This window comes from Medicago sativa, chromosome 7 (assembly GCF_051527215.1).
Source record: "Medicago sativa cultivar Bolivia chromosome 7, Bolivia_mono, whole genome shotgun sequence".
Classification (NCBI taxonomy): Eukaryota; Viridiplantae; Streptophyta; class Magnoliopsida; order Fabales; family Fabaceae; genus Medicago; species Medicago sativa.
Window position 1 is genome coordinate 48,166,152 of NC_140755.1, and position 105,670 is coordinate 48,271,821.

At 35.7% G+C, this 105,670-nt stretch overlaps 7 protein-coding genes and 3 long non-coding RNA genes across 14 annotated transcripts; 4 read left to right on the forward strand and 6 right to left on the reverse strand.

Annotated features, from left to right (window-relative positions):
* Positions 1 to 314: 314 nt before the first annotated feature.
* Positions 315 to 1,305, reverse strand: LOC146906338 (albumin-1-like). The gene is made up of 2 exons (XM_085723029.1): positions 1,197 to 1,305; positions 315 to 942 (listed from the first exon to the last, which is right to left on the reverse strand). The coding sequence occupies exons 1-2, from the start codon at positions 1,243 to 1,245 to the stop codon at positions 506 to 508; spliced, it is 486 nt and encodes a 161-aa protein (XP_085579155.1). The 5' UTR covers positions 1,246 to 1,305; the 3' UTR covers positions 315 to 505.
* A 10,430-nt stretch (positions 1,306 to 11,735) lies between these two features.
* LOC146906339 (uncharacterized) lies at positions 11,736 to 14,191 on the forward strand. Of its 3 annotated transcripts, none has more exons than XR_015018132.1 (5): positions 11,736 to 11,956; positions 12,307 to 12,400; positions 12,436 to 13,003; positions 13,516 to 13,624; positions 13,747 to 14,191. It is a non-coding gene; the product is annotated as an uncharacterized LOC146906339 (long non-coding RNA). The 3 variants fall into 3 exon arrangements; XR_015018133.1 differs by lacking the exon at positions 11,736 to 11,956 and having other exon boundaries at positions 11,995 to 12,400; positions 12,436 to 12,536; positions 12,901 to 13,003; XR_015018131.1 differs by lacking the exon at positions 11,736 to 11,956 and having other exon boundaries at positions 11,995 to 12,400.
* Positions 14,192 to 21,204: 7,013 nt separating this feature from the next.
* On the forward strand, positions 21,205 to 68,544 carry LOC146906340 (uncharacterized). Of its 3 annotated transcripts, none has more exons than XR_015017651.1 (3): positions 21,205 to 21,574; positions 22,797 to 23,047; positions 67,972 to 68,544. It is a non-coding gene; the product is annotated as an uncharacterized LOC146906340 (long non-coding RNA). The 3 variants fall into 3 exon arrangements; XR_015017649.1 differs by lacking the exon at positions 67,972 to 68,544 and adding an exon at positions 34,188 to 34,867; XR_015017650.1 differs by lacking the exon at positions 67,972 to 68,544 and adding an exon at positions 34,665 to 34,867.
* On the forward strand, positions 27,803 to 30,011 carry LOC146906341 (uncharacterized). Its single transcript, XM_085723032.1, has 2 exons — positions 27,803 to 28,878; positions 29,003 to 30,011. The coding sequence occupies exons 1-2, from the start codon at positions 28,086 to 28,088 to the stop codon at positions 29,833 to 29,835; spliced, it is 1,626 nt and encodes a 541-aa protein (XP_085579158.1). The 5' UTR covers positions 27,803 to 28,085; the 3' UTR covers positions 29,836 to 30,011.
* LOC146906342 (albumin-1-like) lies at positions 48,575 to 49,620 on the reverse strand. Its single transcript, XM_085723030.1, has 2 exons — positions 49,463 to 49,620; positions 48,575 to 49,221 (listed from the first exon to the last, which is right to left on the reverse strand). The coding sequence occupies exons 1-2, from the start codon at positions 49,509 to 49,511 to the stop codon at positions 48,809 to 48,811; spliced, it is 462 nt and encodes a 153-aa protein (XP_085579156.1). The 5' UTR covers positions 49,512 to 49,620; the 3' UTR covers positions 48,575 to 48,808.
* A 2,797-nt stretch (positions 68,545 to 71,341) lies between the features above and the next one.
* LOC146906343 (albumin-1-like) lies at positions 71,342 to 72,808 on the reverse strand. Its single transcript, XM_085723033.1, has 2 exons — positions 72,673 to 72,808; positions 71,342 to 71,987 (listed from the first exon to the last, which is right to left on the reverse strand). Exons 1-2 carry the CDS (start codon positions 72,719 to 72,721, stop codon positions 71,599 to 71,601), a joined length of 438 nt encoding a protein of 145 aa, XP_085579159.1. The 5' UTR covers positions 72,722 to 72,808; the 3' UTR covers positions 71,342 to 71,598.
* Positions 72,809 to 74,068: 1,260 nt separating this feature from the next.
* LOC146906344 (uncharacterized) lies at positions 74,069 to 76,226 on the forward strand. Its single transcript, XM_085722565.1, has 4 exons — positions 74,069 to 74,307; positions 74,920 to 75,061; positions 75,462 to 75,555; positions 75,892 to 76,226. The coding sequence occupies exons 1-4, from the start codon at positions 74,111 to 74,113 to the stop codon at positions 76,155 to 76,157; spliced, it is 699 nt and encodes a 232-aa protein (XP_085578691.1). The 5' UTR covers positions 74,069 to 74,110; the 3' UTR covers positions 76,158 to 76,226.
* Positions 76,227 to 76,815: 589 nt separating this feature from the next.
* On the reverse strand, positions 76,816 to 86,228 carry EMB2766 (structural constituent of nuclear pore). Its single transcript, XM_085722566.1, has 8 exons — positions 84,774 to 86,228; positions 80,944 to 81,028; positions 80,578 to 80,656; positions 80,142 to 80,264; positions 79,962 to 80,039; positions 78,992 to 79,095; positions 77,694 to 77,880; positions 76,816 to 77,321 (listed from the first exon to the last, which is right to left on the reverse strand). The coding sequence occupies exons 1-8, from the start codon at positions 86,161 to 86,163 to the stop codon at positions 77,229 to 77,231; spliced, it is 2,139 nt and encodes a 712-aa protein (XP_085578692.1). The 5' UTR covers positions 86,164 to 86,228; the 3' UTR covers positions 76,816 to 77,228.
* A 676-nt stretch (positions 86,229 to 86,904) lies between these two features.
* Positions 86,905 to 88,677, reverse strand: LOC146906346 (uncharacterized). The gene has a single exon (XM_085728796.1). The coding sequence runs from the start codon at positions 88,675 to 88,677 to the stop codon at positions 86,905 to 86,907; it is 1,773 nt and encodes a 590-aa protein (XP_085584922.1).
* Positions 88,678 to 100,935: 12,258 nt separating this feature from the next.
* LOC146906347 (uncharacterized) lies at positions 100,936 to 103,193 on the reverse strand. The gene is made up of 3 exons (XR_015020193.1): positions 103,069 to 103,193; positions 102,399 to 102,815; positions 100,936 to 101,165 (listed from the first exon to the last, which is right to left on the reverse strand). It is a non-coding gene; the product is annotated as an uncharacterized LOC146906347 (long non-coding RNA).
* Positions 103,194 to 105,670: the final 2,477 nt, after the last annotated feature.

Below are 105,670 nucleotides of genomic sequence, written 5' to 3' on the forward strand. Positions count from 1 at the left end.
ATAATCGATTATTCTGATGGGTCCAATCTCACCGCCCACTTGTGAGGACCCCATAATCTAACTATTTAATCATAAATTTAACAATTTAATATTCAATTTGCTAGCAAGATACAAGGATGTCTAGAGGTATTTCCGAAAATACCATTTTTAGAAGGAAAAGATAATCGTTTTGTATATCTATCATCCTCTTGCTAAACATGTGTTATTTTTGTTTCATGTGTTTTTGTCATTTCACAATTTTTTATTTCCTTTTTGTTCCTTTTGTTCTTTTTTCCTATTTTTTGTTTCAAGTACTCTTGTAGGCAACGTAAGAATTATAGTAAGAGAAATGAGAATCGTAACCTTACTTATTACAGTGATGACATATATTACAGTCACACACTCATGCACATGCTACACTTATTCAAATTCAGATGGATATCTAAGAAAACCAACTGATTAATTAGTTGGAAACAAAGATTCCTTTATTAAAAGTAGCATGTAGATGCATGATATATCAAGATAACTAAGTGGTAATCTGATCAATAGGCATCTTCAAGAATCCTTTTTCATTGTAGTAAGAAATCACGTTCTTGACCAAGTTGCTTAATGCCGGATTTGTTAGAGCCTCGAAGAAGCTTTCTGCTTCAACGTTAGAGGTAAAACACCACCCAAATTCGATTTTAGAATTAGGATAACGAGCGCAAAAGCTCCCACCTCCCTTCTTGGTGCAGTCATCATGAGATTGACATAGGTTTGGATGTTCTTCGACCACTTTCCTAGCAGATTCTTTGTTAGGAATGTAAATGCAATTACCAAATGCTATTCCCCACGGGACACATTTACAATCAGGGTTGCCTTCGCATGCAGTCAAAGCTATATTACTGCAACGAGGGGAGTTCTTCTCAAATAAAGAACAAAAGCCACCTGAACATGCTTCTACCTTCTTCATCGGGAATATTACTGCAAATGGAAAAGTTAATTAGTTGAACTTGGAATAAATACAAGCACAGACTTACACATGCTTGTATGCAACATATGACAATTGATATGGTTTAATTATGTACATAATATATAAAAGTATTTAAAATGTTAATTCAGTAATTAGGAGTTGATTTTGATTAATTTCTCATGTGTTTCTAACATAAAAAAAAAATAAAAAAAATAATGCATGGAGCATGGTATATATTGATGAGAAGAAAAGTTAAAATACACACCGAATGCAGCAAGAAAGATGACAGTCAAAGCAAGCTTAACAGAAGCCATTGTTTGATTGAAAGAAAGAACAACTTTAGTTGTTTGCTGTGAATAGATTAGCTTCGACTTGCATTAGTTGATTCTAGGTTGCGACAATTTATAGAGATAGCTTGATATTAACGACAAAAACGTTTTTGTCATGTAGTCTACCGGTTAGAACTCACATATTTAAATGTGGAGAAATAGGGTATCCGTGATTTGAACCCTACCAATTGAACTTATCTTTCCGCCGTGAGTTAATTATTATTCAAATTGAATTTCTTATATGTTGCCATGTCATTTATTAACAAAAGTAAAAGGATGCTATGGGATCGTCATTGCCTACACCTACCATCTATTAAGTAATTTATTTGTTAATCCTTTGATTTTTGTGGTAGATAAATCAAATGAGTATTTGTGTGGGTTCGAGCCTCCCTTACAACATCTGATTTAGTCCCTAAAAAAAATCTGATTAAGTTTATATATTTTACAAAAATAAAAAGACAACATTCATTCAAATTGATATATTATATTGATATAATATAAATTTAAAATCACAAAAATAAAAAAATTAAATATGTGAACAAACTTAAGAAATAAGATCTTACTATTTTGACATTTCGTAAATTGAGCTAGAGTTTTTGGACTTAATCCTGATAAAAACGACAATAATTCTTCTTTAATTTTTTTACTTCTTCAAACTGAAGACATGTCTAATTAATAAGCAAATGATACTTTTTTTTTGAAGTAAGGAAAATAATTTTTGAACACTTAAATCATACTACTTTAGAGAGAGAAAGAAATAAAGCGGTAAAATGATATAATATGTTGTTGGTGTGATATGAAAAAAATGACATAAATCAATGTATGAAAAGAAAATGGTGGACAAATATAATTATTCAATTAATAAATTGAGGAGCATGTAACCAAGAAAAATAAAGAAATAATAATTGATAAGAACAAAAAACATGGGTTAGTGAAAGTAAATAAATATTCGTTCCCTGGTTAAAGAAAAGTAAAAATTCATTGTTATTACAATAATTGAGCTGGCTTGCTACTGATGTTTAATTTTTTAATTTTTTTTTATTGGATGCAATAATTTATAGGGATATCCCCATAATAAATACAACCATTCCTTAAAAAAAACGACAACAACTCTTTCTTATTTTTTAAGGTTCTTGCTAACGTTGTACCAAAAAAAAAAGTTCTTGCTAACTAGTGTAGTAACGATATTGGTTAAGGAATAGTGTAGTAACGATATTGGTTAAGGAATGCTTTAATAGAAACTTTATCTTTAAAATACAAATCATGATTGCTGACTTGATGATAATTACATCATTTTTTTATGCAAGCTTACATATTTTAAAACGTTAATCGCTGCTCCAAAGACACTTGTTAGCATTTCAGGAACAATTGGTTGAAATTAATGTAGAACTTCAATTCAAGGGATGTAATGCTCCCTTTGCATCGGGTTCCTTTTCGTTGAGTATCCTTATTCTAGATTCATACACCCTCTGATCACTAATATAAACAAAAATTTGATTTTTAGATTCATTCATTAAATGACGTATGTAGTCTTTATTATAGGCTATATACGTCATTTAATGAATGAATCTAAAAATCAAACTTTTGCTTATATCAGTGACCGGAGGGTGTACATATTTTTTTTTTGACAAAAACAAAATGATATTCATTCATTCAAATCGATAGATTACATCAGATACAAACATCACTAAAAACGTAAAAAGTGAATATGCGAACAAACTCACAGCACCTAAGTTAATAGCATAAAACGGCAAAATGCCTACAAATAATATGATAAAACCTAAGTCATCGAAATTCACATGCTTTCGGATCTTCAACGTTGACGCCCAAATCATTGGTTGAATTTGTAATTGACTGATGACGATCTTTCAATAGGAAATAAACGAACACCGCGACAAGACAGAAATCAACGTCGCACAAGACGACGAACAACACAACGCCGCACTTAGACGACGAAATCACAAAAAAAAAAACTTGATATATGTGAAAACCACTTATTTAAATTGAGTAAAAAGGGAAAAAAGATGTAGAGGGGTGATTCTAGGTTAAAAAATGACCTAAAACCACCCCTCCTCGATGAACGAAGGAGAAAGAAAATTTAGAGAGAAGTTGGAGTTTCTATCACTATAAAACTAGGGCCTCGGAGGGGTGTACATATGTTCACCTAATTTCTCCACTAAATAATTAATGTGACTGCAACCTAATATTACCACTCCTCTTTATTGACGTTGGTGCAAGTTGGTAACAATTTGCATAAACCACACACATAAATGCCCAGTGGTCCACTTATTTCAATAGTCTTAATGTTATTTATTTGTAGGGTCCTGTTAACCGGTGCCTCCGGGGCACTGGTTAAGGAATCCAAAAAAGGAAAATTTGAATTAAAAGTAACACTTTTTTAACCTTTGAGAAATTGATTACACAACTTCCAATACAAAAACTACTATATTTGCTCCCTTAACCAGTGTCCCGGGAGCATTGGTTAACATTTTCCTTATTTGTATTGTAGAATATGAAATAACAAATCAGTTTTTTGTTTTTGCGTAACAATAATCATACACGTCAAATTTCAGATAAAGCTGATAGTTTTAATTATGTAATAATCTTATAAACTGTCTATTTGTGTGAACTAAAATTCATGCTATCATGTTGACAAGCATGGCCTCTCAATTTGAAAAAGGGCAAATTATCACGGTTGAATCATTTTGTGTGTGCAGTAGTTGGTATTAGTAACACAGAAGAAGAAGGGTCTCTTTGTAAAATCCAATATATTAAAAGAACAAATATTTGGAGAAAAATGCTTCTTTCAATTGACCAACAATGCAAAATGCGAGGAAAAATCCAATATTTTAATGTTTTTTTTTATACAAGGTAAACTAGTATGAATTTATGCCGAGTTTACGAGTTGATCGAATTCAGATAGACAAAACAAATTTGCTTAAATTTTCGATTCCGACAACCTTGAATAGAACCCACATTTTGGTCATTTGAAGCTTCTCAAAGCCTTGAACCCCAGAACAGAGTCACTGTCATTTTGTTTTGACTATGCTCAAACATATGCTTCCATACTAATGACAAAAATCATAAATTATTTATGTTCTTGTATAAAAGTCTCTTCCTTGAACCATTAGGATATTTTGTATAATGTATATAATCAAGAATCCTTCTGAATGGCATCCTATACAAACAACACTACCATGACAATTAGTACCGTAAATGAAAAACTCCACTACCATGACAACATAATTCAAGGATTACCAACCACTATATCCAACTACCATGTAATCATGAGTCACGAGAAGCTCACATAATGCAATTTGAATTCATCAACACAATTCTTTGGAAGCTAGCAAAACTAATATAGTGAAATTGGAAAACTAACCGGCCAAGACACGGGGAACAAAATGAAACAGCGATCAAGGTTGAGAAACAATCTGATCGAACAACAAGCTCTCACAATTGGGTGGCGGCATCGAAACCCTAGGAGAGAACAACAAGCTCTCACAATCCAGAGAGAGGAATCTCACAATTTACGTTGAAAAAAAAACAAAGAATTAGTGAGGACAATGTAAGTTTTATGGAGCTTGTTTGTGACTGACCATCTAACATATATATACTTCGATTATTAATGAAAGAAATAGTTGTGAAGTATACATTAAGGAATGAACTATGACTAATTGCTTATATTGAAAATACTCAATCTTCGGATATTTAATTGATAAATACTAAAATTTACAATTTGTCAAAACCGAATGTAATTTTTTTTTTTAACAAGTTAAAATGAAATTATATGAAAGATACCAACCAAACATTCTCCTCGGCATAAGATGTGCCAAACAGAAGCTTTACACTTCAATACATCAAAGCACAAAACAAAAACAAAATCAGCCAACACCAAACAATCAAAAGGGTGTTGCCACTAACTTTGAAAACGTACATATAAACTTGCAACCTTAAACTTCAGCCACCAGAAAGAAATAAGCTTAACCTGGTCCATCAGTTGTGTCATTGATTTTTCTTTATTATTAAAAATTTGATCATTTCTTTCATTCCAAAGGAACTAAACACGAGTGAACCTAATTAAGTGCATAAAAGATTGGGGTCAACTGAAGAAAAACCCAACCAAGCATGAACCAAATACCAAAGAGAGCCAAAACTGGCACAAAATTAAGAAACAAGTTGGATGTCATTTCCACCACACCGCATCCACTCACACACAAAAGATCCTCATGAGTAATTACACTACGCCTAGCCAAATTATCATTGGTAGGTAACCTGTTAAGACACCATGCAAAAACCGAAACCTTCAACAGAACATCTTTATGTCAAAACCTAATATATTAACTATTTTATCAATTATATTTTCTAAATAATATTTTGTTCGTCACTCTCAATTCATTCTATTTTACTTCATGATAATGATGAATACATCACATCCGGGTTGAGATCCTCTTCAGGCATTAGAGATATGGCAGTAAGTTAAAGTATTAGATAGAACCCTAATGTTGTTGTATTTTTTTTTTATACGAAGAATTGTCGAAAGGGAAATGAAAATCATAACAATATATTACATTATATTACAGTGACACACCAATGCACATGCTACATTTATTGAAATTCAAATGGATATCTAACAACACCAACTGATAAGTTGGAAACAGAGATTGTTTTATTAAAAGTAGCTAGTATATAAAGGTTTCAACACATATTAAAAATATTTACATGTTTATTCTAATAAACATTTTACTAATGAGCATATTACTTCATTAATTTAGAGTTGATTCTGATTAATTTCCCATGAGTTTTCTAACATAAAAAGAAGAGCAATGTTATATATCAAGAAAGATTTTATCAAGAAAGATTCAAGAATGACATGGCAGAATAATCACCCTTAGATTTTATCAAGAAATTGTTCCGAAATTAATGTTAGCCAATAAAATCTCAGCCTGGCCGGAAATCATGGGGTGGTGGGTGTTATGTATTTTTTTTTTTTATGAAAGGTTAATAAATAAGACTGAAATCTAAGGGTGATTATTCTGCCATGTCATTCTTGAATCTTTCTTGATAAAATCATTCTTGATATCTAGCATTTTCCTAAAAAGAAATGCATGGTATATAAATGTGAGAAAAGTAGTTAAAATACACACAAATTGTTGCAAGAAAGACGGCAGCCAAAGCAAGCTTAACATAAGACATTGTTTGATTGAAAGAAAGAACACAGCTAATATTGTTTGTTATGAAAAGATTAACTTCTACCCGAGTTGCATTAGTTGATTCTAGGATGCAGCAATATATAGAGATATCATGATAATAACGACAATAATACTCGATTATTTTTTAATTCTTCAAATTGAAGATATGTTTAATTAATCGCCATGCATATTGTAACCAAAAAAAAAAATCACCATGCATATTGCGTGTCCCAACAATTTATAGAGATATTCATAATAATAACGACAATAAGTGTCACATTTTCCCTCAAAAAAAAGATAAGTGTCACATTTGCACACATTGCTTGTCCCAAAATAATTAACTATTTTTTACATTATATCTTGTAAAAATATAAAAATTATGCTCATCACTCTCAAGTCTTTGTATTTTACTTCACATTTATGAAGATGATGATAAATACATTACATATATACATTTGTTGTCCATTAACTTCATTTCCGATAACAATTTTAACATTTATCTACTTTTCATGTTTTTTTTAAAGGGTTAATAGGTCTTTACCCCCTGTAATATAGGTCATTTTCGGTTTTCCCTCTGTAATTTTTTTTTTGATTTACCCCCCTATAAAAAAAATTTGTTTTGATTTACCCCCCTAATAGGCCTAACAAAATCGAAAATTTCTTGAAAAAATAAAATAAAATTGGTTTTTGTTTGGCCTACTAGGGGTAAACAAAATTTTTTTACAGGGGATAAATCAAAAAAGAAAAATTTACAGGGGGGAAACCGGAAATGACTTATATTACAGGGGGTAAAGACCTATTAACCCTTTTTTAATTAATCTGTTTTCATGTTATTTTTCTCCTTTTGGTCCCTTCATATGAATTTGCGAGCATCAAATCTTAAAATCTACTTACTATATATTAAATATTAATCCCTATGATTTTACCATTTTGCTCCTAAGAGGGGCATTTTTGTAATTTTCTATTTGGTGAAATTTGGTTGTTGCCACCTCACATGTTTTAGGGTGCATTTCCCATTTTGCCCCTAACCTTTTTTTATTAATTATTTTATAATTTTTAATAACTTTTAACTATTTTTCAATTTTTATGTTTATAACTATTTTTCAATTTTTTCTCCCAAATTCAGTTCCTTCTACATTGCCGTTGTGGGAGATTAAGGTATCGTTTGACCCGACTTTTTTCCAACTTCTCTACATTTTTAAGGAGAAGTTAGGCCAAACACAGTATCAATTAAGTACTTACTAAAAAGAGTAATTTTTTTGAATGCATAAAATTGAATGGAATGAGCTTTGGCCAAAAGTTTTTGAATGTTACTTTAAAAAACTACTTCTCGACAACTTATTTCACAAGCACCTCTTTTTAACTCACGTTGAGAACCTTTTCTTTTATTTTTTAATATTATATTTCAATATGTTTTTTTCTTCCATTTAACTTAATTTCTTTTTGAACGATTCCATTTAATTTTTTAAGGAGGTTCCATTTTATTTTATTATCTTTTTTTCAATGGATTTTTATTATCTTTTATATATTTAACTTCAATATTGTTTAATCATCACAACCTCACAAATATTTTTATTCACGCTGTCATTTAATGATACCAAATATTTTTATTTCCTTTCTTCAATCCCGCGAATATATACACACACACACACACACACATTAACCTCGATAATGGCACGACTATGGAGGACCTTGGGTGTTATGCTCTAGTGGTGAGCAAGGGATTTCTTCATGAAGACGGATGGAATGTATAGCATATGGCTTGCTAGATTACCCTAAAAAGCCAAGGGTGATTGGACGCAGGAAGATCTTCAAGGAAGCGGAAGATGTCCTGTGTTGAAGATGTTATGGTGGATACTTGTGGAACTAACTAAAATTCCTAGTGTAGTTGGACTGCAAGAACCTTCAAGAAGGCGGAAGACATTCTGATGGCTGAAGGAGTTAATGTGTGTACTTGTGGATTACCCGAAGAGCCAAGGATGATTGGGCACAAGTAGATCTTCAAGGAAGCGGAAGATGTTCCGTATTGAAGAGGTTATGGTATAGTCTTGTAGAACTACCTGAAATTCCTAGTGTATTTTGGATACAAGGATCTTCGAGAAGGCGGAAGACATTCCGATGGCTGAAGAGGTTAAGGTGTGTACTTGTGGAGCTACCTAAAATTCCTAGCGTATTGGGAAGCAAGAATCTTCAAAAGGCGGAAGGCATTCCAATGGTTGAAGACATAAGGTGTAAACTTGTGGAGCTACTTGGTGTAGTGGGAAGCAAGGGAAAGAGTTGCAAGGTGGTTGATGGTTTGGCATCATCACTAATTTAGAGTCAAGGTGGAGATTGTTGTGAAAGTGACTCAAATTTGGAGAAATTGAGGTTTCAGGAAACTGCCAATTCGGGGCCCGAATGGTGTTGTCCAGGGCCCGAATTTGCACTGTTTTTTCAGCCTGGCAACGCGTGAAAAATCGGCGCCCGAATGGAGGAATTCGGGGCCCGAACTGTCGAAACAGAAAATATTTTTGTAACGTATTTTTGGGCCAGATTTTTTCCAGTTTTATCAGGGTCACGTTTACTATAAATATAGACATTGTATCAGTGTAAAACTTGAAATATAGGGGGCTGAAACAAGGGCTTAGACATCAAACTAGGGTTTGTATCGAGTTTGCTCTTGGCAACAAACACTAGGGTTGGGTTGATTCACCTTGGGAAACACTATTAGGATTGAGTCTCTTGGTCACGGGAAGAGATTGGGGCTTCGGGTAGAATTAGGCGGGAGACTTATTCTTGTAACCCATTGATATTTTTGTAAAGTTACTAACGGAGGGCTGCTCTCTCCCCCAGACTAGGTCAATTTGGACCAAACTGGGTAAACAAATTCTTTTGTGTTCTCTCTTCTTTTCTCTCGTTGTTTTCTACCTTTGCTTGTGTTTATAACTTTCATACACTTTGCTTGGTTGCTTGATTATTACTTGCTCCGCACATCAAGTTTATTATTAGTGTGATTTTTCATTGAATTCACAACAGATAATAGTTATTGATTTAAGAGTTTAAAGGAGATTAAGATATACCTAAAAATATGGATATTAGACCTTCAAAAAAATATACGAATATTAGTCACATACCATATAGTCCACACCCATTTTCTAATATATAAACCCTTAAACCGGCAACATATCGTTTCTCATATACAATGAAAAGGGAAAGAAGTTGTTCCCTAAAATCTTTACCCGAAAATTTACTCACCGGAAGTCCGGAGGTTTCAAATTCAACATGTTCTTATTTACATGATGAGTGTTGGGAAATTATATTGAGATTCATCCACAAAGACGACAATAAGCGCTGCTGCTGGAATTCTCTTTCTTTTGTCTCCAAAGAGTTCCTCTCCATCAGTACCGACCGTTTTCGATTCTCACTTATTGTCAAAGATGCAACAGGCCATTTCCTAGATCGCCTCCTCAAAAGGTTCACCAACCTCAACTCCCTTGACCTCTCGGGATACAACTGTAACCTCGACATGCATCTCCTCAAAATCTCTTGTTTGCCATTGAAGAAACTCACATTGCTCAATATCTCCAACCAACAAACCTTTCCTGCAAATGGGTTGCGGGCTTTCTCCCAGAACATTACAACTTTGACATCTCTTGATTGTTCCAACACGTTTCTCTTGATTGGTATCAAATCCAAAAATCGATTAATCTGAGGGGATTAATCTCACCTCCCACTTGTGGGGACCCCATAATTTAACTATTGAATCATAAATTTAACAATTTAATCTTCAATTTGCTATCAAGCTAAATGGATTTGTAAATGTCTTTCCAAAAATACCATTTTTAGAAGGAAAAGATAATCGTTTTGTATTTATCTATCATCCTCTTGTTGCACATGTGTTATTTTTGTTTTATGTGTTTTTGTCATGTCACAATTTTTTATTTCCTATTGACTTGATATATAGGATTTTGTTCGGTCGTTAAGAACACGTTACAGATTGGTGGTTACTTTTTTATTTTTTTGAAAGTGGTGGTTATCTATACCTATTAATAAAGGCAATACTTTTCTTTTGGTGTTGCAATAGTTTTTCTTGATTTTTGTATTGGGGAATTTTAGATTTCTTGAATCAAAGAGCGTCAAGTTTTATGAAGGAGACACAATCTATATATAAAAGTTGTCCCAAGCCTATTTTGAAGCCCTAATTTTTCCAAAACCCTAATGGCTACAATTACTGTTTTATCCTAACTAAATCGTTAATTATGAAAAGAAAAAAAAAGGAAATCACAGGATAAACATAAAACCCTAATAAAAGGAAATCAAGGAAACAGATTGGACGGATAAATATCACAAAAAAAAAACGCCAATCACGGTTCTATATTGTTTTCTATTTTGTTTCCACACTAAACTATCTGCTTCTATAACAAATAAAGCCGCAAATCAGAAATCCTTTCTCCAATTCTTGACCTATGGCTGGAAGAACCATGGAAACTCTCCTCTCCTATCACTGCCTAACTGGTAGACACTTCAACACATATTCCTAAATGTTTAACTCTTTGTTTTGTTTATATTATTTTTTTGTTGCCGTTTATACATAACAAAATTTCACTTTCGTTCCTTGCCAGGTCCTCTATTGAAAAACACAGTTTCAGAATATGACAAGGCAATTAACAAGCTACAACTCAAATACAGAACACACATCGTCGAGTATGACTTCGAAACTGTGAGTATACTTTCCTTTTCTTTGACCTATCCTTCTAATTTAATTGTTTCATTCTAATTTAATTTTTGGATTTGTTTATTTGATTTTTGGTTATTTGTAATCCGATGACTTTTTGAATTTCATTGCTATCTAATTTATTATCATCTCTTTTTTTGTTTGTTATATTCTAGAAGGAGGTTTATGCGGTGGTGGTTGTTGCAAGAAGGCCCTTGCAGTGATAATTTATACGGTGGTGGTTGAATAAACTGATGTGATTGTGTCTACCCTCTCTATATTGTGTGTTGATAGAGATTGCTGAAGAAAAAAAAAGGCTTGCTGCAGCTTTAGAAATACAAATTGCGGAAGGCCTTAATAATTATTGTCCTAAATTATTAATCCTTTTCTAGAGATTTTAGGATGCTCTAAGGAGGATTGGATACTTGGTTAGTTACTCGTCTCTTTTGAATAGTTTATTTTCATGAGTTGTTAGTTCATTTCTCACATATACTTGGAAAAAAAATTCATATTTTTAGATGTTACTGGTTATGTTGAGAAAGACACTGTAACGGAAACTTAAAAAAATGAAAGAAAAAAAAAAGCAAGGCTATGGATGCGACGCGAGAAGATTTAGAGTAAGTCTTAATCTATTAACATTACTCAATGCAGAATAATTGCTGATAATTACTTGCTTTTTATTTGATTAATTTACACTTCGTAGGAGGGAATAGAATTCATTGCACATTATTGGATGACTATGCCGTGAAAATGCAAAAGTTTTTGGATAATCATGATTATCACTTCCTGTGATTGTTTTGTAAAACTTCAGGTAAAGTTCCTAAATCTTTAGTCTTAAAACTTTTATGTCAACTATAGTGTTTTTATATAAAATTCATCATATATTGATTTCAACCTCTGAAGTATCATTAACTCGATTCGAGATGGGACTATTTTTAGTAGTGAAATTGAGATTCACGTTTCTACTACTTTGTCTGTTATTTCTTATATTTCTTTCTTTATTTCCTCTATGTTTCATGCTTATGATTATGTGTCAATATAATTTTGTTGAATAATGTATTAGCCTTTGTTACCATAACTCCAAAATATATGATTTGCAATGTTTTTCTTTTTTATATTCATATTCAATGTTTGTGCTTAACTATTTGGAGCTGGTTTAAGGTAATTTTCTGAATAATTCGGAGCAAGTTCCTGGTGGTTTTCTGCATAATTCAGAGCTGGTTTTCAGTTTGTGGACTGATATTGTGCAACAGAGGTGTTTCGGTACTACAGTTTATTTTTTTTTGAGAGATGTTTCGGTACTACAGTTGTTTCTTCCGCCCCTTGACACCCTCTACCCATAAAGTATTTAAAAGCAGCAATGTCCTTCTTCTTTGGTACTACCCATGGAGGTATCCATTATTCATGTTTCTTGCTTAATTTTTCTGCCGAGGCTTATCGTTCCTTAATTTTTCTTCATATATGTTTCTTGCTCATGATAAAGATTCAAATAAGTCATTAGCGAGAAAATTGTGCACACTCTTACAATTAAAATAGAAAATATATTTTTATGAATTAGCTCATTTAACTACTTTGGACATAATTTTATGATGGGCTGGAAACTCAGGTTTTGTTCTAATGCAAGCCACTCTATTGGGTGTATATATTTTGTTTCCTTCATTCATTATATATAAAAAAAAACTATATTATCACCTTACGAAGTCTAAGATGAACTTAATTTACTGTTTTGGATGATGATATGTTGTTTGCTTATAGTATACAAATTTGTAAGGGTACTTCCTCACTCCCTCTGGATAGTTACAAGTTAACCAATGTGTGATTGTTGGATAAGCGCAGGATCAAATACTATATCAGTGAGGTACGTGTTTTAGAGATGGCTATTTTGGTTTGTAATGCCTGAACTTTGATTTTGCTATTAATGGTCATAGCATGTTCTACTGGTTTTGTGTTGCTATCTTTGGAATGTAAATCAATTTTGCATGAATGTATCCAAAGACAAATCACTTATAGTGAAAATCACTTTTAACCAAAATTAATTCTTCCCACCGTACAACCAAACACGCACGCAAATAGGTTCGAGTACATTGACTGTGATATTACTTTTATTGAGATCATAAAAGAAAGTCCAAATCAGAAAGCTACAACAATGCTATATCCCTATGCAAGTCTCAACTGATCTTGGAAAAAAAAATCAATTTTACCTTTCTATGATCACTTTTACTTCACAAAAGTCAAACATGTTTGGTTGTGAATTGTGATTATTTCAGTCCCCCAAAGTTAAGATTATTTTATTATTTATTCCTCTTAGATATTCACATTAACAACTGATGTTATTATAATCGTAACAAGATTTGTTTTATGTGTTCCCAGGTAATTAAGGAGAAACAAAATGTCTGATCTTGAAGTTGTTTGCATTCATCTTTTGTTGTAATCTCTCTCATCAGTTTAGATAGTCTGCATGGTTAATATTTGATTAAAGGTACAATTTCTATAGTTAGTATTACTTATATGTATTAGCTAATTGGTTTAGCAAATTTATATCGTAGCGCTTCTAATATTTTTTCTCATCTGAAATTCTGATTTTAATTTTCATTCTAACAGCAGCAATTTATGATACTGATTATGAGTACAAGAAGTCTATGAGCCAGCCGTGTTGAAGATGCAAACTTATAAGCTTTTTTTTGTTTGTTTGTAATAATCTGAGTGTTTTATGATAAATTCATTATTAGCCGAGAGGGAGGTTGCCTAGCCTTTTTTATAAATTCCAAAATAGCAGCACTTTCATTGATAGCTCATGTTTTGAGCCTTTCAAACTGTACAAAATGGTTGCTAATAATGTTATGACATTACTCTTGAATAAGTAAAAAATGTCCCTAATAATCATTGTCACTATCTCTTCCAAAGGTATGCTCATAAATATTTTGGGAGTACTTTATAACCCCTGCAACTAATACTAATGTTGGGTTCATATTAATAGTTTGTGTGCTCAAGGTACTTTATGTCATATTCAAATTACGTGGTTATTTGATTACTTTTTTGGAGATCATATCAGAAAGGTGTATAGTATAGCATCATCTAATTGCCAATTGCAGTGAACTATACAAGCTCATAACTCCATACATATCACGCCGATTGATTTCATTGTTTTCATTTACAATAAATTTGTCTTAATTTTCATATTTTATGTTGTCTTAGATGTCCCCTGAGCTATGCAAAATACAAATTAAGTTGTAAACCATGATTCATATCATTGTTTTGAAGACTATGATTATTTAATAAGGATTGGCCCAATGCTTCATGTGATATTCTATTGGCTGAATAAGGATCTATCTAAGCATATGATTGTGTCTTCAAAATATGCTTAACTTACCATTAACTATAAGCATGACCATTGCAAAACATTAATTGTAAATCATACCTTACGTACATAATATAGCTATATATTTCATGTTATTTTAATTTACCGTTTTTATTTTTTTTTTTGAGGGATAATTTACCGTTTTTATGTAATGTTGAACTCCTAAATTACTAATATATTGTGCTCATCATTGACCCGTGTGATAGCACGGGTTAGCAAATTATGAGGGTGTCTATCTACCGTCATAACAAGAGTCGGGGTCAGTCTATGAAAAATGTTGGTGTCTATCTACCGTCTCATGTTTTTTCAAATGGACAATTGTACGTCGCAGTATCGAGGGTTACTTCGAGGGATGGTTTAAAGATATTGATCAATGATGAGGACGGCTAAGATACTGATGTGACATCAAATGTGATCTACAGAAAAGTTTTCCGTAATGTGTAGCACATTGTTTTGTAGTATTGTTGTTATTGCATATCGGTACTATTTTTATGTCGACAGACGTTGGATTTCCTTTTCTTCAATAAACTATGTCATTAATTTTATATGTTCTCTTACCGTAACAGGGTCGATGTCATGTAAATTGTTTAATGTTGTACATTAAAAACGTTTGTGGCAATTTATTTTATGAGTTGAATTATACTATTTTTCGATTCAAGTAAAGTATTTATTCTCATATTTGCGCTATATTTTTTTATTTGTGTGACCCGTGCGAGTTATATTACAAATTTGCGAGTTATAAAAATTTAGCCACCACACCTAATAGAGATACACGGTTATATTAATTTTGTCAAATGTAGTTTCTTTTTCAAATTCTAATTTCCAATCACAAACACCAAAACAAAAAGAAGTACATATACTTAACAGTGATACCTTGATGGAAATTTGTGCTAATGAGAGAGATAGAACGACTTCCTGCCTTTAACGACCATAACAGGGAGGTGACGATAAAGACATGGATATGTGAAGGCGACACCAACATCCCACTATCATGCAATGACATCAATTTTGGTAGTGGTATCGTATAGGGTACGACCCCTATTCTCTCATTCTTTCAAAATAGGCCGAATTCAGCATGATCCTATTACTACCTGAATAATTATTCTCTTTTCATTCCAATCTAAAAACGGTAACTACCTATTGTTGGAACACATTTAAGTGTTATGGTGTGAATTAAAAAAAAATCTCATGTCAACTTTCTCAATTAGTGCTCATTTATGACGCGAGATCAAGCCATTGATTTTCTAACAGTCAACTAATCATAGCCATAGGATTTGTAACTTATCTTTGGCTATTCACCTATAAATTGAGCTCGTCTCCCTCACTTCTACTCTCACCAAAAGTTCTCTTGAGTTGTCAAATAATTTTTCTCTCTTCTCCCTCATTTAGCTTGTGTTGACGAGTTATTCTTTTCTTCTCCCTCTTTTTCTGTCCCTTCAAATTTAAAGAGTGTTCTTAAGGCCATAGTCCCTTCGGCTTATAATGTCCCTTCAGAATTAAGAATGGTCTTAAGAACATAGTCCCTTCGGTAAATTTTGTCCCTTTGGAAGTAAGAGTATTCTTAAGATCAAAGTCCCTTTTGAGATAAAGTGTCCCTTCGGAAAATAAGAATGATCTTAAGAATATAATCTCTTTTTAAGTTTTATGCCCTTGGAGAAGTTAGCGGTTAGAGTGGTGGAAACACCATATTATAGTGGTCTTAGTACCATATAAGAATGGTCTTATAGTACCATAATAGAGTGGTATCAATACCATATTAGAGTGGTCTTAGCACCATATTTGAAGGTGTATTTCTAGAACAGATCCTATTGTGTAATAGGACTCTGATACAGTTGTAGTTGGGCTGTTTTATCCTGGGGGCGTCGTGGTTGATAGTCTGCTTGCATAATTTTGGGCAGTGCCACGAAACGTCTTAAAGAGAGTGACCTAGTCTGCGACTCAGCCTAGTAATCTCTTCGGTGACAAATATTTTTTAACTTCTGCCATATCGACCAAAGAAATTACTAATTTGTTGTCTGTAAATTACAACAAGGATAAAAAGGCTATAGAAATACTCCGATTAAAAGTACACGATGAAGTGTATGAACAGGTCAAGCGTTGTTTTTCAGGCTTACCTGACTGGATAGTAATTCATTGTTATGAATACTAAGATCAACTTTTTGGTGGATCAAGTGAGAGACTTTTTTGTCTAAGAAATTTCTATTAAGGAAATTAATATGTGTAAAAAGATTTTGGTAGTAATTAATTTCTACTAAGAAATGGTTGAAAAAATAAGTTGTTTTTACTACATGTTTTAATGCAGATTATTTACTTTCAATGTTGTATGTAAAATGTTTTCGAAATTTTGACAATACAACATGACATTAAAGCATTTGATTTATAGAATTTAATGTCTTATATAAGTGACATGAATTGACTCCAAGCATTGACACATTTTGTAACACCCACAACGTGGCTTTCGATATCCCGCCAGTTGGATACGAAAGGTTCCCGCCAGTTGGAACGGGCACTATCCGTAAGGATGACCCCACGTTAATAAGAGGAACCGAATCACATCGGAATGAGAGGGATCCGGAGGCCGTGTAGGTATGGGACTACATGGTTGAAGGATGGCTTATAAGAATTGTTAGGTACTACCCATATAAACAAGATGCATCTTCTTTTCGGTAGCTCATTCCATAAGAACTCCACAGTTAAGCGTGCTTGACTTGGAGTAGTCTTAGGATGGGTGATCTTCCGGGAAGTTTCCCGGTAAGCGTGTGAGTGAGGACAAAACACGCTGAAAAGACTCGTGTTGGTTTGTGGGGTTAGTCGGAAGTCCTAAAAGCAGTCTGGGATGTTACAAAATGGTATCAGAGCAGACCTCTCCCAGTACGGTGTGGTTCGGGGACGAACCAGGCGGAAGCTGGTGGGCATGTAACACCCACAACGTGGCTTTCGATATCCCGCCAGTTGGATACGAAAGGTTCCCGCCAGTTGGAACGGGCACTATCCGTAAGGATGACCCCACGTTAATAAGAGGAACCGAATCACATGGGAATGAGAGGGATCCGGAGGCCGTGTAGGTATGGGACTACATGGTTGAAGGATGGCTTATAAGAATTGTTAGGTACTACCCATATCAACAAGATGCATCTTCTTTTCGGTAGCTCATTCCATAAGAACTCCACAGTTAAGCGTGCTTGACTTGGAGTAGTCTTAGGATGGGTGACCTTCCGGGAAGTTTCCCGGTAAGCGTGTGAGTGAGGACAAAACACGCTGAAAAGACTCGTGTTGGTTTGTGGGGTTAGTCGGCAGTCCTAAAAGCAGTCTGGGATGTTACACATTTGAATTATTTTGGAATTCAATGCCTTGAGTAAACATGATTTGATTTCATTGATTGATATAATTTTGGTTGACATTTAAGATATGGGACAAATATCATGCATTAAGTTGTATAATAAAACTAAAATAATAACATGATATTTGATTTTGCACATTGCAATTCATATTTGTCATACTCAAGATTATATCAAAGAATGAAATATGACTTTTTAATGTCATATTCAATGTATTTTTTAAAAAAAAAAATGACTTTTTGCAGTCCAAGTTAAAAAAAAAAACCAAGTAGTCGCATAAATCAATATTTAGATAATTTAAATATTTAGATTTAATTCATTATGATGTATACGACCTTGATGATGACTTGACTAGATATGAAAATATATTTTATCACTTTATCGATGGCTGTTAAGACTATACTTTAGTATATCTTGTGAGAAATAAAAGTGATATGCTTGACAATTTCAAAGTTTTTGTAACTGAAATTGAAAATAATTCAATAAGAAAATCAAGCGATTTGGTATTGATAGAAGCAAAAAATAACTAGCGGGTATACCCGTGCGGAGCACGGGGAAAATCGATTTTAAAGTAAAATCAATAGTATCCATACTATATATAAAGAAAATTACCCCTTTCAACATACTTTTGGGTTGGACTTTTCTTTCCAAAAATACCCTTAATTTTTAATTTTAATTTTAAATACAAATAACACATGTAACAAATAGATAAGAATAAATTTAATTTAGGGAGAAAACTTACGTATAATTCCTTATGAACTGTTCTTACTGTTAGCCAATTATAAAATAACACATGGATTACTAATCCATGTCACTAATCGTTCCTGTTAACCCTATTTTACCTCCGTTAACCACAAATCAAACTCACAAAAAACTAGCACAAAACTAAAACTCATGTTACTTTTTTATCAGCCGATTTTATGCTGTACATCTGTGTTGTTCCCCTCAATACAACCGACAAAGATTGTCAAGTATTTTCGTATCCCTTCCACAAAAAACAGTATTTCCATATTATTTTATTACTTCCACATAAAACAGTATTTCCATATTATTTTATTAATATAAGTTACTCTTTCTTAGCCTTTGATCAATTGTAACAAACGTAAGCAAAAAATAATGGTAAAGATTGGACTTTAAATTCTCTAAAAAAGATTAGTAACAAACGTGAGCAAAAATAATGTTAAAGATTGGACTTTAAATCCTCTAAAAAAAAGATTAGTAACAAACGTGAGCAAAAAATAATGTTAAAGATTGGACTTTAAATCCTTTAAAAAAAAGATTAGTAACAAACGTGAGCAAAAAATAATGTTAAAAATTGGACTTTAAATCCTCTAAAAAAATATTAGTAACAAACATGAGCAAAAAATATTGTTAAAGATTGGACTTTAAATCCTCTAAGAAAAAGATTAGTAACAAACGTGAGAAAAAAATAATGTTAAAGATTGGACTTTAAATCCTCTAAAATAAAGATTAGGACTCAAAATATTTTAGAAAAAGATGTGTTAGCACTATATTAAATATTAATAAGTAGGGTTCTCACAGTTAATAGTTTGTTCCCGAATTGTTTAGTTTTTCTTAACCTCTCTCAACCCTCTGCATCAGAATTCAGAATTAACCTGTTTATTTTTTCTTTTCTTTTTCTTTCATGTTACAACTAATCAAAGTTGATTAATTTTATGGATTATATATATATTTGACTTTGTTGGTTTATAAGCGATTATGATTCAAATTGTTTATGATTAATTTTAAGAATTATTTGACTTTGCTGGTTTATAATTGCTTATACAAACTATGATAGCGTGGTTTTTTTTTAATATAAAGAGAGCCGTGGTTTTTTTTTTAAATTATTAAATAAAGGGAAAATAAGCAATAACATCCCCTGCCGTTAAGCTCCTTCCACTGTCGTTTAAAGGAATAAAAGCATTGCTTTTTTCTTTGTGATTTCAAACGTTCTGCATGTATACAATTGATAAACTGCTCCCATGGCCCCCATCCAATATCCAACAAAATACACTGAAATCAAATTATTAAAACCATTTAAACAATTCAAAATTGTTAAACGATAATCACACTCATGTTACTAACAACTAAAAACAGAAACACTAGAAAGCTTCAAACAACCATCTTTTGTTTTTGGTTACATTCAAACCACCATCTAGGAGGCCATAAAAAGAGAGGACCGTTAAAAACTATGGATACGAACATTGACATCAGATACAAACGGATACTGACACGCCAATTACGTTGATAATTTGAGAAAATCACATAATTTAAAGTAATTATATTTGTGGATGCGGATGCAACACGTGTTCAGACACATCTAATATGAGGAGTGTATGTGATTCATTAGCGAGGAGTAATATCATAATTCATATATGGTCGAAAGAGCCATAATTACACCTACAAATGATGATGTTCAAAATTTGAATGACATAATTATCAATTAGTTTCTAGGAGAATAACATAATTTGTTTTCATTTAGCAAGGTTGAAGGGGATACTCATAACTTATATCAACAGGAATTCCTAAACTCAACTGCTCAAAGAAGTAGCCCACCACATATTTTAAAGGTAAAAAAAGGTGCACCTTTGATGTTATTGCGAAACATAGACCCTAGATATGACATGTGTAATGGAACACGATTGTTATGTCGTGGTTTATTTAAGAATATGTTGGATGTGGAAATCCTAATAGGAAGCAATGTTGGAAAAAAGAGCATTCTTGCCCATAATTAAATTAAAAACAAATGTAAGTTCATGACTTCCCTTTGTGCTCAGTAGAAAACAGTTTCCAGTTAGACTAAGTTTTGCTATTACCATTAATAAGTCACAAGGACAGACCATTCCCAATGTCGGAATCTATCCTCCATGACATGTTTTCAGCCATGGTCGATTATATATAGCTTTATTAAGAGGAATTTCTCAAAATTCAACAAAAGTTCTCATTAAAGAAGGGAAAATAGAAGGAGAAGATGAAGACTTTACGAAAAATATAGTTTTTAAAGATATTCTTTTATTGCAATCATAGCAATGTTTATTTTACATAACATGTCATTTATACATTTATTTATTAAGTTTCTTTTACACAACACACACATTTATGTTATGATGTTATTAATTACTATTAGAATAAACAAACAATAAATGGTCATTATTTTACCTTAATTTTAACTGCATGCAAACTAAAATATGTTGAGTTCACTACAACATTTTGGCCCTAATTTTTTGAACGTAAAAATATTGTTCTGATAGAGTATCGAAGATAACGGTTTTCATATTTTAATAAATATTATTTGAAAACAAACTAATATTTTTTTGACTTAAAATAAATAAACAAACAAATAAATAAGTCTTTGTTTTTTTTTTTACAAAATAAGTCTTTGTTCAGTGAACCCCTCAATCCCTAAAGCTTTCGAACTTTAATCCTCAAATTTCAGAGAAACCTCAAAAGTTGGAATTCAATTCGCACCTTTCGAACCTCCTCAATCCCACCCCCTTCGATAATCTCAAACCATATTTCAAGCTTCGAAAAACCCATAAAACCCCCTTTCTTCCTTCTTCGATTCTACCCTCAAATAATCTCAGACCCCCTTCATAAAATTCCATGAATCCTTTCAGGAATTTATACTCTTCCAAACTTTCAGAGCCCGCATCTTGTTCAATCAATCTCTGAAGAAGGCGGCGGCGACGACGACATGTTTGCTGTGATTGAAGAAGTTATTGGATCCACAAAGGTATATTTTTTTTCTGTGATTATTGTTCATATTGCCTCTGTTGAATTGTTCAATATAGATTCTTTGGTTTTCTTTTTTTGTTTAATTTTGATTGTTGAACAGATTCTCCTTCTCTCTATTGCGTTTGTTTGTTCTGTATTGTCTATTGATAGAAAAACCTTGTAATTGTACGATGGATTTGAATTTTTATAAGTATCAAGTTTTTATCAATATTCTTCTTTTAACATTTAAAGGTTGACAAAGATGGTAGTTAGTTATGACTTGAACTTGAATCAGCTAATAGACAAAGTAGTTGAACTTGAAATAACATGGGTAATAATCACGTGTACTAAAATCATTCAACTATTTTAAAAGTAGGAAGCCTAATTACCTTCTATAAAACAGAGTTGTTGTGATTGAACTAGTGACTATGAAGCACGAATACAGATATGGACACTGCATATGACATACATTGACACGCACGCCGACACCAATAATAATTTGAGAAAATCACCTAATTCAATGTAAATATATGTGTTGGTGTCGTGTCGGACATTAACACATGTACGACACTCGGACACGCGTAATTCGAATAGTGTTTGTGCTTCATAGAATAGTGTCCATATGCTTAGTAGATGAAAGTTACTTCCCTTTCTTAAAAATTGTTGGTCAGTACCTTCCATAATTTGAAGTTGAGAGGAAGCTAGAAACTTTGTATGATAAACTAGTGTAGAAGTTTGCAATGGTTTCTATTGGAGATTTTATATGTTAGAATTGTGTAAGATGAACTTAATGTGTGAACATTTCCTATTACACTCCACTTACAGTTACCCAAAACTACATAAGTGTGTAAAAACTAGCACATTCATGGATGTAAACGTATAAAAATTTGAAGACAATGTATCCGTAATTGATCAAATTATGTAATTGATCTATCAAGTGATTAATTGATTTAATAACTGGTAATGGGTTTTACATTATTAGCCACCTTATTACTTTAGTGGTTCATTAGTTTATAAACTTGAATTTTTTTTTACCATAGTTTATTTTTTCGTACGTCTATTCTTCAAGTTTGTTATTATTAAATCATTAAATAATGTCTGCTTGTGAGTTTGCACACATTGGACTGCTGCAATTTGTTATTATCTATCTGTCATTGATATCAGTTATTATAATTTTTATATACATCTAATATTATAGGTTGCGGCTATACTCTTTTCTTATTTACCTTAGTTTGCTGCAGTAACTGAAGCAGTTTCTATTCCATACTCCAAATCCACCTCTCTTTTGATCAGGACATTTGTTGTTGCTTTAGTGAGTACTCTTCAAGAAGGTATGAACGATTGATACAATTGAAATTGTAATTAACTCATGTAATTATAAGATAGTTGCTGCTAAAGTGGGAAGATTGAGACTTTTGGCTGATTCAATGGCATTGATGGGATGAAAGTGGATTTCGAGGACAGTTGATAGTGGTTTGATCTCTTTGAGAAGGTATTTATATGGTTTAAGCTTTCTTATAGGAAATTAGATATGGGCCTTAGGCCAATAGAGAGAGTAAGAAGATATTCTCTAAATAAATCTTAGTAAAGATATTATATTAGAATTATATTAGAAATATATAATAAGTATATTATCCAAATAAATCTTAGTAAAGATATTATATTAGAAATATATAATAAAGATATTATTCAAATAAATCTTAGTAAAGATATTATTTGATAATATGTCCTTGGTAGTATTCTATATAAGTCAATATGTAGAGGGAGTTCTAGGAAGCAATCAGATTATTTGTTAGTACCCTTTTAGGGCCAGCAGCAAGAGACTTTGCTGAGGAGCTTTGCTCTGGAACTTGTAACCATTTTCTTTATTCCATCTAGTTAATAATATTCACCACTATTCTCTAGTTTCTATTGATTTCTTCTGTGTTATTGGCTCTGCTCTATCAATTGGTCCGACCTACCTTGTTCATGCAAACCATGGCTGAGCGATTTAATTTTGTGGAGGATCGTTTGGAACGTGTCAAAACAAGAATCGAAGGTTTGCGTGCTGTGATTGCCGAAGAGATTCAACGTGCTTTGGTGAATCCATTAGAAAAACTCAAGGAGTTGAAACACACTGGCTCAGTAGAGAACTATGTTGCAGGTTTCCAATTATACTCTTCTCAGTGTGAACGTTTGCCGGAGCAACAACTTTTGGGTTACTTCATCAGTGGATTACGTCACGATATCCGTTCTCGTGTTCGCATGTTCAAACCACGCAACTGTGAATTGGCGATGCAGTGGGCACGTGATGTGGAGCGGGAGTTTGCTGAGGAGTCGCGTTCAGGTTACAAAATGGGTCCAAACTCTTGGGCTCGTCCGCAGAAGCAGTCGCTGGCTCATCAAGAAGATGATGGTAACAAGTCATCTAACCCGAGACCGGTTTGGGGAGTTTCAGGTCAATCATGCTTGATTTCCGGTTCTACCATATCGACAGGGTCTCACAAGCCGCTGACGTCAACCTCTAGTGTGATTTTTGGTGAAACTGAGGTGACACCAGAAAAGGAAGAGGCGGGAGAGAATATGAAGAAGGAACACAGAGCAATTGCTTTGGGGGAGGGAAGAAACCATCCAATTCTGTCGGAAGGAATGGATGGAATTGAACCTTCGTCTTTGGCGGTTCCTGCCATCCTGTTACCGTCTTCGGAATCGATAGATCAGAAACGGAAATTGAGAACCGTGGGAGTACTAGCTTCGTGGGTATTGCTATTGAAGGCACCAGTTGCTTATTTATGGGAGGCGAATTCCCCACAGTCACTGAGCACTGGATTTGGGATTGTGAACACTAAAGGAAAGCCAAGCGGAAAGGAGAGCACTGTATTTGTCAATGAAGTATGTGCGTGTTGCTCAATCATAATCACACCACCACCAAAGCCGCCGGACACTGGGTCAAAGGAGGTCGAGCAAACGATGTCGGTGACAAGATATCTGGCAAGTATGGGATCACTATCAACAGAGGTTTTTAACATCGGTTCAGTTGAGAAGGATCTAGAGATGTTAAGGGCAAAAACGGTTCCAAGATTGGAAGATTGTGATGAAATGATAGTGTTTTATTGCCGTTCTGGAAGGATGAAATCGATAAAAGTTGCTATGTTTGAACTTAATTGGAAAGGGTCCTTCGTAAATTTTGAAGACAAATTACATAGAGTATTGCAGTATAAACTTAAAGTCATCATAATATATGCTGAAAGTGTTGACCATGCCAATGACAAGCACAAGTTTCAGATCAGCGTTTCCAGCCTTGGGAACAAATTCCCAGCAGCTATCTTGATGTTTGCGTGGAATTTCAACGCTTGTTACTTGGAGGAATTGTTTGATTTAGCCAATGTTGCAATGCAGTTATTCTATTCACTAGTTTTGGTAACACCATGGGACCCCAGAAAATGCAACTTTCTTATGGTTGGGGCTGCTTATGGACTGGGTGGGATAAACTATTCCGCGAAATACTATTTTATGAAACTTGTATATGACAAAGGGAAGTTTTGGTCTTCAAGCATTTGGATGCGGCTTAATTTGGTATATGATAGAGGAAAGTTTTGGTCCTCAAGCATTTGGGTGCAATTGATATCCAGCATCACTGTCTTCAACGGCTCCATTCCTATTTGTTTCTCAGGCAAATTGAAGGCTCTCCCAGTAGCAAAAATGGCTATAGAAACTATATCCAACCTTGAGGACAAGGTTGTTTTTCTAGCGGTCGGTGATGATAGGAAATTAGATATGGGCCTTAGGCCAATAGAGAGAGTAAGAAGATATTCTCTAAATAAATCTTAGTAAAGATATTATATTAGAATTATATTAGAAATATATAATAAGTATATTATCCAAATAAATCTTAGTAAAGATATTATATTAGAAATATATAATAAAGATGTTATTCAAATAAATCTTAGTAAAGATATTATTTGATAATATGTCCTTGGTAGTATTCTATATAAGTCAATATGTAGAGGGAGTTCTAGGAAGCAATCAGATTATTTGTTAGTACCCTTTTAGGGCCGGCAGCAAGAGACTTTGCTGAGGAGCTTTGCTCTGGAACTTGTAACCCTTTTCTTTATTCCATCTAGTTAATAATATTCACCATTATTCTCTAGTTTCTATTGATTTCTTCTGTGTTATTGGCTCTGCTCTATCACTTTCAAATTATTATTTTTAGCTTGTAAATGGAAGAGTTGGTTTTTGTTGCATCTGACAAATGGTTTTATCTCTTTGTGGAATAAAATTAATTTCCCCATGACCGCTGATCTAACACTACTCGTTTCAGCCTAGCCATTTTACTGGCCAAGGCTGCACATCACTTTCTGTTCACGTATGTAAACAAATTAATTACAATAGGCGAGCTGCTCAGTGAAACGTCCTAGGAGTCTCAAGAGCACTCTTAAGAAGTAAAGGAGTAATACACTGTTTTCACTGCTTAGAATCTGTCCCATCAAACATCCAAGTGTTCCCCTTTTATAGTCCTCAAAGTGTTGGCTTAATGGGCCTTTCCCTGATCATTCAGGGCCCATGGAGTTGTGATCCAGAGCCTTCTATTGGTTGTTTGCTTTACGTACGGCCGCGCGTGGACCTGGAAGCGATTTATTTGCAATAGGCGCGTGGAGTTGAGACGCGATGATTGTCCGTACGCGACACGTGGTATTAAGTTAAGAAGAGATGAGCTGGTTGACTTGACTTGAACAATCAGACCAGTGTTGACTGAAGACGTACTGAGCTGGCTGGCTTGACTCGAACAATCAAACCAGTGTTGACTGAAGACGTACTGAGCTGGCTGGCTTGACTTGAACGATCAAACCAGTGTTGACTGAAGACGTACCGAGCTGGCTGGCTTGACTTGAACAACCAAATGGGAATGGTCTACCCATACCAGTCCACAGTCCACCAAGCGTCAAGCCTGTTAAGGCGTAGACGTTTGTTCTTTATCCGATCGATCCGTGCCAGTCCAAAGTCCACCAAGCGTCAAGCCTGTTAAAGGCGTAGACGTTTGTACATTATCCGATCTCGACTCATACCAATCCGCCATCCACCCAGTAACTAATTCGTGACCCAGTTATAAACACTAGTTTGATTCCAACTATTTGTCATGTCCCATCATTGTACCCATCCTATTAATGTTTCTAACGGGTCCCACACTTTTCTTTCTTTATAAATAGAGAATTTTTACCTTCCTCACACCACCATATTTTCACCATTTCATTTTTACTCTCCCATTTTTGTCTTTGTTGATTTGGTTCCTACTGAAATCTTCACAACATAGTAAATCTTCCATGCGCCTTAATTTTGTGGTTGAACTTGAACTACCCTTTTGTACTTGTATTTATGTGGTCAGAGACATTTGAATAATCACATATGGTACTGTCCAAAAGCCACCAATCTAATAATAATAATAACGTACCTTTAATGAAAGAGTGTTAGTTCAATGCTTATTGTGATAGGGAGGTCTGTCATGTGAAGTGTATATACAAAACATAGTTGTACTTATGTATAAGAGATATTTATACATGGCAGGTTGTAATTGTAACACTCTAAGAGTGGGTCCCCCAATCCTTTGTACTTCTCTTTTTATGGTTGGGGTGGAGAGAGAACAAGTGGAGAGAGAGGGGACGAGTAGGAGAAGAGAGAGAGGACGTGTAGGAGAGTGTGGAGGGCTAGGAAAAGGAAGAGAAAGGATGGGTAGTAGAGTGTGGGGACGGGTACAACACATTTTACTACCATCACAATTCAAAGACCATTCTCTTTGTTTACATAGTTTCTTGGCCTTCAAATATAACTACCTCTTGATAATTTTTCCATGTCTCTTTTTAAAGGAATCTCTTCAATTAAAAAAAACATGCTTGTACCTTGTCATATTCAAATGGTTTTGAATTTCTTCATGCGGATGGTGGCCTCACATGCTTTACCCTCCAGGCCACGTGAGTGTTCTGTTGGTGCAATAGCGTGGGTAGCAAAGTAATGCTTAGTAAGGAACACCCTCTTTTCCCAAAAGGCAATCCCCACTTGTACTATTATTACCGTATCATTACTAATAATCATAATAGTGAAAATGGATGGGTGGAGAACCTGTATAGCAAATTTATCTCTCAGCTAGCAATATTATAACGAAAGCATGAAAGGGTAGGGTAGAGATAAAGGACGGGTAGGGTGGGAATTCCCAATCCACTTGAAACCAATATGTATTTGTATATTATTCATGGTAAGTTGTAGTTGCAATACTCTACGAGTGGATCCTATTTATGCAATGTGACAGGCTAAGAGGGAGAGAGCTCGTGAAGGGAGAGGGACGAGTGCGTCTCTCCACCCCCTTTTTGTTTTATTTTGTGTACTCACCATCATTATTGTTCACGACTACTTTCTTAGTATGCCTCATTCACCTTACCCACCCTTTTCCACTAGTTCTTCATTTAATGACACAAATATATCTATCTAGCAGTACGCCATGTACACACAATAATAACTATGTGTTTGCTTGTGTCAGGAACTAGTGCATTTAATCTTTCATGAGTGATAAATCCGCGTCTAGCTCTTCTAACTATCCTTCCTTCGTAGCCATGTCAGAAGAAAGTGAGCCTAATTCGGTGGCCGAGGAAGTTCGTCAATCCTCCATTTATGATGACTATAACAGCATCTTTAAACTTTATGAATGTTTAACGAAGCCCTCCCGGAAAGGTTTCTTTGACATCTTCCCTTGCGAGAAAGGAGAGTTTGTCTATCATTCTCCGTCTAACCCAAGGACAAAATACTATACCTATGTATATGATTGCTTCTTTGAAAAATTGGGGGTTCGTCTGCCCTTTACTGATTTTCAATGTGTGATCCTTCGAATCCTTAATGTAGCTCCTACCCAACTTCATCCAGGAGTGTGGTCTTTCATTCGCTCTTTTGAAGTTATTTGCCATGGAGTCGGTTTTTCTCCGTCTGCTTACGTATTCTTTAGTTTTTTCCTAGCCAAAAAAAGTACCAACAACTCATGGGTGTGCATGAGTAACTTTTCTGGTCGCCGCCTCGTCATACCTTATCATGCTTCCTGGAAAGGAATACATACTTTTAAAGAGAAATTCTTCCGCGTCCGTCCTGGGCCCAACTATCCCCGATTGTTTCATGATGAGTCTAGAGATCCTTTATTTCCTTTATATTGGACGGAAAATCCTCGTTCTAAAATTAGACTTTGCACTCTACCAAAATCTGATGTAGACGACCAGTTGATCTTGCTATTGCGTCAGGCTACGCCTGTCCCGGCATTGAAAGTGCTTGAAAGTGAGCACCACCGCGAGAAACTAATCTCGTTATTGAGTAATTATTCATCCCCTACCCCTCTAATTCTCTTTTTCTCTTTTATGTACAAGACTTGTTTGCGTCTCCACATCAATTGTGAACGTGATTATGCTAACACTTTAACACATTTTTTTTTTTGCAGGACCAGCCGGGATGGCATCACTTACCAAGGAAGAGCGTCGTGCTGCTAGGGCTCAACAAGCTGTGGTGCAGGGGATCGCTCACTCCGACCCTGGACAAAACGAGCACATTGGATGTTCCACCGCTCACCCAAAAGATCCACCTTCCAAGACGAGCTCCAAAAGAAGTCATCCAAATACTTCTATGGTAATGACCCCCGAAGTCGTCGAGGAACATTCCGAGCCTAAGGTTTCGGAGCCTGCTCCTTACGTGTCTCCATTGGGAACTTGGCATGCCGAGCTAGCGGTTGGCAACTCTGGAGCTGCGAACCCCCCACTGTGGGATGTTGATTTTCCCTTTAACAAGGTTTTGAATCAGGCCACTACCTCAGAAGACACAGCGACGATGGAACATCTTGGAATCTATGAGTCTCTGCAAGCCATGAGAACTTGCTCTTTCTGGACGAGTGCTCTAGCTAACTCCACCGAGAATCTTTGTCATCGCCAGCATGATTATTTACTCCAGAATTTACAACCATTGAAAGATAAGGTCAATGTACTTGAGAAACGGTGCGAAGAATTGGAAGGTTTATATAATCATGCTACTAAGAAGTTAGAGAGGGCTGAGACGGACTTGAAAACCTCTAATAGGAAGTTTAATGCTCTAAGGAAGGAGAAATCTGAAATTCATTCTCTTCTGGTCTCCGCCCAGGAAACGCGAGACGCGCTGCAGATGAGGGTCACTACACTTACAAGCCAGGGGTTAGCTGATTATGATAATGGCTTTCAGGAGGCTCTTGACCAGGTTCGTGAGAGGTTTCCGACCCTTGATCTTGGCGAGATCCGTCCAGACTAGTGGGGGCGTCATGGAGTCTATGGATAACTGATATTTATTGTGTTGTATTTGGACTTGTGTTATTTTATTTTCCTGTAAGGCCATTTCGGCCATTTGCATTAGGCCACTTTTGGGCCAAACTATGTTGTATTATTTCACTTTCGGATTACTATGGTATCTCGTGTTATTGTTGTGTACTTCAGCATGCTCTCTTTTACTATGCATTTCTCTTACCACGTAAATTTGTCCAAGTCTACACTGATACTCGCTCAGGTCTTGAGGGTGTAGCTCTACTCGACCATCATTATTTAGATGTCCAGGAGAGTCTCTAACGGATCTCTCCCTATAACGTAGATTTTCTTAAGGGTCGGGTCTATACCGATACTCGCTTAGGTCTTGAAGGTGTGGCTCTATTCGACCAACCTTATTGAGACGTCAAGGAGAGTCTCTAACGGATCTCTCCCTATAACGTAGATTTGCCTAAGGGTCGGGTCTATACCGATACTCGCTTAGGTCTTGAAGGCGTGGCTCTACTCGACCACCCTTATTGAGACGTCAAGGAGAGTCTCTAACGGATCTCTCCCTATAACGTAGATTTGGTGTATCCTGCAGGAAAATGTCCTTGATTCAATATTATAAGAAATAGGTAGAAGTACAATACAAAGATCCAACAACTATTGGCATAATGCCTTCATTAAAGCTCTACTTCTGGCATAATGCCTTCATTAGAGCTCTGCTCTTAACATAATAGACTAGCCATAATAAAAATAAACATAAGACTTGGCCATTTCCCTCGATTTGCTCTCCTTAGCTGAAGTAGTAACGAAGGTTCGCTGCGTTCCAAGTGCGTGGCACCTTCTTGCCATCCAGACGCTCCAAACGGTAAGCTCCTTTTCCCACCTCGTCTTTCACTCTAAAAGGTCCTTCCCAGTGTGCGTGCAATTTCCCTGGTTGCTCTCCTTTTGTCGAGTAGAGCCACGCCTTCAAGACCTAAGCGAGTATCAGTATAGACCCGACCCTTAGGCAAATCTACGTTATTGGGAGAGATCCGTTAGAGACTCTCCTTGACGTCTCAATAAGGTTGGTCGAGTAGAGCCACGCCTTCAAGACCTGAGCGAGTATCGGTATAGACCCGACCCTTAGGCAAATCTACGTTATAGGGAGAGATCCGTTAGAGACTCTCCTGGACATCTAAATAATGATGGTCGAGTAGAGCTACACCCTCAGGACCTGAGCGAGTATCAATGTAGACTTGGACAAATTTACGTGGTAAGAGAAATGCATAGTAAAAGAGAGCATGCTGAAGTACACAACAATAACAAGAGATACCATAGTAATCCGAAAGTGAAATAATACAACATAGTTTGGCCCAAAAGTGGCCTAATGCAAATGGCCGAAATGGCCTTACAGGAAAATAAAATAACATAAGTCCAAATACAACACAATAAATATCAGCTATCCATAGACTCCACGACGCCCCCACTAGTCTGGACGGATCTCGCCAAGATCAAGGGTCGGAAACCTCTCACGAACCTGGTCAAGAGCCTCCTGAAAGCCATTATCATAATCAGCTTACCCCTGGCTTGTAAGTGTAGTGACCCTCATCTGCAGCGCGTCTCGCGTTTCCTGGGCGGAGACCAGAAGAGACTGAATTTCAGATTTCTCCTTCCTTAGAGCATGAAACTTCCTATTAGAGGTTTTCAAGTCCGTCTCAGCCCTCTCTAACTTCTTAGTTGCATGATTATATAAACCTTCCAACTCTTCGCACCGTTTCTCAAGTACATTGACCTTATCTTTCAATGGTTATAAATTCTGGAGTAAATAATCATGCTGGCGACGACAAAGATTCTCGGTGGAGTTAGCTAGAGCACTCGTCCAGAAAGAGCAAGTTCTCATGGCTTGCAGAGACTCATAAATTCCAAGATGTTCCATCGTCGCTGTGTCTTCTGAGGTAGTGGCCTGATTCAAAACCTTGTTAAAGGGAAAATCAACATCCCACAGTGAGGGGTTCGCAGCTCCAGATTTGCCAACCGCTAGCTCGGCATGCCAAGTTCCCAATGGAGACACGTAAGGAGCAGGCTCCGAAACCTCAAGCTCGAAATGTTCCTCAACGACTTCGGGGGTCACTACCATAGAAGTATTTGGATGACTTCTTTTGGAGCTCGTATTGGAAGGTGGATCTTTTGGGTGAGCGGTGGAACATCCAATGTGCTCGTTTTGTCCAGGGTTGGAGTGAGCGATCCCCTGCACCACAGCTTGTTGAGCCCTAGCAGCACGACGCTCTTCCTTGGTGAGTGGTGCCATCCCGGCTGATCCTGCAAAAAAAAAAAAAGTGTTAAAGTGTTAGCATAATCACGATCACAATTGATGTGGAGACTCAAACAAGTCTTATACATATATTAAAAGAGAAAAAGAGAATTAGAGGGGTAGGGGAAGAATAATTACTCAATAACAAGATTAGTTTCTCGCGGTGGTGCTCACTTCCAAGCACTTTCGATGTCGGGACAGGCGTAGCCTGACGCAATAGCGATATCAACTGGTCGTCTACATCAGATTTTGGTAGAGTGCGAAGTCTAATTTTAGAATGAGGATCTTCCGTCCAATATAAAGGAAATAGAGGATCTCCAGACTCGTCATGAAACAATCGGGGATAGTTGGGCCCAGGACGGACGAGGAAGAATTTCTCTTTAAAAGTATATATTCCTTTCCAGGAAGCATGATAGGGTATGACGAGGCGGCGACCAGAAAAGTTACTCATGCACACCCATGAGTTGTTGGTACTTTTTTTGGCTAGGAAAAAACTAAAGAATACGTAGGCAGACTGAGAAAAACCGACTCCATGGCAAATAACTTCAAAGGAGCGAATGAAAGACCACGCTCCTGGATGAAGTTGGGTAGGAGCTACATTAAGGATTCGAAGGATCTCACATTAAAAATCAGTAAAGGGCAGACGAACCCCCAATTTTTCAAAGAAGCAATCATATACATAGGTATAGTATTCTGTCCTTGGGTTAGACGGAGAATGATAAACAAACTCTCCTTTCTTGCAAGGGAAGATGTCAAAGAAACCTTTCCGGGAGGGCTTCGTTAAACATTCATAAAGTTTAAAGATGTTGTTATAGTCATCATAGATGGAGGATTGACGAACTTCCTTGGCCACCGAATCAGGCTCACTTTCTTCCGACATGGCTACGGAGGAAGGATAGTTAGAAGAGCTAGACGCGGATTGATCACACATGAAAGATTGAATGCACTAGTTCCTGACACAAGCAAACAAATAGTTATTATTGTGTGTACATGGCATATTGCTAGATAGATATATTTGTGTCATTAAATGAAGAACTAGTGGAAAAAGGGTGGGTAAGGTGAATGAGGCATACTAAGAAAGTTGTCGTGAACAATAATGATGGTGAATACACAATAAAACAAAAAGGGGGTGGAGAGACGCACTCGTCCCTCTCCCTTCATGAGCTCTCTCCCTCTTAGCCTGTCACATTGCATAAATAGGATCCACTCGTAGAGTATTGCAACTACAACATACCATGAATAATATCTTTCATGTACAAATACATATTGGTTTCAAGTGGATTGGGAAGTCCCACCCTACCCGTCCTTTATCTCTACCCTACCCTTTCATGCTTTCGTTATAATATTGCTAGCTGGGAGATAAATTTGCTATACAGGTTCTCCACCCATCCATTTTCACTATTATTATTATTAGTAATGATACGGTAATAATAGTACAAGTGGGGATTGCCTTTTGGGCAAAGAGGGCGTTCCTTACTAAGCATTACTTTGTTACCCACGCTATTGCACCAACAGAACACTCACGTGGCCTGGAGGGTAAAGCATGTGAGGCCACCATCCGCATGAAGAAATTCAAAACCATTTGAATATGACAAGGTACAAGCATGTTTTATTTGTCATTGACAAGTATTTTACTTTGTCTGGATCATGATTTCAGGAAAGGTTGTTGACAAAAATATAAGAAAGCAACTACTATCTGATTAGCACCTATATACTAGTAACTTGAAGCAAACTTTAGAATATCACTCTAAGTAAATTTTCAATTACCAAATATAGGATTACATAGTTTGATGTTATGATCTCGACACTGATATAGGTAAACTTAAACAGTTACATGTATGTTACAAAGTTAAGATAATCACTTAATATTAGTTGTTATAGGGCTCATGCTTCCACTGGTGGCCCTATTGGTGTTGATATTTTGTGGATATTGTTGTGTAAATCAGCAACTCTCTATGGTACCTTTTGTATAATTGCAACAATGTAAAAAAAAAAAAACCTAAATTATAAGACTAAGTTTTTTTCCTTTTTTATTTGAAGTGTCTATGGTTTGTTGTATTTGACAGGTAGTTTGCAGATGTATGAATTATGAAAAAGGAAGTTGGAGGCTGAGCTAAGGAATACTTCTACTATTGGTTCTCCAATGTTGCTTAGTATGGAGGAAAATAAAGTTCTGTTTATGGTTCAGCAGATATGTTATAGTATTATGTCAAATGTGAAACTTAATAATGTGTGAAGTGGAGCAGGTTGTGATGCAGTATGAGTTTTGTGTGAGTTTGTGTTAGTCTTAGAGTAGAAAAATATTCCATGTAGGAGACCTAGGATTTTTATTGAGGACCAATTAGTTTACTATTATCATATGAAAAGAAGAATAACATATGTCGCAACTATATTAGTTTAGTATACTCTATATTGGTGTGTCTCTTTGGAATGGGTGGCTTTGAAATTACTACCTCATTTTTGGCGTATATATTTTCAAGTGGTCTATGAAAGCACTATTATTTGTACATGTGACTTATTGAACTTGTTACTTTATTGTGTAGATGAATGAATAATGATGATATCGATGAAGAATTTCAAGATTTAGAAGTACAAGAGATGAAGACAGATGTTGATGTTTAAGTGTTTATTTAGATTGTGAAAATGATAGTTGACATTCTGACTTATAGTACACATTAAATATTTGAGTACTTTATTGTGAACAATGTTATATTTGATACATATACGAATGATATATTATTGACAAGTACTTGTGTCATACTCCAAATTTTGATCACTTTTATTCGTTTTTAAGTTTTTATTCGTATTTTAAACGCCGAATAATTTTGTCGTTTCAGACGGAATTTCAGCAGAGAGGTATTTTAAAATACCTCATTTGGTTTCCGAAAGGGACAGTTTTACATTCTTATTAATTCATTTATTTCATCTTTATTATTTTTAATTCTCATTATTTAATTTCCTTTTTATTTTTGTATCTTAAGTTTTTATTATTCTATTTTGTTTCCATTTTTATATTTTCATTTTTATATTTTCTTTCTACTTCTATTTTTCAAAGTCACGTTTTGTTTTTAAGATAGTTTTCTTTTGTTTTTTTAGTCCTTTTTAAGTCCATTGGTCCTTCATGTATTTTCATCCAAGTCCAGCTGCAAAGGTACTTTCTGGCCCAATCAAACAGATGACACATCATCAGTTTTTCCTGCAAACCCTAATTCATAGCTATAAATAGCAGCATTTATTACTGCATTGTGGACAGACTGACACACCCAATCATAGCAGCCGCACAGCACAAACCCTAATTTCCCATTCTCTTTCCATTTTACAGATCAAATCACAAAAATTAATATGAACATGAAGAACGCCATGAACACAAAATTTTCCAGCAAGCTCAAATAAACACATACCACTAAGATCATCAACGATCCAACACTGTCATCATCATAAATCATCACAACACTTGTTTTTTTTTTCGATTTTGCTTTCCATAACAACAACAACAACAACACATACACATACCACTAAGATCATCATCGATCCAACACTGTCATCATCATAAATCATCACAACACTTGTTTTTTTTTTTCGATTTTGCTTTCCATAACAACAACAACAACACATAAACTCATATAGAACCGAGTTGAATCGGATTGGTGAAGAAAGAAGAAAAGTGAATCCGAATCTGTTCATCATCATCAATATCATCTCCGATCCGTCTTTTGGGTTCAAGCTCACAAATAACACAACGGATTCGCGAAGCAGGAAGGAGGAGAAAGAAGTTTTCCTATCCGAACAAGTAAGCATCCAGATAGAAGTTTTCCGTCGCATTCTTTGAGTCCTCCGATTTAAAACAAGAGGTAACGATTCCTGTTCACTTCTGTTCATCTTTTGTCTAAAATTTCCGAAACTTAAAGCTTAGATCTAGGTCATATCTTTAATTTTCTTTGAAAACTGTTTGAAGAAATGAGAAGAGGAGAAGGAGACGGAGCTTTTGATATAAAATTTTGAAAAAAAAATTAATAAAAAAAACTCCGACGCGGCGGCTCTCCGACCGACCACCGCGTCGGAGCAGTTCCGACCACCGCCTCCACCATCTTCTCCGATCTGTGTTTTTAGAGAGAAGGGAGAGAGCAAAACGTTAGAGAGAGAAAGGAGAGTGTGTTTATGTGTGTTTTTGTCCAAGTCTGTTTTTATACCCCTATATTTTTATTTGGTTCTGTGCACGCAAATGTATGTTATTCCTGTGCACCTTCAAGGCTAGACCGTCAGATCTTGGATCTGACGGTCGATGATGCTCCCTGTTTCCTTTGCTGCGCGCTTTGCTCTAAGGGTGTACCGTATACCTTTCGTTTCAACCGTCAGATCTACGATCTGACGGTCCCTGCTTTACTGCCATTTTGTTCCTTATTTTAGTGCTTACCTTATCTGTTTTTTTTTAACCTTTAGATCATTTGATCCAGTGGCTATGATGAGTTTTTGTGATCTGATCTGGACCTTCTGATTCATCAGACGGTCCATATCAGTCCAGCCTGAGCCAAGCCCATGGACCTTGCTCCATACCCGACCCATGACCCAACCGGTCCAGCTCTTTACCCAGTTGCAGGCCCAATTTCTCTTGTTTGCTGTTTTATTTTTCTGTGTGCTGTTTGAACCCCTAACATTGCTACTGTACCCCCTTTCCTGCATATTTTCTTTCATACATAAACCATTTTAAACTCACGCATTCTTTTAACACTTTAATTACTTATGTTAAAATTTTATCATGCATTTTATCAATTTATTTGGTGTTTTAAATTTGTCTCATATTCATCTTAAGAAACTTATTTAGCATACATTATTTATCACTTAGTTAGTAGTTTTATTTTTTATTTTTTTTCTATTTTACTTTATGCATCTTAGCTTTTGATTTGGCTTAAACTTAAAAATCTAACTCATGCATACTTTAAACTCATTTCATGGCTTTCTTCCAAGCATTTCAAAATACTTTAATCTATGTTTTTATTTTTGCTTTAATGTTTTAAAAAGCTCTATTTCATGCATTTTAAGTATTTTTTACTCCACAATACCTTGTGTTAATTTTGCTTTAATATTTCAGTGTCTACTTTGTGTCTTGATGTGATGCTTTTGAGTTTCTTATTATCTTGCTATATTGCTTTAATTCTAGATGATCTCATGCGTTTTCTTTATGCTTGCATTTTATTTAAACTCCATGATATTTAGTGTGTATAATTAGGGAAGTGATGTAATTTTCTTTTGTGTTTCTTATTTCTCTTAGAATGTATCTAGGAATGGTATGTAATAGCGTAGTAATTGCACACACCGACACAAGCACCGACACTATCATTTTATTTATTGCTTTACTCTCGCTTTATTTTTCACGTCGTTACGCTCGGTTTCCGTTAGTTTAATAAAACCTTTTTATCTCAAAAAAATCAAATAAGCAAAAGACAAAAAATATTTTCTTAATAAACCTTGGATCCAAATCCAAGATGTTTTTTCCTTTATTTTCTTATTCAAATTCCTAATGAATCTTAATTGAACTTAGACTAAATTTCATAAATAAAATGAAACAACCTCACTTCCATTTTATTCTTCTATACCTTCAGGTCTCGCAATCCTTCTTAAAACCATTTTCAAAATCAAATTAAAATCAACCTAACCCACAAAAAATATTTTTGAGAGAGAACTATGGCGGTTTTGATCCCTTTTAAGGGCACGTAGGCAGAGGGTTTATTCCTTCCAAATCGATCAAATAAAAATAACAAAAACTCATACTTCTTCTCCCTCCATTCTTTCACTTAGACTTTAAGCAATAAATTTTCAAATAAAAATAATCTAGGACAAAATAAAGTTAGAAAGAGGTTCCCACGGAATACCGTGGACGATGCGGGTGCTTAACACCTTCCCCAATCGTAACCAACCCCCAGATCCAAATAAGGGTTTAACTTATTTTCCCTTCCCACGAAAAATCGAGAAAGTCCAAACGATTGAAGGTTCAAAACCAATTAATGGATTGACACCCTAAAATCATGGTCTACAAATTGGCGACTTCACTGGGGATCCTACGCGGGTTAAGCCCACCTTTCTTCCTTTATTTTTGCTTTACTATTTTGTAAATATTTTTACTTTGTTACGTGAGGGATGAGGAAAATAAGTCCTACACCCGGACTTGAGTGAAACATAAGATAGGACGGAGTACGGTCATAGTGCCATACCAGGAGTAGTCCTGCCTATGTGTGCATGTGATATAACTCCACTCAATGTGGGTTCAAGAGTACATATACGTCACCATGAGTAGTCGTGATTGGCGTTATTATTTTTGAAATCCATCAAGCGTTGAGGACCTTTAGATCACCCTTAACCCATCTTGGCCTTTTATTAGGACGTAGTGCGGAGACTAAACCAAGAGTAGTCTTGACTTTGGTCGTCACGCGATACTACACCCAAACTAGACTTCCTTACGAATTATTGGTCTAGGAGTTAATCCTACGCACCGAGATATTCATAAGGGTAGTTGTAAGTTGGGAACTTGGTAGAAACCTTGTTACAAGTGCAATTGGAAACCATAGTCCTTACCAAATGGCGTTGTTGTCCCTAAGCTCCAACATTGTTTACCTTAAACCTCTTCATGTTTCCTATGCATAATCATACATACATGCATTCATCCATAAACCTTTTTTCATCCATAAAAATATTGAAGGACTTAGCCAAGTTTTTTTGTAAACATCAAAGGTATGGACCTTGTAAGAATGAATACCAAGCAATACAATTTCAAAAAAATCTTAACTAAGCTTTTGCTTTTGTTAAAGAATTTTGTCCTTGGTTTCGTTCTTACCTCTGAAATGGAAACCTATTGCAATATCTTTACAATATTCAAATGAGGCCATGTTCCTTTGCAATGTTTACAACTCCCCTTGAAAAATCCTTCGATAACAAAAAGATTGTATATTTTTGCATAAGCATATCATGCATCATTTTGCATTCATAGTTTCTAGTCCGTGTCTCATATCTTGTTTCTGTCTACAAAAGGTTAATCCATCAGTCTACTCGTATCTACAACACTCGAGCAAATCAGAATGGATCATCTTGAACAAGAGAACCACAAGCTTCGTGAAGAGGTGACAACCCTCCGGGCCGAAAATGAGATTTTGAGGAACTTGGTATCTTTGATGTCGGTTTCACAGAGTCAGCCGTTGTCTCTTCCTATTGGCAACACTCAAGCTCAGACGGTTGCTTCCACTACCCTGATTTCAACAGTGTTTGCTAGTACTCCTCAACATGCTATGCTGGAAGGTTATCTCTGGAGTACACCTTTAAGTTCTGGTGAAATATTCTGTCCTGATGTCTCTAAGCGTCAAACTCCTTTTGTGCAACAGACAAAGCCTATCCCTCAATCGGGCCCTTTGATCCCTCAAGCTGCTATGACCTACTCAACTCCTTTGATTCATACTACTCAGCAGGGCCCTGGGCCAATCTATCACTCAGAAAATGTGGTTGCATACGACCGGATAGGTGAACTAGAAGAAAAGTTTGACAGAATACATTTGGAATTGAAAGCTCTCTGTGGGAAAGAACTGTTTGGGAAAAATGCTTATGATCTTTGCTTGGTTCCCAATGTCGTGATACCGCCTAAATTCAAGGTCCCTGATTTTGAGAAGTACAAAGGGAACACTTGCCCTAAGCTTCATTTGGTGATGTATGTGAGAAAGATGTCTGCTCAAGTAGGTAACGATGGTTTGACTGGTGCGGCACTAATATGGTACATGGGTCTGAGCAAGGATGCTATCAAAACTTTCAGTGATTTGTGTGAGGCTTTCGTCCAGCGATATAACTACAACTTGCACTTGGCCCCAGACAGAAAAGAACTGCAGCGCATGACCCAGAATGATAATGAATCCTTCAAAGCTTATGCCCAATGTTGGAGAGATGTTGCCGAACAAGTCCGTCCACCTCTGGAAGAAGAAGAGTTGACCGAGATTTTCCTGGAAACTCTGGATCCGTTCTATTTTGAGCATATGCTTGCAAGTGCATCTGGCAACTTCACGAAGATGATGATCGTGGGTATGCGTATTGAAGAATGGGTCCGAAAAGAACGTATGGTGAAAGAAAGTGTTCCCACTAATGATTCCGAGAAGGAAGACCAGGAAATGAGTGTGGTAGAAAACCAGCCTCAACAACTGCATCCGGCTTATTACCCTGTTGCCGCTGTTATGCCCGATGCAAATGTTCAAAATCCGGTTTATCAACCCCAATTTCAGCAATACAACAATATCAACAACAGCCCTGTCAACAGGCTTAGAAAGCACCACAGTATGATCCGATTCCTATGAAGTATGAAAAGTTGCTCCCCTATTTGCTTGAGAGGAACCTTGTTCAGACCAGGCCACCTCCTCCAATATCGAAGAAATTACCAAAGCGGTGGAGACCTGACCTCTTTTGTACCTTCCATCAAAGAGCACAAGGTCATGATGTTGAGCACTGTTTCTCTTTGAAAATGGAAGTCCAGAAGCTGATCAAAGACGATCTCATACCTTTTGAAGAGTTTGAATTGGAATGTGCAAGTTAATCCGCTACCGGATCTTGGGACCTGATGTTGATACATGGAGTGTTTAGCTGCAATTGGGTCTTTGTTGATGTTTATTTCTACTACTCATTTGTTCAATTAATATGTTTGTTTGTTGCTTTATGTTTTTCAAAAAAAAGATCCTTTCGTCCCACCCGAGACGGAAGTGAACTTGTTTAGGGCTTTTTGCTTTATGTGTTTTCATCATTAATTAAATAAAGTCGCTTTGATCCTGACTTTGTTTTTATTTTGTGCTTCTTCTGGAAAAATGGAAATACAAAAAACCAAAAAAAATTCTTTAAATCATTTCCACATATATGCATAATCAAAATGTTTATATCAATAATCAAATCATGCATTAATAAACCCGTTGAACACTTTAACCATGTACTCTCTCTCGACTTTGAGTTCCTTATGGCTGAGGCTGAAAAAGGGAAGATGAAAGTTTCCCAATGAGATTATTGCCTACTGGGGCATCTTGTCCGCTGAAGCTGCAAATATTAAGGAAGACTGTCCAGAAGAGGACTTTCATGTACAAAGACTAGCACGAGATGCTACCATCTTCCTTGCAGGGATATTGTACGACAAGTGCACACTTTAACAGGGGCAACCCCCCACCATCCCTCAGTTTACAATATAAAAGCAGTGCCCCACATGGAGGTCAAAGTCCTGTCAACGGAAGTTCCAATGAAAGCTAAGCTTGATTGAATTTAAAAGTGTTATTGTCGTGTGTCATGGACAGTCATATCAAAAGGATAAAGCAAGTATGCGATAAAGAAGGCTCGCCCCCGTGAATGTCAAGAAAGTGACCTTGTGCTTCAAAGTTATATGATTACAGGGGCAATGAATGCCAAATTACAATGAATGGTGACAAACTTGTATGTCCTGTGAATACCGATGCAGTCAAGAAATACTTTGTAAAAAAAAAACGTCTCGATGGACTAAAACCTGAAAGGGCGGTCCATGCAAAAATTAGAGACATGTACAAAAAAAAAAGGAAAAAAGCTCGATAAGTCACAAACCTGAAAAAGTGGCTTAGGCAAAAAAGAGCGTCTCGATGGACTGAAAACCCGAAAGGGCGGTCCATGCAAAAGTCAGAGACAAAAAGAAAAAAAAATGATGTTTATCCTGATAGGTTGAAACCCGCAAGGGCGACCTATGCAAAAGTTAAGGATTGTGACAAAGTAACTGCATCTGGCCGGACATGACTCACTTGGGGTAATTCAGCCGTCAAAAGACTTCCTATTTATGGCAAGGTAACTGCATCAAATCAGGTATGATTCATCTAGGGCATCTTAATTGTCAAAGGATCTCTGATATGAAGTATCTGCAAATCAAAGACTCGGAACAGTGGAATTCAAAGTTGTTAGGGAGCATAGCAGTTATTGTGTTCAATGTATCTTTCCCATATAATTACCATTTTCCAAACTTTTTAAAGTCTGTGGAGCCACGCCTTTGGCAGGCCACCACTCCATTTACATTAATTTGAGCCTGTGCCCATTTATTTGAAATTCTCATTTGTTCTATTTGCAAAATTTTCTTCCATTTTTGATGTTAATACTTAAAGCAAAAAATATTTTCAAATTTTTTTCATGTTTTTTTGAAATGCATAAACGACAGGTACATCTTCTTTGAACTTATGAGTAGGTGAAATATACATCAACATCCGTCTCAAGGATAGTTAAACTCTACAAGTTAAGTGTGACCAAAGGCTGTGAGATGACCTCTGTCAAAAAAAAAAAAAGAGAAAAAGAAAAAGTATACAAAAAAAAAGGCTCGCTAAGTTGAAAACCTGAAAAGGCGGCTTAGGCAAAAATGAGCGTCCCGGTGGATCAAAAACCCGAAAGGGATCCAGGCAAAAATTAGGGGCATACAAATAGAATATATTCCCGGTGGATTGAAAACCCGAAAGGGCGGTCCAGGCAAAAATTAGGGATTCAAAAAATATATATATAAAAAAAAACAAACAAAAAATGAAAAAACAAAGACAGGGGCATCACAGTTCAAGTGGGCCAAATGGAAAGAATGCACTTGATGCTGGTTCACAAATGGCGACTTCTGCCAATGGTTGTATTGATGGCGACTTCTGCCAATGGTTTGATTAAGTGGCGACTTCTGCCAGAATGATTGATTAATGATTTTTACCCTGAGAAATGGTGACTCCTGCCTATGATTTGATTGACGGTGTCTCCCATCTGTGGTTTGATTGATGTATTTTATCCCTTAGAGATGGCGACTTCTGCCAAATTCTTGATTGATGAGTTGTTTCCCCTAGTGGATTGATTATTGGGCTTTCTTCCCTCAAGTGGTTTGATTATGGGGCATTCTCCCTTCAGTGGTTTGATTATGGGGCATTCTCCCTTCAGTGGTTTACTTAATGGGTTGTTTGAAGGGATTTACCCCATCAGTGTTTTGTTTGAAGGGATTTACCCCGACAGTGTTTGACTCATCTCCAGTAATATTATCCCCAATGATGATTGTCGTGTGTTTGTATTGCAATGTCAGTCTATCTCTCATCTTACCTATCCTGTTTTGTTTCATCAAGTTCACCTGTCATATACAGTCATATATATTCATACATTCATGTACTCATACATTCATTCTTACACATATTCATGCATATAAACATCCAGGCACACATAACTTGCATACAAATATCATTCATACATGATTGCATTGACCACCTTGCGTCTTATTTCAATTGTATTTCAAAAGTATCATCCCCAGTTGTGACTGATCCAGAGAGGTCACCAATCAAACATTCTTTCAAGTGTCAGTTTCTACAAATGACCAGTGTGTAAATACATTTCAATTTCCCCAGTATCTGTCCAATTTTATTTGGTTTGTCTTCATACAACTATCTTACAGATAGTAGACAAACTTTTCTTTCATTTGTCTTCATACAGCTATCTTACAGATAGTAGACAACCATTCATTTGTCTTCATACAGCTATCTTACCGATAGTAGACAACATCTCTTTCTCTTGTCTTCATACATCTATCTTACAGATAGTAGACAACCTTTCTCTCATTTGTCTTCATACAACTATCTTACAGATAGTAGACATTGTTTCTCTCATTTGTCTTCATACAACTATCTTACAGATAGTAGACAACTTTTCCCTCATTTGTCTTCATACAACTATCTTACAGATAGTAGACAACTTTTCTCTCATTTGTCTTCATACAGCTATCTTACAGATAGTAGACAATGTATCTTTCATTCGTCCTCATACAACTATTGTACAGATGGTACGCGATGTCTCTTTCATATTTCTTACCTTCATACAACTATCACTGTATGATAATAGGTAATATCTGTCTTTTTGTCTTCATACAACTATCAGTGCGATAGAAGACAACCATTTATTCCCCAGTGTCTGCTCAGTTTTATGTCTTGCAATGTCGTTCTTACCATTTCTATTTCTTGCAATGTCGTCTTTACCACGGCAGTTGGTGACAGACAAGCTTTACCTCTCGTATTTTCGTCTTTACCACGACAGTTGGTAACAGACAAGTTTTATCTTCCGTATTTCAGTTGGTAACAGACAAGCTTTATCTTTCGTATTTTCGTCTTTACCACGGTAGTTGGTAATAGACAAACTTTATCTTCCGTATTTTCATCTCTTACCTTGGTAGTTGGCAGCTTTTTTCCTCCCCAGTTACTTACCAGTTTGTTCCCCAGTCAGTTTATTTTCGTCGTCTTTGCATTCATACTTGCATCGCATGCATTCATAATCATTATATTCATGGCGTTCCCAGCTTTTCAACTGGTCAAAATTCGGTGTACTTAGTATTTAAGTCTCTTCGACCCGTTGATTTAAAAATCTCATGTTTTAAATCCCCGTGACGAAGAAACTTAAATAGGTGCATCTGTCATACCCCAAATTTTGACCACTTTTATTCGTTTTTAAGTTTTTATTCGTATTTTAAACGCCGAATAATTTTGTCGTTTCAGACGGAATTTCAGCAGAGAGGTATTTTAAAATACCTCATTTGGTTTCCGAAAGGGACAGTTTTACATTCTTATTAATTCATTTATTTCATCTTTATTATTTTTAATTCTCATTATTTAATTTCCTTTTAATTTTTGTATCTTGAGTTTTTATTATTCTATTTTGTTTCCATTTTTATATTTTCATTTTTATATTTTCTTTCTACTTTTATTTTTCAAAGTCACGTTTTGTTTTTAAGATAGTTTCCTTTTGTTCTTTTTAGTCCTTTTTAAGTCCATTGGTCCTTCAGGTATTTTCATCCAAGTCCAGCTGCAAAGGTACTCTCTGGCCCTATCAAACAGATGACACATCATCAGTTTTTCCTGCAAACCCTAATTCATAGCTATAAATAGCAGCATTTATTACTGCATTGTGGACAGACTAACACACCCAATCATAGCAGCCGCACAACACAAACCCTAATTTCCCATTCTCTTTCCATTTTACAGATCAAAACACAAAAAATAACAAAAAATCACAAAAATTAATATGAACATGAAGAACGCCATGAACACAAAATTTTCCAGCAAGCTCAAATAAACACACACCACTAAGATCATCATCGATCCAACACTGTCATCATCATAAATCATCACAACACTTGTTTTTTTTTCGATTTTGCTTTCCATAAAACAACAACACATAAACTCATATAGAACCGAGTTGAATCGGATTGGTGAAGAAAGAAGAAAAGTGAATCTGAATCTGTTCATCATCATCAATATCATCTCCGATCCGTCTTTTGGGTTCAAGCTCACAAATAACACAACGGATTCGCGAAGCAGGAAGGAGGAGAAAGAAGTTTTCCGATCCGAACAAGTAAGCATCTAGATAGAAGTTTTCCGTCACATTCTTTGAGTCCTCCGATTTAAAACCAGAGGTAACGATTCCTGTTCACTTCTGTTCATCTTTTGTCTAAAATTTCCGAAACTTAAAGCTTAGATCTAGGTCATATCTTTAATTTTCTTTGAAAAATGTTTGAAGAAATGAGAAGAGGAGAAGTAGACGGAGCTTTTGATATAGAATTTTGAAAAAAAATTAAAAAAAAAACTCCGACGCGGCGGCTCTTCAACCGACCACCGCATCGGAGCAGTTCCGACCACCGCCTCCACCATCTTCTCCGATCTGTATTTTTAGAGAGAAGGGAGAGAGCAAAACGTTAGAGAGAGAAAGGAGAGTATGTTTATGTGTTTTTTTGTCCAAGTCTGTTTTTATACCCCTATATTTTTATTTGGTTATGTGCACGCAAATGGATGTTATTCCTGTGCACCTTCAAGGCTAGACCGTCAGATCTTGGATCTGACGGTCGATGATGCTCCCTGTTAACTTTGCTGCGCGCTTTGCTCTAAGGGTGTACCGTAAACCTTTCGTTTCAACCGTCAGATCTACGATCTGACGGTCCCTGCTTTATTGCCATTTTGTTCCTTATTTTAGTGCTTACCTTATCTGTTTTTTTTAACCTTTAGATCATTTGATCCAGTGGCTATGATGAGTTTTTGTGATCTGATCTGGACCTTCTGATTCATCAGACGGTCCATATCAGTCCAGCCTGAGCCAAGCCCATGGACCTTGCTCCATACCCGACCCATGACCCAACCGGTCCAGCTCTTTACCCAGTTGCAGGCCCAATCTCTCTTGTTTGCTGCTTTATTTTTCTGTGTGCTGTTTGAACCCCTAACATTGCTACTGTACCCCCTTTCCTGCATACTTTCTTTCATATATAAACCATTTTAAACTCACGCATTCTTTTAACACTTTAATTACTTATGTTAAAATTTTATCATGCATTTTATCAATTTATTTGGTGTTTTAAATTTGTCTCATATTCATCTTAAGAAACTTATTTAGCATACATTATTTATCACTTAGTTAGTAGTTTTATTTTTTATTTTTTTTCTATTTTACTTCATGCATCTTAGTTTTTGATTTGGCTTAAACTTAAAAATCTAACTCATGCATACTTTAAACTCATTTCATGGCTTTCTTCCAAGCATTTCAAAATACTTTAATCTATGTTTTTATTTTTGCTTTAATGTTTTAAAAAGCTCTATTTCATGCATTTTAAGTATATTTTACTCCACAATACCTTGTGTTAATTTTGCTTTAATATTTCAGTGTCTACTTTGTGTCTTAGTGTGATGCTTTTGAGTTTCTTATTATCTTGCTATATTGATTTAATTCTAGATGATCTCATGCGTTTTCTTTATGCTTGCATTTTATTTAAATTCCATGATATTTAGTGTGTATAATTAGGGAAGTGATGTAATTTTCTTTTGTGTTTCTTATTTCTCTTAGAATGTATCTAGGAATGGTATGTAATAGCGTAGTAATTGCACACACCGACACAAGCACCGACACTATCATTTTATTTATTGCTTTACTCTCGCTTTATTTTTCACGTCGTTACGCTCGGTTTCCGTTAGTTTAATAAAACCTTTTTATCTCAAAAAAATCAAATAAGCAAAATACAAAAAATATTTTCTTAATAAACCTTGGATCCAAATCCAAGATGTTTTTTCCTTTATTTTCTTAATCAAATTCCTAATGAATCTTAATTGAACTTAGACTAAATTTCATAAATAAAATGAAACAACCTCACTCCCATTTTATTCTTCTATACCTTGAGGTCTCGCAATCCTTCTTAAAACCATTTTCAAAATCAAATTAAAATCAACCTAACCCACAAAAAATATTTTTGAGAGAGAACTACGGCGGTTTTGATCCCTTTTAAGGGTACGTAGGCAGAGGGTTTATTCCTTCCAAATCGATCAAATAAAAATAACAAAAACTCATACTTCTTCTCCCTCCATTCTTTCACTTAGACTTTAAGCAATAAATTTTCAAATAAAAAGAATCTAGGACAAGATAAAGTTAGAAAGAGGTTCCCACGGAATACCGTGGACGATGCGGGTGCCTAACATCTTCCCCAATCGTAACCAACCCCCGGATCCAAATAAGGGTTTAACTCATTTTCCCTTCCCACGAAAAATCGAGAAAGTTCAAACGATTGAAGGTTCAAAACCAATTAATGGATTGACACCCGAAAATCATGGTCTACAACTTGGTATGTAATTTTGAATTCAGGATTAATATTAAGATTTTGTATTTATAATTTTTCACTGAAGTTGTTCTTTAAGTCAAATAATAATGTTTTATTTTTGACAAGAACAGAGTAAGTGAAATAGTAAGGATTAAATGCAAATTTTTTTTAATATAAATTTTTTCACAACGGTGCAAAGTGGTTGCGGTAGCTTATAACCAGCAATTTAAAATTGGGTCTAGGAGAACGGTTTTCGTAAAACATCGGTACTAAATTGTTGGCATAGCGCCCCAAATAGCGTTCTTATAGTTAAGCAAGCACAACGGATTTTTAGTCGGAGACAGCTTAAAACCGTTGATGTTGAGAAATTTAAAAAGCGTTCTCAAAAGGATACCTAAGACTACGGATTTATCTTTGCCGTTGTTGTTTAGGAAAATAACCGTCCTGAAAGCATAAGACAACGCCTTAGACGCTCGGAAAACCGATCTGGTATCCTACGGGAACGGTTTTATCATATTACGCAACAGTTTTTTAGCGTTTTTACATGGCAGAAATGTTGTAGTGGTTCAAAAATAATTTTGTTATATGCCTTGACATTATTTTGTTTATAAATCATTATATCAATAATTTCTATAATATTTAAAAAATTTAATCAAAATTATACAAACAAACATAATAAAATAATCGCATGTGTTAGCGCAGTAGAAAGAGCGGACAGATGGACAAGATAGTGTCTGTCTTTCTGCTAGTTAAATATTAAAGATAATGTAGTAAGTAACAATATTAGATATTATTGTTATTTTTTCCTATTTTTTGTTTCAAGCACTCTTGTAGGCAACGTACGAATTATAGTAAGAGAAATGAGAATCGTAACCTTACTTTATATTACAGTGATGACATATATTACAGTCACACACTCATGCACATGCTACACTTATTCAAATTCAGATGGATATCTAAGAAAACCAACTGATTAGTTGGAAACAAAGATTCCTTTATTAAAAGTAGTATGTGTTAAAATTTGGGGCCTAACTCATCCTTACAAAACCGGCTTGTAAGGTGAGGATTGTGTAGATGCCTGATATATCAAGATCACTAAGTGGTAATCTGATCTACAGACATCTTCAAGAATCCTTTTTCATTGGAGTTAGAGATCACATTCTTGAAGAAGTTGTTTATGGCAGGGTTAGAGCCAACCTCGAAGTAGCGTTCTGCTTCAGCGTTAGAGGTAAAACACCAGCCAATATGAATTTTAGAATCAGGATAACGAGCACAGAAGCTCCCACTTCCCTTTTTGGTGCAGTCGAGATGAGATTGACATAGGTTTGGGTGTTCTTCAACCACCTTTACAATAGATTCCTTGGTAGGAAGGTATATGCAATTTCCATATAATATTCCCCAAGGGACACATTGACAATCTGGGTTCTCTTCGCAACGAGGGAAGTTCTTGTCAAATACAGAACAAAGGCCACCTGAACATGCTTCTACCTTCTTCATCGGGAATATGACTGAAAATGGGAGAGTCAATTAGTTAAAGTTGGAACAAATACAAGCACATACTTACACATGCTTGTATGCAACATATGACAATTGATATGGTTTAATTATGTACATAGTATAAAAGTATTTAAAATGTTACTTCAGTAATTAGGAGTTATTTTCATTAATTTTGTCATGTGTTTCTAACATAGGAAAAAAAATGTATGGAGCATGATATATATTAGTGAGAAGAAAAGTTAAAATACACACTGAATGCAGCAAGAAAGATGACAGTCAAAGCAAGCTTAACAGAAGCCATTGTTTGATTGAAAGAAAGAGCAACTTTAATTGTTTGCTGTGAATAGATTAGCTTCGACTTGCATTAGATGATTCTAGGATGCGACAATTTATAGAGATAGCTTGATATTAACGACAAAAACGTTTTTGTCATGTAGTCTACCGGTTAGAACTCATATATATATATATATAAATATATTTGTAGATAGACAAAATGGAAAAGTCATTATAAACTCACACACACAAGTGGAGGTACCGGGATTCGAACCCCGGTCATGGCATCCGGCCTAACAATTTAAATAAATATTCGTTCCCTGGTTAAAGAAAAGTAAAAAATCATTGTTATTACAATAATTGAGCTGGCTTGATACTGATGTTTAATTTTTTAATTTTTTTATTGGATGCAATAATTTATAGAGATACCCCCATAATAACTACAACAATTCCTTTAAAAAAGCGACAACAACTCTTTCTTATTTTTTAAAGTTCTTGCTAACTAGTGTAGTAAGGATATTGGTTAAGTAATGCTTTGATAGAAACTTTATCTTTAAAATACAAATCATGATTGTTGTCTTGATGATAATTACATCATTTTTTTTTATGCAAACTTACATATTTTAAAACTTTAATCACTACTCTAAAGATACTTGTTAGCATTTCCCAAGTTTTAATTCTTCAAATGAAGACATGTTTAACTAATGACCATATTATTCTCCATTTGTCCACAATAAATGTCACATTTGCACACATACAAATTGTCTCAAAATAAATATCATTTCCCTTTTTTAATATTATACTTGTATATTATCTAATTAATATTTTGTTCATTACGCTAAAGCAATTGTATACCAAACATTGCGTTTAGAACTAGGTATGGTCACTATGAGTATTCTGTAATGTTGTTTGGTGTGACTAATGCGTCAGGCGTATTTATGAAATACATGAATTGGATTTTCTATATTCATTTGGATCAGTTTGTGGTCGTGTTCATATAAGATATCTTGGTGTATTCAAAGTTGGAGGAGGAGCATGAGGAGCATATGAGAATTGTGCTGCAGACCTTTAGGAGAATAAGTTGTATGCTAAGGTGTCGAAGTGTGAGTTCTAGTTACGAGAAGTGAGTTTCCTTTGTCATATGATATCTAGAAGGTTTTTCGAGTTTGGCTTTACCTTTGACACAATTAACCTGGAAAGAACAAGCATATGTTTGGGATGCTCAGTGTGAAAAAAGGTTTCCAGAGCTGAAGAGGAGGTTGACATATGCGTCAGTTTTGATTATGTCGAATGCGAATGAGTCGTTTGTGATGCATCTAAGATGGGATTTGGTGGAGTGTTTATGCATAATGAACAAGTTGTAGCGTATGCTTCTAGGCATTTGAAGGTACACGAGAGGAATTACCCAACCCATGATTTGGAATTTGAAGTGGTGGTGTTTGTGCTTAAGGTTTGGAGGCGTTATTTGTATAGTTTGAAGTTTGAATTTTTCAGCAATCACAAGAGTTTGAAGTATTTGTTTGATTAGAAGAAGTTGGATATGAGGCAGAGGAGGTGGTTGGAATTTCATAAGGATTATGATTTTGAGTTGAATTATCATTCGTGTAATGCTAATTTGGCAGCACATGCGTTGAGCAGGAAATCGTTGCATATATCGACACTTATGGTGAAGGAATTGGAATTGTTTGAACAGTTCAGAGATCTAAGCTTGGTGTGTGAGTTAACACCTAGTAGTGTGAGGTTGGGAATGTTGAAGTAACATTTTGGAGGGAATCAAAGAGGGGCAGAACGTGGACTTGGAACTAGTGGATCGATTGGTGTTGATTAATCAAGGTAAAGAGAAAGACTTTAGAATGGATGGGAACAAAGTCATGAAGTTTCGTTATCGAGTTTGTGTGTCGGATGTACCCGAACTTAAAAGGATGATCTTCGAAGAAGGTCACAGGAGCAGCTTGAGAATTTATCCCGGAGCGACGAAAGAAGTTGTTTTGGTTGTATGAATGAGGAGGGATATTGCTGAGTTTCTGTTTGCTTGTTTGGTTTGTCAGAAGTCTAAGATTGATCATTACAAACCATCTGGAGTGATGCAACCGTTGTTTGTTCCTTAATGGAAGTAGGACAATATTTGGATGGCTTTTGTAGAGGTTTAACAAAGAATTTGAAGAGAGGTGATTCAATTGGGGTGACACCTTATAAAAAGTTCCAAATTAGACAACCCCATATCTTATATAACCATTCTTTATTTTTATTTAATGATGTGTGAGGGGGGTTGGTTTGAGTAGTTGGTTGTGAGGAAGGTGGGGGATGGTAAGATACCTTGTTTTAGTATGATTGCTGGATTGGTGGTGTTTCGTTTAGTGTGTGTTTGGTCTTCTATTTAATATAGCTATTGATAAATCAATTACAGTTAGGAGTATGTTTTTGCTTGGGTGGGGGAAGGAGGGGAAGCTGGGGTTTGGAGGAGGAGGTTGTAGGTGTGGGAGGAGGAGATATTAGCGGAGTGTAGGTTATTATTATATGATGTTTCTTTGTAGTGTACCTTCTCAGATGGTGTTATACCCTAATTTTGGACCTAAAAATACTTGCTCAAAATGATTTTTCATCTCTGATATGTGTCTATTACTATTGTTACTATTGAGTGATTGCCAATTTGATAATGTCTACTCTGATATTTTACTATGTTTCAGCTGCATGTTTTACTGTCTTTGTTTTGGAAAAAATCTTCAATTGTGACTTTGTCTATGTTTTCTTGCATTTCAAGCCATCCAAAATGTTTTCTTGCATATCAAGTCATTTGAAATTGTCTCTGATCAATTGCATATTTCTCTCCATCTTATTTCAATGTTATTTGCAAAAATCCATGAAAAAGGGCATTTTAGTCATTTCCTGCATTCAAACTCATTTTAGTCCCTGAAAATTGTCTCTGGGTCTTTTCAATTTGTTGTATAAGTCTTTGTTTCAATTCCATATTAAAATCCATTTCAAAAATTGCATTTGAGTCATTTTGAGTCAGTTTAGTCCCCATGGGCATTTTGGTCATTTCACATGAAATTTTGACAGAGAGAGGTTACTTTGAAGTACCTCATTTTGTAGTTGGATCATTTTAGTCCTTTTTGTGTTTTTTAATTGTTTCACTTTACGTTTTTTCCATTTTACCAATTTTATTCCAATTTTATTATTATTTTCATTTTAGTCCTTCAAAGTTTTAAAAATTGCATTCAAGTCCTTTTGGTCTTAAAATTGTTTTTCTTAGTCTTTTTTCTTAATTGCAGAACCGTCCCTATTTGTGTCAAGTTTATTTTTTTTTAGTCTTTTTTTAAATTGCAGATCTGTCCTTTAACTTCCAGAAATTGCACAAAGGTCCCTGAGTCCAAAATGCAGCAAGGCCGAGCCAATAAGTCCAGAATTTAGTCCAAGGCAAGTCCAGAACACGTGGCAAGCACCCATTGGGTCTCAAGTACAAGTTTCAGCCTATAAAAGGCCCAATCATCACAGTCCCATAGAGATTTCAACAACTCAGCAAAATCACAGAAACAGAAAGAGAGTTTCTCTCTCTTGGCAGTTACGATCAAAATCCCAAAAAACTCAAGAACACCAAGAAAAATCTCAAACCCTAGCTTTTCCAGAATCACAGATCGAATCAAATTGAAGCAAATTTCTTGAAGTTCTCAGAGATTCGAACTCGAATCTTCATCATCGAACCAAATTACTGCAATTCGGGCACAAATTCGTCACCAGAACGACGAATTTGTACGATCACAGTTGAGAGAAGTGAGAAGAAGAAAGATCGAAGTAGAATTGAACCAGTGAAGAAGAAGAAGAGAAGAACACCGATTTATTTTCGGTTCAAACTTACCAGAGGCTCAGAGAAGATTCACGAAGCTTTCCTTCATCTTCTCGTTCGAATCTCCGATTAAAACCAGGTAACTTCACCAAACCTTCTTGTTTTCATAGCAAAAAGCTCAACGAAGGTCTGTAAGTACGAATAAACGGTGAATCAAAGTAGATCAGTGACTTAGAAACATTTTCCTTCGAAAAAACTTTGGAAAGATCGAAAAAGATTTGAAACCGTAACTTCAAGCGTAGATCTACAACGTTTCACCGTTTATCTTGCAAAACTAAGTTCATATTCGTAATCAGTGTGAAAATTAGAGTAAGTTAGGGTTTAGATCCATGTAGATCGAAGTTGTTTAGGACTGGCGGCGACGATGAAGATTCCGATGAATCTTCATCTTCTCCAGCCGTTCCATTCCAGAAACCGGTTGTGAAAGATGAACGGAGAAGAGAGAGTTGCAGAGTTTCTCTCACTAGGAGAGAAGTTAGAGAGAGAAAGAAGAGAGGAAAGTGAGGAAAACGGTGGAGGTAGGCTTATATAAGCCTCTAGGATGCGCCTTTACCGTTGGATTTAGGGTTAGGAGGAGCTGGATCAATCCAACGCTCCTGATGCGTTTGGATAGTCCAGGTCCATCCAAGATCTTGGGCTTGGGCTTCTGTTGTACGAGATTTCGTCCTCTTGTGATATTTTTGCTATCTTGACATTGCTTTTTGATAATTACACCACTGTGTTGCCTAAAAAACTCTTAAAAATTCCTAAAAAAATTGTTCAATGATTTTCTTGTCATTTTTGGATGAATCTTGATGTGTTTACATGATTAAGCATTGATCAAAATATGAGGAAATAATTTGTTCCTTGCTAATTCAATTCCTTTTCATTTTTTGTTAAAAATCTTGTTAAAAATTTCTAAAAATCTTGTGGACTTTCTTGTAATCTTTTTTTGATACTTAAGGTTTGTTTCTCATAATATTTTGACATGTTAAAAATGGATAAAAATATAGGTGAATTTGCTTGTGTTTTTCTTGGTGCCTTTTGTCAATGTTTGTGAAGTTTTATTGCATGGTTTGATTCCAATATTTTGTCTCATGATGATTGATACTTGATAAATAAATTTTGTGATATGTTTGTCTTTTTTGGTACTGTTTGTGATGTATGGTGTTAGTTTCTTGCTTTACAAGTCATGTAAATAATTGTTTGTGAAAGTAAAGTACCAAATGTGTCTAAAAATATATCATAATTCTTGACTTGAATGTGTTCTTATGATTCTCACATTATTGATTGTAATAAAATCTTTGGAAAATTGTCATGATATGAGGGTTATAGGTCATATACTTGTTTTGATATTATGATAAATTTTAGGTATATTTTACTACTTTTATGTTAAGAGTTTTGTTACTTTTTTTGTCAAGTTTTTTAGTGTTTCTTTTGCTTATAATTTCTATTCTCTTATGCCTTATGCTACTAACCATCTTATTTCATGTTTCATACATTCCATAAGCATCCCATCATCCATCTTATATTCTTAGCTTTTGTTTCTTGCACTTTAAATTTTGCCAAGACTTAGCATGTAAAAACTTAGGGATTTTGTAATTTTCTTTATGCTTTTAAATTCTTGCAAGACCATAGCATGTAAACTAGGGCCTATGTAATGGACAATGGACTCTAATGATGTACACCGACACAAGCACCGACACATGCACACATATCACATAGATACTTTAGATGTATGCTTAGGGAATGTATGCTTTAGATGTATGCTTAGGAATCGCGATACTTAGAAAAATTCTCTTTTCCAAAAAGTATGAACAACTTCACTCAAATAATTTTCCAAAGAAACCTTGGGATCAAAATCCCATTGAATTTTCCCTTTATTTTCTCAAACAGAAAACCTTAATGAACTTTAATCATACTTAGACTTTTTTGCAAAGTAACTAATCACCTCACATTTTCCAAACCTTATGCCCTTGAGGCCTCTCTCTCATTCTTCAAAATTCCATTATCAAAATTAAAATCAACCAACAAAAACAAAAACATTTTTTTTGGAAGAGAACTACATGGAGTTTGATCCCTTAAAAGGGTATGTAGGCAAGAAGTCAAAAACTTCTCCAAGTCCAATAAAACAAAAATTCAAACACATTCTTCTCCCTCCAATTCGTGACTTAGCAAACCCTTAGGTGTAAATAACACTTTCAAATAGCATTTAAAAATAAAGCGCACGCTTAGAAAGTAAAGACGGTTCCTATAGGATACTATAGTCATCATGGGTGCCTAACACCTTCCCATGACGAAAACAACTCCCGGACCTCGATTCTCAAGGGTTTTTCTTATTTTTCCCTTCCCAAGAAAAAATGAGATATCAAAGGTTAAAAAGGTTCAAACGTAATCAATGTTTGACACCCGAAAAACCAAGATAAAACATATGGTTGGCAAAGGCTCCCAGATCCTTTAGAGGGGTACTCAATTCGTGGTGTCTGTCGCATCATTTTCGGAGATCAAGGCTATTTGATTAGCGTTTGACTCACTACTTTTATTCACGACTGAACTTTTAATTTTTTCAAAAGAAAGTGGAAAAGGGTTCAAATACCACATTTTAAAAGATTTAGGGTTCGGGGGTTGGTTACATAAAGGGAAGGTATTAGCACCCTTTATGTTCGTAGTACTCTATGAGAACCTCTTGGTTTTATTTAACGTTTTGTGCTATAACTTACTTGCTCTAGAAAATGGAATTTAAAGTGATAAAAAGGAAAAAAAAAAAAAAAGAGACTTATTTATCTACATTTTTTATTGATTTGGAAGGACGAGTATCCTTTGCCTACGTACCTGTAAGGGATCAAAACCTCATAGTTCGGGGTAGAAATTGACGTTTGATTGATTGAGTGTTTTTTATTAGTTTTTAAAAAAAGGTTTAAAAAATGACAGAAAGCCAAAGTGGCAAATGAGTATTTGCTTGTGTTTTTTAATATTAAAGAAAATGGACTCAAAATAGAATTAAAATTGATTTGAAATTTGAGAAAGAAAATAAAAAGAACGATCACTTGATTTTGGATCAAGGTTTATTATAAAAATAATTTTTGTGATTTTGATACTATTTGCATGTTTTTGTTGTTTTTGAATAATAACTAAACTAAAATTAACACTAACGGAGCAGGAAAATAAATCGTAGGTATTTTATGGTGACGTTGGATCATCACAAAAACCTTTAACCTAAACTAGAAAGAAAATAAAATTCATACACACACGCACACACACATGCATGATTTACATTAAGCCTAATATACATTCTAAAGTCTGTGGAGAATAAATGACAAGAAAAATAAATTATTTACATCAAAGCCTAGTTTACATTCTAATATTCTTGCTTTAAAATAAATGACATAAATAAATATATGAATAAAATAAAAAATCTAATCCTAAAATATGCATGAGAAAATATAAAACAATTATGATGCTAAGAGATAAAAATAAAATGCATGCGAGACTTAAAATAAAATGGGGTTCAATCACAAGGTGGGCGGTGCAGCAGTATTATGGGGGTGCAATGGGAGCAAAAGAAAAAAAACAGCAAAATGGGCTTTAAAGAAAGAGCCAGGCGTGTTGGGCTTCAGAGGCATTAATCAGGTCTATTTAATCTGGGATCAAGAGTCAAGAAGGCGAGGGTGCATGGTAAAGCATGCACCCACGCACACCGGAACAAACACGTGGCCTATAAATATGTTGTAAAGACAGAAAGCATTCATTTGCATTTTGTTTTCTCTCTCTTGCCTTTCTTTTGCTCTCGTCTCTCTCTCAAATGTTCTTCTTCTCCGATGGAGCGGCGGCCTGTCGGAGCAAACTCCGGTGCGATGGCCGTCGAGTAATCGCGGCGGCGCCGCCGCACCGGAGCTAAAAGCTCTCTTTTTTTAAAATTTTTTGTTGTTTTTTAACCGGTTCACTCTCCTCTTTCTTTGAATTTCTTTGTATTGTTCCCCGATTTCCTTCTGGTTAACTTCGGCTGTGCTTTGGGTCGATTGTTGTTGACGGTTGTGCTTGTAAATGAGGCCGAATCTGATTGTGTGTGGTTTGGATTCGTCCTGCGTGTGAATCGATTTCGCTGTTGTTAGATTCGCGGTTTGTGTGTTGTGTGGCCGATCTGGATTTGTTGATGGTTTGATATGGGTTTGAGAGTTGTGGATTGAGGTTACGGTTGTGTTGTTTGATTGAGATGAATGGATTTGAGATTGTGAGTGAGTTCGGCTGGGACTGTTGTTGTTTCGTCTTTCTGTGTTGCGGTTCTGGCTTCTGGTGATGTTGAATCGATTGTTATTTGTGTTTGGAATTGTTGATTGAGTTGGTATGGCTCGGTTGTGAGTTCTATAAAACAATTGAAAAAAAATGATATTTTCTTTGTGAATTACGTTTCTGTTTTGCAGTTTTTTTTGGTGAATTTCGGCTCTCCCCTATTTCATGAATCTGTAGTTCTGTTTATATTGTTTTGATTAGGGTTTTGAAACAAACATAATTCCTTGGCTCTTGGATGATAAGATCGCTTCTGTTCCTGAACTTGGGGATGAGATGGAGAAGGAACGCGTTTAGGCTTGTGGATTGGATTAGGATTGACCTGTGACAGGCTGTTCTGTATCGGGACCAATTTTGGACATTATTTGGACATAAAAATAAATAAATAATAACAATAATAAGGGAAAAAAGATAAGGACTAAAAAATTAGAAATAAAATAAAGAAATAAAGATTTAAAATAAAATGGAATTAAAATTTAGTTTTATTAAAAATAAAAGATGGAAATAAATACTAAAAGAAAAAATAAAAAGAGAAAAGGGCCCTACTCGGAATCAAAAATGAGGTATTTAAAAATACCTCTCTGCCGAATTTTTCACTGAAAAGTTAGAGACTGATTAGGGTCAAAGGACAAGTGTCGGTGTATGAATGTAGGGTCTTGGGTCAAAAATTGGGGTATGACAGATGCCCCTATTTAAGTTTCTTCGTCCGAAGATTTGAAGATGAAATCTTTGATTCGATGGGCCGAAGAGACTTAAATACAAAAGTACACCAATTTTGACCTAAGATGTTATGAATGCTCGTGATGTAATTATGAATGCATGACGGAAAAGATGATTTGACTCGAATGAGAAACAACAACGGGATACCCAAATTCGTTGAAGAAAGGGATCCGACTCTGCTAGGGGATACTGTAGTTTCACTAGGGAAGATGATTGTCTACTATCTGTATGATAGATGTATGAAGGCAAGAGTCTGATAGGTTTTACCTACTATCGGAATTGATAGTTGTATGAGGACACATGAAATGTATTACCTACTACCCGTATGATAGCCGTGTGAAGGTAGGATGAAAAAAAAGACATTGTCTACTATCTGTAAGATAGTCGTATGAACAGAAATGACATGGATTACCTACTATCCGTATGATAGCCGTATGAAGGTAAGATGAAAAAATACATTGTTTAAACTCTGTAAGATAACCGTATGAAGACAAATGAATGGATTACCTATTATCCATATGATAGCCGTATGAAGGTAAGATGAAAAAGACATTGTCTACTATCTGTAAGATAGTCGTATGAAGACAAATGAACGAGATGTTATCTATTATCTGTAAGATAGTTGTATGAAGATAAATGAATGAGACATCCTTTGACCAGACACACTGGAGATGACACATATAAGAGAATGAAAGGTAAACTCAAGCGGTCTGTTGTTTAAGACTGGTAGCTCGAAACGACTGATAAAAAGGTAAACTTAAGCGGTCCGTTGTCTAGGACTGGCAGTTTGAAACAAAGATAAAAAGTAAACTCAAGCGGTTCATTGTCTAGGACTGGCAGCTTGGAACAAGATAAAAGGTAAACTCAAGCAGTCCATTGTTTAGGACTGGAAGCTTGAAACAAAGATAAAAAGTAAACTCAATCGGTCCATTGTTTTGGACTGGCAGCTTGGAACAAGATAAAAGGTAAACTCAAGCGGTCTGTTGATTAGGACTAGAAGCTTGAAACAATTGAAGACTGAAACGAAAGGATATGAGCAATCAAGAGTTTGGATGACTGATGCAACCATGTATGAATTGATATTGTGTATATGATGTGTATGAATACGTGAAAATATTAAGGTATGAATGTATAAATGTATGAATATATGAATGTATGAATGTGTGAATATGTGATTGTGCAACTTGCATGACTGTATAAACTGTATATGACCGGTGACTCGAGGAAACGAGACAAGACAGGTAAGCTGGAGGCGGACTAACATCGCAGTACAAACACTCGGCAAACTTCCTTGGAGATGATATTATTGTGAACCAATTGAGCCATTGATGGTGTAAAAGTCCGGCACAAGGTAGCAACTCATGCCCCCTAGGATGATCAAAAGTCTAGAAGAAGTCACCATTTGTAAACCGGCACAGAGTGTTCCTCCATTGGCGTGCCTCAGCAGTCATGCTTTTTTTGTTTTTGTTTTTTTTGTATCCCTAATTTTTGCCTGGACCGCCTTTCCGGGTTTTTAGTCCACCGGGAATATATTCCTTTTTTGTGCTCCTAATTTTTGTCTGGACCGTCCTTTCGTTTTCAGTCCACCGGGACACTCTCTATTGCCTAAGCCGCCTTTTCAGGTTTTCAGCCTTTCTTTTTTTGATGATTTTTTGTATTTCTGGATTGCGACAACATCTTGCTCAAAGCGGAGGTCCTCCTCATAGTGCTTAGCCATCTTTCTCTTCTGGAACGTAATCGTTTTTGAGGCGGATGCTGATGTACGCTTCAACTACTCACGAGTTCAAAGAGAGTGTGTTTGTTGTTCACGCTTTTGAAAAGATGTAAAAAAAGGTTTTGTATTTTGAAAATTTTTGCTTCAAGTATTGCCATCAAAAATAGAAATTTTTTTGCAAATAGTAAAAGTGAGAGTTCCAAATAAATGGGCACAGACTCAAATTTGATGAATTGAGTGGTGACCTGCCAATGGCGTGGCCCCACAGATCTTTGCAAAAGTTGGAAAATGGTAATTATAATGGGAAGGTACATTGAACACAATAACCGTTATACTCCCTAACAACTTTGAATTGCCCATGTTCTGAATCCTTGATTTGTAGATGTTTCGAACCGGAGGCCTTTTGATAGTTGGTTGCTCCAAAAGGATGGTGTCTGACTGATGCAGTTACTTTGTCATGATCCTTAACTTTTGCATCGATCGCCCTTTCGGATTTCAACGTATCAGGATAAACATTTTTGTTCATGTCTCTAATTTTTGCCTGGACCGCCCTTTTGGGTTTTCAGTCCACCGAGATGCTCATTTTTGCCTAAGCTGCCTTTTCAGGTTTGCGACTTATCGAGCTCCTTTCTCTTTTTTTTTGACAGAGTATTTCTTGACTGCACCGACATTCAAAGGACGTGTCAGTTTTGTCACTATCCATCGTTGTAAAGTCGTTGCACACGAGCCTTCATAGTTAGGCATCCACTTGCCCCTGGAGTGTGGTTGAAAGGATAGTACCTTTTTGGGCACAACGTCTCTTTCTTGAATTTCACGGGGACGAACCTTCTTATTGGAAGTTGAAGGTGAGAAAAACACAAGAAGGAGGGGTTGAATTGTGTTTTCTTTTTCTATGTTTTCTCCTAAGCTGAAAACACTGATCTGGAGCATATAGAGTTCTGCTTCTGAAGTGATGTTCAGGACTAACTTGCAGCGGATAAAAACATATAGAGAGAGAGAGAGAGAGAAAGAAGAAAGACACAAAGCAATTATACTGGTTCCTTCCACAAACCGGAAGTAGTCTTGTCCCCCTTGCACTTCCAAGGAGAGTTCACTATAATGTAATATCTGATTACAACTGCTCACTGCTAAACTTAGCAAGAGACTTTAAACTGCTCAAGCACAACTGCAAGAGACTTCCTATGCTCCTGAACACAATCAAGAGACTTCTAATGCTCAAGCACAACTGCAAGAGACTTCTATTCAAACAGAATTACAAAGAAATATGTTTGAGGTTGAACACTTGATATACAATCAGTGGTGTTTACAATACAAATTAGATACAGACTCTTAAGACTCTAGAATTTCTAAGATATGAAAGTTGTTAAGAAATTCTAAGTGAACTTTTGAATGCAGAACAATTTCAGTAGAGTTTTGGCACTTGTAAATTGGTGTTGAGTCCTTGTCAATCTCTAAGTCTTCACTCCTTTATATAGAGGTGTGAAAGAGACGTTGTGAATTGCCAACACATCAAAATAGAGTCGTTTGAATCTTCGATCAATCATCAATGATATTTTGCCTGATATGGTTATTGTCCTATGAAGGATCAATTTCAAATCCATTCCAATAGAGAGGGAACATCGTTGCAGGCAGAGCTGTTTTTCTTCTCTTGTAGCAGAGACAAAAACAGAGTAGTGGAGGTAGTGGTTGTACACTTCGTACAATTGTACTTTGTCAACGTTCTTTAAAGAACAACCATCCAATGCCTTCAAATCCTTTCAAAATAGTTGTCCCTTCACTCTTCCAGTCTTCTGCAATGCTTAGACGAGATTAAATCCATTGAACAACCTTTGAAGCTTTAAGTCTTGCATCTCCTGATGAACTTCAGCTTCTGGTGATCTTCAGCTTCTGATGAGATGCTTCTGATGAACTTGCTTCTGATGACGTCATCACTTCAGGAGCACTTTGTCTTCAGGAGCATTTCTCTTCAGATGCTTCAAGCTTCCTTTTTGTTGATTCCTTAGCTCTCTTTTGTTCTTCCAGAACCTATTTAAGATGTCAAATTTTGTCTATGGTCTTGTACACTTGAACAAATATTAGCTTATCTAATTGACTATTTTTTAATACCTTGTTATCATCAAAACTCTCAAGGGTTTATTGTTAAACACATTTTGTTCCAACAGAAGTTTGTTTCAACCTTTTTGATAAAGTTGTACAAGGTCGTCATGCATTTAAAGTTCAACCTTGGAATTTAGCAGAACTCCTATTGACGGGACTTCGACCTCCACAAGAAGCACGACCTCCATGTTGAAATGTGTATTGAAGCACGATACCCATGTAAGGTAACGGTAACATCTCATGCCAATCTTTGGAAGTGAATGCCCCCTTCTGGGCAATCTTCTTGATTTTGTTTATAGCTTCAACGGCTAAGATGCCCCAGTATACGAGAGATTTTGTCGGGAATCTCTTCATTCTCTTTTTTCACCTTCGAACACAGGGAATTCAAAGTCGAGAGAGAGTACATGGTCAATGTGTTCAGCGGGCTTATTAATGCATGATTTGATTATTGATTTTGACAAATAAGTATAAGTTATGATTATGCAGATATTTGAGAATGATTAAAGAATTTTTTTTTTGGTTTTTTGTATTACCATTTTTCCAGAATAAGCACAAAATAAAATCAAAGTCGGGATCAAAACGACCTTTTTATTAATGATGGAAAATACATGAAGCAAAAAGCCCTAAACAAGTTCACTTTCGTCTCAGGCAGGACGAAAGGATATTTTTTGAAAGACAAACAACAAACATATTAGATGAGCAGATGAGTAGTAGAAAGAACATTGACAGCGACCCAATTGCGGCTACACGCTCGGATTCAAATTCTTGAAAGGCAAGACATCGTCGTCGATCAGCTTTTGGAATTCAATCTTCAACGAGGGAAGGTACAAAAGAGGTCAGGTCTCCACCTAGGCGGCAATTTCTTAGGTATCGGCGGAGGTGGGCTGGTCTAGACAAGGTTCCTCTCAAGAAAAGAGGGAAGCAGCTCCGCATATTTCATAGGAATCGGATCATACTGCAATGTTTTTTGAGCCTGGTGATGTGGATTGACTTGCGGATGAGCCTGTCGTCGAGCATGATCTTTCACCATATTCACTTCCTGGTCTTTCTTTTTTAAACTGCCAGCGGGGGCACTTTCATTGACCAATCGTCCTTCTCGGACTCCTTCTTCCAACTGTACACCCATACCAACCATCTCAGCGAAGTTCTTGGGCGTACTTCCGACCATCTTCTCGTAGTATAACTGATTGAGAGTTTTTATGAAGAGCTTGGTCATCTCTTTCTCTTCTATACGCGGGATGATTTGGGCAGCGGTATCCCTCCATCGCTGAGCATATTCCTTGAATGTTTCTTTGTCTCCCTGAGTCATAGCCTGAAGATCGCTTCGGTCTGGGGCCATGTCCATGTTGTATTGATATTGTTGCACCAAAGCTTCACACAGATCATGGAAAGTTTGGATCTTTATTTTGTCTAGATTCATGTACCACTTCGAGGCAGGACTAGCCAAACTCTTTTGAAAGTAATAGATAAGGACCTGATCGTCCTTGGCATATGCTGACATCTTTCTTAGATACATTGTCAGATGTTCCTCAGGGTAGGAGTTCCCTTTATATTTCTCGAAATCTGGGACCTTGAACTTGTGGGGTATCTGGACGTTCGGCACCAGACAGAGATCATAAGCAGTTTTCCCAAACACTTTCTTCCCACATAGAGCTCTCATTTCTCGCTGCATCTCATCATACTTATTTTGCAGGTCATCAACCCTGTCATAGGCCCCCACACTCCCAGAATGGAAGATAGGTTCCTCTTATTGTGGGATAGTATGAACGGCAGTTGCTGAGTAGGTCACAGCAGCTGGAGGAAGCATCGTAACTTGCTGAGGAACATGAGTTGTACGTTGAAAAGTAGGCATCTGAGCTTCACAAGCAATGGGATGGAGTATTTTTCCAGTAGAAAAAGGAGGGAACCATGGCATGGAACGTTGTGGTGTAGAGTACTTCGGAGTATCAGCACAAAACGTCCATTCAGGGCCAATAGAAACAGTTTCAGCTTGAGTCCTGATAGGAGGAGGAGGAGGTGGTTGATTCTGTGCAACCATCAGTGTTTTCATCAATTCATTCATTTCGTCCATCTTAGTTTGCATGGCTGCCATTTTCTCCCAGAGCACTCGGTTTTCATGTTCGAGATATTCCATATTTTTCTCACGATTGCTCGAGTGTTGTAAATGTGAGTTGGTTTCGGACGAGGACGCCATGACTCTTTTGAGATGGGTTGACCTTTTATGGAAAAGAAAAAATTGTGAGACTCGGAATTGAGACTATGAAATGCAACATGATGCATGCTGCTTATGCAAAAATAGACACAATTTTTTGGTAAAGGACTTATCAAAGTAATTGTAAACATCATAAGGAACATTGTATCATTTGATAATTTGAAATATTATGAACAGTTCTCTTAAGAAAAGGCAAAGCCAAAGACAAAGTCCCCAACAAAGCTAAGATCTAGTTTAAGACTTTTGAAATTGTGTTCCTTTGTGTCCCTCTTTATAAGGTCCACATCTCTGATGTATACAAGGACTTATCTAGGTCCTTCGACAAAATTTTTTTTTATGGATGAATGCATGTTTATGCTCAAAGTACATAGAATACATGGTGAGGTTAAGTCCACATGTTGGAGTCAAGGGTAACAACGTTATTTGGTAGGGACTATGTTTTTCATATGTACCTGTATCACGGGTTCTACCAAGTTCCCAAATTCCAACCCCCTTTTGAATATATCGGTGCATAGGACTGCTCCTAGTCTAATAACATTCACAAGGAAGTCTAGTTTGAGTGTAGTATCGCGTATCAACTAAATTCAAGACTGCTCTTGGTTTAGCCACCGAACTACGTCCTAAAAAGGCCAAGATGGGTTAGGTAACTCTAAAGGTTTCTCAACTTTGACGGTCGTTCAAAAATAATAGCTCCGGTCACGACTGCTCATGATGACATCATATTACTTCGAGAGACCTTCATTGAGTGGGGTTATATCACATGCACACATAGCGCAGGACCGCTCCTGGTATGGCACTATGATTGTACCCCATCCTATCTTACATTTCACTCAAGCCCGGGTGTAGGACTTATCTCACCACTCACGTTTAAGAAAGAAGAAGGAAGAACATATATACACGTATTTCCATCTTTTATTTTTTTTTGTTTTTATTTTTAAGCAAGTTATAGCACAAAAGTTAAATAAAGCCAAGTTAGGCTCAACCCTCTTAGGGCGTCTCCAGTGAAGTCGCCATTTCTGTCGCGTCATTTTTCGGAGATCAATGCTATTTGATTAGCATTTGACTCACTATTTTTATTCACGACTGAACTTTTAATTTTTTTCAAAAGAAAGTGGAAAAAGGTTCAAATACCACATTTTAAAAGATTTAGGGTTCGGGGGTTGGTTACATAAAGGGAAGGTATTAGCACCCTTTATGTTCGTAGTACTCTACGAGAACCTCTTGGTTTTATTTAACATTTTGTGCTATAACTTACTTGCTCTAGAAAATGGAATTAAAAGTGATAAAAAGGAAGAGAAAAAAAAGAGACTTATTTATCTACATTTTATATTGATTTGGAAGGACGAGTGTCCTTTGCCTACGTACCCGTAAGGGATCAAAACCTCGTAGTTCAGGGTAGATATTGACGTTTGATTGATTGAGTGTTTTTTATTAGTTTTTGAAAAAAAGGTTTAAAAAATGAGAGAAAGCCAAATTGGCAAATGAGTATTTGCTTGTGTTGGACTCAAAATAGAATTAAAATTGATTTGAAATTTGATTAAGAAAGAAAATAAAAAGAACGATCACTTGATTTTGGATCAAGGTTTATTATAAAAATATTTTTTGTGATTTTGATACTATTTGCATGTTTTTGTTGTTTTTGAATAATAACTAAACTAAAATTAACACTAATGGAGCAGGAAAATAAAGCGTAGGTATTTTGTGGTGACGTTGGATCACCACAAAAACCTTTAACCTAAACTAGAAAGAAAATAAAAGGCATACACACACGCACACACACATGCATGATTTACATTAAGCCTAATATACATTCTAAAGTCTGCGGAGAATAAATGACAAGAAAAACAAATTATTTACATCAAAGCCTAGTTTACATTCTAAAATTCTTGCTTTAAAATAAATGACATAAATAAATATATGAATAAAATAACAAATCTAATCTTAAAATATGCTTGAGAAAATATAAAACAACTATGATGCTAAGAGATAAAAATAAAATGCATGCGAGACTTAAAATAAAATGGGGTTCAATCACAAGGTGGGGGGCAGTATTATGGGGGTGCAATGGGAACAAAACGAAAAAAAACAGCAAAATGGGCTTCAAAGAAAGAGCCAGGCGTGTTGGGCTTCAGAGGCATTAATCAGGTCTGTTTAATCTGGTATCAAGAGTCAAGAAGGCGAGGGTGCATGGTAAAGCATGCACCCACGCACACCGGAACAAACAAGTGGCCTATAAATATGTTGTAAAGACAGAAAGCATTCATTTGCAATTTGTTTTCTCTCTCTTGCCTTTCTTTTGCTCTCGTCTCTCTCTCAAATGTTCTTCTTCTCCGATGGAGAGGTGGCCGGTCGGAGCAAACTCCGGTGCGGTGGTCGGCGAGTAATCGCGGCAGCGCTGCCGCACCTGAGCTAAAAGCTCTCTTTTTTTAAATTTTTTGTTGTTTTTTAACCGGTTCACTCTCCTCTACACGATTCTAAGCCTAAATTTTCGATAACACGCACACAAAGACCTAGATCTAAAGGGGAAGAAAATACAACCTCTTTCTTTGAATTTCTTTGTATTGTTCTCCGATTTCCTTATGGTTAACTTCGGCTGTGCTTTGGGTCGATCGGTGTTGACGGTTGTGCTTGTAAATGAGGCCGAATCTGATTGTGTGTGGTTTGGATTCGTCCTGCGTGTGAATCGATTATGTTGTTGTTGGATTCGCGGTTTGTGTGTTGTGTTGCCGATCTGGATTTGATGATGGTTTGATATGGGTTTGAGAGTTGTGGATTGAGGTTACAGTTGTGTTGTTCTATTGAGATGAATGGATTTGAGATTGTGTGTGAGTTCGGCTGGGACTGTTGATGTTTCTTCTTTCTGTGTTGCGGTTCTGCCTTCTGGTGCTGTTGAATCGATTGTTATTGGCGTTTGGAACTGTTGATTGAGTTGGTATGGCTCGGTTGTGAGTTCTAAAAATCAATTAAAAAAAACGATATTTTCTCTGTGAATTACGTTTCTATTTTGTAGGTTTTTTTTTTGGGTGAATTTCGCTCTCCCCTATTTGATGAATCTGCAGTTCTATTTATATTGTTTTGATTAGGGTTTTGAAACAAACCGAATTCCTTGGCTCTTGGATGATAAGATCGCTTATGTTCCTAAACTTGGGGATGGGATGGAGAAGAAACGAGTTTAGGCTTGTGGATTGGATTAAGTTTGACCTGTGACAGGCTGTTCTGTATCGGGACCATTTTAGGACATTATTTGGACATAAAAATAAATAAGTAATAACAATAATAAGGGAAAAAAGATAAGGACTAAAAAAATTAGAAATAAAATAAATAAATAAAGATTTAGAAGAAAATAGAATTAAAATTTAGTTTTATTAAAAATAAAATATGGAAATAAATACTAAAAGAAAAAATAAAGAGAGAAGAGGGCTTTACTCGGAATCAAAAATGAGGTATTTTAAAATACCTCTCTGCCGAATTTTTCACTGAAAAGTCAGGGACTGATCAGGGTCATAGGACACGTGTCGGTGTATGAATGTAGGGTCTTGGGTCAAAAATTGGGGTATGACAGTGTCTATGATATGCTCACTACTCAGGCGCACCCGACTGTGTTTTCAGACTTAGATTCTATTTGGCACAAACAGGTTCCGTTGAAGGTCTCCATTTTCGCGTGGCGGTTGCCTCGTGAGCAAATTTGGTGAAGCGTGGTATCATTTCTACATCAGATCGGTTTTGTGTGGATGGGTGCGGTCACGAGGAGGACGTGATCACTTGTTCCTCTCATGTAGCACCTTTGGTACTCTGTGGCAGCTAGTGCGGTCGTGGATCAGTTTTGATGGTGTGGATTCTCATGTGATTACGTATCATTTTCAGCAATTCATTTATTACACATGTGGTCTGAAATCGCGGCGATCCATCCTTCAGTTGATTTGGTTAGTGTGAGCTTGGATTGTTTGAAATGTGCGTAACAGCAAGTTATTTAAGCATAAAGAAAATACTATGTTTCAATTATTAGAAAAGTTAAGTCGTATTCTTTATGGTGGCTTAAAGCTAGGAAAGTCTGTTTAACTTTTGGAACTCTTATGTGGTGGTCAAGTCCCCTTATTTGTTTGGGCATCGGCTGATTTGTACTTGTTTTCAAGTGCTGACTTTATAAATTCTTTATGGTCTCTTTGGTACAACTTGTGCTGAAGAGACTGCTTGTCGGTGTTAATATATATCATTTTTGCTTGTTAAAAAAATATAATATATTAAGGACGGTGGTAAGTTCATTACTTAATTTTCTAAAAAAAAAAAAAAGTTCATTACTTAATATTACTCCATTGATTGGGAGTTGATTCTAATTAATATATCATGTGTTTTTAACATATAAAAAGAAATGCATGGTATCCAATGATGAGAAAAATATTAAAATACACACAAATTGTTGCAAGAAGGACGGCAGCCAAAGCAAGTTTAACATAAGCCATTGTTTGATCCAAAGAACGAATAAGCTTCAATTGTTTGTTATGAAATGATTAACTTCTAGGATGCCACAATTTATAGGGATATCCTGATAATAACGACAATAATACTCCTCTATTTTTAATTCTTCAAGTTGAATATGTATTTGATCACTAGTCACCATTTTTGTTTTTTTGACAAACTAGTCACCATATTATACTCCATCTATTTTTAATATTGTACATGGCGGAGCTATATTGAACTGAACACATCGACTTTTAAAAATACACCCATTATTCTTTGTTTAGCTTGAATCCTCTCAAATATTTACTATGCATCCTATGTTCAACAAATGACCCGAAGTTTGTCTCTCTCTCACAGTTTGTATTATAATAGCCAGGCAACACAACTTTTAAAATGCATGATTCTCCTTCAAAAAAAAAAATGTATGATTCATTCTTTAAAAAAAAAAAAAAACACAACTTTTAAAATGCTGGTACGCAGCACTGACTTACTAGGTTTATAATGTTTTTTGTTAGTCACTTCTATTATTTAACTTACTACATTTTGCTTGGTTTTAATCTTTCTCCACAGGCAAAAAAATGTAGCCGAACTTCTAGAACTCATGTTTAAAAATTGCTTCGAAAATATTATGCCACTAGGAATGGCAAAATGGATTGAATCCGTCGGGTTGGCCCGTTTAACCCACTATTTTTAGCGGGGTGGGTTAAGATTTTGAACTCGCCGCAAGTAGGGAGTCCGCTCCGCCTAACCCGCTAAAAAGCAGGGCGGCGACAGGACGGCACGGGTTGGTCCGTTGGGTTGATATGTTAAAAAGAAATTTCTTTTTCACTTCTTTTTATTTATAAGTCACAATCAATTTTCCAATTTTCACCTTCATACATTGGGGGGGAAGAATTCAATTAATTTTGTCATTTTTTGTTTATAATTTTAGCCTTATATTTTTACCAATTAGTTAATTTATAACTCATAGAGTTTTTATTTTCAATGTCTTATTGATTTATTATAAAATTTTAGAAGATGTAATTTATATGTTTTGAATAATTAGTTTTATATTTTTAGTGGAGTCATTAGTTATATATTTAGATTTCTGAAAATTGGCTTTAAATTTATATATTTTTACATTGTTTATCTGAAGATTTTAATTAATAATTTTTTTAAAAAAACATTGACGGGTCAACTGGCCAGCCCGTCGGTCCGCCATAAAACATGGCGGGGTGAGATTTTCAACCCTATTTCTCTAGTTGGTGCGACCCGCTCCGCCCCTTTTCCCTCCCTATATGCCACTCAACCAAACTTTTTTCTTGAAAATGTTATGCAACTAGATCAAAAGATTCATGTAATTAAGGATGAAGGTAGTAAGAATTTCTATATCATTTTCACACTCACTCTAAAAATATTATTTTCACACTTATCATTCCTCTTTCTACTTTTATTTTAATTTTATTTTTAAACAGAAAAATAATTATATCGGTCATTTAAATGAGTGAGATACTGTATTCTCGTGAGATTAGATCAGTTGGTAGGGACAATGCATAATATATGTGAGATCTGGGGTTCAAATCCCGGCTACCACACACAAAAAATGTGTGAGATACTGTTATTATAGTCTTTAATAATGTTATGCACGAAAAAAGTTTAACTAATTAAATAATACATCAGTTGTAAATTAACCATCTAACATATATATATATATATATATATATATATATATATATATATATATATATATATATATATATATATATATATATATATATATACACACACACACTTAAGGTCCTCGTAAGCTTAGCTCAGTTGTTATGGACAATGCATAAATATATATATATATATATATATATATATATATATATATATATATATATATATATATATAGACACACACACACACACTTAAGGACTTTAATGATTAATGAAAGAAATAGTTGTGAAGTAAACATTAAGGGATAATTAACTATGACTGATTGCTTATATTGATAATACTCAATCATGTCCATCAGTTGTGTCATTGATTTTTCTTTATTATTAAAAATTCGATGATTTCTTTCATTCGAAAGGAACTAAACACGAGCGAACCTAATTAAGTGTATAAAAGAGCACCACACTTTAAAGCCACTTGTCAAATAAGCATATTGATAAAGTGATTTTGAAGAACATTGGGGTCAACTGAAGAAAAACTCAACCAAGCACGAACCAAATACCAAAGAGAGCCAAAACTGACACAAAATTAAGAAACAAGTTGGATGTCATTTCCACCACACTGCACTCACTCACAAACAATGAGTAATTACACCACGCCTAGCCAAATTATCATTGGTAGGTAACCTGTTACGCAAAAGACACCATGCAAAAACCGAAACCTTAACATAACATCTTTATGACAAAACCTAATATATTAACTTTTTTTTTTATCAATTATATTTTCTAAATAATATTTTGTTCGTCACTCTCAATTCATTCTATTTTACTTCATGATAATGATGAATACATCACATCCAGGTTGAGATCCTCTTCAGGCATTAGAGATAAGGCAGAAAGTTAAAGTATTAGAACCCAAATGTTGTTGTATTTTTTCTTTATACGAAGAATTGTCGAAAGGGAAATGAAAATCATAACATTACATTATCTTACAATGATGACATATATTACAGTGACACACCAATGCACATGCTACATTTATTGAAATTCAAATGGATATCTACCAACACCAACTGATTAGTTGGTAACAGAGATTGTTTTATTAAAAGTAGCTAGTATCATATCAAGATTCATGATATAATGCATGGTTGATAGACATGTCAAGATTAAGTGGCAATCTCTACAGGCATCTTCAAGAATCCATTTCCATTAATGGGGTAAGATACAGTCTTGAGGAAGTTGTTTGTTGCAGAATTAGTGAGAATCTCGAAGTAGCGTTCGGCTTCAACGTTAGAGGTAAAACACCAGCCATGTTCGATTTCAGAATTAGGATAACGAGCACAGAAACTCCCATTTCCCTTCTTCATGCAATCCATGTGGGATTGACATAAGTTGGGATGTTCTTCGACCATCTTCGTAAGAGATGGTCGTGGTACGCAATTACCACCAATTATTCCCCACGCGAGGCAACCACATCCGGAGCCACATACTGTTGTATGAACTGAATAACACCATGTTGTGTCACATGCTTCTACCTTCTTCATCGGGCTTATGACTGCAAATGGGAAAGTCAGTTAAAGTTGGAACAATTACATATGACAATTGATATGATAATAATAAAAGGTTTAATTGCACTTTTCCCCCTATCTTTTGCTAATTGTGCGATTTTGCACCCTTCTTTTTTTTTGGAGCTATTTTGCACCCCATCTTTTTGCCCCCTTGATTGCACTTTTGCCCCCTTTTTTTTGCCAATTGTGCAATTTTGCACCCCCTCTTCTTATTTTTTGAGCGATTTTACACCCCATCTTTTGCCCCCTTTCCCCTCTTTTAGTGATAATTTTGAACAAAACACAATTGGAAAAAGATGGGGGTGCAAAATCGCTCAAAAAAAAAGGTGCAAAATCGCACAATTAGCAAAAGATAGGGGGGAAAGTGAAATTAAGCCATAATAAAAATTATATTATTACTGATTTTTTTAGCACAGTTATGATTTTGACATATGATTCCTAAATAAGTTATATACTTAGTAGAAGAAAATAAATAAATAAATAAATAAATAAATAAATAAATAAATACTACATATTAAAAATATTTACATGTGTATTCTAATAAACATTTTACTAATGAGCATATTTTACTTCATTAATTTAGAGTTGATTCTGATTAATTTCCCATGAGTTTTCTAACATAAAAAGAAATGCATGGTATATAAATGTGAGAAAAGTAGTTAAAATACACACAAATTGTTGCAAGAAAGACGGCAGCCAAAGCAAGCTTAACATAAGCCATTGTTTGATTGAAAGAAAGAACACACTAGCTAATATTGTTTGTTTTGAAAAGATTAACTTCTACTCGAGTTGCATTAGTTGATTCTAGGATGCAACAATTTATAGAGATATCATGATAATAACGACAATAATACTCCCTTATTTTTTAATTCTTCAAATTGAAGATATGTTTGATTAATCACCATGCATATTGCGTGTCCCAACAATTTATAGAGATATTCATAATAATAACGACAATAGGTCTCATTTGCACACATTGCTTGTCCCAAAATAATTAACTATTTTTTACATCATATCTTGTAAAAAAATAAAAAATTATGTTCATCACTCTCAAGTCTTTGTATTTTACTTCACATTTATGAAGATGATGATAAATACATTACATATATGTAATAATTACATTTGTTATCCATTAACTTCATTTCCAATAATTTTTTTATCATTTATCTATTTTTCATTTTTTTTTAAATAATCTATTTTCATGTTATTTTTCTCCTTTTGCTCCCTTCATATAAATTTGCGAGCATCAAATCTTAAAATTCATATAAAAACATGAATGAAGGACTATAAATTAAAATTGACCTCAACCATATTCATAATAGATATGGCGGGCAATTTTTTTTTCCTAGGCTTTACAATAATCCTGGCTCCGCCACTATTTCTTATCATTTCCATTAAAGTACTTTTTATAATTTTACGAATGCATGTATATATCGAAGGACTTGTCATATGTATGTATCAGAGAAAAATAGAGTCGGTTTATGTTCTGATACCGTTTGGATTATATAATCCGAAATGTGCGGTTTTTTTAAACCACAAATTGCTTCTTTAGGGGTGTTTGACATTTTACGAATTATATAAGCCGAATTATTTTAAGTGGTTTCAGATTATAGTTTCTGAAACGTATATTTTAATGGGACCTACACAAACATCTCTATAGTGCTTTGTCTTCCAACATTTTTTATCGTTTTCGAATTATATAATCCGAACAAAGGGTATTTTGGAAGGGAAAAAATAGAGCGCACGATAAAGTGGGAAAAATAGTAGTCAACGAAATTGAATTCTGCTATTCTCCCAACACGCTTTGCTCATTCCCAACCAAACTTCTAAAAATGCCCCTCCGTGAGTTAACTCACGCTAGTGTTAATTTTACGTGACTTAACTCACACTAGTGTAAATCTCTGACTTAACTCACGCAGCGGTATTATAGTCATTTCAGTTGGGAATGAACATTTTTGGTTGGGTAAAGAGCAGAATTCGAAAAAATTTGTCCCGGACTTTATGCCGACCCAGCAATGCCATTGGGCCTATATTTTTGAACAAGCCCACTCAACTACTCATTCGTCATCACTTATCAAGATATTGGAAAAAAAACAATCATCATTCATCAATGGGAGGTGGAACTATGCATATTGATCATCTTGTACCTCAGCTGAGTAACGCCAATAAAACCTTATCTTCTTGTTGCTGTAATGGTCAGTTCTGCAGAAAACAAGAGATAACATCAGGTGGTAATCTCTATACTCCTGTATTTGACACTGTTCCATCTCAAATGGAAGTTGAGGATGCAATTTCAGCTCTTCAAGAGTGAGTTTCTTGTTTTCTGAATTAACTAGTTTATTCCCTTATGTTACTTCTTACTCTTTTGAGATAAATTAGAGGTCTTCTTGGGAAGCTTTTTGATTAGATGAAATTGTTTGTTTTGGAATATATATCAAGAAAAGATAATTAATGTAATGCTTTCATATTGTGCACTAAGAAATATAATTAATTTAGGATTTCTTTAAGAAAGTAGTATTATAGCTCTCATATTTGTTGTTTCAAAAAATAAAAGGAACTTTTGGGAACTTTAAATTCAAGAAAATGGTAGTATTATAACTTCAACTTTATTAGTGTCATTTTTTTTTTTTTTTTGACAATATAGTGATTTTAAAAAATTGCTGTCTGCAATGCTTTATATTGCTACTAAATGCGGAAATAAACGGTTAATGTAGTCGAAATTGCGGTTATGTTGTCATTACAGAGACCTCAAAATCTTTTGTATTGAGTCCTAATGGTCGTAACATTTCTTATTACACCAAAATATTCAGCTTTCTTTCCTTTGTAGTAACTTGTAAAAAGTTTTTAAGAATCGTGTGGCAAAATTTTATACAAGCAATAATAACAAGTTGAGCATTCCTTTTCAAATTGTTGTGTCAGATTTATGAAAGCAGTATCAACCACAATCATAGATCAACAGATCGCAGACTCTTATGATTATGATTCAAGGATTGTGCAATCTCAAGGATATAATAGGCTTTACAATGCTCTTCAGTTGCTGCAAGCTGATCCTGCTGTTAAGGTTTCTCTCTTGACTTGCATAGTTTCAAAACATCGAAAAGCATTTTCCATAGTTTCAAAACACAATCAATAATTGGTGTGTGCATGTTTGAGTTATATGTCGTACATTGGATAAGAAAGTGGGAGTTGAACACTTTATAAGTGAAATGACACATGAACTCATTGCGTTAAGGTTTTGGATAAAAGTGTAGTGTCTCTCTCACTTGTGTGGTTGCTCTGCCAGTCTGCTTTGATGCGGGTGGTCCCTGGACTCCCCTCATGACCCAACACGGCTTTAAGGATTAAGAGAAATCATGAAAATTCGAATCTTTTTAACGATATTTTATTTGTTTTTCTGACTTTAGTTGTTGATATTGTTTAATTTTGTGTTGATGAAATGTGTCTCGGATTATAACTTGTAGAGTTTAGTGATTTCATTATCATCTGATGAAGCCATTTGGGATGCTGTCATAAGAAATGTGTTGCAGCAAAGGCTTCTGGAGTTGCCTGATTCAGGTCTGTATTTTACTAACTTGTGGAATGGAATTATGAAAGACGAAATGAAAACTATAACAACGACCACCAAAAGAAATATTCACTAAGAAGAGAAGGAATGATATATAACACGGATACAGACACAGACACAACACTGACATGCCAACACCGCTAATAATTTGAGAAAATCACATAATTTAGTGTAATTATGTGTTGGTGTCGGACACGGCAGATGTCCCACAACAAGACACGCTTAATTCGAGGAGTGTCCATGCTTCGTAAAATGAAATATATAATGGTTTTTCTTTAGTAATATCTCACAAGTGTTTCCATCTAACATTGTTTTCTTCCATCCAGCTAAAGGTAAAAGACCTAAGAGTTCAGAGCAAAGAGAGATCAGCATAGAAATCTTAAACTGGATATTTCATATCATGAAAGGAAAAGTCTTGGAACTGATACAAAGTTTTCAGTCACTTATGAATGATTTATTCAAGTACCCTGGGATTGAAAATGCAACAGGAGATACATCACAGTTAGATGAAAAAGTTAGGTCATCTACACTTCTTTCCATTGTTATCCTTTTAATTGTAATCATGGCTAGATATCAAAGTCGTCAAGTCTAATGTGTATCTATTAATATGATATTAGTGTTTCATTGTTTCAATTTAGATTTTAAAGAAATTGACCATTTATTTGTATATGTATTAAAATTAAGGGTCATGTTAACAAGTGCCCCCGGGGCACTCTTTAAGCATTTTAAAATAAGTAATTATTATTTTAAAAAGTCAAATATTTCGATTTTCAAAGAAATGATTACATGTATTTTTAAAAATACTTACTACTTATGGGTCTTAAAGAGTGTGCCCCAGGGGCATTCGTTAACATTTCCCTAAAATTAAAAGTAAATTAAAACAGGTCTTTTGGTTAGTATAAGTATTTGCATGAGATTTGAGATTTTCTGCATCTTTTTAATTAGCAACGTGATGTGAGAGCATGTTAACGCAAGAATTTATTTTGATTTTTGAGTGGAATTATTTCTGCAGAATTGATTCTAGCTAAAAATGAGTTGAAAGTAAAGTGGTTTGTGTTTGGATGCATTCATTTAAAAATGATTTGAACTATAAACTTGTGTGAAAATCAAATTCAAGATTCAAAGGCTACAAATCCTAACTTCAAATATAATCAATCTTGGAGGCAAAATCAATTTTACACCAAACATGTTAAAATCAAACATAGTAAGTCTTCATACGCAAATAGCATAAACAAGACAGATCCCAGCAGTGAAATCGCAAGCACTGATTTATCTCTACTAAACTCCCTCTATTCAACAGGGGAATCAATCGCACAAATATCACCTTTCACAGTTGCAATTGCAAGTACAAAGACAAATTCCATAACCTACTACTAAATGTTTACCAATTAGCAAAATAATTTGTTTGGAAGGAATACACACTTAACTATTTGCAAATTCACAGGCAGTGTACCTTCGATCATCTGTAAAACCACAGCAGCTACTGGTTACAGATATCAACTTTTTCGGTAAGGGTTCTAACAAGAAACAACATTCCTTAATACTAACAATCCTCAAAATTTCATAATGCTTCAAAATGAAATTATAGAATTGTTGGGGAGTCAATAGGAAAATTCATAGTAATAGTAATTATATAACAGTTCATCCAGAATCTCCGGAAATATCACGACATCCATATTCCAGGTCCCGTCAGCTGACGATCTGAAGCAGAACCTTGGTTTGATAACTTCTGAATGCGGGAAGAAAATTCTTCAGCCTGAAGTAGATTGACCAATGTCAGAGCCAGATCACTTGAAAAAGAAAAAAAAAAAGCAACAATCAAACTGGAAAAGTTTAAGATTCTAGAACTTATTCCCTACTTTTGCAACTTCTTACTTTCAGTTTTACTTGAGGAATAATTAGAACTTTTATGCACATATCATAAATACATCTCATACAAAGTTCCATGATAACATGTTTGGGGGATCAGGACATATGGTAAAAGCCCCTTTACTAGGCTATTACACAAGAAAGAGATATAAATAGTGAAGAAAATAAATCTCAATAAATTTTTTTTAGAAAAAGTAAATAAAAAAACAAGATTTTGAAGATTATAACAAGCAGCTATAGCACATTGACAAATACAAACCTTTTCATCAATCCACATGAGAGATGTTAGTTGATTATTTAAAATTCGAACAACAGCATCTAGTGGTGTCATTCCATCTGGTGCTTCAACCTCTCCACCCTGGTTTGAATTAAGGGAATGGATAATTGACTTGATCTGCTCTGTCATTTGCTCTAGTTCTCTTTCTATCAGTTCTGACTGCTCATACCTGCAAAACAAAGTATATAGAGATGAAGGAAAGCATCAGTAATGAAGATAGAATGTAAAGGAGAAATGTAAGCACATAATTTTCAAGAGATACATTGCCTTCAGTTGCATATTGAATTTCATTTTTGAGATGACGCATAGTATAGGATGAAATATTGTTGAAATAAATTTTACAAAACACTTCTGTTTGTGACCAGGGTTGGTGGTTGGGGATCTTACTTAAACAAGTCAATGAATTATTTTTTATACATAGTTATCATATACTTCACACTGATATTTTAATGATTCATATGGTTTTTATTTTTACATAGAAATTTGTCAAATAGATCAAAAATAGTTAGGGTGATTTAACTATGGACGTTCTTGTAATACCCTGTCCGACAAATTTCACTTTAGATCAATGTAATAATACCCTATATAAAATAGATCAGTGTGATGACATAGATCAATGTAATACCCTGTATAAAATAGTTGGTGTAATACATAGTTAAACTACAAATTAAACTTTTGTTCATATACCTCAGCAGACACTTCTGATTGTATAAACCTGACCATTGACTTGTTTATCATGTTGAGTTCACATGTAAAATTTCATTCAACTTAAAAATCTACAAAGCACACAACCAAACACATGATATTCTCCTTGATTTTAAAAAAGTGTATTGCATGCGAATTTACAGGTAATCTATTAGAGCAGCAAAATATGTTGAACCGTAAACATTTACTTCATAGTTAGAGTCTTGGTGGTTTTAACTTTTTATGTAATGTTACGTGCATGTTCATTCATGATTGATAACCCTATTTAGTGTGAAGTATATGATAATTATGTATAAAATAATTCAACAGTCACAGATCAAAATTATTTCACACTAAAAGATACAGATTGAAATAAAGAATTGAAACTCTCTCTAACAATGATGTGGTTTAAAGCTCAAAACATAACGAATATAAGACAATTCAACCATGGGCACTTTAAAAAATAAAATATCCGCATTAACATTATAGCAATTCATATTACATTACATAGAGTTAAACTAGAGCAAGATACTGATTAAGGGGGAAAAAAGATACTGATACTGATTAAGGGGAAAAAAAGAGAGTTTGAAACTCACATAGCATCTCTTGTGGACGCAGCTTCATCATCAAGTAGTAAACCACGCTCATCCTTGTAAATACGTTCAGCTTCTTCCTCAACACTTTGTAAGGCCTTATCAACCTGACACAAGGGTTGCAAGTAATGAAGAGATTTTTTCACAATACTGAACTGACACAAGGGTTGCAAGTAATGAAGAGATTTTTTCATAATACTGAACTCAGTTCAAAATTATTTTTGCATGGAATAGTGGAGTGTTTAATCTATGTGATGATTTTGAGGGTAAATAACAAGTTTATTTACATTAAATTGAAAATTTTCAATCTGATACTATTAGGAAATGTCTGACAGCCTGAAAGAAAAGTTAGATGAAATGACCGACACTATATAGCTTCATCTATAAGTTAAATGTTAGAATAGAAACACAGTAGTCAAACAAATTCAAAATTTTGATTCAGATTGTAAAACTCATATAACTCCGAAGAGTTCCTTTCGCGTATTCCTAGCTATCTACACTTCTTGTTGAAATTGATCAGGGACATATTAGCATGTAAAATTACTGTGATTGTGCAGTTCCAAGTTTTCTACTAAGATGTGATTTTTGTAGGTCAGAAGCTGAATCCAACCCAAAAATCCACCCACCTATTGCAAAACAATGGCATCTCCACTAGTGCTAATGCTCTAACCACTTTTGGGAGTGGAAAGTGTTTAGGAAGAGCATTTAAAATAACATATTAGTTGGGATCATCGTTTTATTGTTTTTTTAATTTAATCATTATTTTATCTGTTCTATTTTATATGCTTACATATTCATGAGCATTAGTAGTTCAATGTTTGAAGAGAAACATAGTAGTCAAACAATCCTCTACAAAATAGAATACAAGCACTAAAGTTTATGAACATTCAGTCATAATGAAAATATCTCCTAGAAATGCATGAAAAAGAAGCTTAAGCCAAACTATTTAGGAAGAGAAAAATTCTCAAAATACCTCCTGTTGATGAGTCTCTATCAACTCCAATTGCCGCTCCAAACTTGATTGTGTCTCAACTACTTTGGCCACTTCAATCTAGATTATAACAATATAAATAAGCTATAGAGAAATAACTGCTAACTTTAGTTGTTTTCATGTAGAATATCATTAAAAATGGTCATTTGAAGACAAACAAACCTCAAGCCTCAATAGAACATCACGATTCTGTAAAATCCTGCGATCCCATTCAGCTATTGCATTAGCTTGTTTTCGAAATTTCCCCGTTCTCTCTTGCAACTCAGAATTCCACTCCTTGATAATCTACATAGAGTTTCAAGATTAGGGAGGGAAATAGAGAAACAGAGGATAATATAACTGAGAATACGTTAAAAAATGTTAGTGTTGGCAATACCAAACAAACTTCTCATCCTTCATTTTATTACAAAAGAAAAGTTTTGCAAATAGAACAATATTTGTTAGGGGTTTGTACTTTAGTATAATTTGACAAAAGACCAGTTCAATTCTTACTCAAACAATCAAATACAGTATACTCATTATTAACAGCTACAATTACCTAACAACAAATAAACATAATACAGGGGATATAAAAATGTAAAGGGAGCAGATGTCAGACCTCCTCCACAGTCTTCCCTGTGATTTCAGACGGCAATTTTGGTGTGGCGGCAACTGATGTGCTGACAGTTGAAGTAGTTCTATAGGACATGTAGAAAAGAACGTATTAAAATCATTATACTATAATTTGCTAGTAACTTCTCAGCCCTCGTGCATATACAATGAAGTATAGTAATAGATATGAAGTGAGGAAAAGTGTGATTATCACTATTTTACGACCAATATATTGTATTGCGGATGAAAAAATTTAAATCAGAAAATCCAGAGAAAAAAGAAAATGAATACAAATACAGAATAATTAAATATTTCGCTTGCATTTTCTGGAAAGGTAAAAAGGAAATACTTTTAACTATATATGTGTACATACCCACTACTGGAAGCCACAACAGCAGCAGATGCACTAGTGCTCGAACTAGAAACGGCTGGAGCAGTAGAGGTTGAAGTGCTCACCCCTGCAGAATTAATTATCAACAATGAGGAAAGATACTAATTTACAAGAATGAGAAAGTAAATTTCTTCAGTGAGATAGAAAAAGTATTGAAACACAATTATGAATCCCAAATTCATAAAAATACAAGGACATGCATCAGAAAAGTATAAACATATTTTCCTGCTCTACTTTTGAATTTGTCAATCTTAAAAATCTAAAGCAATTGCTTCCGGCATGCTGGCAATATTAAAAAGTTATTAACTTTCAACTGAAAAGTTAAAAATAGTTTAGTAGTCAAGTTCAAGGTAAAAAAAGTGTGGTTAAGCTATTCAGAATTTGACCAATGCAAGCTCCGTCCCTTGAAACAATTTACCACATATCAAAGTTGAGCTAAGGTTCAAGTAGATTTAAGGGCTATATCCCTAAATAAATCCCAATGAATTCTAATTCCATGCTAAGAAATGTGTCAAGGGCAAATAGTTCCTAACTGGATTCTTTTTTCACAACTTTAGCTATCATAAACTGTGGTTCTCACCATGGTTATCAAATCGAGATAAGTGTGTATTTGAAGACCTATTTTCCAAATCATATTTAAACGTAAAAATAAGTAACCTAAGTAAAAACATTAGATAATATATCAGATATTAACTTAAAAATCAAGGTTCAAGTCATAATAAATAAGCAAATGTTCCACTCAACCTCTAAAAACATAATTTAACTGTAGTTCCTTTTCAATTATGATACACTCTGCGATATTTATCGCCGGCAGAAAAGTTCATTGTGCAATATACTTACTGCCATGGCTCTTACCATGTCTGAATAAAGAAGTAAAATTTTGGATGAAATGCTAGCTCTCTCGTATCCTTTAACTCAATAAATATTCCTACCAACAATATTTTAACTCATTCTGGTTTGAATTTCCTTCAATCAAAGTGGAACCTGGATCAGTATCTTCCATCAATTGTTCGCAGTTACTTAACATCTATCCCTTGGCCCACAAAATTTAGTATACCATACCATAATACTATTTCCTTTAAAAACAACCCTACACTATTATGATCCCACAATACTCTCTAGGCACTTGCCAGTATAGAGAAACCCCACATAGCAGAGTAGTTAATAGCGGCGCTATAGCGGCCAATAGCGGCCGCGCGGTGCGGTGCGGTACCGGACCGCTATGCAATAAGCCATGGCGTAGCGTTATGAGATAGCGGCGCAATCGCGGCCGCAACACTGCATAGCGGTTTTGCAGTCTAGCACCGCTATTTCATTTTACGTGAAAATACAAGATTCTCCTTGGTTTTTAAAAAAAAAGGGTATTTTTGTCATTTTCGTCAAACCCTAATAACTTCAGTTTCTCTCTTCCTTCTTTCATTCTTTACGGCGCCTTTCATCTTCTCACCCCAAAACGCATTCTCTCAAAAAACGGACGATCTGTACATCTTCTCACCGTAAAACTACATCTTCTCACCGTAAAACGCCGCCGTCGCACCGTCATGCGCCGTCGTTCCTTACCGCCGCCGTTCCTCAAGTTTGTAACTTCTTGACCTCGTGTTTGCTCTCTTCTATAAATCTTCCTCTCTGTTTTGTTCATAAACATATCACAAACATCCTCTGTTTTGTTCATAAACATATCACAAACATCCTCTGTTTTGTTCATCCTCTATTCTGCTCTCTGTTTCCTTATTTTTGTTGTTTTTGTGGACAACACAGTCATGGCAGCATCAGCTTCTGGTGTTCAATCAAACTCTGTGTCTGTTGACTCATGTGCTCAAAGACATAAACGGACCAGTGATAATCTCGACATTGCTTGGCAATCTAATCATTGGAAGGATTTGAATGATAAGAAAAAGATTTACTGTGATTTCTGTGATAATTGTTATAGTATTATTTATATAATTTGTCCTAAAAGTTATGAAATAGCGGTCATAGCGCTAGGCGCTATCCCGCTATAGCATTTTTGGGGTCGGCTGCTACGCGCCGCTATCCGCTATTAACTACTATGCCACATAGTAATTAGTAATACAGTAAAAAGCTTAGATATTTGGGGAACACAAGTTAAAATTAGACACAGGAAACACAAGACGGAGACAACAGTAAGCCTGTATCTAACTAGAAGAAAAAGAAAGATTAGAAGCAAATGGACTTTTGTAATAAACTTATCCCATTATACTCGATAGATATAAAGCAGCCCTATTAGATGTTGTAAAAGGGCAACCCGGTGCACTAAAGCTCCCGCATACGCAGGGTCCAGGAAGGGGTCCCACCATTTGGTGTATTGTACGCAGCCTTACCCTGTTTTTTACAGAATAGGCTGTTTCCAGGACTTGAACCCGTGACCTTCCAGTCACATGACAACAACTTTACCAGTTGCGCCAAGGTTACCCCTCCCCTATTAGATGTTGTAAATCTAACTAATTTCATAATTCTCACTACAAGAATAAATAAATGACAGTAAAATATCCAATAAACTAATGCATGAATAAACAGAAATGTTAGGACTTAGAATCAATGGGAGTTTGTTAGGATTGGTGTTAAGAAGTTAATTAGGGGTTAGTAGTTAAGTTTGGTAGACTTTCTGTCTTAATTGATGTTAATCTCCTATTGCTTATAAATAGGACTTACCTCCCTTTAGAAGGATTAGGAATTCATTTAATGAAAGTTGTAAACTAGAGAATGCTCTAGTGAGGGGAGAGTGCTCCCTTGGGGTAGCCTTGAGTGCAAGGTTATCTTCTTCATTACAAACCTTTTGTATCTTCTGTTTCAATCCTATCATCCCATTCAATTGATAATAACAGAGATATTCAAAGAATTCTTTTCACAATTTTGTTGATCAATCTTTATCCTAGTTAGAATTATTGCTCTGTGTATTCATTTCTGCCCAGTTTTAAGGAATTCGTTTGGAATCTTAATTCTTGGGTTCCTAACAGGAAATTAGACCAGAAGTAACAACAAATAATATAACAATGACCAAGGAATCAAAACAACGCAGAAATGCTTCCAAGTTTGTCTTACAACATACTCTAACTCTACTTGTAAAATTCTCCCTCCCGCCATCTTTTCATTGAGTTACTACAGATACAAACTCACAATATAGAGATTAACAGAAATAAATTAAGTAAATTTTATTTGGATATCCTCCATGAATGAATGGACATTGAGGTTCGAGACGAGCAAGAATTTATACACAATAATATCAGTCTTCCACAAAGATTTGAGTGCCTGGTCTCTCACTCCAAAAACTAATGGATCAACTAACTCGCTTCACTTACATTCTCTATTTTTACCCTTCCTCTCCTATTGCAATTAGAGGATTGCCTAACTGTAATAACTAATAAACTCTAACCAATTAAACTAACAATATGTAACCTACGAAGTTGTAACATGTAATTTAAAGTAATTATCTACATACTTCCCTTTCCCTCCACTCTATGTTATGCTCTGCTTGGTTCCATGACAACTTTTCCACTTTTACAGTAGAAGCTTAGTTTTGTAGCTTCTATGAAATCGCAACAGGAGCATAACTGAACGTGCTTTTGGAGCTTCAAACGCAAAACCAAGCTACATCTCAGTTACTCACTCTCAACATTTTCGTGTACCATATTCTATAATACAACTTCATTTGTGTGCAAGCAACAAATAAATTCAAAGATGAAAAGAAGCATCAAATATGAAAATCAAAATACTCCATTTTAACACTAACAAAGACAGTTCACACACCACAAAGACAACAATAAACATACTCCAATTTAAAAAACATGGCTTACCGAATGTAAGAGCAGTAGATGCTGAAACAGCCGGAGTTGAAGTCTTATTAGCAAACTGAAACCCCGTCCCAAAAGAAGCTGTCGAAGCAGTAGACGCCGAGCTTCCTACACCAAAACCCGCAAACGACGATCCACTACTGGCTGACGACGAGCCAGCTCCACTAGACCCTGCTGCCACTGGAGCAACTGACAACGAAAATCCACCACTCGCTGGAGCAGAAGATCCAGGAACAGTAGCACCAAAAGCAGGCACAGAAGCCGAAACAATCGCAGCACCAGTCGTAGTTGTGGAGGCTGTTGTAGTCGTCACAGTCGAGGTTGAAAACAACGGCGCCGATGATGTAGTAAACGAGAAGGAACTCGCTGGCTTAGCAGCAGCCGGTGTACCGGACACTGAAGACGCCGCCACCGCCGGAGACGAAGACACATTGCTGAAACCAAATGCTGGTTGAGAAGCAGATGCAGTTGAGTTTCCTAATGAAAACCCTGACGAATTAGAAGAAGTCGTTGCGGTTATAGTACTAACTGGAGCAGAGGGTTTTGAAAAAAGTGAAAACGACGGCGTTGCTGCAGAAGAGGTTATTCCACCAAACGAAGGCGTAGAAGAGGCTGATGACGGTGCTCCAAACAACGGCGTAGAAGCCGGTGCTCCGAATGACTGTGTAGAAGAAGCCGATGACGGTGCACCGAACGACGGTGTAGAAGAAGCTGATGATGGTGCTCCAAACGACGGCGTCGATGAAGCAGATGATGAAAATGTAAATCCAAACGACGCAGTCGATGAAGCCGAAGCCGCTGGTGCTCCAAATGACGGCATAGAAGAAGCTGATGACGGTGCTCCGAATGACGGCATTAAAGAAGCCGATGACGGTGCTCCGAATGACGGCGTAGAAGAAGCCGATGACGGTGCTCCAAATGACGGCGTAGAAGAAGCCGAGGACGGTGCTCCGAACGCCGGAGTCGATGAAGCAGATGAAGCAAATCCAAACTGCGTAGAAGAAGCCGGTGACGCTCCTCCGAACATCGTTGTGGAAGCCGTTGTTGAAGCCGAAGCCGAAGCCGCTCCTCCAAATAGCGTTGTTGAAGCAGATGAAGCTCCGCCAAAGAGATTCGCCGGAGTTGAGGGAGTTCCACCACCAAACGGCGAACCAGCGGTGGCGGAACCGAAAGTGGAAGGAGCAGATGCAGCGGCCGGTGTGGAGGAAGCGGGAGAAGCACCAAATAAGGAAGAAGAGGATCCAAAATTGAAGGAAGAAGGTGCAGTAGCAGTGGAGGTAGGGTTTGTTGCGGTGGAGAAAGGTGAAGGTGAGGAGGATCCGAATGGAGAGGATTCGAATGAGAATGCTGATGTGGAGGATGATGATTGGGTGGAAGATGAAGATCCGAACATTGTTGCGAGTGAGAAAGTGATGGAGTGGTGATTGGGGAAGGGGGATTTTTTTTCTGTTAGGTTTTGAAAATGAGGAGGAGGGGTTTGAGATTTTAAGTTCAGGGTTTTTGCTTACGGTAGCGTTCGTTTAACGGGGATGATCGAATTGAATTTAGTAAATTGCTATTCACACCCTCAATCAAGTTTAGTCACAGTCAACACCTCGTAACCTTCCAATTTTGATCAAGCGGATGAGATTTTTAGTCATATTTTGATTTTGGTTTGATATTAAATTTTGGGTTAATTAAGTTTTTGGTCCCAATAAATATCTTCAGTTTTGTTTTTAGTCCCTATAAAAACAAATCACACTTTTTAATCCCTACAAAATTTTCAGTTTTTTTTTTTTGATAAGCAAGGAGTAATGGCAGACATCGGGAAGAAACACCGACATACCAGCTAGGTTGGCATCTGGGAAACCTCCGTCCTATGCCGCCAAACTCTAAAATTTTATTCAAAAAAAGGAAAAATATATACAAGAAGAGGGGGGACTAGGCCAAAACCCTCAGAAAAAACAAACAGAAAAAGTTGAAATAAACTACTACAGACAAAGAAAATCTGTAGTTAAACAAACCAACTCTATCACGAAGAAATCCATATGCAACTGACAAACAGTCGGAAGAGTATCTAACCAAATAGAACATTGAATCTCATGACCCATATTCGCCTACTTGTCCGCACAGCTGAGACGGACATTCCACAGAATCATTTGGAAGATGGAAGACCACCCTTTGCACGGGTTTGATAGGGCGTGCCAAGGATTTGCTTTTTACGATTTTGCTTATGCGCCTTGGTAAGAACTTGAGTGAAGCCTTCATCAGCCATTCGTTGATCATATTCACGGATTCTGGCCCATAAATCAAGACCATTTTGTATGTTCCTACTAACATGCTGTTGTACGGGTGGGACCTGATTTCCACCATCAGTCATGCCTATATTCTCATCAGCAGTTATCTCTTCCAACACATGTATTGAATTGCTAGGCAGCCGGTCTGTGCGCGTACCTTCAGCTGCAACTTGTAATGTGGCCCCTTCTGCGGCTTCAAGGGTAATTCGGAGAGGTGTACTTGTATCTTCTGTATCTATTACCTGCTCCAATGTTGTGGTTTCTAATTGTATGTCCATGGTAGGGACATCGGACTGAGCCTCAAATGTGCACATAGTTTCAAACTCATCATTCACAGCATTTTGAGGTATTTCCATTTGTGTTGTGTCCTGCGCTAAGCCTTTCTGTATATCCTTATCTGTCATTTCAGTTGCCATTTCAGTTGTCATATCCTTGCCATCTGTATTTTGCGTGACTGCCAAATCATGAGGTTCTGTACTTGTGACAAGCTGTTGTGCGGGAACAGTAACATCATTGTCCAACAAAACCAACTCAGTAATTCTGTCATCTGCATTTTTCGGTACTGACAAATCATGAGGGTCTGTGCTTGTAACATTTTGTTGTGCGGGAATAGAGTCATCCTGCTGATCGACGTCTACAGCTGCAAACGCTTTTGAGGACCCAATGCTCTCCGGGTTATCCTTCGGTTCCCAAGTTTGCTTCGGCTTTTGCGAGTGAACCGGCTGCTTACCGTTATCAATAGTTTTCTTTCCAACGATCGGTGGCTGCTCAAGTGTTTCCGTTCTTCGGGGGTGTAATCGACGGCATGAATTAATATTGTGACCAATGCTATGGCAGTGCGTGCAGAATTCTGGAAGACCCTCGTACTCAATAGCAACGGGGAAAGCAAAACCCTCCCGTTCAACCATCACCTCGTAAAAAATTTTTTTTGAAAGGTCCAAATCAACGAGGATTCGTGCGTAATGTCCATACAGTCGATTCCTTGTGACGTTATCAATCAGTAACGGCGTCCCCACTGCGCCCGCAATTTCATATAGAGTCCTCTCCATCCAATACTCTTGAGGAAGTTCCCACAACCGAATCCATACTTGGGTGTGAGTTTGTCTTTGGGTGTGCAGATTGAAGTCTTTTGTCCATTCGAAAAGTCGGAGCAGCCCCGGTTTCAAGTTTACGGTGCCAGCAGCCCAAACCGTGCGCATGTCTTCTTGCGATGCGAAGAAGAATTCATAAAAACCTCGGCCAAGGGAGAGCATATGCCATGGTCCTTTAACTTTCCATAACTTCTGTAGTTTGGCAGTGATATCTTTGGTTGCATACGGTTTGTCGCCTTGGTTCAAAACCAAACGACCACGGAGATTAATTTTACAGAAATCTAACCCCCGGGAGTAAGCTGTGGTTGAAATTGAAACGGATAGAGTTTCTCCATGGATCGAGGGCAACGGGAGAGGATCAGCAATTGACGGAGCACCCCGTAGAGCCTGTGCAAAGGTGGGTTTTGCAGTCTGCACAGGCGCAGCAATTGGAGCAGAAGAAACATTTTGTGTCGGAACAATTGCAGCTGCGTTACTGTTTCTGGATGGGATTGCAGCAGGTGTGGAGAGAGGGGCAAGTTCCGCCTGCCAGTCAAACATGACCAGACAGCAGAACGATGAAGCAGATAGGGCACAACCTAGTCAGAATTGGCAAGAACGGTCTACCAAATTATCAGTTAGTGGTTTTAGTCCCTTCTAAATTAAAATTTGTTTAATTATGCTTAAACTTCTAAATTTTTGAAAGATTTTTTACATACATGTTCATAACATCGTAAGACACTCTTTTATAAAATCTTTTAGTTTTTAAACATGTAATGAATTAAATATGAATTTTTCTAAAAGCCAAAATTTCAAGATTATATTAATGAAAATTTGGACCTAATAATAAAATTTTGAGTTACTTTTTTGCGGAGGAACTTTGTATAATGTTCTAAATAAGTAGTGATTGGGTGATGATGAAGATCCGAACATTGTTGCAAGTGAGAAAGTGATGGAGTAGTGATTGGGGAAGGGGGATCCGAATGGAGAGGATCCGAATGAGAATGCTGATGTGGAGGATGATGATTGGGTGGAGGATGAAGATCCGAACATTGTTGCGAGTGAGAAAGTGATGGAGTAGTGATTGGGGAAAAGGGGGATTTTTTTCTGTTAGGTTTTGAAAATGAGAAAGAGGGGTTTGAGATTTTAAGTTCAAGGTTTTTGCTTACGGTAGCGTTCGTTTAACGGGGATGATTGAATTGAATTTAGTAAATTGCTATTCACACCCTCAATCAAGTTTAGTCACAGTCAACACCTCGTAACCTTCCAATTTTGATCAAACGGATGAGATTTTTAGTCATATTTTGATTTTGGTTTGATATTAAATTTTGGGTTAATTAAGTTTTTGGTCCCAATAAATATCTGCAGTTTTGTTTTTAGTCCCTATAAAAATAAATCACACTTTTTAGTCCCTACAAAATTTTCGGTTAGTGTTTTTAGTCCCTTTTAAATTAAAATTTGTTTAATTATGCTTAAACTTCTAAATTTTTGAAAGATTTTTTACATACATGTTCATAACATCGTAAGACACTCTTTTATAAAATCTTTTAGTTTTTTAACATGTAATGAATTAAATATGAATTTTTCTAAAAGCCAAAATTTCAAGATTATATTAATGAAAATTTGGACCTAATAATAAAATTTTGAGTTACTTTTTTGCGGAGGAACTTTGTATAATGTTCTAAATAAGTATGTAAAAAATATGTTAAAAATTTAAAAGTTTAAGCACAATTTTGCAAATTTCAATTTTACAAGGACTAAAAGTATGTGTTGGTCCCTCTTAAATTAAAATTTGTTTAATTATACTTAAACTTTTATATTTTTAAATGATTTTTGACAGACATGTTAAGAACATTATAATAATCTCTTTTATAAAAAATTAGAATTTTTTAACATGTAATGAATTAAATATAACTTTTTTCAAATGGCAAAAATTCAAGATAAAACTAACGAAAATTTGGACCTAAAAATAAAATTTTGAGCTAACTTATTGTGGCGGAGCGTTTTATAATGCTTTAAACAAGTATGTAAAAAATCATTAAAAAATTTAAAATTTTAAGCATAATTAAACAAATTTTAATTTAACAGAGACTAAAAACCCTAACGGAAAATTTTGTAGGGACTAAAAAGTGTAATTTATTTTTATAGAGACTAAAAGCAAAACTGCAGATATTTATAGGGACCAAAAACTTAATTAACCCTTAAATTTTTAGATGGAAATCTGAACTGTTTAATCTTGATCGTACGATGTCCAAGCTATTGGCAACGAATTGTCATTGATTTGTTTGCTGCAATTAAACTCGATCCCTCGTTTTCTCTTTATTTTCCTTACAAAAAAAGAGTAAACCATCAAATTAGTCCATGTCTTTGTATCAAATTCTCAATTTGGTCTCTGACTCTATTAATAATTCAAAATGGTCCCTGTCTTTGTCAAATATTTTTCAGATTGGTCTCTGACTCTATTAGTTTGTTTTGTATTTTGAGTGTTAATGGTTTAATGTCTTTTGGATATTATTCGGCGGTTAATGGCATAATGTCTTTTGGATCTTATTTGGTACCTTAATAACTTAAAATGCAAAACAATTAATAGAGTCAGGGACCAATCTGAGAAACGTTTGACAAAGACAGAAACCATTTTGAGTTATTAATGGAGTCGGTGACCAATTTGAGAATTTAGTACAAAGAGAGAGACCAATTGAATAGTTTACTCAAAAAAAAAGTGTTTTTTTATTATTTTTTTTCTTCAAACAACATCCCAAACAATTCTTTTTTTTTTTTTTTATAAAAATAAAACGATATTCATTCATTCAAATCGATAGATTACATCATTCAATACCGTTAAAAACGTAAAGGATGAATCTGCGAACAAACTCACAACATTCAAGTTAATAGCATATAACAGCATAATGCTTACAAAAATATATGATAAAATAAAAGTTATTGGAATACACAAGTTTTGGATCTGCAACGTTGATGCCCAAATCTTTGATTGAATAGTTGATCTTTAATATGAATCAAATGAACACCGCAACAAGATGGGAAATCAAACAATGTCGTACAAGACGACAAACAACACACCACCACACTCAGATGACGAAATCACGAAGAAAAAAACCTAGATTTATGTGAAAATCACTTATTTAAATTGTGAGAGAGAGAGAGAGAGAGAGAGAGAGAGAGAGAGAGAGAGAGATGAAGATGGGTGATTTTAGGTCAAAAATTGACCCAAAACCACCCCTCAATGAAGAAGTTGAAAGAGAAAACCTAAAGAGAAAAACTAAGACAGACTTATTGGAGAGGAAGAGAGCGGAATCGTAGTACAATTTGAAGAAGAAGAAAAAAAATTAGAGTAACAATTTAATGATTTTGTTAATTATCTCAAACAATTCTTATAAGCCTTTTTTCAACCATGTAGTCTCATACATGCACGGACTCTGGATCCCTCTCATTCAGACGTGGATTCAGTTTGCCTAGAAGGTGTCAAGAGCCCCTCATTGTCATGTCTTGTGAATCGACGATCATTCCCCGCCCTTGTCAACCTCAAGCGTTACAAAAATGTTTTGGGGTGTAGAAACCCTGAAACATGATAAAAATCACATAAGAAAATCAATCAATCATTTGAATGTGATTGATCGTCTGGATGACCTAAACATAAGATAAAAATCCAAATTAAACATCTAGACACAACAATCGTATGAATGGATCAATCTAAATACCAAGTCTCAAAGCACTGAGATAACTCACTCTAAAATATTATAAAAGCATAAGATAAAGTGGCAAGACTCGATAAAACACCTAAACACATGACATGATAAAGCATCATCAATTACTCTGATTCAAACTCAACCATTTATATGTACAACGTCCAATAGTGACATCAGTCTTTTTTCAAAGGGATAGTCTGGAGACTTTAAACACTTGGATACTCTAGAGAGACTTAAATAACTTGGACCTCATTGACTTGAGAAGATAACGCAGACAAGTCTAAGTTAAGATCCCTACATGAAAACTCATCATGCTTGGGAAGCAAGAATAGGGAGAATGGACTTAAAAAATAGACTTCAATGCATTTTTTTACCCTTAACTTTTAAAAAGTTGCGATTTTAGCCCCCTAACAAAAAAAATTAACAATTTTGCCTACTACCTTTAGGGGAATCATCATCCAGAACTGTCTCTGCCCAATCTTCAAAAATCAAAGAAAATTTGTGTCAAAAGAAATATCTTTCAAAAAAATATATTCTTGACAAATCACAACTCATTCCTCCTCTTTTTGATCTAGAACTAACCCTTCTTTTTTAGGAAAACTAGGCGTCCAGACCAATTGGAGTAGGAAAAAACTTTGAGTTTGATAATATATTCCAAGGAGGACTTGACCTCATGCAATATGTAACACCCCGTTTTCCCAACATAAAAATTTCATCATAAATCAGAGTATTTAAATCACAAACGGAATGTCACATACTTCTTTTAAAACATAAAATGGATAATAATAATTATCTCTCACATTCAACATCAAAATCTCAAATCATGCAGCGGAAAATAGTTCAGCATACTAAAGTCTTGGCACGCAGGCCTTATCAAAATCTCGTAAATTAGTTCAATACTTATTCGTGAAAAGTTCATAAAGACACGTAAGAAATAGATAAGAAGGCAAGCCCCATCCCGTTACGTATCAGAGCACCTAGACACAAGTGAGGAATCCTCTCACGAACACTTCTAATCTTTGTTACCTGCACATTACCCACGGTCGAGGCAACATATACGCAGAAGGGGTTAGATTTCACAGTCAATACATTAAGCATATAATTCAATAAAATGCATTAAACAACATAAAATATTATCGACATATCAACATTTAACACTTAGCATATTTTCATTCCATAATCAAAAACAATCATCAAATACCAGTACTAAATATCATCACTAAGTCATAATTAACTTAACTCTTAACTTGACAACACAACTCATATTGACAATGCAACTCTATCAACTCAACAACTTAACAACTTAAACCATCATGAAACTTCTTGATATGCAAATTCATGTGGTACCAATCATCAACATAAATGAGCGCAAAGGCTGCCGGGCCTAAAGCCCCCCAACTTTAATGAGCACAAAGGCTGCCGGGCCTAAAGCCCCCAACTTTAATGAGCACAATGGCTGCCGGGCCTAAAGCCCCCAACTTTAATGAGCACAATGGCTGTCGGGCCTAAAGCCCCCAACTTTATTGAGTATGCAATGGACTCAACCTTCCAACAACTTAGACAACATCGTGGACAACTTAGACAACTCATAATCATGGACAACTTCTTACATTCTGACAACATAAACCGACTCATGCAGCTTTAAGACATTAATAGTCAACAGCATAAAACAGCAGCAAGATACAGCATATTATAACAATTGAATTCATTAACATCATCTAAGGAATGATTTACATCAACATAATTATCATAAAGCATCATAATATCACTCATGCAACATCACTACTAATCTCAATCACCTGGACAGACTTCTGGAGCTTCTGAAAGTATCCTAAGCAACTCTCTTTCTTACTTCTAAGGTCAACTCATGTCTACACGTGCGAAAAGATCGCATCGGAACAATTTTGGGCAACTAACAGTCTAACTCGCAGTGGCGAGTAACTTTGCTCGCAGTGGCGGGCAAAGCGTGCATTTCTGGGGTCCTTAAGTCCTTGCTCGCAATGGCGAGCTATTCTGCTCGCAATGGCGAGCTTACAAGTCACTCGCAGTTGCGAGTTGCATTGCTCGCAGTGGCGAGCTCTGGGTCCTGGCTCGCAGATGCTTGTGTTCTTGCTCGCAGTTGCGAGCGATGAATGTCAGTACGGCTAGAAACATAAAATTTACAACTTTTCACCTATCTTCATGATTCTTTCATCCAAATAGCATCTAATTATCATCTTAGGCAATATCTAAGGTCTGTACACTAATTTTGCATCAATCTAACATCTTTTCATGGTTCAATCATCAAATTCGGTCTTAAACCTAATTTTCAATTCTCACCAAAACTCAACCTAATCATGCTAAATTCATTCTACAGAATTGTACTCTTAATAATATTGAAAATTAGTCTCACCCTTACCTGGTAATTGCAGAATCGCAGCACTCACTCTCTTGTTCTCCTCTTCTGACTTTACTCCCTTTTTCTCCAAAAACGTACGTACTGTTCTTCTAACTTATATCTGTCTATTTATCTCTCCTTTTTACTCTTCTCACTACTAAATTACTCATCTCACAACACAGCCCAAATTCTAATATTTTTATTTTCTTTATCGTATTCTTATTTTATTTAATAATAAAATAAGTCATAACAACATAACAACTTCACAACAACATATACCCCACATAATTCATTTATAAATCATATAAACCACTCAACTTCATGAATCATAAAATTCACACATATCAATCATGAAAATCACTTAAATCATATATATAAATATATTTTTAAATAATCAAATAATTAAGACGGGAGTTACAACTCTCCCCAACTTATAGAATTTTCGTCGTCGAAAATTTACCTTAAGCAAACAACTCTGGGTAAGACTCCATCATCTTACTCTCTAGCTCCCATGTCAAGCTTTCACCAGTCGTTCCACTCCAAACAACTCTCACTAGAGGTATCTCCTTGCCTCTCAACGTCTTCATCTTGCGATCATCAATCCTCAAGGGTAAGGTCTCCACCGTAAGGTTGTCTCTAACTTGCACATCATCACTCTGAATCACATGTGACGGGTCTGGAACATACTTCCTCAGCTGCGACACATGAAACACATCGTGCAAATTTGATAAATGCGGTGGCAAGCCAACTCTATAAGCCACCGTGCCAATTCTCTCAGATATCTGATAAGGACCAATAAACTTTGGAGTCAACTTCTTTGACTTCAATGCACGACCAACACCGGTCGTTGGAGTAACTCTCAAGAACACATGGTCTCCCTCTTGAAACTCAAGGTCTTTCTTACGCTTATCATGGTAACTCTTCTGTCGACTCTGCGACACTTTCATCTTCTCTTGAATCATTTTTTCTTTTTCAGTAGTCTGTTGAACAATTTCTGGTCCTAAAACCACACTTTCACCTGTTTCAAACCAACACAACGGAGTCCTACACCTCCGACCATACATAGCCTCGAAAGGTGTCATTCCAATACTTGAATGATAACTGTTATTATAAGTGAACTCTATCAACGGGAGATGACTATCCCATGTTCCACCTTGCTCAAGTACACAAACTCTCAACAAATCTTCGAGTGACTGAATCGTTCTTTCCGACTGACCATCTGTTTGAGGATGATAAGCCGAACTCAATCTCAACTTAGAGCCTAAAGCCTCTTGCAAACTTTTCCAAAATCTAGAGGTAAATATTGGATCTCTATCTGACACAATGCTTGAAGGAACACCATGCAGCTGCACAATGTCTCGAACATAAATTTCCGCCAACTGAGCTACAAGAAAACTAATATTAATCGGAATAAAGTGTGCCGACTTCGTCAATCTATCAACAATCACCCAAATAGTGTCATTCCCTTTAGGAGTATTCGGCAAACTCGTCACCAAATCCATGGATATACTATCCCAATTCCATTCTGGTACATCTAACGGTGTCATCAACCCAGCAGGTTTCTGATGTTCTACCTTCGACTTCTGACAAATCAAACAAGAGTACACAAACTGTGCCACATCGCGTTTCAGTCCAGACCACAAAACAACTTCTTCAAGTCATGATACATTTTCGTAGCTCCCGGATGGATACTCAAGCTACTCCTGTGACTCTCTTCAAGAATCATCTTTTTCATCTCATCATTGTCTGAAATACAAATCCTACCTCGAAACTTCAACACACCTTGATCATCGACCTTAAAGTCACCATCTTCAGTTTGATTACTAGCAACCAACAAGTCCACAAACTTAACATCAACTTTCTGTGCATCTTTAATACTTTTCAAGAAATCATTATCAATTTTCAGCATACCTAGCTTAACATTCTGAGACGACATTTCACAAACTAAGCCCAAATCTCTAAACTGTTCAAGCAATTCAAACTCTTTAACCATCATAGCAGACATATGTAAAGTCTTCCTACTTAAGGCATCCGCAACAACATTGGCTTTTTCCGGATGGTAATTCAAACTAAAGTCATAATCTTTCAACAATTCGAGCCACCTTCGCTGTCTCATATTCAATTCCTTCTGATCAAACAAATACTTTAAGCTCTTGTGATCACTAAACACCTCAAATCTCGAACCATACAAGTAATGTCTCCAAATCTTAAGCACAAATACAACTGCAGCTAATTCAAGATCATGAGTAGGATAATTTCGTTCATGAATTCTCAACTGTCTCGATGCATAAGCAACCACCTTACCATCTTGCATAAGCACACTGCCTAAGCCCAACTTGGACGCATCACAATACACCACAAAAGGTTCATCAGGTTTCGGCAAAATCAAAACTGGAGCCGTCGTCAACCGCTTCTTCAATTCATTAAAACTGTTCTCACAATGAACATCCCACACAAAGGTTTTACCTTTACACGTCAACTGCGTTAACGGAAGTGCTAACTTAGAAATCCTTCTATAAATCTTCGGTAGTAACCTGCCAAACCCTAAAAGCTTCTAATCTCTGTAACTGACTTAGGAGTCTCCCATTGTGATACTGCTTCAACTTTAGATGGATCGACTGCAATACCACTACCAGAAATAACATGGCCAAGAAAACTTACTTTATTCAGTCAGAATTCACACTTAGACAATTTAGCATACAACTTCTTCTCTTTCAGCACTTGCAAGACAATCTTCAAATGTTCCGCATGTTCTTCTTCTGTCTTGGAGTAAATCAGAATATCATCAATGAACACAACCACAAAGCGATCCAAAAATGCATGGAAAATGTGATTCATATACTCCATAAACACGCCAGGCGCATTACTCACACCAAAAGGCATCACCTTATATTCATAATGACCATATCGCGTCCTAAAAGCCGTCTTCTGCATATCTTCATCTTTTAGTTTAATCTGATGATAACCCGACCTCAAATCAATCTTGTTGAACACACGTGCACCCACCAGCTGGTCCATCAAATCATCAATTCTAGGAAGTGGATATCTATTCTTTATAGTTACTTTATTCAGTTGTCGATAATCAATGCACAACCTCATACTTCCATCTTTCTTCTTAACCAACAATACCGGCGCTCCCCACGGTGAAACACTTGGTCTTATGAACTTCTTTTCTAGCAAATCTTCCAACTCAGAAGCTGTACGATAAGGTGTCATAGACACAAGCTTCGTTCCCGGAACAAGATCAATAGAAAATTCAACCTCTCTCTCCGGCGGCAGACACTTCCTGATGTGCCGGTAAGATCAAACAACAATCTCTTCAGGAAAACTTCGGGAAATCCTCACACAATTTGCAACTTATCACTCACTGCTTGATTCTCAATAGATAGTGACGCCATCAACGAAAACATCAAAATTTCATCACGTGCTAACTGCTTCAGCTGCTTAGTAGACAAAACTCTACTCCACTTTCTACTTCGGAAGAAAAGAAATACACCAACTTACTAAAACAATTAATACGAACATGGTTGTACTCCAACCAGTTCATACCAGGTATTGGTTCTCTACATACCAATCAACAATAAGTACAACTTAAATACAGTACAAAACTGTAATACGACACAACGCGACTCAACTACTTGGCCGGACGGACCGACCTGCTCTGATACCAATTGTAACACCCCGTTTTCCCAACATAAAAATTTCATCATAAATCAGAGTATTTAAATCACAAACGGAATGTCACATACTTCTTTTAAAACATAAAATGGATAATAATAATAATTATCTCTCAAATTCAACATCAAAATCTCAAATCATGCAACGGAAAATAGTTCAACATACTAAAGTCTTGGCACGCAGGCCTTATCAAAATCTCGTAAATTAGTTCAATACTTATTCGTGAAAAGTTCATAAAGACACGTAAGAAATAGATAAGAAGGCAAGCCCCATCCCGTTACGTATCAGAGCACCTAGACACAAGTGAGGAATCCTCTCACGAACACTTCTAATCTTTGTTACCTGCACATTACCCACGGTCGAGGCAACATATACGCAGAAGGGGTTAGATTTCACAGTCAATACATTAAGCATATAATTCAATAAAATGCATTAAACAACATAAAATATTATCGACATATCAACATTTAACACTTAGCATATTTTCATTCCATAATCAAAAACAATCATCAAATACCAGTACTAAATATCATCACTAAGTCATAATTAACTTAACTCTTAACTTGACAACACAACTCATATTGACAATGCAACTCTATCAACTCAACAACTTAACAACTTAAACCATCATGAAACTTCTTGATATGCAAATGCATGTGGTACCAATCATCAACATAAATGAGCACAAAGGCTGCCAGGCCTAAAGCCCCCAACTTTAATGAGCACAAAGGCTGCCGGGCCTAAAGCCCCCAACTTTAATGAGCACAATGGCTGCCGGGCCTAAAGCCCCCAACTTTAATGAGCACAATGGCTGCCGGGCCTAAAGCCCCCAACTTTATTGAGTATGCAATGGACTCAACCTTCCAACAACTTAGACAACATCGTGGACAACTTATACAACTCATAATCATGGACAACTTCTTACATTCTGACAACATAAACCGACTCATGCAGCTTCAAGACATTAATAGTCAACAGCAGAAAACAGCAGCAAGATACAGCATATTATAACAATTGAATGCATTAACATCATCTAAGGAATGATTTACATCAACATAATTATCATAAAGCATCATAATATCACTCATGCAACATCACTACTAATCTCGGTCACCTGGACAGACTTTTGGAGCTTTTGAAAGTATCCTAAGCAACTCTCTTTCTTACTTCTAAGGTCAACTCATGTCTACACGTGCGAAAAGATCGCATCAGAACAATTTTGGGCAACTAACAGTCTAACTCGCAGTGGCGAGTAACTTTGCTCGCAGTGGCGGGCAAAGCGTGCATTTCTGGGGTCCCTAAGTCCTTGCTCGCAATGGCGAGCTATTCTGCTCGCAATGGCGAGCTTACAAGTCACTCGCAGTTGCGAGTTGCATTGCTCGCAGTGGCGAGCTCTGGGTCCTGGCTCGCAGATGCGAGTGTTCTTGCTCGTAGTTTCGAGCGATGAATTTCAGTACGGCCAAAAACCTAAAATTTACAACTTTTCACCTATCTTCATGATTCTTTCATCCAAATAGCATCTAATTATCATCTTAGGCAATATCTAAGGTCTGTACACTAATTTTGCATCAATCTAACATCTTTTCATGGTTCAATCATCAAATTCGGTCTTAACCCTAATTTTCAATTCTCACCAAAACTCAACCTAATCATGCTAAATTCATTCTACAGAATTATACTCTTAATAATATTGAAAATTAGTCTCACCCTTACCTGGTAATTGCAGAATCGCAGCCTTCACTCTCTTGTTCTCCTCTTCTGACTTTACTCCCTTTTTCTCCAAAAACGTACGTACTGTTCTTCTAACTTATGTCTGTCTATTTATCTCTCCTTTTTACTCTTCTCACTACTAAATTACTCATCTCACAACACAGCCCAAATTCTAATATTTTTATTTTCTTTATCATATTCTTATTTTATTTAAAAATAAAATAAGTCATAACAACATAACAACTTCACAACAACATATACCCCACATAATTCATTTATAAATCATATAAACCACTCAACTTCATGAATCATAAAATTCACACATATCAATCATGAAAATCACTTAAATCATATATATAAATATATTTTTAAATAATCAAATAATTAAGACGGGCGTTACACAATATACTAAACGCATGAGCTGGACAAACTTCTTCAAGATCAAAGAGCCCTATTTTCCAAAAGTTGTCCGAAGTTTTTATTTTAAGGCCAAAACTTTTCAAGAAAAAAGTCTAATAACTTCAACCATCAATGGAGTAGAAATTATACTCACTCTTGAAATCCTTGCTAAAATTCTATGTATCACAACTGAAGGGCTTACAGTTTACAATAACACTTGGTACCGTGAAGAGATATCATGTCGAATTGAGTTGTTGCATAAAATGTTCAGCCCAACCGGTGACAAAATAGATCATGTTTCATCTAAAATAAAGTTTGAATACAAACTTTTTTACAGCATGTGTCAACATGTTCTTCTACCTTGCTCAGGTAGAAAATATATTGTTGTAGAAAATGATATCTGGCTTACGCATCACTTGTCTACATGTGAAAAACTTAATCTTCCAAATATGATCATTCAACACATGATTTCTACTGCAAATTCCAATATCAAAAGGAACATTATTCCATATGGAATGAGCCTTACGAAAGTTTTAAGCATTTTCTTGTACCTCTTGATGATGTAATTTGTGTCACTACAGTAAATCTTTTAACTCAAAATAATGTAAGTCACTACAGTAAATCCTTGCTAAAATTCTTTGTATCACAACTGAAGGGGTTACACTTTACAATAACACTTGGTACCGTGAAGAGATATCATGTCGAACTGAGTTGTTGCGTAAAATGTTCAGCCCAACCGGTGACAAAATCGATCATGTTTCATCTAAAATAAAGTTTGAATACGAACTTTTTCACAGCATGCGTCAACATGTTCTTCTACCTTGCTATGGTAGAAAATATATTGTTCTAAAAAATAATTTATGGCTTACGCATCACTTGTCTACATGTGAAAAAAATTAATCTTCCAAATATGATCATTCAACACATGATTTCTGTAACGCCCATACTAAATTTATCTAGAATATTTAGAATGTGCGTTAAATTTAGTACTGGATACATTAAAATTACAATAATAAAAATTTCAACTGAATAAATATATACATCACTGCAGGATCGTACATTTGCTATCTGAATACATGTCTGGAACCGTAATAAATAATCTGAACTAGTACGACACAAGCATATGAAAATATATCATTCAGCCTCCTGTATTGTCTCCTTGCCACGTACAACCTGCTGATCTGAAATAAAATAAAAGGGATTGGGGTGAGACGGGATGTCTCAGTGAGTTCCACCTATCCTAGGTTGTAGTCAATCTCAGTGAACCTGGGATCGCCATCTGTATCTAAGCTCAACCCTTTTTGGGTTTATACAGTTTTGTCATGCATAACTGAGCGATCGGGGGATAACTAGGATCGCTATCTGAAATACTAATTCAATCCTGATACTAATGCCGAAATCATACTAACTATTATAGTCATAATGTCTGTCATATTATGTTAGAAATGTTAGCGTTGAACAAACAATATTATCTGGATTAATTTTACAGAATAAACCCAGGTGGAGTAACCCCGGAATTTATTCCACTGCTAACTGGTAATAATTCCAACTGGCGGGAACCCAACTGACGGGGATACCGGACTCCTCTGATTATCGTGGGGTCATCCTCACGGATAATGCCCGTTCCAACTGGCGGGAACCTTTTGTATCCTAACTGGCGAGGATAGCAAAAACCACGACTTATAAATTATTTAATATTATAGACTGAACTGATTTTCTAACAGCTGAAATAACTCTCAACTCCACTACTAACGGGGGGTTAAAGAGAGGAATGCCTTAACTTAATTAATTTCTTGTAATAACAACATTCTGAATCTAATAATATAGACGTAGTAATATCGTCTTTAACATGTTAATAAATTTTCCTGGGATAGTGGTCTACCCGTTACTCTTAACATAAACCCATAATTTTATAAGTACTCTCTTGAATGCACGATCATTGATTTAAAGTGTAATGCTCAATTCACACCCCTTTAAAATGTATTTCGCAATGAAAAGACAAGTTCACGTTCATTTTAAAGATTCGGGAGACAAAAGTAGTGAAAGCAGTGCATTTTCTTACAATTCTGGGGTTACCTATTCGATTAGCATATATGGCTAATTGGTTAGCCAAGACAAAAACACATTTTTCAGTTACCAGAACTATGCTAATCGATTAGCTTACTCAAAACAGCCCATGCACTACAATTTCAATACTTTAGTGTAGAAAACACATTTTTGAACTTCTTTTCCATTCCAAATCAACAGAAAACAAATTTATAGGTATGACCATCAAGCATTAAACTTCCAAATATTTCATGCATTCATATGGGGAATTTCTATCACAAACAATCACTTATCAATAAATTTATCTCACAAATTATTTATATAAGCTAAAACCCCAAATGTGGGAAAGCTAACTACTAGGAACTCACCTCTAAGTCGAACATTATGCTGAGTTTGGGCTTACACGAAGTCCACTTCAAGATCCACTTCGGAACCTCGGCGAGGCTTCATGCTCGCTTCGGCGAGCTATCGCAAAAGACCCAAATTCTGCACAAAATCTGCATCTGATCCCTTATTTCAAAGTTGTCTCCAGACCTCAATACTTGACCAAAATTAGTGAAACTGGTACTAAAACGTCCGGAATTTTGTTAGCTAACCATAGCTCAAAAAATCACTTGATTCCAAGTTATAGAGAGAAAGTTATTACCATTTTAGTGGAGCCTTGTCCCAAAACCCGTAACAATTTTCCAGCAGAAATCCACAACTTCAAACGCACTTTCTGAGTTAGTCACTAATCCAAATCACACGAAATTTATATCCGATTTGAAGGGAATTACGTGCAGAATCTGAAAAATCTAATAATTACTCAATTCCAAGATACACAGCCAAAACCATAACCAAAATATCACATATATGCCATACTAATTTCGTCTCAAAATCATAAATTCCAAGTATAGTCACTTATAACATCAACTACCTTAATATATATCCACATCAGCTCATCAAAACTGCTAAATCATTTTCTATACTAATTTTCTTAAATTCCAAGTTCCACTTTCATTCCATTCTCCAAAGACTCAAACTTAACTAATAACTCACCTTGATTGTGATTACTAAGCTCCTTTTGCATCAAAACAAGTCACCACCAATCACTAACAATATAATTTGCATTCCTACACATTGAATTAATGAATTCCATGAAAAGATGACAACCTATGGAAAAGAAAGAGGAAAGAACTTTAGTGATTAAACCATCATGGGTGCTCCATTAACATGTTTTTCTAACAATTTCCCATGGATTTGGAGACAAAAATGAAAGAATGGAAAAAGGAAGAAAGGGGGCGATTTGCTTAGGGAGTGGAAGAGGATGAGTTTTGAAGTTTAATTCTTACTAACATCACCATAAGGGACCTATATGTTACTCAATCTTGATGATTCCTCCAATAATTAATGAATTGGTGATGGTGAGGGTTTAGAGAGAGTGAGGTCGGTTTGGGTAGAGGGAGAAGGGAAGATATTTTTGGTTTTCTAGAGAGAGGAAATGGGTAGAAAAATGAAGAAGTTTGTGGATTTTGTCATTTAAATAAAATTAAATGGCAAGATTACCATTTTACCCTTGGCCCTAAACATTTATGGATAAAAAATATCTCATTGATAATTTGGAAAAATAACTGACATATATAAATGACAGTGTTGTTAAGCAGGATATTATACTCTACCCGCCTTAAGAAAATTTCATCCCCGAAATTTAGAGTTTACTTGAAAATTGATGTGGATAATTCTTCTATATTTTCGACTTTATTATACGTCCGTTACAAACTGATTCTTTCTGATTGACTAAATAGTGGTTTCCATCGTTACATAACGTTTCTTCATTACATAACCATAAAACAACTGACTTGAATTGATAGGTCAAAATTGATTTCAGGACATGTTTGATAATAACCTTCTTAAATGTGAGTTGTGACTCACTATACATTCTGGGCATGATGGAAGGCGAGGCTGACTGAGCTGATGCGCCTGATATCCTTCGAATTAATTCTTGGTTCGGACACTCTTTATAAATTTGTCTTAGGTTACTAATACTCGTTTACCTTCTTTGGGTTCTGGAAAAGTATCATCCGCGTATGGAGTGACACTTTTATCGACTCTGTCGATTTCTATCTTGTCTTAAACGGATCCAACCTTTGAGTGATACTTCATACTACGACTGATTCCAATAAAATTTACTCCAACGAATGTAAAAACCGTTTCAACTTTCTCCATTACTCAACACATAATTAAAAGGAGTTACTTTCGATATCTGTTATGTTCTCTTATGGAATAAATGCAAACATGGTACTACCTCAAACATATGTAGGAAGTACTAACTGACGAGTACAATCCATAGGTCATATCTAAATACAAAATGTACTAACTGACGAGTACATTAAATATAATTCTTATCTGAGTAGTAGTGCACTGACTGACGACTACACAATACATAAGGTAGTACAATTGATGGTTTAATACATAACGTGTATCCATTGTCACTTAGCTTTTCTTTTTCCATGTTAGACTTCTGACATTCTTACATCAATCACAATACACCTTGGTCATCTCAGGATGAGTAGAAACTATCATCATAGATCTCTTCTAAAATTTGTCTTTTCAAAATAAATACTTCATTCTTGAACAACCCTCTTCAGGCTACTACTATAGAACATTTTATCTCATCTTCATTTTAATACCGTATTTATAACTTATTATGCACAATCTCATACCGTAGGCCACATGTGATTTCCAATTTATGTGATAACATTGTTTTTCTTACTTCTATAACCTTGGATTTATATATACTCTCTTTGAACTCTACAATAAAAGCGTTCAGATGTTATTAATCTAGCTCAAACATCGTCTACTATACTTGCTAATCCTGAAAAGTACTTCAAGTCAAGTCACCAGTCCCTAGGTATCTCATTCATATCTTACGACTCATACCACTAATTCATTCTTTGAAAACACTGGACCAATTTAACTGGGTTACTATGCTAGCGGTGTCTCTAATCATTCCTGACTTAACATGGTAGAAACACATCTGTCATATTCTTACCACATCCTCTTCGACTACTTTGATTTCTATCATCCTTGAATTATCTGGTTCGAACTATTCCTTAATTAATTTCTTACGATTCTTCGTTTAGAATCTGTTATATATTTGGTTCGCTTCTACTTAATAACATTTCATGAATATTTTTATACCACAGTCTCAAACTTCTACGTAATCTGTTACTTCTTTACTGATAAATTTTTCTCACTGCGCTACTCTGATTTATAAACTTATTTTAGTTAGGTGTACTGTATAATTTTCTCAATCTCATTACTACATTTTAGTCAATTTCCTAAGTCACCCTTCGGAGTTCACATGTTATGCACAGAGATGCTAACTTTACACTTCTTGTTGTTTCGAGCACTGACTTATATGATTAGCAGACTATTTCCAAGTATTGCACCTTTCCTTAAACATATACTATATACTTGTTATCACAAGGTGTTCCTTGAATGATTCCCACATTCACATCATTTATATACTAAAACATACTTGACGGTTCGAGGCTTATTTCCATTTATTATGTTCTTGTCGGCAATGACAGTTACACTTACGATCTCCTCTATGATAACTTCGACTCCCAAAATTCATTCTAGTCGACAAAGACATGCT

Bases quoted from the DNA above. Each gene is read 5' to 3' on its own strand.
- LOC146906338 (XM_085723029.1), bottom strand. From the start codon at position 1,245: ATGGCTTCTGTTAAGCTTGCTTTGACTGTCATCTTTCTTGCTGCATTC. The intron at 943-1,196 runs GTGTGTATTTTA...TTCCATTTGCAG, and splicing joins CATCTTTCTTGCTGCATTCG to TAATATTCCCGATGAAGAAG.
- LOC146906343 (XM_085723033.1), bottom strand. From the start codon at position 72,721: ATGGCTTATGTTAAGCTTGCTTTGGCTGCCGTCTTTCTTGCAACAATT. The intron at 71,988-72,672 runs GTGTGTATTTTA...TCCCATTTGCAG, and splicing joins CGTCTTTCTTGCAACAATTT to TCATAAGCCCGATGAAGAAG.
- EMB2766 (XM_085722566.1), bottom strand. From the start codon at position 86,163: ATGTTCGGATCTTCATCTTCCACCCAATCATCATCCTCCACATCAGCA. The intron at 80,265-80,577 runs GTCTGACATCTG...AACTCTATGTAG, and splicing joins CAGGGAAGACTGTGGAGGAG to ATTATCAAGGAGTGGAATTC. The intron at 77,322-77,693 runs GTTTGTATTTGT...AATCTACTTCAG, and splicing joins TCATGTGGATTGATGAAAAG to GCTGAAGAATTTTCTTCCCG.
- LOC146906344 (XM_085722565.1), top strand. From the start codon at position 74,111: ATGGGAGGTGGAACTATGCATATTGATCATCTTGTACCTCAGCTGAGT. The intron at 74,308-74,919 runs GTGAGTTTCTTG...TTGTTGTGTCAG, and splicing joins GCAATTTCAGCTCTTCAAGA to ATTTATGAAAGCAGTATCAA. The intron at 75,556-75,891 runs GTCTGTATTTTA...TCTTCCATCCAG, and splicing joins TCTGGAGTTGCCTGATTCAG to CTAAAGGTAAAAGACCTAAG.
- LOC146906341 (XM_085723032.1), top strand. From the start codon at position 28,086: ATGAGTGATAAATCCGCGTCTAGCTCTTCTAACTATCCTTCCTTCGTA. The intron at 28,879-29,002 runs GTAATTATTCAT...TTTTTTTTGCAG, and splicing joins GAAACTAATCTCGTTATTGA to GACCAGCCGGGATGGCATCA.
- LOC146906346 (XM_085728796.1), bottom strand. From the start codon at position 88,677: ATGTTTGACTGGCAGGCGGAACTTGCCCCTCTCTCCACACCTGCTGCA.
- LOC146906342 (XM_085723030.1), bottom strand. From the start codon at position 49,511: ATGGCTTCTGTTAAGCTTGCTTTGACTGTCATCTTTCTTGCTGCATTC. The intron at 49,222-49,462 runs GTGTGTATTTTA...TCCCATTTTCAG, and splicing joins CATCTTTCTTGCTGCATTCA to TCATATTCCCGATGAAGAAG.